This window comes from Symsagittifera roscoffensis, chromosome 5, assembly GCF_963678635.1.
Source record: "Symsagittifera roscoffensis chromosome 5, txSymRosc1.1, whole genome shotgun sequence".
NCBI lineage: Eukaryota > Metazoa > Xenacoelomorpha > Acoela > Convolutidae > Symsagittifera > Symsagittifera roscoffensis.
In genome coordinates this window covers 54,804,077-54,948,255 of record NC_087066.1, presented here as the reverse complement: position 1 = coordinate 54,948,255, position 144,179 = coordinate 54,804,077, and the positions used below count along the sequence as shown (strand labels likewise).

The 144,179-nt window shown below is 36.2% G+C and overlaps 2 protein-coding genes across 5 annotated transcripts; one reads left to right on the top strand and one right to left on the bottom strand.

Moving 5' to 3' along the window:
• Nucleotides 1-31,322: 31,322 nt before the first annotated feature.
• Nucleotides 31,323-35,911, top strand: LOC134845724 (uncharacterized). 2 transcript variants are annotated; one of them, XM_063862783.1, is made up of 4 exons: nt 31,323-32,355; nt 33,247-33,450; nt 34,205-34,615; nt 35,352-35,911. In XM_063862783.1, exons 1-4 carry the CDS (start codon nt 31,659-31,661, stop codon nt 35,627-35,629), a joined length of 1,590 nt encoding a protein of 529 aa, XP_063718853.1. In that variant the 5' UTR covers nt 31,323-31,658; the 3' UTR covers nt 35,630-35,911. The 2 variants fall into 2 exon arrangements, 1 of the variants encoding a protein (XP_063718853.1); XR_010162760.1 differs by lacking the exons at nt 31,323-32,355; nt 33,247-33,450; nt 34,205-34,615 and adding an exon at nt 34,847-35,115 and having other exon boundaries at nt 35,352-35,466.
• Nucleotides 35,912-53,583: 17,672 nt separating this feature from the next.
• On the bottom strand, nt 53,584-131,994 carry LOC134845954 (hemicentin-2-like). 3 transcript variants are annotated; one of them, XM_063863092.1, is made up of 26 exons: nt 131,457-131,994; nt 98,682-98,899; nt 95,601-95,742; nt 94,987-95,102; nt 92,579-92,728; nt 91,681-91,807; nt 87,497-87,769; nt 86,970-87,113; nt 86,299-86,457; nt 85,250-85,443; nt 84,220-84,373; nt 76,216-76,355; nt 72,378-72,516; nt 71,321-71,516; nt 70,299-70,465; nt 68,345-68,570; nt 67,562-67,704; nt 63,526-63,720; nt 58,002-58,163; nt 57,305-57,478; nt 56,822-56,989; nt 56,088-56,203; nt 55,469-55,632; nt 54,953-55,059; nt 54,365-54,676; nt 53,584-53,956 (listed from the first exon to the last, which is right to left on the bottom strand). In XM_063863092.1, exons 1-26 carry the CDS (start codon nt 131,617-131,619, stop codon nt 53,832-53,834), a joined length of 4,374 nt encoding a protein of 1,457 aa, XP_063719162.1. In that variant the 5' UTR covers nt 131,620-131,994; the 3' UTR covers nt 53,584-53,831. The 3 variants fall into 3 exon arrangements, with proteins under 3 accessions (XP_063719162.1, XP_063719161.1, XP_063719163.1); XM_063863091.1 differs by lacking the exon at nt 131,457-131,994 and adding an exon at nt 114,930-115,534; XM_063863093.1 differs by lacking the exon at nt 131,457-131,994 and adding an exon at nt 114,071-114,456.
• Between the last annotated feature and the right edge of the window lie 12,185 nt (nt 131,995-144,179).

Below are 144,179 nucleotides of genomic sequence, written 5' to 3'. Positions count from 1 at the left end.
GTTCGAGACTGATAGGCAACGAGTACACTATCCGATGTTGTGATTGTGGAAACTGGTTTCACAGAATTTGCGCGAAAATGACTATAAAAGAACTCAAGAAATGGACTAACAGTAATTGGCACTGTGGATGCGAAAACCACGTGGGTGCAACAACGAATGAAGGACATGATGCGACAGGGAGTCAGCCAGATGTGGAACGTTGTGGAGACGATATTGCGAAATCCCGTTGTCAATTACTCGTAGGCAAGGCTCCTGGTTTGGCCGCGTCAGTCGCCCCGCCCTCTCTCAGATGGCCGTTGGGTGCAGAACCTTAATTCATGAGTACTCCAGCGATGGGCGATAGACGGTCAAGGGATGTGGTGACCCCCAGCGCCTTCCCCGTTGGTGAGGTAGACCTGGAGTTGGAGACGACGGCAAGCAGCGAGAGGTAGCTGCAAATCCGAGTGGTGGCAAAAGCGGAAGATCGGGCCTCTCACAAGCGATGGCGGAGATGCAGATATCCGACGAGCCACCAAATATGGATGACCAACATGACCATTTCGCGACCATTTCGGATTAGATCATCTCTTACTCTCACTTTGAAAGAATTCGGAACTAGAAATAGATGGCCCCCACCTTTTGATGTGTTTCTATCTCTACCTACTGCCTAAGAATTGTTTTCGACAGAAATAGGAAGCTTTGAGGTGTCTTTATCAATTAGCCAGGTTTCGGTTAAATCGTAGATACAGTTTTTCCTATTATCAGTGACAAGATTTTGGAACTGATGTTGTTTAATGCTTCTGCAATGTGAGGGAAATAGTTTGAGATTTTTATCCAGGACCTTGCACCGTTTTAAATTTTTTAATATGCACTGGGACTGGGATTACGTTCTATGTCACCTGCTAGAAGTATTATAGTATAAATTAAAAGGCTAAACAGTCCTCTAGAGAAGACATTCATTTTGCATTTAACGCTAAATTTTATTTTCAAGATATTCTTGCTCTGAGAATTAATTTGTACTGTCATCACAGAAAGTGAGACTTAAGTTGTGGGCGTCGCTAAAGCCATTAATATTCCGATAAATGGCAGTAAGAAAACGTGGATCAAACAAAATAATTTTTAAAAAGTAGCCGGTAACTTTCACGTAACAGTCTCAAAAGTAGCTTTGGGAGTTGCAACTACATGGACGCAAGCTATAGTTTGATGTATGGTTGTTACTCCAAGTTTGAGCAATTTGTTGGGCCTTGTATTGCTGAGTTTCGAATCGGCGCTGGTAGCGCTGAACTTTTTGTTTAGATTTCAATGAGGTCTTCAATGACTCTGTGAACCCATTCGAGGTCTTCAACCGGATCGACAGAAAGGCATTTTGCAGTGTTGACAACCCAATTCTTTAATTTAGATGTATGCTATCATGATAAATTGGTTGTAGTGCTTGATTTGGGAAAATTCGGAGCATTGCGAAAAACAGTGTTCACTTCCATCACGACAAATTTCCCGTCTTTATTGCCATGTTTACAGATGATGAGTCCATTGAGTTCATTGAAATTTATGTTTTTAGTTTAAATTTTTTGCGCTTTCGCGACTTGGTACTGGACTTTGTTGAAGCTCATTGATTTACCCTAACTATTGTGATAAACTTAATAAATAGTCGTTGAACAAATTTACTTCCTGTCATTTTTCAGACATATGAGCATAGGAACAAAAGAAACAATCTGATCAATACAAAACCACGTCGTTCCTAGCTTTGACGGGTAAAAACGACTATCTGATTCTCATTCAGTACATTATTCGCATGACCTACTGAATACAACAGCTATTAACTTTCGCCTATTAGTCTCATTATTATCGTCTATCTTCTCAAAATGCTTCTTTCCTTTGATGATTGAAAAGCAATGAGAAAACAAGTGGCCTAAAAACTCTGCGTCAACTTGCATCAGAAAAAAGCCTTTATACAAGAGGTGGTCAGCAAGCTGAGAAACAAATTATATTCGAGGATGTGCAATGATGAATCAAGTGCGCCTTCGATGGAAACCTCGTCTTCATCAAAGGGGTTTTTGAATTAAAAAAGTGAGAGAGTGTCCTGCATTTAAATCCAGAAAAAGGGCAAAACCTATTCGAATAAAAATCAAGATTTGAATAAATTGGAAACTTTACGGAAAGTTTAATCAATTTCAATACTAAGACTTTCTTTTTAGTATTGACTTTGTTAAAAGTTGAGTACATTCTAAATCCTGTCCTGAAACTATATCTGAAAAAAAATCATGAGAGTAAACAAACATTAAAACACTAACAAAGAGTTCTGAATGCGGAACACAGTAGCCTTGTTCTTTGCGTTCACTGGAGGAGCAGCACCAGGCTCTACAAAAACCGTCCAGAAACTAGCAGAAAAACTAAGCAAAAAACAGAACGTATCATACTTCGACAGAATAAATTTTGTAAGAACCAAAATAAGTTTTCCCCGAGGAGTGCAATCTTCTGCCTCAGGTGTTGCAAACAAGTTAAAATAACCTACAACAAAGACAATTTCATCAGTGCTATAATGGAGGGAAAAAAATTTTAATAAACAAATTTTAAACTAACAAAAAAAATGTATCGATTTTTTGTAAAATTTTGCCGATGTAACGATTTAGCGCTTGACGGAAGGGCCAATCTTAATAGACGCCTTTTTTTTGCATTTCTCGTCTTTACATTATACACCTAAAAGAGTCACTGCCTCAATCCTGTAAAATGATTTTCCTTGTGCTACTGTAGAAAATCGAAAGTGGGAAAGTGGTTCTAAGGAAAAGTTAATGTTAAAATCTAAGTTTATTTGAAAAGGGGAGAAATGGCATCATTGATATACGATAGTGACACTAAGACAAACGACTTGTCGTTTGATACAAATTCGTTGTGTACAAAAGTCATGATTATCTGACAACCAAATAGAAACAAAGCTCAAAAGATCCATACACTTGCTCAGCTAATAATAGCAATATTAAAGAGGAAAACGGGGAAGCTCGGGACAATCAGACAAATTTTGAATCTCTCGAAACTAGCTGGCACTTATTCAATGAAAAAACCTAACTTTCAAACTTTTTCTTAAAAAATGGTTAGATTTTGTTATGATTGAATAATTGCTAGCTAGTTTCGGGAAGTTCATTTTTTTCCTGATTGTCCCAAATTTCTCCGTTTTCTTCTTCAAAATCGCTAGTATTTGCTGGGCAAGATTATGGATCTTCTCAGGTGGGTTTTATTTGCTTGTCAGGTAACCTTGACGTTTGTATACAACAAATTTCTACCATATGACAAGTCGTTTGTTTTAATTTCCTTCTCGTAAATCAATGATATCAGTTCTCAGACATCAAAAGTTTTCAAATTGGTTTAGGTTTTATCCTTGATGTTTCCTTAGAACCACTTTCGCTTCCATTCAGAAGCACTATAAAAAATCACTTTACAGATTACTCATTATCAGCATTACTCAAATCACTTATTATATTACTCATTTATGTCTTTCATGTAAAGAAAAAAATACAAAAAAGAGAGCTAAGTAAAAAGGGCCCTTCCGTCATGCGACGGTCTGTGCACAGGTCGGATAGGGCCATACCAACGCTAATTAATTAGATCAGCAAAACCTTATGAATAAATTAAATTGATTTTAAAGCATCTAGAGAACTGTCAATATAAATCCACACTCCTCGATCCTAGCACTGATAAAATTGTCTATGTTGTATGAATTTTTAGTTTTTGGAGGCAGCGGAAGTGCAAAATTGGTTTGTATCTTACGAATTTTATTGTGTCGGAGTTTGATTCGTTCCGTTTTTTGCTTAGTTTTTCTGCTGGTTCTGGACGCTATTTGTAGAACCTGGTGCTGCTCCTCCAGTACACGCAAAAGCCAGTGAAACAAAGCTGCTGTGTTCCACATCTAGAATTCTTTATTGATCATTTGGTGTTTTTAGACTGTCATGATATTTGTAGGCGTCAGATATAGTTTCAGGGCAAGGTTTAGCTTGGGGGTTGAAAATTCATATTTCGAAAAAGTTTCGGCTAAATCGGCCTCCTCAGAGTCCATTTGCCTTAATTTCAAGTCGAGCGTCATCTTCAGTAGTGGTTGTTTTGTAGTGAAAGCTTTTGCCTTCCAATGATTAAAGTTTAGCTCTATGTCTTAGGTGAGTGTATCTATCTTTGGGGCAGTATAGAGCTGGTTGAGTGTAAACGGTTGTCCACGTGGGCACGTAATTGGAGTGTTCGGTGATTCCCAACCATATCTCAGATGTAAAACTATTTTTAAACTCTGATTTGTTGAGAGAAAAATTTTATTTTTTTTCCAGGCTAGCACACTTAGCCAATTCATGCTCCTTTCTGTGGAACTAAATTTTTTGTTAATTTTTTTCTGATGAGCAATTTGCTATAATTTATCTTTTTTCGAGAGTGTGATGTTCTGTTTTTCAGTTTTGATGTTCGTATTTATCCGAGTTTGTTCCTTTCCAGTAATTTTTGGTTTTTTGTTTTCTAATGGATCCCAAACGGCTCGTGAAAACTATTAATTGCAGGAAAATTACGTGTTTAACCCTCCCATTCGTAGTGGTAAGGCAAGAATGCTGCGATCTTCACCGGTTAAATGGTTGTTATTAGGAAATAGCTGCTGTGGTACAGTTTTCGCACTTTCACCCATTTTCCCAAATGCTTCCGGAGTTGTTCTGAGTAGGAAGCTTTGTTTATTTTGAACTCTTTTTGTGTAGCAGGAGTACACATTTTTGGTGATGTTTTTGCTATTTTGGAAAGTTTTTTGTTAGGGTATTTGACTTTTCAATTTCGTGTTCATGTATTTATCGCATGCTGATGGTGTTCCTACAAATAATCTAATGATTTAATCTACCTTTTTAAAAAATTTGCCTTCGAAGACCTTTATGGCGCATTACCGACGGTTTTTGCATTCCCGAAGACGCATTATGGCGCATTCCCGAAGATTAAAAATATGTGGTCCCAGTTCAGTAATCTGTGGAACGCGCCCTTATAAAAAAATCTAGTTTATTTCAACGTTTTTGGCTTTTGATTTCTGTTGACTATTGAGTATAAAAAAACTTTTTGAGTTGTAATTTCGGAGGAACCTAATAATTTTGTTTTTTGATTTAAGTACCTGAGATAAAAAGAGAATCAAAATCATTGGATAACTCCTATGAAGAGCATTCAAATTGTTTGTTATGTTCACTAGCTTTTCAGATTTGTTCTGTGCAATATAAAACAAAATCAATTGTTGAAAAAGAAGTGTAAGCCCGAATTGAGGTCAGAAGATGGTTGGATAAGAGATTTGTTTGAATAAAAGTTTTTCAACAATTTATTCTGCTCCAGGTATTGAAAATGCTCAAGATCTCCATTGCTCAAGATCTGTAACCATTGCTTTTTTGAGTACTTCAGGGTGTTGAATTTTTTCAGGAAATCATTTTGAAGGAACGTCGAATGAATGTAGATTTCAATGCATTCTTCTCTCAAAGTCAAAGATGGAACTATTTCTTGGCGTTTAGATGCAGCAATTATTTTTTTCATTCAACTTTTGTAAGGTACTTGAATAAAAATTGTAAGATGTGGATAATTTGATTTTTATCAAAGAATGATTATGGCGTTGAAAAAATGAAAGTTTGAGAGGTTTTTCCTTTGAAAATGTTTTTCCTTATTGTTTCTTCCAAACATTTTCTGAAAAGTAAAATTTTTTCGATAAAAGAATTTGAGTTTCTTGTTGCACTGATGATTTTTAATTTTTGGCGTTACTTTTTTTTTGAGAACAAATATGAAACAAATTGATGCTCATCAAAGTCTGTTCATGGTTTATCATTTCGTGTACGAATGGTTTGAGGCGGGGCATTTTTCCTAATTGCTTTGAAATTGAAAACTTTCATCATTTTCTCTGAAATGATTAGACTATAGAAGTTATCTCAGTCCATCGTTGATAAGGCTGCTTTGAAGTTCGCCATTGAGTTTTTAGTTTTGTCGCACGATGTTCGTTTTATGGGAAATACTTTCACGCGTATTCTAAGCTCAGTAGTTTTAATAGGGCGAATGACCCCTGCTTGTCTTAATTTACCTGTTTAAAAATTAGTCAAAGCAATAACAAGCATTCAGGAAAAGTGCGCAAAATTGGAACTGAATAAAATTTTTCGAAATAAACTTTGGCAACTCATGGAAATTTTTCATAATTGTTTCTTTTACTTGTAAATTAGCACAAGTTGAGAGTAGTAACAAAAAAAGTACTAATCGATCTGAAAACAAACCTAACTTGTGTCGTTGCCGAGCAAACTAGAGCGCGTAGTTGGTTGACTGCTCGTTTTGCTGATGAAAAAAAAAGATTTATACCTGCCGTTGTTTTGTCGTCCATAGGGTTGTTTTGTGAATGATATTTCAATTTAGAGTTTATCTGACTTGTATCGTGAGGGGTTGATTTCACCCTGAGTAGATTGTTGCAAAACTGGTGATACTTCCCCTATTTTCGATGGCATTTACGCAAAAACGGATCACCGTGATCATAAAAAAACTGATAATTGTCCCCAAGCGAAAAAATTCTTTTTTTGATACTCTTCAACTTTGGTTTTATCTTCAGCTCCTGAAAACTATACTTATTGCCATAAATGTTTGTTTATGAAATTTTTATAAGCGTCATTTGTCAAAATTCTTTCTTAAATATTCGAAATGGGGGTTTTTATCACTAAACAAAACAATTTCGTGACTGAAAGGAACAGTTATGACATCAATTAGCTCCAAAAATTTACCTTATATTTCATCTGGACCCGAAGTATTTTTAGCATAGAATTGGCACCGTCTTGTAGTATTATGCAATTCAATATATGTGCATCATACCTATTCATAAATTTTATTTTTTCCTTGGTGATACTTCCCCTTTAAAAGTCCACAATGGTGTCCTTTAGTATGGTTTCAGTTCTAATACGAGTTGGTTTGCTTGACCCTAAAATCAGGTTTTTGGCGTCATCGTGGATTTTATCACGGCTAGAATTCTTAGTTTTTTGTGGCCTAAATCCAAACTGTTTTTTTTTTATTCCAAGCAGACGGGCTGGTGATTACCTCCATTAGGTTCCGATAATCCTCGTTGTCGATGTAAAGCTTCGAGTCTAATTTGAAAATGACTGATTTGTTAAATTTATCAAACTCTTCTAAAGACATTATCAGACCAGTTGCGTCTGATTTAACGATTATTTGTAAGAGACAATCAAACACGAATCAATAAATTGAGGAGCAATCAAATAAGAATTCAGGGTAGCAAAAAAGTATTTAGCTCTATCTTGTTTCTCCACGGAGTTTCGATCAGTGAAAAGATTTATTTAATCGCAAATTGAAGAAAGATTTGATGAAGTTCAAAAATTCAGCTTGTTTGATCAGTAGGATTAAAAAACAACTAGTATTAGTAACCAGGGATCATTAGGAATAACAAAAGAGTTCCAATCATTTTAGTGGAAAAGTAAGTGATTAATAAAAACAATATTTTTATTCGAATTTTTATACACTTATTTTTACAATCAATCATTCAATATTATGTATTCAATTTTTTGATTAATCGCTTCTGACTTTTATTTTTTCATTTCTCCTATTTACTTGATTTTTTTTCTAAAATTGTAGTCAAAAAAATCTTCAACAGAAAACCGGTATTTTTATACTTTCGGAAAAGTTTTAAAAAAACTGTTTTTCACACTCGATTTTTTTTTGGACTCGACTTTTGTGTTGTAAATAATCCATTCAACTGCTGGCTCAACTTTCAAACAAACATATTTTAAGAAAACTGGCGAAACAGTTTACTTTCCTGATGTTTTGAAATCCACTGCAAAATGGGCCTTGTGTTAGAGAAATTTCAAAAGTAATTTGTAATTTAAATATAAGACAGTATTTTTTTTAAAAATCATATCACTATTGAAGAGTTTCGAAAAAAACAAGCCAACCATAGTTTCAAAATGTAAACTTGTATGCAAATATCTTCTCAACGGAATCTAAACAACCATGTGGTGTTAAATCTAATAAAACTCATTTTCAGCGAGTGTGAATTTTTTTTGTCCCAACTAAAGAATACGAAGGTATCAAGCAAATTGTTATGCCAGATTATTAAGCAAATTCAGCTTCTTTTTCTCTAAAATGCTCGTTCTTGAGAACAAATTTGGAAAAAAATGTTTTTTTTTGGGAATTCAAAATAAAATTTTACATAGGCCTAGAGAAAACTCCCAACTATGGAGTTAGAGAAAACTTGGTTTCAACGACTCACAATTTTTTTCCGTGTCTGACAAAACAGTTTTTACCATCTGCGTTAAATTTTGCATCGAAGTGAACTCATTCTCCAATAAGCAAATGAAAAAACTTGTTAATGCGGTTTTAAACATTCTTACTGAAAAACTCTCTGTGTAACAAGTTTACTTAACTCAGCTGTTTCTTACCATTTCACGCGTTTTTGAAATTTTTAATGCATATGATGGAAACTATTTGGACCTGGAGAAAGTTTTTGAGTCTTTGAAAGCAAATTTCAATAATTTTATAGAGGGTTGCTCAAAACAATTTCTCGCAGCCTATGTAAAATTTTTATAAAATTTACAATGAAATTTGACCTTTTTTTTGGAAACAAGCATTTTAATTTTCGTCCACTAGTGTTTAAGGGGAAACAAAAATTGAAGTTATTTAAAATTCAACAGTTCGTTAGCAAAGCTTTTTGATAACTGGTTTCCAATTCAATTTCACAATGGACCAAAAACAGACTAATCAGTTCAAACTAAAGAGCTACAAAATGATTCAGCCAATTTGTCGATTGAATAGGATGGAGCTAAACAGCTTCAAAAAACATCGACATAATTGAACATCTTCACAAAAAAAACGATCAATAGGTATCCACCCTAATGAATTGTAGGGTTAAAGAATTGTAGCTTTGTGGTGGACTTACCATTGAGTTTGGCGCTAACCTTACTAGAAAAATTATATGATGTTTTTAACAAAACAAGAGCCATGATTTTGGAGTAGGAGGCAATGAACACTGGGGGAAACAACAGGAACCAACAGACATTATTGAGTAAATTGAATTGGAATCACTATGTTCAAGATTGAAACTAAATTGAAAGCATATCAAGTCCAGCTAGTCTAGCGGTAACGTACTTGACCTGAAACCGAAAGGTCGCCGGTTCGAATCCCGGTCATTCCAAGTATTTTACTACTAAAAAACTTGGAATACACTTGATTTGAACCGGATGAAAAAAGTTCCTAAGTCAAACTTGTTTTTAAATGATGTTCTGGACATGAACTTAATTAGACTTTGGCCAGAATTGACTTCTAACTTCTCGCAAGCGTGAAAATCCCCGTTATTGGCAAAAGTAATGACAATAAAGTCGCTTTCGATTTCAATTTCGTTTAAAATTTGATAATTTTGTTCCGAAACAGATATTATTCCGTTGTTTCCTCTTAATGATTTTCGATAATTATTGAAGGAAATATATATATATATATATATATATATATATATTGAACAATCGTGTTCTCAATCGAGATACATACAGCCAATATACATACCGACAATATACTCGACCGACTCACCACAGACCGAACACAGGCGGAAACATGGTCCGCCGACAATCGACGACAAACCAGACGAAACCCTTGACGACTCAGTTTTTTGTGAGTGAGAAGTACCTCAGTGAAAGGTGATTGTGCAATTTCACGAAGGTGTATGCAGACAGCTACCTGCAAGTGAGACAAGAATCTCCCCAACCGTTTTTGATGGCCGAAGTTGACAAAAAAAACTATTGTAAGACGTAACTTTTCAGCTTAGTTTCTTCATAAACCAGAGCTATAATTGTTTTACGATCCTTTAAAGTTTTTTATTGTGACCCATCAAATCCATTCAGTGTGCTAAAATGTTGATTTCATTATATTTACCGTGCTTTTGCCAATAGTCTAACCCGAATACCCCACCCAGAAAATCCGAAATTCAAAAAACAAAAATCGAAAATCGAAAAAATTTGACTAAAATTTAAAATTTTGGTTTCATTTGCTAGTTTATATTTAGTAGTCGATAACTCAAACCCGAACCCACCGTTCCGACCCGTTAGAAAAAAACTTTGTGAAAATTTTTAGGAAAATTTTCGCAAAAAATTGAAAAATCCGAACTCGACCCCAAATCGTCTAATTTCGGTACCAAACTGACGTAGACGATAAGAAGAAAAAAAAAACTTTCGAAAAAAAAAAAGGTTTGTCATTTTTTTTGCGAAAAAAAACATCCCGGCAAATGTAAGCACTGCAAAATTACGCAGTGTACAGACCCCTTAGCACTATATCAAGTCAATCCCTTTGAGTTTTTGCAACTCCGGTTGTTTCTGAGCAGGTGTGAGATTCTCAAAATCCGGTTGACTTGATTCCCCCCAGATTTTTTTTATCGTGCCGAATGCCGTCGTAAATGTATATATTAGCCACTAGCTCGCTCTCTCGTGCTCATAAAACGCTACGTATAGCCGAGCAAAACCGTATATCGCAATACTGTTATGCCCATGGTGGTTTAAGTCTCAACCACAAGTACCAATCAAAACGTGCCCAAACTTTTTTAGACGGCGAATTAGCCCATAGAAATGATATAATAATCTGACACGACCTGATCAACAATTCGATCAGCAAGCACAATAGTAACAACGATACAGCACTCACGGAATTCGAACTGCGCAACATTCTGCTTTATTACAAAACCAATATTGCTGCAATTGTATATTGTCAACGAGTCGAAACTCCTAATATCTACGATTTGCTTTGCTCAACGGGCATTTTAATTTTAAGCGTGATTGGCGACTTAATCTCTAAGCGTAAGCAGAAAGACACTCGCTTACTCCATCAGTACTTCTAAATTCACCAAGAAACTGACCTTGAACTAAAGTCTTTCTCGATAGTCCGAAGTATAACGGCAAACTTAAGAAAAATAAAGAACAAAAAAGCGACCCTCTCAAAAAAAGCGTCGTGCTGAACGCAACCGCCGCCTAGCTGTCGAAACTGCAGCAAAGAACTTTTGATATTCTTTGTAGTGTCAATGTATTTCAATTTGTAATTTAATTCTAAATTACTGTTTTCCTTTTTTTTTTATTTCCGCTCGCTCTAAATCGTAAAGGTGAACTTCCCCACCCACCTTTGTAAAGTAAAGTGTGACAATCGGTATTGCAACTCCGGTTTTTCTGAGCTGGTGTGAAGAGTGACATCACACTTGACTTTTTAATCCCTTTTTTCGATAGTTCACAACCGCCCGCTTTTCCTTTATTTAAAGCTAAGTCATGACAGATAAGCAAGCTCAGAAGCTGTCTAGGTGTTTTGACGGACGTAGGAAATATGAGGAGAAAACTTATAGGCTCTATTCAGATCTGAAAGACTCACTCTTAGCAAAGGTAAGGACAGTCAAAGTTGAAAGGTCTATCCAGCAGTGCCAAATAGCTATAGAAAACGCAATAAGGAAAAACGACGACCTTCGCATTCTTGCTCAAAAAACGCTAGAACCTAGCAGTGCTCTCGCTGATCTTGACACTTGGTTGATCAGCAAAATTTGCGCTCGAGATGAAATGCTGGAATTGTCAATTAAGCACTTGGAAATGGCGAAAACTTTGTTTCCAGAGACTGGAGATGCTGACCCGCAAGCATCGCGAGCTGCTTCAACTGTCAGCCGGTCCACCCGATATAGTTCCCTGCACTCTAGAGCGTCTTCAATGACTTCCAGTCAGCGCAAGCGCGAACTCGAAATAGCAAAATTGCGACGTCTTGAAATCGAGCGACAAAATGAAACAGGTATCCGCCTAAAAGAAAAAGAAAACGAATTGGCTCTTGAGACACTTGTTGAGGAGAACAAACGAAAGCTCAATGAGTCCAAAATAGTTGAAACAGAGTTAATGGATAATGATTCGGACATTGATACTGACATCAATAAAACCGCTCTGCCTTCGAGTAGAACACAACAAGTTGTCGCTGAAACCCGAACAAAAGATTGGAGTAGATGAAGCACTCGATACACATTCGTCGGAACTTGCATCAACTATAACCATTGTTCCCCGACAAGAACCTCAAACTCCGGGCATCACCAATTTGGTTTCTTCGTCTCTACCACCAAGCACGGTTGATCTAATAAACGTCCACCTTTTTCCATCCAGTAACAACCCAAGCGTTTGCCTACCATTACAATCGTTGGTATCATCTACCGTTCATAATTTGAAGTTTCCTTCTCAACCTCTCCCACCGCCACCGCCACCACCCCCGCCCCCGTCCTCGCCCCCGCTTCTTTTCATTCCAAGTATGCCAGCAGCAATGGTCCCCACATTACATGCTTCTGTTCCAATTAATACAACAGTCAATACGGCAACCCAGCCGGTGAACCTGATTCCTATTACTGCTCCACCAGCGAGTATTAATAACTCAACTCGTGTTTCAACTAATCAACTATCCTTCAACCATCCACAACCAGTTAGTTATATACTCAATATGAATATCTGGAGAATGGCACCTCCGACCACCGCGCCATTTACCGCATCAGATTCTACAGTACCCCAGGCGTTAAATACCGTTCAAACTGTCACACCAATAGTGCAACCACCACTTTCACAATACCCATGCACTGTTGGAGGGACAGAGTTTTACAATAACCAAGCGCATGTGTCAACACAGCAGTTGTCTCAAGTCCCCAGCTATCCACATAGTGCCTTAGCTTATCCGACATCATTTGTTCCTCAGCCACACAATTTCGCTTCAACCTCAGTTCAACAACCATCTAATGCAGTAACCCTTGAAGATTTAAAGGAAAAACTAATTTTCAACCGTAAGGATCCATTACCACCGTGGAACCTTAGGAAATACGGTGGCTGTCCACTTCAGTGGTTTGAATGGATTGGACAATTCCGAAGTGCTGTGGACTCTCAAAACTTGTCAGATGATGTTAAGCTGCACTACCTCAAATCATTAGTCAAAGATAAAGCTGAGACTGCTATAGCTGAGTTTGCCTATAGTGGTACGATGTACAAAGATGCTCTCATGAAACTTGAGAGAAAATTTGGCCAACCTCAAATAATAATACGTGCATATCTGGACAAACTTTATAATTCACCGCCCGTTAAGATGCATAGTTCCGACAGCATCATAAGTTTTGCATCCATGATAGCAAGCATAGTTGGAGTGTTCAAATCTTTACATTACAACGCAGACCTTGAAAGTGCAATGCTTCTCGATAAAGCAATGGAGAAGCTCCCACCTAATATGAAAGAGTCTTGGTCGTTCCACACCGTAAAACGAAGTTTGTATGCTCCGTCTTTAATTGATTTCAATCATTGGCTGAAGGATAAAGCTGAAGCTCATGAACGTATGCGTCCTTCATCAAATTACAACAGAAATCAGGATAATTCGGTTCGGACAAAAACCAATGTTAAAATGTTTGCCGCAAACTCGCAAGCTAAGTTTGACGCAAATATTCAATATAGTCCATGTTTAGTTTGTAAAGGCAAGCATTCAATTTTTAAATGGAGCGTTTTTAAAGAAGAAACTCCAACACAGCGTGCTAAATTTTGCGCTGAAAATAAGCTTTGCTTTTCTTGTTTTCAAGGAAATCACATGCTTAGGAACTGTCCCAAGCCCAAAACTTGTCCTAAACCACAGTGCAAGAGCACTCATAATGTGTTACTGCACGGCGCAGAACGCGTTTTCCCTACAAATAACCAATCTGGTTATGCACCGCAGACAACTGCAGCCAATCCCGCAGTTCAAACTTCATTTAGACCCACGACGCAAAACAATACTTGTGGGACATCCCTTATGAATCTAAAAGGACTGATGCCACTTATAAATCTCACATTATCATCAAATGACTCTGAAACCACCGCACTTGTTTTATGTGACACAGCTTGCAGTCACTCTTGTACTTCACCTGAACTCGCTCGCAGACTCAATCTGACAGGTAGGAAAGATGATTTGACTGTCAATGGCGCCAATTGTTCCGAAGATATTACTTCAGAACAAGTTGATTTGAATGTTTCGTCTGAATTTGATCCAGATATTTCGTTCACCGTTTGTGCATATGCAAATACAACATTTACATAGGTTCAGATATAATTAACGTTCGTAGGTTGCAAGAGAAATACTCTCACTTGGAACCAATTGATTCAGTCGAATTTCGGTACGCTGATGTCGAAATGATTTTAAGTCAAGATGTTTATGAGTACATTTGTCCTCTGGAATACTGCCAGGATAAAAGCCAAAAATAACCTTTCGCCGTTCGCCTCCCAATTGGATGGGTCTTAAGTGGTCCGCTCCCTGCCTCCACCGGCCTGATCTCAACATGCTTGCATTGTAACATCGAAGATGTAAGTTTGGTAGAGAAGGTCAAATCTTGGTACGAACTTGAATCATACGGTACGTATGAACAAGTAGATGCCCGATCGTCAGACGATAAAAGGGCAAATAAAATTTTAGAAGCATCAACTACACATGATGGTGATAGATACGCCGTTGGGATGCTTTGGGCCGAAGACCACTCACAGTTGCCCAACAACTACTACTCCGCCTTAGCACAACTGAAATCTCTGGAAAACGTTTAGACAAAGACACAAACCTCAGAGCTTTATACGAAAAACATTCAAGAAGATTTTGACAAAGGTTACGTCATCAAAATGAATACACATGACTGCATAAATCGTTCCGCTAGGGAATGGTATCTTCCTCATCCCCCCGTGATTAATCCAAATAAACCCGGAAAAATCCGCCGCGTCCTAAATGGTGCAGCCAAATTTCATGGATCGTCACTTAATAAAGCTCTTTTGGTTGGCCCAGATTTGCTTCAGAATCTGCCGGCCGTCCTAATGAGATTCCGTCAACATCAACATGCAGTATCAGCTGATATTGAAGGCATGTTCCTTCAGGTTGGTGTTCTCCCAATCGACCAACTGTCACTTCGTTTTCTGTGGCGGGAGGATCCCACAACCGATGTGGGAACGTATCAATACACGCGACACATTTTCGGAGCTCGTGACTTGACCACATGTGCTAATTTTGCTCTTCAAAAGGCAGCTCGCGACAATCAAGTCTTGTTCCCCGACGCAGCGTCACCCGTGATGCAAAAATTCTATATGGACGATTATCTTGATTTGTTTCCCGAACCTGAACAGGCATTAAAATTATGTAATGACCTTGTAGAACTACTTAAGTTAGGAGGTTTTAAGTTGACAAAATTCGTGAGCAATGTCAAAGAGATTCAGAAAAAGTTATGTACTTCAAGCGACAATTTAAGTCAAGTTAAGGAGATTCTAAGTAGTGAAGGTCAAGAATCGCATGTTCTAGGTTTGAAATGGGATCACGTTCTCGATACATTGGTAGTTAGTCGAGGTGTAAACAGAGAACTGAAGGATGCTGTTACCCAACGTACAGTTCTAAGTTTTGTCTCTTCAGTTTTCGACCCTATTGGGTTAGTCGCTCCGTACACTGTCAGAGCCCGACTACTTCTTAGAGAGATTTGGAGAATCAGTGGTCAACAATGGGATAACCCACTTCCTTTGGACTTGAATGCCAAATTCCTCGAATGGCGGTCTGGTCTACCCATCCTGGGTCAACTGATCATACCGAGATGCTACTTTCCATCCGCAGTTGACAAAATTGAACTCCATATGTTTAGTGACAGTTCACAGGAACTCTTCTGTGCAGTTGGATTTCTCCGTGCGCGCATTATTGATACACATGAGAAAAAACTCGCCTTCATTTTGGGTAAAGCCCGCGTAGCACCAATGAAGGCTTTTTCCATCCCAAAATTAGAACTGCAAGCTTCTTTGCTTGCTACACGCCTCAAAATAGATATCATGAAAGCACTTTCGATCCCTATAAATGATGTCTTTAAGTGGAATGACAGCACCACTGTGCTACAATGGCTCCATTCGACTGCAAAGCAGCCAGTATTCGTCGCTAATCGAGTAGGCGAAATACTGGAAGTTGCCACTGTCCACGAATGGTATCACGTAGATACTGAAAACAACCCAGCTGATACTGGTACTCGAGGTATTGCCGCTGAAGCCTTGAAGGACAGCAGCTGGACTCAAGGTCCCAGCTTCCTCAGAACCAGTGATTGGCCCTTTCGACCAAATGTCGATGTGATTACAAAAATAAAATTAAAAGGTCCTATCGATGATGTCATCGATACTGCCACTAATTTTGTAATCAATCCGTCAGTCCCTGAACCCGTCATTAAGTAGAAACGTTACAGCTCGTTTCTCAAATTATTGCGCGTAGTAGCATTCATCCTCCGATTGAATCCTAAATTTATTCTTTTCCGTGGAACAATCGCTAATATCGTTAAACCGTCTGAGATAGATAATTCTCAACGAATGTTGCTTCTTCTTTCTCAAAAAGAAGCGTTCCCCTCAGAGTTCAAATTATTGAGTTCTGAGAAATATGTTAAGAATGTAAGCCCTATTGCAACTCTCTCCCCATTCATTGACCCCAATGGACTTCTTAGATCCATAGGACGCATTAGTCGTCTCTCTGAACTCGAATTTAAAAATAAATATCCCATCATACTTGATGGCCGTCATCCATTAGTCAAATTGTTTGTGGCTCATCAATACAACAAACATGAGCATCAGTCAATTGACTACCTACGATCTGTCATCCAAATAGAATATGCAATCTTAAAATTAAGATCATTGCTCCGTAACATTGAACTTAATTGTAAAAACTGCCGAAAGCAAAAGTTGAAAAACATCACCCCTTTCATGTCTGATCTGCCAATTGAGCTTCTTGGATACCGACAAGCGCCCTTCAACAATTGCGGAGTCGATTACTTCGGACCCTTTCACGTAACAATCCGTAGGAGTTCGGAGAAACGTTGGGCGTTTTTGTTCACTTGTTTGACCACTAGAGCCATCCATATTGAAGTCGTACCATCAATGGATTCAAGCTCCTGTGTCATGGGAGTAGAACGATTCATCGCTAGATGAGGAACTTCATCGAAAATTTGGTCTGATAATGGTACAAATTTTGTCGGTGCAGAGAAAAAGCTTCACTGTGTACTCGATTATGGAATGATCTTGCGCCCGCTCTCCTTGTCCACAAAGGCATCGAATGGAAGTATAACCCACCATCTTCACCACATCATGGTGGCTCTTGGGAACGTCTTGTACGTAGTTGCAAGAGAGTTTTCTACTCAATCCTCACACCCCGTAAATTAACCGACGAGGTACTCCAGACCACATTTTGTCTGGTGGAACAGTCCCTCAATGCGCGTCCACTTACAGCGGTAAGCAGTGACCCGAATGAGATTGAGGCTTTAATGCCAAATCACTTCTTGATAGGCCAGCGCTCAGTTAGTTTCCCGTCGATTGCGACGGACGAACATTTCGATCATCGAAAGCGTTATCTTCGCGCACAAGTATACGCTAACGCTATCTGGACTAGATGGCTACGCGAGTACGTTCCGACTCTCAACAAACGCCGTAAATGGCACACACCTACCGAACAAAAACTCAAAGCCGGAGATCTTGTTTGGATCGTCGATGATAGTAGCCCGCGTGGTTACTACCCTCTCGCTCGCGTTAAAACGCTTAACTATGGCAAAAACGCTACCGCCCGTTCCGCACTCCTTAAAACCGCAACAAGAGATTTAACCCGACCTCTTGTTAAACTCGCCCCAGTTCTCGCTCCGTTGGGGCCCGAGGATGTTCAAGATTGAAACTAAAATGAAAGCATATCAAGACCAGCTACTAAAAAACTTGGAATACACTTGATTTGAACCGGATAAAAAATGTTCCTAAGTCAAACTTGTTTTTAAATGATGTTCTGGACATGAACTTAATTAGACTTTGGTCAGAATTGACTTCTAACTTCTGGCAAGCGTGAAAATCCCCGTTATTGGCAAAAGTAATGACAATAAAGTCGCTTTCGATTTCGATTTCGTTTAAAATTTGATAATTTTGTTCCGAAACCGATATTATTCCGTTGTTTCCTCTTAATGATTTTCGATAATTATGGAAGGAAAAATATAAATATATTGAACAATCGTGTTTTCAATCGAGATACATACAGCCTATCTACAGACCGACGATATACTCGACCGACCCACCACAGACTGAACACAGGTGGAAACACACTATAATTTTTTTGGGCGCAAGAAAAACTGATCATTGTTGTTTCACTAAAAGAAACTTTTGGCATCCCTTAGTGAAGATTTTTCAAGCAAAAGAATCTTCAGACAAAAAACAAAATACGACGTAGAGACTGCTGAATTAAACGGTCGGCCGAGCTCATTTTATTAACAAAAATATTGAGTATAATTAGGAAAGTGGTTAAGCAACAAGAGCATCTCCTCGAAAATCTTGGTGTTGAGTGATGGTTGGAGATAGTATTTAATCACTTTCTGATGGACGGGATTGACGAAACTCTTTATGGAGTGAAAGATGCAATTAGCATCATTTCGATAGTAGAAAGAAACTAAACAACAGACCAGAAAGGGTTGAAATTGAAAGTTGGTTTAATATTTGCAACAGAAAAGTAGAAGGCTTTAATCAAAACAAAATGTGAAATTTGTACTAAATCGGTTTTTTATGCAAGTAGTGATGCAATTTAAAACAGAAAAGCAATAGTCAAAAGCGGTACGAACTTTTCCTAGATTTGTCGGCGCTTTAATGGAATCTGTAAACAAGAGATTCGAAAATGTGTTATGAATGGCGAAAAAAAACTGATATAGACTTAACCAAAAAGAAGGCTAACAAAACTTAAAACCTAGTATTTGTCAAACGAATGAAAAAATAATTGAAGATAATACTTAATTCAGAAGTTGGATTGAACTTCACTTAGATAAAACAAAAGAGACTGTTCATCTTATGATCAGAACATGGTTAAAAAACAGAGCAGCCACGGAATAACTGCTGAGTATTATGAATTAGCAAAAATACACGGGAGGATTTACCACTTGGGAGGAGTTTAGTGCTAACTGTACCTGAAAAAAAATTGCTAATTTGAACAGAGCCGGGGCCAGATTTTTTTGGTAAGATAGAGGGAACGATAATTACGAAACATCATGAACCAGTAGAAAGCATTAATTAAATTAAATTGGGTTCAACATAATCTTATTGGATAAACAAATGATCACGCGTTTTTGAAATTTCTAGTGCATATGGTGGAAATTATTTGGACCTGGAGAAAGTTTTTAAGTCTTTGAAAGCAAATTTCAATAATTTTATAGAGGGTTGCTCAAAACAAAAATTAGTGGAATAAAGCTGCTGTGTTCAACATCCAGAGTTATTTGTTGGTATTTTAGTGTTCTTACACTCTCATGATATTTGTAGGTGACAGATATTTTTTAGGCCAGGATTTAGCGTAGATGTTGAAAATTACGCTTAGCCATTTTGATGCTCCTTTCTGTGATATTGAGTTTTTTGTCAGCTTTTTTTTCTGATGTGCAATTTTCCATAATTTATCTTTTTCCGAGATTGTGATATTCTGCACTCAGTTGTGATGTTTCTATTTATCAGAGTTTGTTCCGTTTGCAATTTCTAGCTAACTGCGATTTCTGGCTAACTGTTTTCTAATGGATCCCAAATGGCCCAGGACCACTTATATTTGCAGGAAAATTTTGGGTGACTGAGAGGGTTTAACCCTCCCATTCGTAGTGGTAAGGCAAGAAGGCGGCGATCTTTACTGGTTCAATGGTTTTTACCAGTAATAATAGGAAGTAGCTGCTATGTTACAACTTTTGCACTTTCGTCCATTTTCTCAAATGCTTCCGGAGTTGTTCTATTTAGGCTGCTTAGTTTGTTTTGAACTCCCTTTGCAGGATTGTACGTTTATGTTGATGGTTTTGCTTTTTAAAAAAGGTTTTTTCTTAGTGTATTTGTCTTTTAGTTTTCGTGTTCATTTATTTATCGCATGCTGATGGTGTTCCTAAAAAAATTTAATGACTTTATAACATTTACCATTTTAAAATTTTTGCCTTTGAAGACCTCTATGCCTTATTCCCGTCGATTTTTGGATTCCCGAAGGCGCTTTACGGCGCATTACAAAAGTAATCTGTGGGACGCGCTCTTTTAAAAAAATCTAGTTATATTCAACGTTTTTAGTTTTTTATTTCTGTTGACTTTTGAGTCTGAAAAAAATTTATTTTTGATTTGCAGTTTCGGAGAAAACTAAAAGTTTTGATTTTTGTTTTAAGAACCTGAGATAAAACAACCAAAATCATTGGATAATTTCCACAAAGAGCATTCATATTGTTGGATAATTTCACCAGCTTTTCATAATTGTTCTATGCAATATAAAACAGTGTCAATTATTGAAAAAGGAGTTCGAAGTCCGAATTGAGGTTAGAAGATTGTTGGATAAGAGATGGTCATTTGTTTGTATGAATGAAATTTTTCAACAATTTTTTTTTGCTCCAGGTATTGAAGTTGCTCGAGATCTCTAGTTCTTTGGAACACCTGGATCGTCTTTTTTGTATAATGGCGTAACCATTGCTTTTTGAGTACTTCTGGGTTTCGAATTTTTTCAGGAATTCATTTAGAAGGAGCGTCAGATGCATGGACATTTCAATGCATTCATCTATCAGAGCCAAAGCTGGATTTTTTTCTTGGCAATTAGATACAGCATCTTTTGGTTCATTCAATTCTGCTAACGAGCGTAAACTAAAATTTGTTTTGATTTTTGTGAAATTCTTAGCTTTATCTAAAAATCTGGATGTTTTGATTTTAATCGAAAAAAAAAACGTAGCGTTGAAAAAGTAAAATTTTGAGAGTTTTGTCATTTATAAATATTTTTCATTATTGTTTCCCAAAAAAAAATTTTGAAAAGTAAATTTTTTTGATAAAATTTTCAGTTTCTTGTTGCACTGATTTTTTTTTTCATTTTTGGCGTCAAGTATTTTTAATGAGAACAAATATGAAACAAATTGATGATCCTCAAAATTTATTTATGGTTTATCATTTCGTGTACAAGTGGTTTGAGGCGGGGCAATTTTACTAATTGCTTTGACAACATTGAAACTGAAAACCTTGATCATTTTCTCTGAAATGATTAGACTATAGTAGTTATCCTAGTTTATTATTGTTGACAAGGCTGCTTTGAACTTCGCCATTGAGTATTTAGTTTTGTCGCACGAAGTGCGTTTTATGGGAAATACTTTCTCGCGTACTCTAACTCAGTAGTTTTAAGAAAACCCGGTTAGGATGAATGACCCCTGCTTTTCTAACTTAACGTTTTTAAAAATTAGTCATCGCAATAACAAGAATTCAGGAAAAGTGCGCAAAATCGGAAGTGAAAAAGTTTTTTGAAAAAAACTTTGGCAACCCATGGAACATTTTCTTGATGGTTTCTTTTATTTAGGAATTAGCATAAGTTAAGAGCATTACCAAAAAAATTTCTTCTTGACAAGAGAAAAAGTACAATTCGTTTTTTAAAAAAATTAAATTAACTAGTGTCGTTACTGATGAAAATAGAGCGCGTAGTTAGTTGACTGCTCGTCTTGGTGATGAAACTCCTAAAATTGTTCAAAAAGTATAACTGCCGTTGGTTTGTCGTCTGTAGGGTTGTTTTTTTGGTTGATAATTAATTTTAGAGTTCCTCTGACTTGTATAGTGAGGGGTTGATTTCCCCCTGAGGAAATCGTTGCAAAACTGGCAACTACTGATTGATGGCATTTACACAAAAACGGATCACCGTGATCCTTATAAAAACGATATTTGTTACCAAGCAAAAAACTCCATTCTTGATACTCTTTGAACTTTGGTTTTATCTTTAGCTCCTGAAAACTACACTTATTGCTCTAATGTTTTTTTATCATATTGCTATAAGTGTCAGTCCTCAAAATACTTTCTTAATTAATCGAAACGAATTTTTTTCACTAAATCAAACCAATTTGTGACTGAAATGAGCAGTTATGACATCAATTAGCTCCAGAAATTTACAAAGAATTTCATTTCGAACCGAAATCATTCTTTTAGTATGGAATTGGCACCGTCTTGTAGAATTGTGCAATTCAATTTATGTGCGTCATATCTATTCATAACTTTTATGTTTTCTTTGATGATACTTCTCCTATAAAAGTAGGATTTCAGTTCTAACACGAGCTGGTTTGCTTGACCCTAAAATCAAGTTTTTGGCGTCTTTGCGGATTAGGAGTGGCAAAAATTTCTCACGGTTAGAATTCTTAGTTTTTTTTGTGGCCCAAATCCAACCTGTTTTCTTTTTAATCCAAGCAGACGGGCTGTTGATTACCTCCATTAGTTTCGGATAATCCTCGTTGTCGACGTAAAGCTTGGAATCTATTTTGAAAAAGGCTGACTTGTTAAACTTATCAAACTCTCCGAAACTCATTATAAGACCAGTTGCGTCTTTTTTAACGATTTTTATGTAAGAGATAATCAAACACGAATCAATAAGTTGAGAAATAATCAAATAAGTAATCAAGGAAGCAAAAAAAATTTGGCTCTATCTTATTTCTTTACAGAAATTCGATCAGTAAAATGATTCATTTAATCGCAAATTGTAGAATCATTTGATGAAACTAAAAATTCAGTTTCTTTGATAAGAAGGACTTAAGAAACAACTAGTATTATTTACCAGGGATCATTAGGAATAACAAAAGAGTTCCAATCATTTGAGCGGAAAAGTAAAGAGTCAATAAAAACAATATTTTTTTTCAAAATTTTATACACTCATTTTTACAATCAATCATTTATTTTGATGTCTTCAATTTTTTGATTAATCTCGTCTGACTCTTAATTTTTTTATTCGCCCATTTATTTGATTTTTTCCAAAATTGGGTCGACATTTAACTCTCCTGGAGTTTTTTGTGTAGTTATTTTTGAATTTTGACAAAAAAAATCTTCAACAGTAAGCTGGTACTTTTATATTTTAAAAAAGGTTCATAGAAAACTTGCAGTAAAAAATTTGCGATTGTTTTCTAGACGTGAATTTTGTTTTGGTAATAATCCAATCATTTGCTGGCTTACCTTTCAAACAAACACATTTTGAGAAAACTGGCGGCTCAGTTTACGCTCCTAATGTTTTGAAGTTCACTACAAAATGGGATTTGTGTTTAAAAAAACTTAAAACTCATATAGAATTTAAATTTTAGACAGTCTTTTAAAAGCATCATAACACTATTAAAGAGTTTCGAGAAAAAGATGATGCCAAACATAGTGTGATGTTAAATCTAATAAAACTCATTTTCAGCAAGTGTGAAAATTGTTTTGTCCCAACTAAAGAATACGAAGGTATCAAGCAAATCGTTATGCGAGATTATTAAGCAAATTCATGTTCTTTTTCTCTAAAATGCTCGTTCTTGAGAGCAAATTTGGAAAATACGTTTTTTGGGAATTCAAACTAAAAATTTACATAGGCCTAGAGAAAATTCCCAATACTACCAACTATGGAGTCAGAGAAAACTTGGTTTCAACGACTTACTATTTTTTTCCGTGTCTGACAAAACAGTTGTTACCATCTGCACTAAGTTTTGCATCGAAGTGAACTCATTCTCGAATAAGCTTATAAAAAACTTGTTCATGCGGTTTTAAACATTCTAACTGAAAAACTCTCTGTGTAACAAGTTTACTTAACTCAGCTGTTTCTTACCATTTCACGCGTTTTTGAAATTTCTAGTGCATATGGTGAAACTCTTTGGACCTGGAGAAAGTTGGTAAGTCCTTGAAAGCAAATTTCAATTATTTTATAGCGGGTTGCTCAAAACATTTATTCTCAGCCTATGTAAAGTTTTTTTAAAAAATCACAATGAAATTTGACCAAATTTTTCTTTGAAAACAGGCTTTTTAATTTTCGTTCAATACTGTTCAACAGAAGTTATTTAAAACACAACAGTTCGTTTGCAAAGCTTTTTGATAACGGGTTTTCAACTCAATTTAACAATGGACCGAAAACAGACTAATCAGTTCAAACTAAAGAGCAACAAAATGGTTCAGCCGATTTGTCGATTGAATAGGATGAAGCTATACAGCTCAGAAAAAAAACAACGACATAATTGAACATTCTCACAAAAATTACGATTAATAGGTATCCATTCTAATTATTTGTAGGGTTAAGGAGTTTTAGTTTTGTGGGAGGACTGACCATTGAGTTTGGCGCTAACCTTACTAGAAAAATTATATGATAATTTGAACAAAACAAGAGCCATGATTTTTGTTAAGTGGTGGGGATTTAACACTGAAAAAAACATATTCAGATGGACTCAATATAATTTCTTTGGACGTAAGAAAAACTGATCATTGTTATTCCACTAAAAGAAACTTTTGGCATCCCTTTGTGAAAATTTTTTGAGCGAAAAATTCTCCAGACAACAAACACAATACGATGTAGAGACTGCTAAATTAAACGGTCGGCCGAGCCTAATTTATTAACAAAAATATTGAGTATAATTAGAAAAGTGGTTAAGCAACAAGAGCATCTCCTGCAAAATCTTGGTGTTGGGTGAAAGTTGGAGATAGTATTTGAACACTTTCTGATGGACGGGATTGACGGAACTCTTTATGGAGTGAAAAATCCAATTAGCATCATTTCGACAGTAGAAAGAAACTAAACAACAGACCAGAAAGGGTTGAAAATGAAAGTTGTATTATTAGTTGCAACAGAAAAGCAGTAGGCTTTAATCAAAACAAAATGTGAAAGTTGCAATAAATCGGCTTTTATGCAAGTAAGGATGCGATTTAAAGCAAAAATGCGAATGCTCAAAAGCGGTAAGAACTTTTCCTAGATTTTATGGGTGTCTTAATGGAATCTGTAAACAGAGATTAGAAAATGTGTTATGAATGGAAAAAGACTAAAAACTAATTTAGAGTTCACTAAAAAGAAGGCTCACAAAACTTAAAACGTAGTATTTAGCAAACAAACGAAAAAATAATTAAAGATATTTCCTAATTCAGAAGTTGTATTGAACTTAACTAGATAAAAACAAAAGAGACAGCTCATCTTATAATCAGAACTTGGTTAAAAATCAGTGCAGCCATGGAAATAACTGCTGAATATTAGGATTTAGATGTTGGTGCTAACTGTACCTAAAAATCGTTTGTTGATTTGAACAGAATCAGGGCCAGGATTTTTGGGAAGATAGAGGGAACGAAAATGAGAGAAACTTCATGAAGCAAAAGTATTGATTGAATTAAATTGGGTTCAAAATAGTTTTACTGGATAAAAAATGATCATGTATATTCGATTTTTCCACTAGAAGCAGAAGAATCTCTGGAAAAAAAAACGCAACATGTGTAAAGAATGGTAAACTAATTAGTCAATCAATTTCAATCAGTTTGCAAAAAGAATGGGGTATACTTAGAAAAGTGGTACACCAATAAAAGCGTCGCAACTTGTTTGAAAATCAAAGCAGCCATGAAAAAAACACTAACAGATGTTAGATAACCAGTATTTTGAGTGATGAACTGCAAATTGTGCCTCGAAGACCTTAGATGAGGTTATCGAAGGGAATTTTAATCGTACTTCAGGCAATATGCAAAGAGTAGTTGGTTATGATAGTTCAAATATACCATCCTGGCATGTAGTGCAGTAGAGGAGAAACGATAATCATTCTATCGCAAACAGGTTGCGGAACAAAATTAAAATATCAATTGTATTAAACAAGAGAAAAAAACCTGCCTATCATCAATAAAGCTAAAAGTCTGCCTTTTATCATATTTTTTGCCTGAACCAAAATCAGCAGTGTCATACAATTTTCAGTTATAGATTTACCTCAATTTATATTGGCTAAACTTTTCAACATCTTACCACAAAATTAGAAGAGCACCAAAAAGACTCAACAAAAGAAAAACATTTTAAGGTGGTTTAGAAAGGTTGGTTCGAGCTCGCGAATGTTCTAAGAAATTATAGACTAGGCTAGCTTTTATCTCAAACCTCTGACACTAGAGGAATTGCACATCTGGAAGGAATGACATAAGATAAACTTGCGCAATGAAATCAGGAACAGGAAATTTGCTCTGAAATTTTTCTTTCAAAACCTTAGTTTTGGCTTAAAATGAAATAAAACAAATAAAAAATTGAGAAATTAAATAGTAAATCAGAAAAAAACTAACCATTTTTTGCTTAACGTAATATTGTTGGAGTATGGAACAAATTTTAAATTTGCAAGCATCAGATTGCTAGATTATATGATTATTTCCATTTGATGTTAATTTGAACTTATAGACAATTTTTTGATCAGTGGTTGCTCTGTAATAACACTTTTTTATGCTTGATGATGCCTGACTAAACAAAAATGTTCCAAATTTACTCTGGATTTAACTGCTTTTCTTGTAAATTATTTCATAAGCCCAACGATTTTAAATAAAAGACCGTATAACTACGTAATTTTTAAAAACCCTGATTTTAACTAGCCGACTAAAAACTCACAGGGTGAACAGGGTTTTAAAGTCGATAACAAAGTCTGAAAATATAAGATTTAATTAAGATAGCGTGGATATTTGTCGCAGTATAATCAGAAAATTAGTAGCAATAGTGAGTATTTTAGTCGGGATTTATTTTCAATTATTTGGCAATAGGCTGGACATAATTTTGAACTTTTTTGCGATAGTATCGAAATTTGTCTTAAAATTCTATCATAAGTCGAAGCTACACATGATCTAAAACTAAAATCCAAAAAATATGTATTGAGGTAAAAACTCCATATACCCTTATTTGGATGTACTTGATATTAAAAAGAGTGAGCTTTTTATTATTTAAAGATACTACTAAAAACGCGTAATGTTCTGTTATACTACTAAATGCTACTAAAAACGCAATGTTATGTTATGTAGAAACGCGTTTTGCCCTGAAATGCGAAATACTTAAACTTGCAACTTACTGAAAATCAAAAAAACGAAAAAATGAAAATCAAAATCACCAAAAACGACTTCAACTCAGACTTTTTGTTCCGGTTTACTTTACTTCAAATAAATTTCACCAAACTTTAAAAATTTGATTAAAAAAACCAACATTTCGATGAATCAATTTTTGAAAAAATTCTTAAAGCATATAGCATGCTTAAATTCAAAGTGTAAGATGTCTTCTGAAGCAGGTTTTTTCGCTATGATTGCAAGGCGTCACTCTGGATTCTTTATAGCGTCTAAGTCATTTCTAAAAGTTTTTGCTTTTAAGGATACTTGTCCTTGAAAAGTTTTTTACCCAATGCCTAAAATTTTCATCCAATTTTATCAGCTTCATTTTTTTTATTAGAATTTTTCATTTGATTGTATCGTCTGTCGAAAAAGGGAAAAACTTTGTACTTGGGTGTGTTTTCGTTTTTTCTTCTTTTCTTTTTTCTACGCAAAATCAGCTTTCATAAATAATCATCGGAGATAATTTAATAGTATATCATAGCCTTTTCAGTCGTGTTTCGAATGACATCAAAAAATTTTTTCCAATGTCGAGAAAAATTGGTTTAAAATTTTTTATTTTTAGTTCAATTTTGAGCAAAATTCCGATCGAGTAACAATCGTTATATGAAAATTAACTGCTCTCTACAATTTTATGCTGATAAAACTTGACATTTTTGTCAACAAAATTAATTTTGAATTATTTTTTCAGCGCTTAAATAAAAAAAATAATTTTTCAAAAAATTCGAAACCATCTTACAAAATTTTTTTTATAAAAATTTCAATTTTTTTTTCTTTTTTTTCGGTATTTATCATGCCTTATTAACCAATTGTCTACGCGATCGTATACTTTTGCACTACGATCTTAAAATCTGAAAACTAAAATTTACACTAATTTGAAGAAAATTAGAAAAAAAAACGTTTTTCTGTTTTTTTTTTGTGAAATTTGTCGAAACATATTGCGCTATTTGCACAGCAACCGGCTATCTTTGTTGCAATTTAGTTATTGCTGACCGTGTATCTTCGTACGTTTCTAGTAATGATTCTCATGCTTTTATCCTAGGGTTCTTTGATGAAAACACTAATATATACCAGGGTGTTTAATTCTAGAGAAAACTATAGATCTTAAAAATTTGAAAGCCAAGAATTTTATTCTCCAATATTTGGGTAAACATGTCGATGAAATTGTTTTTCTTTCTCAAATTTTTTGTCAAATTTTATGCTTGACTGATCTTTTTTCCAACTTTAAAGAAAACGGCAATCTGTCAACCTCAGTTATACTTCTGTTCAACCAATCGATGTATTCGATAATTATGAAAATATCGCTATTGTCAAGACAGTCAGAAATGTTTTAGCTTCGGTAGCGCTACTGTCTGCTAATTTATCTTCAATCTCACCTCCGGTCACTGACAACTTTGTTTGGTTCGCACCGGTCGGAAACGCCTCTCCTTGGTCAACAAAGTGCGTACTGAAATTTTTGTTTCCGGTTGTCTGTAAATGCCGAATTTTGGCGCAATAGTATGAAATGGTCGCAATAGTCTGGATTTGAAACCACATTCTCTTCGGGGGCGTTTCAGAGTAACATGACAGCACTATCATTATACACACTTGAATCACTAGAAATGATCGTCGAAGACAACAACTACAATTCATAGAAAACATCAACTTTAAACAAAAGCAGCCATATTTTTAAAATCAGTAGGCGTATATTTTTTGCTCCTTGAGATGTCAACCGACAGGTTGATAAATTTTTGGTATTCTCCCAAGGCGAACTAAATTGTGAACATGCAATTTCCTAGAACGTAAGTCTATTAGTTTCTGGCTTGAAGATCTAGTTATTTAGATCAACAATATATAAGAATCAAACCATATTGTTCATATTAATGCGCTCGAGACCAAACAAAACCGGTGAATGCATTTTCAATTCCCTGTCTTTTTCCTATTTCATTACGAGGCCAAACTATGCATTTTGTGAAATCTAAACGAAAGATCAACAAAATTTCAAATCGTTTATTTTTCTCAATTCTGTAACAACATAGTTATTTTCGTCTGATAGCCAAAAATTATCATTTTTACTTTATAAAGACCAATTTGCTTAAAATAAACATTTTTGATTTTTTTGCGCCATCTTTTGTAGATTAGACCCTTCTTATGTTTTGTTGGGCTTATAAAAGGCTAGCAGTTTTGGTCAGTAAATGAACAAATACGTTCGGAGTATTTTTTGGTTGAGTAAACAAAGCCAAATATAATAGTTTTCGGGATACATTTTGAGCCTGCATACAAATCAATTGCACCATATGAGTTCTGTTAAAATTTTAAGCAATATTGGTCATCATCAATTTTTGTCTAAAATCAACCCAATTTGAGAAAAATTCGTTTTAATTATCAAGTTTTTTTATGCAGATCATTTAAATCAGCACTAGCACTGTACATGTGGCAGAAAACTCTCTTGAAAAGTGGAATAAAATTCTTGAACAATATTCTTTTTCTGAAACGGTTGAATCCACGGAGGAAGCTAATAAATTTTTTGGCCGAACGTTTCGATACTCCGATCTTTCTTCGCCCAAATTTTTCCGGAAATAAGAAAACATAGCAATTTTATTTTTTAGGACTGTTTTTTTTCGAACACTCTCGAAGGCAAGAAACTATCCCAAAAGTTAGTATAATGTGAAGAATGGCGTCATATTAAAAAATGTTAGTCTGTGTTTGGTTGCAAAAAATAGATACTTTACAAACCCACCGAGGTAAGAAAATTTAGTTTGAGGTTTAAGTGTTCCGGCTCAAGATTAAGCAAAGATCGATTTCAAAATTTTTCACAATTATCGCAATAAGTTTTTTAGGATATGAAATGGAAAAATATAAATGATTTAAAAAATTATAAACATCAACGGGCTTGCTAATTTACTTCGAAAAAAAAATAAAAAACTTCGCGTTGTTCAATTTCGGAAAATCTGTGATTTTTTCACGTCGAATGGCCAATTTTGTTGCTTTTTTAAAAACTTTTCGAATGTTTTTATTCAATTTTGAGAGCGTTATCCCATTTTTGAGAGCGTAAAACCAATTTATCTGCCGAAAATTATTGTGTTAGAATAGTGCCTTGGGGTAACCTTTCGTTTCGCGAAAGCGTCGAGCGGCCCTTTCGTTTATCAACCCCCTCAGTTGAGTTCCCCAAACCTCACCCAGCCTCATTTCCCTTTTTCATCCCTCCACTACTACCGGATAAATCCACGTTCTTTTTCTGTTCTACTAGCCGCCATTAACTATTGTGGCATTTCTTAATCATGTTTTATAGATATCTTAAGAACAACAATTCCTCATAGCACGTCTCTTTTAGCTTTTATTCGATTCACCTGAGATTTCTTACAGAGCTTGGAAAACTGGTTTGACCAGTACTAGCAGCGGATTTATGCGGTCGATCCCTTCCCACCGTTTGTACTATTTTGGCCAATTGATCCTAAAATGTTTCTAAATGTGTCTTGTATATTGAAATTGAGAGGAGCGTAATCCAAAAAAAAACGATTTTTTTTGTGTCACAGTTTTTCAAAAAGTACCTACCTAAAAACAGCAATTTTGAGCTGTTTTTTTTGTAATTTTTTCGCAAAGGTCATTTTGGTCGACCAAAAAATGTGGATAAAAACTTTGAGGCGTTTTTTTTTCTACATGCCCCTACACCCCATCAAAAATAACTTAGATCCGCGCCTGATCGGTACACTTAGCTGCTTTTCCAGGAGACTAAAAAAGCAGTTCATCTTAAAAATTGTGTGAACGTTCTTCTGGAATACCAATATAAATCACGTCTTTAAGAATGAACTGGCGACTGTCAATTAACACTAAGCTTGGGTGGTTAAGGATTAATTGGGATTAATTGAGATCAGCCATTTATTCCGTAGTTTGAAAGCTTTGAATTGGTCCGTGTTGATAATACCGCTACCTTCAAAGCAATCAGATGTCATTAATAATCCCTGCTTTAATTACCTAATTTATAACCACTAATTGTTTAAAACGGTTCCCCATGATTTTCATTTTGGACAGATTGAAAGTTTTACAATTTTCTTAAATTGAAAGATATCAATTGAATTTAATTTGCATGTTTGATTTGAGAACAAGCGCACCGTAAATTCGTATCGTGTGGCGAAAATTACCTGGCCCATAAAGGTTTCTAATGATAGCCCAGACTGTAAAATTGCAAACATAATCGCAACAAAACCAGACATCAAATCATTTTATTGCTAAGCCAGCCAAACATAACTAGCTTCAAAAAGTTGAGTTTAATTCGATTAATCCGAGATAGTTTTTATATTTTATCGGTCTGAACTGTCTGACAAGGTGATTTTGAAAACAGGACTCATTTTCAAGCTAAGACTGAAACTACGATTGTTAGCTTTGTTCTAACTTTCAGCCTACTAAATTGGTCAGAATTGTGTTTGTAAAAACGAAGCAGCCATATTAAATTACCGGTCTGAACAGAACCGATTTCAACGAGATCGCCGAATTACTTCGTCTGACAAGATGGCGAGAAAAAGAAAAGTTACTAACCAATTTTTCACTCAGTCTTTTGATTAGTAAGTCTGTCTTGTACTAATCATTCTTCACATTTTCATCATTGTTTTCATTTGGCACGCTTCCGAAAAATCCAGTCATTCTATTTGGTTTGTTATTTTTATCCAGCTACCAAAAATCAGTTTTGTTTAATCATCACTTGAGCAAATAATAAAAGTAAAACTAAGTCAAACAACAGTAATTTCTCTAAAACCATCTCTGCAAATCGAATCAATCAAGCAGATTACCTGGCCAGATAAAACCAGCGCGCCGTCGAAAAAATCTGCCAAAAATCAAACGACTAACATCATTCAATAAATTTTAAAAGTAGAAATAAAAGCTATGGGACCGCGCTTGTTACCATTGAATGATACTGATACTTTTTATCGCATATCAAGCAAAAATAACAATTCGAGTTTGAATGAAGACCACAATACCACTCCACTAGATTTATCGACTTTTCAAAACTCTAAAAATAAAAGAGTTACACTTCTGCAATGCAACCGCAAACCGATTGAGAATCGGTTATCTCTCCAAGGCTTTCGCAAAAACAAAAACAAAAATAAACTTAGTTTGTCTCCAAACTTCGACCCAAAAATTCTCAAATTGGTCCCTAATGAGCACCAATCATCATCTGTGAAAGAACTTCTGGCTGAAATTTTACAATCTTTGGATGCCAAAATTGTGGACCAACACTCCAGCGAAGCCTCGAGGGCTCACTTTGGACTCGACAAGCATAAAAAGTCAAGACATCCAGTGGAGTCTCTAACCGGTCACACGTTGTTTCGATGCACAACCCCAGAGTCCGTAAATCCAGGCGTCGAAAGCGTTTTCAGCGCGCAAGAAACCAGCAATTCCAGTTCCAGAAGTTCATTTCTAGTTCGTGATTTCTTGAGGAGTTGTGGCCTAGAACGTTATGAGGGATTGTTCGAGGAGCAGGGGATCTGGAGTGAACTGGACCTGCAACTCCTGGACTACTCGGACCTACAGTTCCTCGGAGTTCACTCCCACAAAGACAGAGAGCTTATCTTAACTACAGGTATAGCTACCGCTTCATTTCATGTTTTAACACACTTTTCCGAGAGCTTTTCTCATCAAAAACGCACTAGTCATAAGAAGTTTTGTAAGCGAACGTTTTTGATAACTGCAACAGTCTAATTTATTTAAAATTTTAAAAATTTGATAAAAATTGGGAACCCCTCCCCCACCTGCTAAAAAGTTTGTTACTCATACCAAAAAGTTGATGCTTTTATTAGTTTTGTTTGGTGCGGAGGAGGGACAATTGGTGGCTCTTTTTCGTTTTCCCCCACCAGCAAAATTTAACTAGTAAATTTTTGTTCACAGCATCGGATTGTTACAAAAATTGGTATGCGAACTAAATAGGCTGTGACAAACATATTTGTTCTTCATACTTAACCTTGTAAAACCCCTCGTTACAGCATAAAACTCATGTTCGTGTGAGGTGGTGGGAAAAGGAAAAAGAGACGACAATTTTTAATAGCTTTTTATTTTTTGTCGAAGTATCATTCAATATCATCGACAGCTCAGCTTGAAGGTCACTTCTTCCTTATTTTTTGATATGCATAATCGATTGAATCGAACGTAAGATCGTTCTGAAACAAAAAGAAGAAATAGTTGTGAGGGTACGTACCTTCTCAACTACAAAAGTGACATGGGTTTCAAAACTACCAAATTCAGAAAACATTTTTGTACTATTTTGTACCATTAAGATTTTTGTACTATTTTGTACCATTAATGATAACTTTTTGAAGATTTTTGTACTATTTTGTACCATTAATGATAACTTTTTCCAAAAGGTGACTTTTAAAATTATCCAATTTGATCACAGCTGTACTGAAAAATTGCGTGGTAAAATAATCTCAAATATTTTTTGCTTTGTTTAAAATTCAGTATTGTTATATCATTTTAGTCTCTAGTTACCTGGCTTCGGACAAAATTGTGCTACTGAAATGGCTTCGAATGTACCAGTTGAAATTCTTGTGGACTCCCTTAGTAAGACAAGGAATCGACAGTCTAGCAAAACTTTCCCAACATGCACAGAAAACTCCGAGCAGGTTGATGGAGCAGCTAAATTTGAAGACATACGGAGCACAGAAGAGGTTCAAGCTATGCTGTAAGTTCAATCACCTTGTTTTGATTTAGTCGATTAGTTTTTTTTGCCATTTTTGTATCATCTATTCATGATAATTTGAGTAAGTACAATTCGCGGCTCTTTTCCAGTCCCCCCTTTGATTTTTCTGAAAATCAAAATATGAAAGTCTATTTAAAATGAATTTTAAGGTATTAAATTGCATTTAACCGTGTCAGCGTGAACAAGTGAACAATTTTATACAACAATTCTTACATGCAAAGTGCCGAGTGAACAATTTTTTAACATTTTTATTTTGTAATTTTACGCGACTTCAATTAATTTGAAAGAATCGCATTAACGCCGTCGTGTTGTTTTGAAGCTTTGAATGTTGAAGATAAGATTTTACCTAAATTAACATATTTAGTATGTAAAACGGTTTTTTTCCTCCCCCAACCCACCTCGCCTGAGGAAAGCGATCCATAAAACTACTATTATTCGGTAATTGATATGTGCGATGGGGGTTACGAAATATATTGAAGTCAAATTTTACGAGGATTTGTATTTAAGACGATTTATCCACAAGCGAAAGAGCCATTAAACTGTACCCCTGGTAACTTTTTGTACCCCTGGTAACTTTTTACATGTAACTCTTTGGTTATTTTTTTTTGGCTGGGTAATGTTGCCTCCTCCTCAAGCAACAAGCTCTTTCAATTTAGAGGCGGAGATATAACCATGTCTCTATAGCTCCTTGTGGTCGAAATCTTGTTTGATTTTAAGTTAATGGTCAATTCTACAGGTGCAAATCTGGAGGGATACATCGCTTCTAATCACCCGAACACACAAACGAACAACGATAACTCCGACCAACTGCAGAACTCTGAAAGGCCAATCGGAATCAACAGCCAATCACAACATGCCACATCATCATCACATGAAAAGTCGCCCACAAGTCTAGTGACGTCATCTACTTCATCCATCTCTAGTGTGGGGGATAATGAGAAAGAGGCGAGTCCAGGGGAGGGGAGGGGGTTGAAAAGGGGGAGCGATAGCAGCAGCAGTAGAAGTACGCATCGAGTGTGTGAGAAGACAGTGGCCGTGGGGTACTGGGGGAGGCCTCAGTCTCTCCAGGGGGCTACCAGTGACTTCCTGTGTGTCCAGGCAGCCCTGAAGGGGGATACCAGTCCCAACTCACTCGCATGTCAACTTGGTAAGTTCCTTGAAAATCATTTCAACAATCTGGAGGCCAGTTTTTTTTTGAGCGACAGATTTAAACGACAGATTTTAGAAAAAAAAATCTGTCGTTTAAATATTTTCTTCGTTTTTGCTCCGAAAAATCCGGTTTCAGCTTTTGTTCAGTTCTTACATTTAACTTGTACAATTAAAACAAATACTTGTTTAACTTCTAGCATTTAACTGTATGACGTGCTATGTTATGGACTTGAATTTACAGGTCTGTTTTGGAATTCGCTTTTTTTCACTCACCTGTGTTAATATTTGATTCTTGTTTACAAGTTGTAGCAAGCGCTCTAAAGATAGACGGTATATGGTATCGCATCCGTGCACGTGTAAAAGCACGACTAGTTTTTATTTAATTAGAGTAGAACGTGTAAAAACGGTACTCTAAACTAAACAATGCTATGCGGTATAAATAATAAAAAGACTCTTTTTAAATCATTGGACTCGAAAAACTACAAGAAAGCAAGTCAGGTATGTGTGGTCTTACATTACTTGAGAATTTTTCGAAGTTTTTTTTACACAAAATGCTCGCTTTTTACAGAATTTTTTTTGGAGTTTTGATTTTTTTCTAGTAAAAATTTCCAGAACTTTTCCCTGAACATCCATCCTATTGAAAAATTCAAATATTACTTCAAAATTTCTAAAAACAGGGCGGTAGTTTAGAATAAATTGTGTTGATATAAATTAACTTTTTTTGCTGTGTTTAGAGTTCATGGTCGACAGTGGGTCGGACGTGGTCACGTGTAGACCTGAGCTGCTGCATAAATTGGGCTGCAAACTGCTGGGCAAGATAGAGAGCAGGGGCATCCACGCCACTGTGGAGAAGGAGCTGTACAGGGGCTACTTGCAACTGGGGGGGCTGCTGGTTCCCGTCGAGGTCATGCCAGAGAAGTATGAGTCAGTTGGCAGTGGGGTGATGAGACACTTCAAACACTACATTACAAAAGACAGCCACTTTTGGCTCATGCCAGCAAACTCGTCATAGCTTCAATGATAAAAAGAGCTTCGTTGATTCCAAAATACGCCACAAAAAGTTGACGACTGAACGACCAAACGAGACACAATGTAAAAATAACGACTTGTGAACACAATTGCGAAACTGAACTTCACAACTATCAAAAACAAAGTGGCGTAAACGAGGTGTGAACGAAAGTGACTGACAGGCAGTTATCATTGTGTGCACTCTTTTCCGTCCTTGAAATTTCTCCATTCAGCGAACAGGAAAAAAACTTGAAAACAGCCGGACTGTTATTTTTCGTTTGATATGTTGACAAAAACTTTTTCAAGCTAATAAAAAATTGTCACCATATTTAATGAGCATATATTTTATTGACCTTTGAAACCATTATTTACTATTTTGATAGTGATCTAATTACCAAGTTTCTCTGTAGTATTTTATTAACTAAGGCTTCATTTTGCATGCATGGAGCTTTAAAAATCCTTATTTCTGCGCGACTAAGCTAAAAAAAAGTTCTCATCTAAAAGGTGTGCTGTTATGTATATTTGCTTATGTTAAACGCAGGTTTAGGGATTTGATTATCCTTTTGTAAAGATCAAAAAACTTTCGAAAAACGGCACTTTCGCAGTGTTGTCGACTGTTTTCCAAAGCAACCCTGAAACATATCATTTCATCATGTGAAGTTTTCTACCAAAAATGTGGATATTTTTTGTAACACGGCCCAAAATCGATGCTTCTAATATTTGAAAATAGGACTTTAAAATTTTTGAAGATGAATTAAAACATCATGAAACATTATTGAACATCATTGAACATCATGAAACAGAAACAAATTTAGTGTAAATTTCAATTTTGTTTCGATGTAGTTTTGGGCCGTATGACAAGAAAGACCCCCCTAAAATATTTGTAACTTTTGACCAAATAGTTGTTTGTTTCTATATAATAACATGTCCTTTTGTAACTTTCTTGACTCTTTTTAGTAATAAAATGGCTTTTTGGTATTTTGTCAAATATTTTACATCATAATTGCACCCGATGTGACTAAAGTTGCTACGTGCAGTAATGTGAAATATTTTTCATTTGGGACTACTTAAACCAAGAATTTGGTCACAAAACTCTTTTGAACACCTGGACAGCTAATCAAATTGTTCAGATTGTGGATTATTTCACTTAGATGGTGCTTTCTGTGTTTCGTATATGATAAATTCTTCAAATTTTATGTGTATATCTTTCTGATGTAAGACACACTTAAGCCTCATCAAACATTTATAAGTAAATCTTACCGCAGCGACAAGTATGTTCGAATCTTCACAATTGTGTCATAAATGCTAAGTAAATACCGTATATTCTCATGGTGCTGCTAATTATTTGTGCTCAACAAAGCAAACATTTAACCAATTTTTAATTGTTATCATCTATGTTTATAACCCTACCTCATCAAATATTCTTGTCTTTGCAGATTTACTGCATATTTCGGATCTTTTTGCCTTCGATCATCTATACCACGAAAAAAAAATTAAATGCACAATATATAGTATTTTTTTGGAAAAAAAATAGTGGGTGTATTTTTTTGAAAAAAATAGTGGGTGTATTTTTTTTTACAAAATATGCAAGAAAAAGATCTGTAAATATGGCGCTTCAAATTCATTGTAGTTGCTAGAAGAAAAAAAACTGTACATAACCATGTGCCGCGATCAAAGGTTGTCTCTTAACGTAGAGAAACACGGCAACTAATCGCAGGTTGCATGGACACGGGTGATGTGTCATTGCGCCAGACATCTGGACCAGTCTGATTAGACATCAAACGGGGTCCAGATATGTCACGTGACTCGCACCTTGGTGTAGGCTCATTCATCATCATCATCAACTTCATCATCAAGATATAAACTGCTTTGCTGTCCATTCGTTTTCGCATTCCATTTTCATTTTGTGTAACAAAAAAAGATGCTTTAATATAAATTTAGCTTCTAAAAATTGCATGCCTTAATGTACATAATGAAATACTGCTTGAAACTAAATAGCAGGCTCAAAAGTGCTTATATATGTTCTGGACCAACTAAACGTTCCACGTTTTGTATGTGTTTTTATTAAGCTTAAAAAGATAAATAATGAATTTTTGAATGAATTAAAAGAATTATGAAAAAACGGTTTTTCATAGACATTCATGCGAAGTTGAATAATACTCGATGTCATCAAAATAAAAGTAAACAAGAAATTGGAATTGAGGGAAAAAGAAGTCTTTGATGTTACTTTCTTAATTAAAAAACAGGACGAATCCAGTATACAGCGAGGAAAAGGTCGAAAAATTGCAAATAACTTATGCGTCGGCTTTTGTTTTGCACTTAAGTTTGTATCGAAAAACTACATTTTTTGACAAGTAACTTTTGTAAATTAAAATGTTGTTTTACGTTTTAAAAATAAATTTGACAATAGAAACAAAAAAAATTAAAAATGGAAATAATTGAAACAGATGAAAACAATTGAATTGAAAATAATTGAAATACTTGAAAATAATTGAAATACTTGAAAATAATTGAAATAATTGTCAGTAAAATATTTAAATCTGTTTGCGAAACAAGAGCAGCCGGTTGTAGTAAATGGAGGACAGAATTTTCAGACCACAGCAACCAGTACAAAAAATTAGTGAGTTCTACATAGTGGGGTAGGAGAATTTCACGCGCATATATGAAAATTTAGTTTTGACCAAAAAACAGCGGACCTCAATAAATTTTTTTCATTCTTCCGGTCATCGACGAGCACAGTTTTTCAATAAATGAGTCAGGAATAATTTTCCAAATATCAAAAACAACGGTTTCTAAATTCTCCCGATTAATGATCAATGCTTTCATTTGAGACTTCTTGTAGGCTCAGACATTCTCTATGGGATTCGAATCCGGGCTGTATAGTGGAGAAACTAACCTGCCAATCCCGTTTTCCGCGAACCATTGAGTAATAGTTCGGGCACGATGGATATAGCAGTGATCGTTTCCGAGGGTGTCGATTCCTGCTGTACTCAAAAGTAGAATATAGTCGTCGGCTTTGCACCGCGCGGGAGCCTTTTGAGCAGAACTCTGAATCCAGAACTTGAGATGCAGCCCCAAAACTTGAATGAGAAGCGGTTGGAAGATCGAGGGATTGGATTTTTGGGTTGATTTCTTGTACCCGTTTTCCTCCACACAAATACTCTGCGGTCACATCTCAAGGAAAACTGGCACTCGTCTCTGAAAATTGTTTTTTTTCCATTCCGCCTCCGTCCTTTCACATCATCTCCGTTTTGCCCACAAAATTCGATAACGGCTTGTTTTCAAAAAAGTTTTTCTTGCTGCAGCGTGTCCTCTGTACACGGTTTTGTGAAAATCTTACCGAATAGTATCGTTTGAGACGGTTTTCGTACCAAAACTGTTCAATAATGTTCTCAATTTCGTCAGAAAAGTCTAGTTGTTAATAGCCATCATTCTCTTCAATTGTCTTTGATCGCGATAGACTAGTTTCGTAGGCCTGCCTGATCGTTTGGCGTCTCCCGTCCCCCCATTTTCCATGTAATTTTTATAAATTGTTCTTGCTGTCGATTCACTGGTCAATCAAACTTTTTCTAGAGTTTGTCTCTAGGTAAGTCCCAAATCTCGACAAAATTTTTATTGACTTCGCTGTTCTTCAGTGGTTTTCACCATCTTGCAAAACTCGAAAGAACGAATAAACTGATTGGAGAAAACGCGATTGAAAAATAAATATTTCACGGAGGAATATAAAAACTTGGCATGCGAGTGAACTTTTGCTATGATAGTGTAACAAACCCCTTTCAATAAATTGATGAAGAAACTGTTAACTAGATTAAGTTGCTCGATTTTTCTACTTGTGCGCTCTTATCTCCAAAACTGTATAAAACGGCTCGGCAAATAATTGTTTTAACTCGTAGTATTCTCGGCAATACATACATTCATCGTCATTAATTTAAAAGCCAACATTTCACACAACTCACTTTCATAATTTTCACAAACCACAGTTTTAATAAACAAATTGGTGCAAGCTAGCCACACGAACCGGTCGGTAATGTCCTTGAGACAAATTGCTCTTTTTGGCGGTCAGCCTTAATCAAGGCTGAACCGAATTAGAACCAAAAAACAGTAAAAAACGGTCAAATGGGGCTATAGCCCCTCGGGTCTACATGTTTTAAGGTCTGCATATGGGGGGACTCGAACCCGGTTGATCGGCGTGAGAGACTTGTCTCTAGGCCGCTCGGCCAACTGTGCTTGTTTTATATGCATCTATACTTGTTTTATTCTATACTCTTGTTTTGCATTGCAACATCCTCCCCCCCCCCCCCTGAAGAAGGAAGAACCGGAGCGAGCTTAACGGTCGGCCGCGTGACTTCACGGGTTGCGGTCCTGACAAGGGCGGATCGGGCGCAACCGTCCTGTCCGTAGTTTAGCTTGACGATTCGGGCGAGAGGGTAGTACCCACGCGGACTATCGGGCTCAAGCACCCACACGAGATCGCCTGTTTTAAGAGTGAAGTCAGAATGAGTGTGCCACTTGACACGCTTATTCAGCGAGGGAACATATTCTCTAAGCCAACGAGACCAAATCGCGTTAGCATATGACTGCGCTCGCACGTACCTTTTCTTGTGATCGAAGTGCTCCCCGGGTAAAAGCGAAGGAAAGCTTGTGGCATGTTGTTCAAACAAAAAATGGTTTGGGGTTAACGCTTCTAACTCACGTGAATCGGTACTAACGGGAGTGATTGGCCTCGAATTCAAAGCCTGTTCAACTAAGCAGAGTGTTGTTCCTAACACCTCTTCAGTGACTCGCCTACTGCCTAGGATATCGTACAGCACGCGCTTCACGCTTCGGACGAGGCGTTCCCAGGAACCGCCATGATGGGGTGCGCCTGGCGGGTTAAATTTCCAAGTAACACCTTTATGTGCAAAAATGGTCGGAGCCATGCCATTCCAGCTCTTGATGCAGGCAAGTAATTCCTTTTCCGCACCAACGAAGTTCGTGCCATTATCCGACCAGATTGTGCTTGGCGTACCACGGCGCGCAACGAACCGTTCAATGCCCATGACACACGAACTGGTGTCCAGAGACGGTACAATCTCAAGGTGTACAGCCCTGGTGGTGAGGCAAGTAAAAAGAAATCCCCATCTTTTTTCCGTGCTTCTGCGAACCGGAACGTAAAGCGGTCCAAAGTAATCCACACCCGTATGATTGAAGGGTGGTTGCTTGTATCCGAGACGTTCGACCGGTAAATCGGACATAATTGGCTGGATGGTGCTTGCTTTGCGTTTACGGCATGTCACACATTGATTTTCGATAGACCGAAGTAGTCGACGCAACCCAAGTATTGCATATTTCATATTTAAAACGGAGCGCATGTAATCTAATCCTTGATGAAAATGCTTATGGTGGAGGCTGCGGGTCAACAAACGAACTAAGGTATGTCGGGCGTCGAGTATTATTGGGTGCTTAGTATCAAAATCGGTATCCACTAAGCGCACAATCCGTCCCGTGGAACGAATGATTCCAGCGGGACCGATAAATGGCAAGTATGTGGCAATTTCACTACTATTCTTAATAGGTTTGCCAGCGGTGAGTGCTTTTAACTCAACGGGAAAGGATTCCATCTGAGCAAGATGAATCAATTTGCTTTCTGCAATATCAAGTTCAGTGGGGTCGGTGATTCGTAAGTCCTTACCACGAAAATGCTTATGTGAAGGCAACATCCTCAACATAAAAGCGACTACTCGTTTATATCTTGTAAAGGAACTGAACATTTCCCAATTGAACCCGTGTTCGGGATGTTTGATTGATGTGACATCGGTGACGAAGGAAGATGATGTCTCCAAGCAATTATCAACATCACAAGAAGGACCCTTCAAACGAATTTTATTGATTACACGTTCGTCGGGTATAAAAGGCCAATCAGTAGTCCTGAGAATGCTCGGACCAATAACCCAGCTGCTATCCTTTTGGGCTTCCGAAGAAATCCTCCGCGTACCGGTATCAGCTGGATTATCGCCGCTCAGAACATGGTGCCACTAATCAATAGTGGTCGACTCGAGGATTTCGCCGACACGATTAGCGACGAATACAGGTAATTTTTCAGTGGATTGTAGCCACTGCAAAACTGTTGTACTATCTGTCCACATAAAGACATGATTAATAGAGACGGTAAGTTCGGTCAGTATATCATCTTTTAGTCGTTTGGCGAGCAGAGCAGCTTGAAGCTCTAGCTTCGGTATAGATAGCGCTTTCATGGGCGCAACGCGAGCTTTTCCAAAGATGAAGGATATTTGAGTTTTATGGGAGCTCACAAGTCGCGCATGCAAAAATCCAACAGCACAGAAAACGTCCTGCGAGCTATCACCGAACATGTGGAGCTCAATTTGATCAACAGGCTCTGTGAAGTAACAACGGGGAATAGTCAATTGCCCTAAGAGAGGGAGACCGGAGTGCCACTCGAGAAACTTATCTCTTATGTCTTCTGGCAATTCGTCGTCCCAACTTTGACCACTGATTTTCCAAATATCTTTCAGTAAAAGACGGGCCCTAACTGTGTATGGAGCTACTAACCCAACAGGGTCAAACACAGAAGAGACGAAACTCAAGACGGTTCGTTGAGTTATTGCTTTATCGAGAGGACGATCCACGCCTCTGCTAACAACCAATGTGTCTTTCACATGGTCCCACTTAAGACCTAAGACGTGTGATGATTGTTCAGCACCGTTACATATTTCCTTGATGGGTGAAGATGAGGTTTCGGATTCCTCGGGGTTCATTGCTGAAGTGATTTCATCAGCATTACTGACAAATTTAGTCAAATTAAATCCTCCCAATTTTAGTAAGGAAACCAAATCGCGACTAGTTTTAATTGCTTGGGTAACGTTCTCGAATGAATCCAAGTAATCGTCCATGTAAAATTTTTTATTTACGACTGAGGCGGCCTCAGGGTATGTGGACATATTATCAGTTGCTGTTTTTTGCAACGCGAAATTGGCGCACGTAGGCGAATCCCGTGCGCCGAATATATGGCGAGTGTACTGATGAACTACCACATCGGAAGTGGTATCCTCCCGCCACAAAAAAAGGAGCGAAATTTGATCGCGGGCAAGGACTCCTACCTGGAGGAACATACCCTCTATATCCGCGGAGACGGCGTACTTATGTTGACGGAATCGCAAAAGCACAAAAATTAAATTTTGGAGTAGGTCAGGACCCACCAATAAGGACTTATTTAAGGATGTGCCATGAAAATTAGAAGCCCCATTAAGGACTCGGCGCACCTTACCCGGCTTATTCGGATTTACGACGGGATGGTGCGGAAGATACCACTCGCGATCGGAACGCTTACGTGGATCATGCGGTTCGACGGTAACGACATAGCCTTTCCTAATGTCCTCTCTAATTGTTTCTGCGTATCTTTCGCGCAGCTCAGGGTCTTTACTTAACCTTCTCTCCAATGATTTAAATTGGGCGAGTGACGAGTAATAATTGTTTGGTAGACTGACATTACTATCAATCCAAAGCATAGGCACAATGTATCTTTCGCCATTGTGAACGGTTTCAGAATTGAGGATGGATAAAGCATGTTTATCCGCGGCGGAACGGGCATCGACTTGTTTGAAAGCACCATATGATTCCAACTCGTACCAGGATTTTATCTGGTCGGTCAGAGAAGAATCTTCAACAACACACTTGAAACACGAAGAAGTAGAATTACCGGACGGCGGCAATGGACCACTTAAGACCCAACCTATCGGTAGGCGAACGGAACATGGTGAGTTTTTATCATCTCCCAAGATGAATTCAATGGGTCTAACGGCGTGGTAGTAGTCTTGTCCGATAATAACTTCAACGTCCTCATAAGTATATCGAATGGGCTTAATAGGTGCTAATTGTGGATATTTATTCTGCAAATCAGCAATATTGATTAATTCGGAACCAATCCGAATACTGTCTTTAACATATGCACAGAGAGAAAATACGAAATCACTATTATTCGGCTCGGAGGAAACTGTAAACTTGACCCTCTGAGTCTCAACAACGGTGGTCGAATTGAAACCACTAATTGACAAGTTAACGGGCTCCCCTACTAAGCCGAGATGGTTTACGAGTGACGAAGACACCCAGGAGTGAGTCGATGCACTATCACAAAGAACCAACGTCAGGAGACTGGTTACATCCGAGGATACACCAAGTGTTGCAATTGGCAACAACCCTTTAGAAGATTCAATGTCAAGTACATCACTAACAGCGGCATCGGTGGAATTGTTTGTATTCTCCTTGGATTTGTTTGTTCCAGCCTTATTCGAGACATTTGAATTTTCCTTCCGAGGAAATATTCTTTTGGCTCCATGGAGCAAGACATTATGTGTGCTATCACACTCTGGCTTCGGGCACTTTTTGCTCTAGAACATTGCCGGAAACTATGATTGCCATTGAGACAAGCGAAGCAAAGTTTCTGTTCAGCTACGTATTTTGCTCGCTGAGTAGCATTCTTTTCCTTAAAAACAGCACAATTCCACAATGCATGACTACCCTTACACAAAACACACGGCGGAAACTTAGACTTATCCTGAGCCTTACTACTTACCTGGCTATTGGCTGCAAAAACTTTGGTTGTTTTTGGTTTAACTGGTTCCTCGTTTTTTGCCTTAGAGTTGAGTAAACGTAATCTTTCATGCCCCTCGGCCTTTTCTTTCAACCAGTTGTTAAAGTCTAAGAGTGTTGGTCGCTGCCAATTATGTCTAACAGTATGCATTGACCAAGCCTCCTTGAGGTTAGGCGGAAGTTTACTAACAGCTTGGTTTAACAGGTTAACACTCTTTAGATCATCGTTGAAAGACAATGATTTGAAAACTGCTACGAGGCCAGATATTGCAGAGGAGAAACTAATGACATTTTCCGAATTGTGCATCTTAAGTGGAGGAAAAGTATTCAGCTTATCAAGATGCGCACCAACAATGGCATGTGGTTGCCCAAACTTCCGTTGCAAGGTGGCCAGCGCATCCTTGTACATAACGCCACTGTAACTAAACTCCGCAATTGCGGTTTTTGCTTTGCCTGTGACGAGCGTTTTTAAGTATGTCAGTTTCGTATCATCGGTGAGAACAGCGGAATCAACGGTGGACTTAAACTGACCAAACCATTCGTGCCAGTTTAACGGGTTGCCGTCAAACTGGGCTAACTGCCATTCAGGAAGATGATCTTTGCGGCTATGCATCAATAATTCCGCCAATTCACGAGCGGAGAGAGGTCGATCCGATGAACAACCTTGGTTCGGATAAGCAGAAGACGGTGCGTAGTCTTCGTTGACTGGCTGATAACCAGTATTAGTATGATTGACGAAATGCTGAACATGCTGTGGATGAACTGGGGGAGTATTAAAATTCACAGTCCCACCACTAGTATAAGGAGCGGCGGTGTTACACGATGGGACAACAGTTGTCACATTAGAAAAAATGTTTCCAGCATTACAACACTGAGCAGGCGTGACGATTGGAGTTGTAGCAGCCAATCGCCATAAGTTTGCATCACTTGTGTAGTAATCGTTGATACTAGGTGACACAGTATGCGGAACAAAGGGAAGATTATGTTGCGTCTGGACTGGCGCTGCATGGCAATTAGGTGCCGAAAAGAAAACCGGCGTTGGGTTTACTCCAGAAGATGAGAAGCCACCACCAGCAAATGCAGGCGACAAAGAAACAAAACCAGAACCGGGTTGGGCCGGTAACATTGGGACAGTTAATGATTCCGGTTGCGCGATGGCAAAACTACCATTAGTTATGTTTGAACTCATGGTCTGTAAAGGAACAGCAGACGGTGGTGACACGTGTGCACTGGAATGCATATTGTTAACTGGGAATGGAACAGAGGCTGGGAATGAAACAGAAGCTTGCAATGGCAAACGGCTTGCACTGCCAAATTGAGGCATAGCCCGATGTCCATAACTATGGATTCCAGGGTCACTCAATGCTGTGTGCTCATGGTTATGACTATTACTGGTGTGAATTGCATGAGCAAGGAGGGCGGAAGTCGTCGGTCCTGACGAAATGGGTACATGAGTGAAGGCCTACAAACCTGGCGCACTAGCAACGTCGGGAGGTGCTTGTGAACTAACAGAGTCTACCCAATCATTAGTTCGATCGGTTGCTACCTTTGAAATAGGTTGACTTACTCCTGTTAAATTACTTTCCGCTACCTTCTCGCTAACCTCAGATGAACTGTCCTCAAGTTCAAACGCTTTCAATTCCATTTCAATTAGTTGCTTTTTATGATTTTCAGCCAATTGCTCTAGTTCCAGCTGACTTTGTTCGAACTTAAGACGGTTCTCTTGCTCTTTAAGTCTTAAAGATACTTGATACTGCCTTTCCAGCTCCTCATGGCGTCGTTTTACTAAAGCTAACTCATGCCGTTTCTCACTTGATGACATAGTGCGAACAGTCGACGTATGACGAGTGGAAGCAGATTTATCAGACTTATGTGAGTCAAGCTTTCTACTATCCTTAGACTTATTAGAGACCTTAGACCTGTTTTCAGATACTCGTGCTGCTGAATCACTTGTTTTGTGCGAGTGTGAGGATGTCTCAGACCTAGTTTGTTGTAAAGATCCCTTGCTCCCTGTAATGCCGGCTGCTGGAAATGACGAAGGTTCAAGGCTCATCTTGTAACTCTGAGCTTCGTGCATTACTTTATCGTTCATTTCCGTTACTTTCTTAAGCCAAAGGTCTTGCTGAGCAATAATTTTTTCAGGATTTTCCGTTTTTCCCGCTAACCTAATTAATTGCTCATTGACGTCGACAGCTTTTTCCAACGCAATTTTACATTTGTAAACAGCATTATCAATTTTTGTAGTGCGACTATTATTCTCAATGTACTCAAGTAATAATGAGTGACCTTTAAGCAGCTCATTTTCTAGATTTAGACGGGTTTCGAATAACTTGCGTATCTTACTTTGGAATTCTTCGTCCATGTTTTTCACAAATTGACAATATTCTACGGATGCTCACTTATAGAAAACAATCAATAAAATGAGATACTGTTTTGGTACGTCATCAAATTTGCATTAGTAAATCAACATTAGCTTACAAGACGGGGGAACTTGACGTCTCAAAGCTTCTACCTGAAGCCTATTTCTTATAGCTTTCCGAGCTTTGAGGGGTAAGCGGTTTCGCTTCTTACGTGTCTTAAGGATGTTAAGATTAGCGCTATAACGCCTTAGAAGGAGGAGAGTCTTTAACTCAAGGGAAGGAGGCTGGTGAAGCTCTTTGTACTTCTCAATTAGTACCTGGTCCTTAGCCTTACGCTTAGAGATAAAGTCTTTAACGACGTTGAGAGCGAGCATACCTGTTGAACCTAAACTTTCCTCTATATCCTCGGTTCCGTTCCGTCTACAGTATACGATCGCACAAATGTTTGTCCTATACCTTAATAACAAATTGACAAGTTGCTCACTACTCAGCTTGCGGTTATTGTTGCTGCGGTGCCTACTTATCGAGTTATTAATGGCGTCGTGCCAAATTACAAGGTCGTTACGGTGCGACAAGTAATGATGAAGGTAGTACTGTATAGTTTTCTGAGAGTCCCTAGCGTTAAAGTTCAAACTTAAACTTGGCTTCGTAAAGCAAGTATCTTTGACGCGCTTCTGGGACGGAGCGGGAAGTTTTCGGAGCGCGTGATCCAAAGAACTAGCTCCAAGAATGAATACCATACACTTAGGGGACCTATGCGACGGCTTCGTTACGCTTAAGTACCAATGGGGTTGGAAAATTAAGTAGGTCGGTTGAACTCCAACAACACACACGGAGTAAACCTGAGGATGAAAGAATTCAACTTAACTCACTTAATATCACCCTACCTGACCACTTATCTTTACTATCACGCAACGAAGTCAATAATCGGACGGGCTGAAACGGCTTTGTTTTATTTGAAGCGCACTGGCTTTCAGTTTCACCAATGGTGGGTGGGGTATCAGGCAAATTGGTTAAGTTCCAACAACACACGCGGAAGAAACCTGAGGATGAAAAAACTCAAATTAATTTGCCTGATATTTTGCTACCAGACCACTTAACATAGGGTTGGTGTAATCTTACAGCACAGTTTCGCGGAATTCTGGAGACGTTTTGAGGATTTTTTGGTAATTTTTTTTACTTTTTTCACAAAAATTTTCAGTAAATTTTGGTCAGCAGGTTCGAGTCATAAACCAATCCAAAAAACTAGTCCAGTACCTCTTGTCTATGTTCCGATTTCACTGATTAATATTCCGTTCACATATATCCAAAAATTTTTGGTATCGAGAAAGAATGTCAAGTCAGTTTGTCTATGTACCGACTGTAAGATATTTCAGTTCAACGGAACTGTCCAAAAATTTTGGGTATTAAGAAAAATTACCGAGGGCTAGCTTGCGGGAAAATTTCTAGCATATATGACATCGTATATAAATTTAAAGCACGAATGGAGAGTTTTAAAAGTTTTGGAAACGTCTTACAGTTTTTTAATTGGAGATTGGCGACACCGGTTTCGGATTATCAAACCATCGATCTGCAACACAGGATCTGCCAACTCGTCCAGCTGGACACTTCGGCCAAATAAAACACTCGTCGTGTCTCTCGTGTTGCTGATACGGTGTCCCCTGTCGACCAGAAGGCTGGGATACTCCAATTGGCGATAACAGATCCCTAGATTCTTTAACTGGGCCCTCGAGAAAACTGGACCCTCGGGACAATTGATACACTCGAGTCCCTTGTCGACCAGAAGGCTGGGATACTCCAACTGAAGATTTTAGATCCCTAGATTCTTTAACTGGGCACTCGAGACAACTGGACCCTCGGGACGATTGATAAACTCGGGTCCCTTGTGAAGATTGTTGTCGTATCGGGGAAACAGCAATCTGCAACAGACGTGCCCGGGAAACTGTCCGAGCAACTGCAACATACGTATCTGGGAAATTAACGAAAGGGAACCATCAACGATCGAGTCCCCTGTGCATATTATTCTAGTGTTGAGGAAACTGCAATCTGCAACAGACGTGTCCGAGAAACTGTCAGAGAGACTGCAACAGACGTGTCGGGAATACTCTCGACAAACTCTCGTGTCCCGGAAATTGTAATCTTCCACAGACGTGTACAAGAGACGATCCCTTGTGGGGCGCCAAAATGTGCGCTCTTATCTCCAAAACTGTATAAAACGGCTCGGCAAATAATTGTTTTACCTCGTAGTATTCTCGGCAATACATACATTCATCGTCATTAATTTAAAAGCCAACATTTCACACAACTCACTTTCATAATTTTCACAAACCACAGTTTTAATAAACAAATTGGTGCAAGCTAGCCAAACGAACCGGTCGGTAATGTCCTTGAGACAAATTGCTCTTTTTGGCGGTCAGCCTTAATCAAGGCTGAACCGAATTAGAACCAAAAAACAGTAAAAAACGGTCAAATGGGGCTATAGCCCCTCGGGTCTACATGTTTTAAGGTCTGCATATGGGGGGACTCGAACCCGGTTGACCGGCGTGAGAGACTTGTCTCTAGGCCGCTCGGCCAACTGTTCTTGTTTTATATGCATCTATACTTGTTTTATTCTATACTCTTGTTTTGCATTGCAACACTACTAATGAGATTTTTAACAGGCTTAGATTTCTCAAAAATTGCAGTGGTTTTAATTTACTCCAGTTATTTACAGGGGTGGCAATTCTGTAGTATACACTATAATGGGAGGTTGTTTAGTAGATCGACACAGTGTAATCAGTTCATTTTTTTTCTAAATTAAGCTACAGTGCTGATTTAAATTATGAAACGGCAACGTTCTGAAGAAATTTTTTCTCATATAAACATTTTTGCTTAAGTTTACAAAACTGCTGATTCCTTGAAAATTTAAGGTTGCAACAAGGCTGACTTAGCACTAAACAAATTGTTTTTGCCATTTTTACAGTTTTCTGCATCTCCGACCTAAGTGATATTTACAACTCTGAATAAGCACTGAATTAGTAATGTTAAACAATACTGGTCAGAGTTAAATCATCGATGCTAATCTATGATTTTACTCAATTTCAACACAATTTTTCCAGTGAGTTCAACCTGCGACCCAAACTGCTGTGGAAAAGAAGATATCAGACAATGATAAAATAAAAACAACAGATTAAAAAAAAATAGGTCAGATTTTTTTTACCCTCTTTGCGATAATTTTTTTAACTCACTTTTTTTTGCTAATTATTTCTTAAAAATTTGATTTTTATGTTAAATTTTTTATAAACTTCTAAACAAAATATCAAAATCATTGTGCTCGGAGTTTTTTCTCCTGACAGTTTTCGATGTTTTAATTTTTTTTCCAAGCTTTTCATAGACTAAACATATTTATGCTCTGGCTCAAAATTGAAAAAATTAGAAAAAATTGTTCACACAAAGATCTTTTTCAGAAAATTATGGGGTTTGATCTGGGAAAAGCTTTAGTGGAAAAAATACATTACGCTTATGCTTTTTTTTAATGAGTTACCTAGATGCCAAATACGCCGACTCAGAAATCGATCCAAAATAAATTGCGGCAACCTAAATGGTCCTAGTAACGCGTTACTAAATAGAAAAATAAATAAGAAAATTATGTACAAAACCATAATTTTTCGTTTTATTGCAAATCCCAAAAGTCATTATTTACTTTTTACAGTAGCCCAATTTTCCAATTTTAAAACCTATATTTTCTCGAAAAAGATCTTTTGCGAAACGTTTTTTTAAATCTTGAGCTCATAGCATAAATATGTTTCAGTCTATAAAAAAATCAAAAAATTACATTAAAACATCGAAAAACTTTAGGAGAAAAAAATACACTCCGAGCGCGATTATTTTGACACCTTCTTCAGAAATCAGAACAAAAAACTCAGAAAAAAGGTTTAAAACAATATTCTGTTTTCTTGTGTTCCAGGTTGTACTCACAGGAAAAAATTTTGTTGAAGTTTGAAATCATAGATTGGCATAAGTCAGGGTTGTAAATATCACTAAAGTCTGAAATGTCTCTAAAAAATTAGTACAAAAAATTGGGAAAAACCTTTCTCTTTTACTCAGCTCAGTGACAAATAAAAAGTAAAAATATCAATTCTATCATAGTTATGTTTTTCAATTCACAAGCATGTTACGATTATCGATTTAAATCTCAATATTTTTTTCTGAGGTGATATTTAGCAAATGAGTAACTACTCACCCACGTCAAAAAATTATCGAGAACAGCTCAAACAAAAGTATAAAAAATTTAAATCAGTTAAAAATGATTTCTATCAAAAACGCCATGCATTTATGTTTTAGGTACTTATATACAAAATCAATTGTCGCTGTTCGCATCAGGCAAAGTTCTGTCTGTTTCAAATGCCCTTTTTTCCTTAAAAAGATCTACGAGCTTAGAAAAAATACGAGCTTTTTCAAAAAGTAAGAAATTGTGTTTCACATTTTTTTGATAAGCTTAGACGCTACGTAAAGTACAAAATAATGCAATTAGAGTCTAGTACCATTTTCATTAGACTAAAAAGCTGGCCTAATTTTTCAAAAACAACTTGTGTGCCGGATGAAGCTATATCGAGCAATTGAAATATATCGAGCGCTAATAATCTCCAATTGTTCAAGGTATTTCAGAACCACCAAATGCTATCAATAATTGATTGCATGCGAAACAATTTTCTGTTTCATATGACAAAAAAGTTTTCTGTCCAGAATTGATAGTCAACACACAGCGTGAATATTTTGTCACTTTTTTAAAAGTCAGAACATAAATACTCAATTACTAACGTATTATTTGACTACTCAGTTAGGGATTTTTGATATTTTTTTTATTTTCGAATTTTTTGATTTTCTTCAGTTAGGAAGACGTTGAGCTTTTAAAAAATAATCACAAAAGAATGATCCAAGAGCAGATTGCGTTTAAGAGCAGCAGCGTACGGCAAAACATGCCAGGATAAAAAGTAGAATAGAGATACTCTCCCAGTACAAACAAGTTCAATAAATTATAAGCATCAAAAAATAGCGTAAAACGTTTGAAAATTGTTCTTAAATAAAAAAAATTGATGTTTTATATTAATTATAACTTTCTTTTATATCAAACAAAATAAGTTATTCATACAATATTGCTGGACTACGTAAGATGCTTCCTGTGATACAATTTTGTTAGTTTTTGACATGGTAGTTTTGGCGTTATTTTCGATAGAACAAAATTTTAAAAACAATCTGTTTTTTGGACCACATGCCGCAAAAAAATGCACCAGGGTAATTCGGCTGAAGTTCTGAGCAAGTTTTGTTTTCATTTTTTTTTTCACCTAAAGTCATTCCAGGTTGAGAAAAACACGTTTTAAATTTTAAGTTTTAAACGCTTCGTCCGGATAATATTTAAAAAATGTATAAATAATTGATTGAATTACTTCTGTTTTGTATCTATTATACTGAACATACCTTGAATTAACAATATATTATAAAGCAAATTTAAATTTATTGAAAAAACTGACATGTTTTGCTTGAAAAATTCAAATTTTAGGTTGTTTTTTAAAAATTCAAGATGTCAATCTTTAAAAAACAGAAACAGGTCAAAGAAACGGCTGAAATTGGCGTCAGAAGCTGGTAAAATTACGCATGGCATGAATACAGGCTATGTTGAATTCTTTGTTTTATTTTCGAATTATGACTCTTGTAAGACACGTTGCCAAAAATTCAGATCAAGGTACTCCAGCCATCAACCCTATCTTCTATTCTGTAATGAAAACCAATCCTGTCGGATCTCGAATTATTAATTTCGATTTGAGTGGTCAGGATGAGCGGCAGGTGCGAAACGTGACTTACCTCAACAAAAATGAGTTGATCAGATCGTGGAGACAGTGATTGAATGCTACAAGAAAAAAAAACGAAACAAAAACACTTTTTGAAAGAAATTTTGCGAATCTGATTTTTGGTATCTTTTTATTATATGGCGAAGAAAAAATAGTTATTCTTGAGAGTGTATGATACAAAATTATAACATCTTGAGATTTTATGGAGATTAAAATAGTTTTTTGTGGAATTATAACGCGATATAATCGATGTGAAAATAACCCATTTTCTAGTTTTTATAATAGAAATTGTTGCCTAAATTGGTGACATATTATAGCTTATAATGGCAACAGTTTTGACAAGTTTTTCTCATTATAATCTATATTTATTATCTGAGAAGCTACTGCGCGGACTAAGCTGTTATATAACTAGCAATTGCAATCTCTTCGTGATCTATACAGATTTATATTTTAGGAGAGCTCTATATTATCCGAAATTGATAGATCTTTTTGAAAAAATTTTTTGGCAGTTTTCGCAGAGGGCAACAAAACAAAGAGAGAAGAAAAAAGGAATTGATTGGCTCAATTTTTTCTCTATTGGGCTTTGAGTTGGAAAGTTTTACGCTGCAAGCCCTACACCTGTGTCAACGAAATCATTTTTTTTCTAAAAGGTATATGTATATTATGTATTTGTTTAACATTTTATTTACTCTCAGGACGCCTCTTACTCCTCAGGGATTCGACCCCCTGCCGACCCAAAGGGTCCCCTCTTTGGTACTTTTTGAGAAATCCATTTTTGGCCGACCGACCCTAAAATCTGCGGCGCCAATATATACTAATTTTGAAGGGGAGCGCGCGCCAAAAAAACGCGATTTTTTTTTGTCAAAACTTTTTAAAAAAATTGGCCAAAAACGGCTTTTTTGAGCTGTTTTTTAAAATTTTGCCTGCGGCGCAGAAAATTAGACCAAAACATAGTCTTTTTAATGTTGGAGGAGAGCTCGGAAAGTCAATTTGGTCGACCTAAAAAAAAAGGTCGTCAAATTTTTCGCAATTTTTTGAAAATCCGCCCCCCTCGATCGAGAAAATCCTAGATCCGCCCCTGGATAAAACTCTACCAATTTTATGACAAGTGTTAAAATGAGGGAAAGTTTTGTTTGATATGGTCAACCCCGTCGGTCAATTTTTTTGTTTCTTTCGGAAAACAGTTTGGAGGCGAAATATATTTTTGAATAAATAGACTGCAGAGCTACATTAATTGCACTATTTCTGATTAAATAATTGGGAATCTTGCAAATAAATATATATGAGATATTACATCAATTTTTAATAAACCTTACAAAAATAGGAAAATTGTAAATCAGGCGATTCAATTTCAATTAATGTCTCTTTGTATGGTTCCTTTTTGGTGTACATCCAGTCATGTTTTGAGTACGATGTCCCCCTCCCCTCTCGTCTATATGCGAGATGTGTCCCTGTATGAACCGTGAAGTAGAGTCGTAGTTTGACAAGGGGGAGATCCTAATCCTCTTTGAGTGTGACTATAATCATGCGAAGATCCAAATGCCATCATACGAGGCCCTTAAACACACAATCCATCATCCAGTCGTCGAACTAAATGAGTATCAACTGATTTTTGACGAACATAAATTTCAACAATGAGGAAAGGTTTTTTTGGGAGGGGGTGGGGGAATGGCTGTATTTTTGATAAAAAACTTGCGATTTTTCTCTGAAACGTTTTTAAAGAAAGCTCAAAACGCCATTTTTGGCTCATTTATAAAAATTTTGCTTGCCGCGTAAAAATGGTTGCAAGAGGTTTTTGTACTAAGAAGGGAGAGTCGTCAGTTTGCTTGATCCAGAAAAGTCAGATTTTTTTTTGAAAATCCGCCCCTTGGGAAAATCTTAGATCAGCCCCTGAGAACAATTAAGAATTTTTTTAGTATCTATGAAACAAAACAGTTATACAAAGGTTTTTTTCAAGCTCCGTACCAATTTTCTGCGGTGAGCTACAATTAGTGCCAACTACGAAATCATTAGGCATGGCTGCAAATGAGGGGGTGTCGAGGATTCGAGTCTTCTCCTGCAGAGTTTTTATCTTTCGAATTGAGAGCATCAGCATTCCCAAGAGATACAAAAGAGCAATGGAGAGACATCCAATCACCAGGAGTAAGATGATTTCCAGAATGGTCATTTGGGGACCCCCGTCTCGCCCTCCGATTACCCCTAGTTGAGCCGAGTCAGACCCCAGTTCTCCATGTCGTGGGGTACTTCCTCCCGAATTGGGCGAGACAACGAGAGACGCTGCAAATAGAAACAAAGGGACAAATAAAAAGATTTCAAGTTGCAGTTCTAAGACATTACCAGTTCCAAGGTCAAAAAAAATAATACCAAAACAACTCGTGTACTAGTCATACGACACGAATGACATTTGCAGAGGCGGGATCTTGCCATCGCATAATATAAACTATACATGATTTTAATTTGAGTGAGATATTTTGATACACTATATCGTTTGTCCCGAAAATCATTGACTGTTTTCATGTTCAGCTCAAATGTTTTGCTATCAATTTGACTAACACTTTGAGACGAATGAAAGTAGAATGGATTTGAAGTCGGAATTGCTGCAGCCGACTTTGTTGCAAGTCCTCACAAGCACGGTGTACTTCCTTCCTCCCACGAGACCCCTGAAAAAATTTCCAAAACTGAAAATGATTAAAAAAAAACTAATTTTTATTTTTTGCAATAAACTACATTCTGCTCTCGATAAATTTTAGCCAGAAATATTTACAGAAACACATTTTCGCTTCAATGAAATCATTCGTTTGCTAAGTTTTTTTCGCCAAGAAACAGCAGCTATACATTCTTTTTTATGTTTATAATTAGAGAACAGCGCCAAAAACTTGCAAATTTTAAAGACAGAGGCAAAACTGCAGTTCCCAAAAACAAGCACAAACTTGAATCATGAAAAAAGGGACAAACTAAGCCTTGAAAAACGAAAAACTTTGCTATTTCCCGGAATCGAAACGCCGACATAGAGATTACGAGCCTTACGTATTCAAATATAAAAATGTATTTTTTTTTGTTCTGGCTTACTTTACTGTGTACTCGAACACGTTCGGAGGAATCTGTTCCTCCACTACCGAAGTGACAATCGTGCTCTCCGACGGATGGGGTTGGGGGGACTGACTACCCCCGACGTGACCTTGAGAAGGGTGGATAGGAGAAGAAAAGCTGCGGTACTCAGTCTGGTAGCCCACCTGCAATCAAATGAATCAAGACACCTGCGTAAGGATTTGCGACTAATCGAACTATAGCCAGATTTTGTACAACTTTTTGAACGAATATTGAAAACTTTTATTAAAAAAGGCAATTTTTTTATAATCGAAACAGGAAATTTTGCAATCAAATCATGCAATTTTTAACAGAATTTTGCAAATTTCAACTGAATATTGTAATTGTTTTAAAGCAAATATTGCAAATTTTTAACTAAAAAGGCAATGATTATAATCGAATCAGGAAACTTTGCAACCAAATTATGCAATTTTTCACCTGAATATTGCACATTTTAAACAGAATCTTGTTTCTAACTGAAATTGCATTTTTTAAATTGAAATAAGCAACATTTTATCTAAAGTTTGCTACTTTTATCTGAATTTCACAATTAAATAACTCAAGTAAGAACAGAGGGGTGCAGCTGGTTGCTTCTGGTTACCTGGAACCATGCGTTCTTCAGGTGTGACTGGTCTCTGGGCGGCTGCCACGTGACATTGACTGAGAGCATGCCAACATTTTCAGCCACTCCAGTAACCGACGGGGCACTCGGTCGAACTAAAAATGAGCAGACGATGTGAACCTACCTTTCTTTCAAGTCAAAAGTCAGTAGCGGATTTAAGGGGGGGGGGGTGGGTGATTCGACTCACTGACTATCCAAAGGGTCTTCGCTCTGGCACTATTTTAAGAACTCTTTTTGGCTCGCTGACCCAAATTTTTTAAAAGCCGCCCGAGTGCCAATATATAGTAATTTTCAGGGAAGAGCGCGCCCAGAAAATGCGACTGTTTGCTCAAAACTTTCCAAAAAGTGCCTAAAAACGCTCTTTTGGCCGATTGTTTTTAAACGTTTCTATTTTGTCTAACATATTGCTATCAAAAAAGAGCTTCGCTCAACAAAACCACATCTGAATGAGTGGAAATAAGAAAAACAGACTATGCTTAGACAGGGTGAATAGTTTTTCAAAGATCCTTCTGCGAGTCGCAGCAACCAGAAATGGGATCGATCATGATTAAGTTTGGGGTAAGGCACAGCTTACCTTTTAAAAACTTTAAAGGTAAAATTTATCAGGTAAAACTTTTTTTTACTAAGCTTAATTAAGCAATTAAAAATTCAAGTTATCAAAACCTTTTACAGACACCGACTAGTTAGATAACTCCAAAAAAAACGTAACTAACCAGCTTCAGTGATGTTGACTATCTCGGACACTTTGAAGTCGGTGGAGAGGGCGGACGTTGCCTCACACCTGTAAGATCCCAACAACCCCCTGCCCCCACTGCCACTCTTGCCTATCTCCTCCACTGTCAATTTGCCCAACACTTTCTTCCGGTTAGAGTTCACTTCCGCTAGAAATAGAGAGAAATCAAGCAAAACTTAACATCCAAGCATGAAACATTTCATCGTCTGTTTTTGGTTGAAAACATCTGTTAAAATGGAAAAATGAAAAACTTCAAACCTCATTATTTTATTTAATATTTTTCCATTGTGAGAAGAAGTGCCAAAAAAACCGTTTTTGGACATTTTTCTGGCCTGTTCTGATCAAAAAGTGCTTTTTTGGAGTGCGCTCGCTTTGAAAACTAGTGTATATTGACGCCAAATGATCTTTTCAAAAAAATTCTTCGTGCTGGTCAAAAACGTTCGTCTGATTAGTGTCTACTTACTGACGATTTTGACGTTGTCTGTGGTGTTGAGGGGTCCTTTGTTGGAGGAGGGGGAGGGGTAGTCGTAGTACCAGTTAATGGTGGGGGTCGGATTGCCATGAGCTAGACACTCAATCGTAGCTGACTCGTGTGACATCGGGTAGGCATTCTTCGTGTATTTAATCTCAGGCGGAACTGAAATTGTAATTATGACGGGTTTGAAATCAATTTGAAATCCAATTTTGATTTGCTGGTCACGAATTTGCTCGAAAAAATGCGGCCTATTTTTTTGTGTCAGAAACATCGCCTGTTTCATGGGATGGGTGTTTATTCAGCATAAGCAATTCAAATCAATCGTGCGAAACAAAGTATATATAAAACATATATTTAAATATATTTTGTTTCACGCAATTGATTTGAATTGCAATTGATTTGAATTAAAAAGAAATCTCGCAAGATTTTTTCGCTTTTTAATTTTTTTCATCTGATTGCTGTACCGAAATTTGGAGATTAAACGCCAAAAATTTTTATATAATTATTTTTGACGCTTAAGCTCATAGCAAATATCGGTACAGCAATCAGATGATAAAAATCTTAAAAAGCGAAAAAATCTTGCGACAGAAATCTTTTTAATGAAATTTTTACGGACTAGTTTTTCTATTGAAATTTGAACAGAGATCTCTCCCTACTGCAAAGCTGTTTATGACTAATAACTTACAGAGTACTTCTAGGGGTACCCTGTTGGACATGGAGTGTGAGTTTGGGAATCTGGAGTTGTGTGCCTGGCACCAGAGACTCTTGCCGTCCATGCTCCTCAGAGCCGGAGTAGCCAGACTAGATGTGGCCATCAGCTGCACTCTTTCTCCAGTCTCCCCTTCCTCTGAAAATAAACGCATCTTGAACAAAACAATATCTTTTTTGGCGACCGGCAAATAAGACGACAGCCGTTAAGACGACAAACTTTTTCGATGGGAATTTAAGACGACGTTGCACACAATTGTATTTTTGAGAAAGTTAAACAGCTTAAGTTCAAACTGCTCATTTTACATATGTAATAACGCATATTTGTCGTCTTAATGTCTGGTCGTCTTAATGGCCCGTCGTCTTATTTGCTTAGTACCATATTTTTTCAACAAAAAAGAAAGACAAACATACAATCTATTGGGATCCTAACAGAGAACTCCTGTTGTACCCCTGATTATGATTTCAAGCTAATTCTTAAGTAATTTTTTTGGGTTCGTAAAAATTGCGACACCCTCGCAAGCAGCGTGTACGGATGTTGTTGGGCCTCGAAATTTTTTTGAATATCGAAACTAAAAATGTGGCGTTGAAGCGCATCGGTAGTGAAGGTGCCCAGTAATTATATGATTGCGGTTTCAAATCGCACGAGCACTGCAATTTACAAGGTGAGCTCTTGTAAGATAGCCATAGCTTAGTTAACCTTGAATAATAAACTTTCGGGTTAGGCCTCTGGCTGGTTAACTAAAAAACGAAAAAGCAATCTCAGTTGATTTGGTTTGGTATAATGTTTACGGGGTTCGTTTTAAATTTTTGGAGCTGCCAAAAATTTTATTTCAGTAATGTTTGATATTTCTTCAAAACTCATTTGAAACAAGTAGCAACTTGCAGTACTTAATCCTATTAAGTGTTCTGCTTTTCAAGAATTTCAGGAAAAAGTTAAAAATTTCACTAGGATTACTAACTATGGTCCGTAATTTTCCCAGTCCATGAAACCTTCAAATACCATAAAAATTCTCATCTTGATAGGTCCTGTTTGATATTACGAATAAGTACTTTTCCAAAAGCCTTTTTGACAAATTTTTCTGAGATTTTAACTGTCAGATGTGATAGCTAGCTTCATATTAAAAAAAAAAACGTTTTAAACTGCACCTTCAGGATGTGAACTTAACCCTGGCATATTTTCTATTTTTTTTTTCAAAAATATAATCCATACAATTTGTTGCTTTTTTGTTAATACCATCTAATTTACAATATCTATATCCGGTGAAAATAAATTGCGATCACAAAATCTTCTAAGGTTTCTGCAGAACATATAAGAGAGCTTTTTTGCGAAAATGTGAGCTCAAAATTATATCAAAATATTACACATTTAGCCGAAATTTTATACGTTTAGATTTTTTAGCAAAAATCTTACTGTGATAATCAGACTAAAAAATAATTAACCGTACAATTTGTGGCAAAATGTCCCATATTCGTCCATATAATTCATTTCAACATTGAATAAAGAACCGTTCTTAAAGTGCAAACGGTTTCAAAGTTCCAATTGATTAAATAATCTCTTGCTTCAACAAAAAATCTTCATAAATTGCTTGACCAAATGGCACTCATTGTAATAAAAACTTGCCTCGAATGAGCTACCCACACTCAAGTTTGATGTGCCCGCTGCCATCTCTGTGATGATTAGAAATTTTTGCATAGCAAAAATTTGGATTTGAACTCAATTTAAAGTGCAAGTTGAATTTCAAAAATCATCATTATTTTTGGCATTGAAAAAGACTGTTGGTCTGAAACCGTACTTTTTAGATGGAGTACGAATAATGAAACAGGTAACCACCCGTTTTCACCAAACTTTTGTTTTGTTTCTGGATTTTTTACACAGAGTCAACTCTGTATTTTTCAAAAACAAGAGGAAAACGGCAAAAAGTAGACCTAAAAAGCCAGCAAAAGCCAAAACTAACCTGATATAAAAACAAATTGCTAATGAAACAAATTTATACCAAATAATTAATAATTTGGCAGAATTAAACCAGATTAAAACGAGTGCTGCAAAAGTGCCCCAAATTGAGCACGTTTATTTGCGACTTGAGTTAGAAACAAAGACTTTTTAAAAAGACATTAAGCTTCGCTTGTGTTGATATGCAAATAAGGCTACCTCGGAAAAATTGTAAATATTTTGAAGAGAAAATGAAATCCTTAAAAAATTCTGGTTAAAGAATGTTTTTTTTTTACTTTTTTCTACATTAATTAAGGAATTAAGGTGGTCGCAAAATTCGGTGTCACAAGCATTGCAACCGGGCACTTTTATTTGCATTCAGTTGACTAATTTTTATCAGAAATCATATTTTAGCAACATTATCCATTCGATTGAATTGGCCGATTAGATTGAAAATCAGATTTTTGATGATTAGATGTTTGCGTTAGGAGGCATCACGTTAATTACGCTATTCTTACGAGTTCTCCAAATAATATTACAATTACAATTGGTATGCTCTTTTTATCTAATGATGAAAAATTAACTTCCATCATAATTTGAGTTTTTTTTACTCATTCCGCCCGTACTTCCACATTTTGCATTTTTGTAGTATTCAATGCATAAACCAGAGAGAAAATTACTGAGCGCACTGATTTGTTTTGTTAATACGAACGCAATCGTTTAAAATATTAGCCGATTTCTAACAAGATCAAATTTTGAGGAGATGTTTGACATTTTTTCCCTGTAGCTGTTTTCTATGTTCTTTCCTGGTCTGATTATAACTCTTTAAGTTATTTAGTCAAACTTGAATTGATTTTCAAATTTAAACAAATTTTGGTTAATTGGGCTTATTTATAACTCGGCGTAAAATTGTGAACAAAACATTTTGAATTGGTACTGAAATTTGATTGGCCTATTCTAGTCAATCAAATTGAAGCAAACAATTTCTGTTTAAGATGTTGAATTATTGATTTTTGGGCGGAACAACTAGAAAGACCCCATAATTTTTTCATAATTTTTCATTTTACAGCCTAGTGTTTTTTTGGCTGTCTGAAGGACGTTGATTGAATCAAAAGCTTTTGTGTGTTCGATAATCTGTAATCAGACGACCCGCACTCAGAAAAAAGATAAAAAAATTGATTTTATTGTAATTATAAACGTACTCTTAGCAAAATTATAATGAATTATAAGCGCCAATTTTTGATGTTTAAACGATTTATAATCCATTATAATGATAACACTTTTACTGACATTTTATTAAATTTTAATCAATTATAATTGAATACAATTTTTTCCGAAAGTCTCTTTCAAACTCTTATAACCTCTTATAATCTATCATAATCTATTATAATTGATTATAATCCCTTTTCTAGCAAAATATTTTTACAAGTAAAATAAAAAAAAAATGGATTAAAATTTGGCTATTCTGCATGAAAACACAATAAAAGTCAGTAAGAAGTAAGAATCAGTAAACCAGGGGCGGATCTAAGATTTTTGCGAGGGGGTCTCCTAAACCCTATAACTAGATTGAATCCAAGCTCTCCCAAGGCATTAAGAAGACCTTGTTTTCGTCAAACTTTATGCGCCACATGTATAATTTCAAAAAAACCGGCCAAAAAGGCGTTTTTAAGCACTTTTCAGAAATTTTTGACCAGAAAATTGTCTTTTTGAGGCGCGCGCTCCCCCTCAAAATTTGTATAAACTGGCTCCCAAGACGCTTTTAGAAAAATTTTAGGGTCCGTCACCAAAATGGATATCTCAAAATTTTGGGGGGACAACAAGCTTGTGGGGAATCTCAAAATAGTGGGGCAAAAACGGGGAGACTTTTGGATTGACAGGGGTTCTAATCCCTGAGGGGGGAGGGGGGAGAGGCGTCGCATCCCCGACGCCCCCCTTAATAAATCCGCTGGTGGCTTTAAGTACAAAATTAAAGTTTCTTTTAGTTCGGTAATCAATTGAAAAGCACACTCACATGAAACAAAACTAAAACGAACTGAAGCGGTGGCGTTTGTTGAATAATAAAGGATTGAGAAAAAAAAACTTTTTTAAAATAATTGATCATAATCGATGATAATTTGTTATAATGATTTTTATGGGTTCGATTATAATCAATTCTTTTTGAAACTTATGTAGACTGACAATGAAAATCCATTATAAACTATTAATTTCTCTTTTTACTGAGTGCGGGTAGCTCCCCTTGCGGCGTTCAAACAATTCGGCGAATTTAGCAAAATATTTTTACAAGTAAAATAAAAAAAATGGATTAAAATTTGGCTATTCTGCATGAGAACACAATAAAAGTCAGTAAGAAGTAAGAATCAGTAAACCAGGGGCGGATCTAAGATTTTTGCGAGGGGGTCTCCTAAACCCTATAACTAGATTGAATCCAAGCTCTCCCAAGGCATTAAGAAGACCTTGTTTTCGTCAAACTTTATGCGCCACATATATAATTTCAAAAAAACCGGCCAAAAAGGCGTTTTTAAGCACTTTTTAGAAATTTTTGACCAGAAAATTGTCTTTTTGAGGCGCGCGCTCCCCCTCAAAATTTGTATAAACTGGCTCCCAAGACGCTTTTAGAAAAATTTTAGGGTCCGTCACCAAAAATGGATATCTCAAAATTTTGGGGGGACAACAAGCTTGTGGGGAATCTCAAAATAATGGGGCAAAAGCGGGGAGACTTTTGGATCGGCAGGGGTTCGAATCCCTGAGGGGGAGGGGGGAGAGGCGTCGCATCCTCGACGCCCCCCTTAATAAATCCGCTGGTGGCTTTAAGTACAAAATTAAAGTTTCTTTTAGTTCGGTAATCAATTGAAAAGCACGCTCACACGAAACAAAACTAAAACGAACTGAAGCGATGGCGTTTGTTGAATAATAAAGGATTGAGAAAAAAAACTTTCTTAAAATAATTGATCATAATCGATGATAATTTGTTATAATGATTTTTATGGGTTCGATTATAATCAATTCTTTTTGAAATTTATGTAGACTGACAATGAAAATCCATTATAAACTATTAATTTCTCTTTTTACTGAGTGCGGGTAGCTCCCCTTGCGGCGTTCAAACAATTCAGCGAATTTAGAAATTTGAGCAGCTTAGCCACAAATACACAAACAGCTGAATCGCAGACAGTTCAGCCAGTTTTTCAACAGGTTAGATTCGAAAAAGTTGGAATTGTATTTTTTTCTTGGTGTAAGGTCGGCGATGGGCATCGCGGCCACAACCGGCTCTAAATTTCGTATAGCGACCGATCATATGTTGGCAAGTTCGCAACACGTTGACGCGACTGCATTGGTTACTAATAAACCTTTAATTAAGAAATGCTCTAAGTTTTTATGTGAAGTTAATTATTGGTCGGCACTTAAATTAATTTGGCTGAATTTTCTGTGGCTGAACTTTCTGTGGCTGAATTGTCGGTATACTTTTAGCTGAGTCGTCTGAATTTCATATTGGCTGAACTGTTTTTAAACCGAATTGTCCGGAGGCGCCCCCTTGCATATGGTTTGAAAAAAATTAGTGTTTGTAAATTACCAATTAAGTCATCTGAGTTGACAATGACAGTGTCCCCTCCCCCCTGTTCGTCGATCAGTTGCACCCCCTCCAGATACCAGTGGATAACTGCCTTCGGGTTGCTGTAGTTGGAGGTACACTTCGCTTTCAATGTCCCCCTCGGAAATTGCAGGGTTTGAGGGGAGCGCAGCTCCAGGATGGGCTTGGTGGGGGGATCTGAAAGATGACACTAGCTTGACGCATGTTAACCAGAAATGTTTATTACCAGGCTTGGGATATGCAGGTTTTTATTATCAGTGACCTACTTTTATATAACTTTATGTAGATAATGCATTGGTCTACAATTTCAAGGAGGGGAGGTAATTTTCCGCACATTCCAAAAGAAAAAATACAAAAAAGCGCAAAAATAAGGTTTCGAAGGCTTTTCTTGGCGCGCGCTCCACAATAAATGCATATTTGTACCCAACAAATTTTCGAAGAATTTATACTTAAGGTCAACCCACAAAAAATTGCATAAAAATTATCATAAAAGTTCACGCCCTAACCTTTAGGCGGTGAACAGATTCCTCATCAACAAAAACCTATTTTATTTTCGGGGGTCAACTACCATAGCTTTACCTGGAAGACTTTTCACGCTGTAGCTACACTGAACAAGTAGAATGTAACAATTAGTCGCAAATAGGTAGAAGTAAAATATTGAATAAGAGCTAGGTAGCGTAAAAATACAACTCATTCTTGGTACAACTTTAAAAAAATAACGAGCTTAAATTTTGCGCCAAATTGGCATACAACTTTATACTTTTAGATGTGAACTGTTTGTTTGAAATTCTGTTTTCACTACTTTTTAGGAGATAGAACAGGTTTATTAATAATTGCCAAGGTTAAATAGTGAACAGGGGAATTTTTGGTTGCGAAATTATCTAGCAAAAAATAACTGACATGAAACGTCCTTGTGACAAATAAGTAATGAAGTTTTCACGTTTCAATCAGGATTTTGGAGAAAAAGCAGGAAATGAAATTCTATAATTATTAGTAAAAAGCAAAAAAATAAAACACCGAGTTTCTTTCTAGTAACTATACGAAGTCTGGGAGAATTTGGACTTGATGAGAGGCGGAGCCCTTACGAGAATGACATCAAGCATGCAAAACGAAACTTAATTTCAATTACATTTTTTTTAATTCAGTCAACGGGACCTTTACAATTACAATTTTATTTACTTGAGTCTTATTTTGGTGACTACCTCAACATTTAATATATATTTAATTGAAAAATAATCGAATTTGAAAAGAGGGTATTTTTAATTTGCTGCAGTGACTTCAGGAATGAGCACAGAATTTATAATTGATGGTAATTTTCAATGCCGCAGAATTATGAGCTTTTTACTTTTCAATCTTCTGTTTATCAAGAAAACCTTCAAATCAATGCAGCTACAGGAAGACTTAAATTAAAATTCATTTTTGGCCGATTAGTTACTTAAAACAATATGACATTTTAATCTGTTTTAAACTCAACTGTTTTTATAAAAGGAACTAATCCTTTTCAATCGACTATTTGTCTCTTCTGGAATCAAAAGTCTAGAGAATCCAAGTTTGTTTGTTAGACAAAAATCTTAATCCTAAAGCCTTAAGAATTCAAGTTTATTTATTTGACAGAAAAGTGCCACAGTTATTTTTGTTATCTTGACTTTTAAAGAAAATCAAGGAAAATTGACGTTCGGGTTGGTTTTTTGAGTAACTTTTTATTATCTGCAAGATTTGAACTGCTAAAATTTATTCGTAAAATTATCAGTGTTTAAAAAAAGTCATTTGATCAGTTTGGGATAATTCTATTAGTGATTAAACTTGTATTTTTAAAAACTTTTTCACTATAATTACAGTTTTGCCAACTTCGCAGATTTTTTAAGCAAATTTTTGATATAATTTTTAAAATTTTGCCCACAAACAAGGCCAGTTGGAGAATACACCTATAAATTTATGAAAAAGGATCATAAGTAAAACATCTTTTTAAGTTTGACCTCAAGACAACAGACAACAATACTTCTCGAATGAGATTTTAAAGTTTCCGTCAAAACTTGCTAGTTGAAAAGGCGAAACTTGTCTGGAGAGAAAGAAGTATCCCAAGCAGAACTTTTCCGTCAGTTTTTTCGAATAACAATAACTGTTTCTGAATATTTTAATTTTGCGAATGTCTCAATACTTTCTGAAAGGGTTTCAATTTCAACAAACTGCTTTTTCAGCAAAAACAACATAATATAAGGAAAGAGACTTGAAAGTAAAAACTTATATAGCGAGACATTTCAGAATATAATTCAGGGAATGATTGTTTATGCTTGATGAGTGCTTGTTGATGCATTGATCGAGGCATTTTGAATGTCAAATGCAGCGATTAAAAAAACACAAGCATGTGATAAAAATTGTCTGAAAAATACGTGCTAAAAATAAAAACCAGAAGGCATAATTGTTGAAGTTTTGGTGAAACCATTGATAAAAACCAACAATCTTGCCGAAAAAAAACAATCAAAGCCAGGGGCGGATTTAGGGGAGGGGCGGGGGCGTGGACGCACCTTCTCAGGGATTCAACCCCCTGTCAACTCAAAAAGGTCCCCCCTTGGTACTTTTTAAGAAACCCAAATACCAACTTTGAAGGATGTCGCGCGCTAAAAAAACGCATTTTTTTGTCAAAGTTTTCTAATAACTGCCCAAAAACGGCTTTTTTGCTTTTGACCTGGTTTTCAAAAATTTGCCTGCGGCGCAGAAAAATTGGCCAAAATGGCGTTTTTTTGTTACAATTTTTGTAACGAAAGTAATTGTTCGACTTTCATAACGAAAGTAACGGAATATTTGTGCTCGGGGTGGGTTTTTTTTTTTCAGACAATTTTCGACTTTTTAACTAGCCATTTTTGACGGAATTTTTTATCATTCCAAAGTTATTGTTGTCTTAAGCTTAAATTCTAAAAGATATTTTACCTGTGAGAATTTTTCTTTAAGTTATGGGGGTTTAAATATTAACATTATGGCCAATTTGGGACAATTAACACGGGATATATTTCGCGCTATTAACGCGCAAGCGAGAATTAATCTGTCTTAGAAATTGTTCCAAATTGGTTCAAGGAAGCTTATAAGCCATAACTGATTTGTTAATGGGAGCAAATTTTATCACTTTGTACTGAATATGGCGTGCGGGGGATGTTTTCACAAAAAACCTCAAGTTTTTTTTATAAAAAAATTTATTATTTTATTTTATTTAAAAAATTAATATTTTATTTTATTTCATTATATTTTTCAAATTATTACTGCTCCAAAGACCTTAAAATGCAGTCGGAGCATTAAGGGCTTGGCAGTGATACAAGCCGTCTTGTTAGTGCTTTAGGAGAGCTCACAAAATCAATTTGGTTGACCTAAAAAAATGTCTACAAAATTTGCAAAAATTTTTTGAAAATCCGCCCCCCGTCGAGAAAATCCTAGATCCGCCCCTGATCAAAGCTATATTTGGCAAATGAACTAAATATTGCCATTGATTGTGTTGGCCGTGAATACTAGTTTTGTGAAACATTCCATGCCGGATCCACAATCGCTAAGGTATCGCTTGTTGATTGCTTCTGCTTTTTAAGTGTTGAGCCCGCTTTACTTTTGAATCAATTTGAACCCCGCTTTACTCTTGGAACATTCTTTTTTTTGATGCTGGTAACTTTTTAGCGTTGTGCATAATTTTGGAAATGCGAGCTCTAATGAAGACAGTTCAAAAAATCTATGCTCATCATGAAAAATTGTAGTACGTTTATGAAAACTTAAAGTTAGTATTTTTAAAATTGAAGTTCAAATATGGGGGAGTTCCAAAGAATGTACGGCTGTCCTTGAACCTTGTTAACTTTCTTGTTTTGTGTGTTTGACTTCGACCCATGATTAATTTGACTTTGTTCGACTATAGTCTTCGTTTGACCGTCTTAATTTGCAACGAAAATCGGAATCCGTTTGACCGTTTTGGTCGAATCATGAGTCAAGCATCTCAGCCCGGGTAACAGGGGTTAGGGAACAAGAACCCTGTCCTTTTACTCACACACTACATCGACTGATATGGTCTTGTTGATTTTGAGGGGGAAAAGCGAGCTCCAGGCGCTGCAGGTGTAGACTCCAGACTGGTACTTGGTGATTCTGTTCACGTCCAGCCACGAGTACCCAATCCCATCCACCACTTTGGACCTAAACAGGTGCGTATTTCTAGCAGGCTTCGGAAAAGACCAATTCTTCCATATATTCTAGCAATTTTGAACCTAGCTTTTTATGAGCAGACTGACTTGACCCAAATCACTTGTGTGTTTACTGTGTTCCACCGAATAAGATGCGTTTCCATATTGCTGGACCAAGGAACAGTTTTTTCTACTATGTTTGACCGGAAAAAGTGTTACCTGTAAAGGTTCGCAAATATGCAGAAAAAATCATTGGGAGGTTAAGCAAGAAATTTCACTCTTCCTTCCCTTTGGTATTCCAAAAACCCTTACATGAAGCTTCATTTTGATCAGAGTGCCCTTTAAAATACATTTGTCGTGTCGGATAATTAAAGCATAATCAAAATGATCGGGATGATTATGTTTCGCACAACTCTAGCCCATAAAAATCGTGGTAAGACGAACAAATCAGTGGCCAAAAATATTAAGTAGTTCTTTAACAAAACTGCGATCAGCGGTTATAGGTATGAGAAAAACTTATAATGCGGTTTTTCTGGTGAGCGAATTACATTTTAACTTTGGGTGCTTGATTTTGAGTCGGAGTGAACAGCTTAACCTTGTGATCACGATTTCTTATTCTTTTTCTTAATCTTACACTTAAGTGATCACCCTACCTGGAAGGTGACACTCGAACCAAGTCCTCCGAAGCGCCACCAAAAACTCCAGGCGTTCCTTTTTGGCCACCCGCAGCACTTGTGATCCTTCCGTGGGATCTGAAGGTCCATTCGGTGAGGGAAGCGGGGAGTCCTTCGTCGTACACACATTTAAGCTGCACATCGTCCCCCTCCGCAGCAGTTACTTTGTCCACGTGGGGGTAAATATGCATGTTTTTTGGAGGATCTAAAGTGATTTCAATAGTTTTACTAAAAATTAGAGCTAGTTCCTTGAGTTATCACAGATATATAAATCTATCATTTGTCATTTTAAGTTTTTTGATAAATATTTTAAAATTCACAAAATTATTTATGACATACGTTATTTTTTATGACATGTTTTAAGCATCACAGAAGAAACGACAACAGTTTTTCTCCTCAAATCTGTTTTTTTTCAACAATGACCAAAAAAGTCCTGAAAACGGAGAAAACAATGAGAAAATTGATTTTCAACCAAAACACTAAATAAACAATTTCGAAGTTTTACTGAAATCTACTTAGTTGTTTGAAGTTAAATGAACACAAAGAAACACGACAATTTTTTTTGATAGATTTTCAAAAAATTATTCAAACAAATCAAACTTCCGTGAAAAAGTTTTATATAGACGGATTGCAGAAATTATTTACCTGCAAAAATAAAATTTTTCGGACAGAAACAATTGTTTCAAAGTCGCCCGAAATTTTAAATCTGCGTGCGTGAAATTTTTTCAGAATCCGCTGATTTTTCTGTAAAATTTTGTTTATTCGAAAAATGTATATGTTATTATAATTTTTTAAGTGTAACACTATAAGATTTATTTACCCGGGCTGAGCTCCCAGTTACAATTATTGAGGAAAAAATGCAAACCCAGTCTAAGTAAGACTTTCATAGATTTTTTGGTGTTATTTCCGCATTGCTCAATGAATTAGCGATAGCTTATCGATAATTTTGCAGTTGAAAAATTTCTAAAAATCTCTAAATTAGCTGAAAAATTGCTAATATGTAGCTTAAATAAATATTTTTTGCAGTACAAATTGTGGCTAATTACTTACTAAAAAAACTATGATATCACTAATAAATAACCAATAAAAACTGTTTTTTCTTTTCGGTTGTTTTTCAAATTTTTGATTTGCAAAAAAAAGATTTGTTACGTGGCTTGGTGTAACTAAAAATGGCCGTTTCAGCTCAAGTTTGCTAATGTTGTTAAAAAATAGACTAAGTTTTTTTTGGATCACACCTATCAAAATAGATTCCGAGGAAGTAAATTAGCACTTGAGCTCTCCGCAGCCAAAATATAAACCAGCCGAGTATCAACCATCGAAAATACGTAAGTGTTACATAACAGTTATGTATCATTTAAAGGACCGTTACGAAAGTTATGTAAATTTCATTCTTATGATTTAACTTTTCCGCTGGCTTATATACTCTGCGCATTTTCGGTTGGTTTACACAGTGCTGATTTAAATTATCCGGACAAAACGATCAAAACTTGAATTGTTTAACACGTTTTCTCAAATTGGGTTGCTATTAGACAAAAATGGAACAGAATAAAAGTTGCTTAGAGTTTCATCAGAATTAGTATGGAGCAATTTTTTCTTCTGCGCTGTGTAAAAGGCTTCTTGTGATATATATATTTTTCATCAATCAACAAAGTTGTTTCAGCGTAATTCTTGATTAATTGAACAAAGCCAAAATGACCCATTTTTGGGCTAAATGTTTGGTTGAGAATTTCGAAGAAAAAATTTCTACATATTAATTCTGATGAAATTCTAAGCAACTTTTATTCTCTTCCTTTTTTGTCTAATAGTAACCCAATTTGAGAAAAACGTGTTGGAAAATTCAAGTTTTGTTCGTTTTGTCCGGATAATTTAAATCAGCACTGTACTTCGGCTGTTTTATTCACACTCGCTGATGATGCAAATCTATAAAATATACTTTGAACAGTGAGGTTGAGTGACTTCCTGGAGACCAGTCTCTGTCCATTGTACATCTCATTCTCCCCCACACACACCAGAGTGCCACTCTTCTGGGGGGAGATGCGGGGCAGCACCAGGTCCAGTTTCGTCACGGAGGAGGAGGGGAAGGCCGCGTCTGTTTTCCGTCTGTGAAAAGTGACACAAGGATAATACGCTGATCATTTTGATAAAAACTAAATACTGTTTCAGTTCGTAAATTACAACATTTAGTTAAAACAACATAAATTTTTTTTCCTAAATGAAAAATTTCAGGAAAAATCGTTCCAATTGAAAAATTTTTTTGAATAAAAAAAACAATTTTTACATAGTTTTGGGAAAAACCATCAGATTTACAAAATAACTCTTGGTTTTACGAGGCTGTATATGACAAAAATGCGTTTGTAATTGCGTAATGCAACCAGATGAAAAGTTTCATGACAATTGGACCAGGGGGACAAAAGTTAGTCAGAGTGAACTAGGTCGACAGAACACAAAGGCATCCGGTGGGAAAACAGAAGATATGAGCCGAGTTTCTTACAGTTTTTTCTATTCCAATTTTGGCCGATGTCATCTGAAAACCAGTTATTTCAGAATAAATATTGAGTGGTTCCGCCATAATTTTCCACAATTCTTTCTAGTTTCATTACTGATAAAAATCATTAATTTAGTAATTTAGTAATTATAAATGGTTTCCAATCTTATCTAATGATATTTTTTGAAACACAAGCAAATTAAAATTTAGCAAATTCAAAGGAAAATTATTGACTCATAACTATGTTCAACTCTGGCGGGTTCGGGTCTTTTCTGTTGCACGGCCCAAAAACTATTCTTTTTGCCATTCCGAAATTTTCATCATGGTGCTCCAATATGATCGGCTGAAATTAAAATCAGCTAGAGTTCTCAGCATTTTCAATAAGAGAAACTCAATTAACAGTTTGATCATTTGGGCTGTATAGCAGAAATGACCCGTGGGAGGTTCTATTATAAATTGTTGTTTCTCACCTGTAGTGTGGTACAGAGTGGGTGCGTCGATTGGGGTTGCCGCCCAGGGGTATTTGAGTGAGGACTATGCCTGTGTTGAGGTGTAGCCACTGCATGCGGGTGGGGGAGGGGGAGGAGGTGGACACACAACTCGCCTCAAATGTCTCCCCCTCCTTCAACTCTGTCTTGTCTGCTGTCAACTCCAGCACTGGCTTGACTAACAATTTTAAAAATTATACTAACAAGAATTATTAACTAACTTACTAGTTAAGTTAAAATCCCTCTGTAATAACCCAAGAACTCCTGTGACTTTTAAACTAAGAATAAATGACGACGCAATTTGCCAAAAATAATTGATTGTAATCTATTAAACATTGTTTAAATTTCAACCAAAAAGTTTCAAACTTTCTTGAAAAAGTCTTAAGTCGATTAAAAAGTGATTTTCTTGCTTAGACAGATACCTAGTAACATTGTTATTTATTTTTGATCGATTATGATTTATATTCGAATTTTGTAGAAATTGACCAACAAAATCGAGGCAAAAAAATCTGATGCGAGACGTTATTTTTGCTATTATGCATTTCTTTCTCAATTCATCGGTAAATTAAGAATACGAGAAAGTTTTGGCCAATTTAGGAAATGAAGGCAAGTTAAATTTGTGGTAAGGTACTTTTCCCCGATTTTGACTATTTCAAATAAAGCGTGTATGGGGTCAATTGTGGCAGCATTTTAAAAAGCTATATTTGTCGTTATTTGATTTTTTTCCCGTTTTTCAGACAAGATGACTCAAAATGTACGAATGATACGCTATGATAAACTGAGCTCTCAATTTAATTCTACCTCAATATAAAGCCATTTTAGCTATTATTACCATTCATTTTTTCATTTTTTTCATCTAACTCGATTGTTTTTTTTCTTGAAAAAAAACAAACATCATTTAGATAAAAAGTATTTGCCGTCTTTTTGCAAATTTTTTCTACTTGTATTTGATTTAAAAAAAAAATCAGCGTGGTGGGAACATTCTACGCTACTTGCACAGCAGTCTGACTTTCTTGTTTCCTCATTTAGTTATACTCACAGTGTACAATGACGGTAGTGTTGACCTCCACGGAGCTTCCGACCTCGTTAGTGGCCCCACAAGTCCACACTCCCCCCACGTGGGGCTGGATGTTGTCCAGGGGGAAGATGAGAGAGTGGTTGCTGCTACTCTTCAATACCTAATCAACAACCAAACCTACCTGTCTACTGTATGAGTAGTACAGAATGCTCCGACTGCATTTGTCAGTGAAAAAAAAATTCAAAGCAAAAGTAGCTCGGATTTGAGAAAACAATGTGTCCGTTTTTGATTGGAGATAAATTAGGTATCAGGGAAGCAATCTCCCCCAAAAATCAGTTGAAGGAGGATATCGCTCACTTTAAAGGAGTTAAAACGTTCTTTTTCAGCCAATCAGATTTCAGAGTTTTATATCATGACTTACATACTGCTTTATTTTTAGGGTGGTGATCGTCGGTGGTGATCGTCGGTGGTTATTTCGGCGGATATTCAACTATCCGCCATATCTACAAAACGCCATATCTTGAATATATATATCGCCAGAAATTACGTAACAATTGCACAGCATCAGTAAAAATCTGTTGTTATGTTGCGTAACAAGATCAATTTTCGGTTGTGGGAATGGTAATCTTATTTTCGGTTTGTTGGCCCTTCGGCCTGTTGGCCTATTACCATTTATTTATTTGGTTATTATAGGGAATAATTTGTTCACTTGGGCCCAACAGTGATCTTGAACATGCTTTGAAGATAGTCGATGAATGAAAAAATAACACTCAGCGCTCTTTCTTTTATCTCAATATTTTCACGTAGATTGGTTGTTATCTTGAGAAACACGATACAATTACGAAAAATGGTGAAAAACGGTAAATTTTAAATCTGTCCCGTTTTTTATTGCCTTTCGAAAGAAAACGACTATAATTTATTGCATAACGATTGATATACGATTGGCCTCGTCTAAAGTTAATTTGTTAGATAAATTTGCTCCTAAAAACACTTTACCTAAAATTTTTCCCATATGGATGAAACATTGTCAAAAATTGTACTCAACTTGCTAACATTAATTAAAAAACAATTTTAAATGCGAAAAACAGCAAACTCCCGATTGTTCCGACTGCCAGTTTAATTGTATGAAGTAGTTTTTAGTTATGAAAAAAATTCAAAAATTCAATTCAACAAAAATTTGCAATTTGGTGTATTAAGTAGTAGTTAGAACATAGTTGAAAGATGCCCGAGGGAAAAAGAGCCAGGCCTGAGGGCACAAAGTGCCCGATGGCGGCTCTTTTATCCAAAGCCATCTTCAACTATGATCTAACTGTTGAAGAGTATCTTTTTGCTCTTTCTGAGGGAAAGATGCCGGAAAATTGTGAAAGAGCCTGGAAAATTGTGAAAGAGCCCGGAAAAGTGCGCGAAACTATGCAAATGATTTCTTTTTTCATTCATGTATTGTCGTGAAAAAACATGTGAGAAAGAGCAAAAACATACTCTTCAATGTTTTGCAGTTCAAAATAACGTGCTCCAAATCAAGTTAACTTTTTTTCGAGCTGAATTACTGCGCGCTAATGCTATGCATTAATAAAAAAAACTGGAAAGAGCCCATTTATTAGTTATTCCAAACTAACGAGATGGCCAACTTTCAAGTTCACATTACTTCATAAAAAGTAATCATTGAAAAAATTAACTTGAGAGCATAATTTTCAATTGATCAAAAATTGCCGTTTAAATTTAAAAAAATAACAAGGATAGGCGGTTGATGTACAAGCAGTACATAATTTCCAGACCATGTTCATAAAAACTACAAATAAATCCAGTTCTTAAAATTATGAAGTTCTCCAAATTAGTGTCATTTTTTTGAAGGTGGTGTGATGATAAAACTATACACATGCGTACGCGTAAAAAGTTAGTAAATTAGGCAAAATGCAAAATCGTCAACAGTTGTCTTTAAAAAAAGATTACTAAGCAAAAAAAACTCACGAACCAAAATTTTGAAAGTTTTCTTGAATAATAGTTTTTTCTAAATATTTTAAAATAATTTTGTTGCTGACAAGGAAGTAAACCCGTGTCTGAAACCGGTGTTTCTCGAAACTGGGAAACTTGTTGGGAAAACTTTTAAATTTTTCCAAACGGTGTTTCATGACACTTGGAATTTTGTTGGAAAACTTTTTAAAGTCATTCGAATTCAAACTGGTGTTTGTCGACACTGGGAATTTTGTTGGAAAAATTCTTAAAGTCGTTCGAATCACAAATGAATTGATTTTAAAAGGATACATCGCTCAACCTACTTTGATGATTATTGTGGTAACTAATTTTGCGCGGAAAAGAAAACGAAAAAAAGAAAAAAAAACGTAAAATATACTCGAATACAAAGTTCCTATGATAATGAAACCACTATTATTTCGAAAATCTTTTATTTAACCCTTGTCTAATGACCACTGTTTCTGACTAGCTTACATATTTCAAAAATTGACAATGAAAATTTCAAAACCAAAATTCTTTTTTCTTGGATAAGATTTTCAGAAAATGAACAAAACTTAAAAAACGAACTTCTCTGTGTTAAAAAACCCATTGAGTTGCAATGTTAAGTCGGTTACACGAGTTCATTTTTTGAGTTCATTTTTTTGACTCATTGCTTTTTGGACTTATTTCTGAGTAGGGTTAATTCTCTGCAAGACTTTAGCAAGAACTTGGATTAACCCAATTTGGTAAAATTGGCACGTTTCTAACCCCTTATTTTGTAGAAAGCATTCACAGATAACTCAATCTGAAACATTTTGACATGTTAGCCCCAATATTTTTCTGATGCACTGAAAAAACATATTTCAAATAGCCAACAAACAGATAAAAGAAAAGAAGATACCAACAAAACGTCCGAGTTCAGAACAAAAAATCCGTCATTTTAAATTTCTCTGAATTTCAAAAATCTGTTGCTATAGTTTTTTTTTCAATTTACACGCTTTATTAAAACTGGATGAATAATTATATTTTCACCGGTAAATCTAGCTATTAAAAGCTAGTTTTTGAAAGTAAAATTCAATCACCTTTTTTCGTTCCATTAATTTTTGAAGTATTTAATTTCCTTATTTTAAGTTGAATAATTCAATTGGGTTTTTGTAAAATGAAAAACCAAACCCCAAGCACGAAATTTTGCGTGAACAACTATGTAACAATTTTCCTGATAAAAACAAAAAAACTCACATGGAAACGACAAAATAATTGCCGTCAATATCTTCATTGGCACTTAAAAATTGAATTAGTTGCAACAAAAAAACATGAAAGCTGAACTAAAAGCTGAGTCATAATTAAACATTACTGAGAATTTTTTGTTGTTGCTTTTAAAATTTTATAATTTTTTTTTGAAAACTATACTAATAATGAAAATGGCACCGCACTTGACAATTTCGGTTTCTCCATGAGCACACGTAAGTTTAGTGCTGATAATAAAAAAAAATAATTTTTAAGTTTTTCATATTTTTTATCATGTTTTTTAGTCTCGGCTTCCAGAATGCTGATGCTTACCTATTTTCCTGTATCTCGATCCTAGCGTATCGCGACAACTCGCATTAAAATAGAAATCGCAATAAAATACAACTCGCAACAAAAGTCAACTCGCAGCAAAAGACAGCTCACAATACAATACAACTCGCATTAACAGGCAGCTCGCTATATGATCTCCACCGCAGTTGCGCCAACGTGTTGCGAGCTTGCCAACATTGGGTATAGGACTTTATACGATATTTAGAGCCGGTTATAATTCTTACGTAATAAGCTAATTTTCCAACTTTGCGAGTTGTCCTTTTCCTGAAACTTTGCGAGTTGTTGCGGTATCCCGTTCTAGAGTGTCATTTCTATTGGCGATTTGTCTTACCGTGCCCATTTGGCCGTGATGGCTGAGGTACATTTCGGGGGGAGGGTAGCTGTTGGCTGTGTCCACACACGAGACTGTCCTGTTCTCCCCCTGCACTGCCACCGAGAGAGGCAACACCTGCAGCACCACCCGCGGAACAGCTGAAAAACCACACAACGTTGTTGATCTGGAGAGGACAGAGGGGAGGAACTTTGTATTCGTGTTTTTTAGATTTTATTGTACTCTTTTCGTTTCCACGCAAAATCAGGTACCACAAATAATAGTCTGAAAGGGTCGAGTGATATATCATATTAAAGCCTTTGCAGTCATTAATTTTTAAAGTTTCATGTAGCGTCTTCTTGAAAACAAAAAAAAATCCTTAAAAACCAAGAAAAGTCTGCTAAAAATTTGAAAAATTTAAACTTTTTTCATGATTTTTTTGTTGTTTTATTATTTTTTTGACAAAAACCATTGTCAAAGATGCCGTATTCTATTTATTGTCTTCCGAGCTTTTTTCGTCCTTATTTTCTAGGTTTTCAATCAGACCCGCTCAAACCGATCAAAAAACATAGCATAGCCTTGTGATGAGGCGACTTTTGGTACCTCATTTAATTCATTGTCTTTTGCAGCCATGCAGCTGATTTATATACCAGTTGGTTCAAGGTCACCGGTTTGGCCTTATCGAGTGACACACTGCGTGTGATCACTCTTATGTTTAGACACATCGTTTGCTAGATATAAATTTATTCAAACCTTATATTAACTGTTCCATTTAGTCAGAGCTTGACTAACAATTATCTAAATTGAAACCAAGAATCAAACAACTAATCAAGCAATTCAATATTACGAACAACCAAGTTTTGTCCTTTAAATCTCGGCAAATGTCATGGCGCAGCCAGCAGTTCCTGTGAATGAAGACAGGACTGACCTGTTAGGTATTCCCCTTTTTTGGGCAAAACCTTCGATCAACCCGCCGTTCCTTTGGGAATCTTGGATTGGACAATTCTTACTGGCAGTTGGGCTGAAAGATAATATAAATCCTCAGGATTTATTAGCAGAACCCGCGGAGGTCATTGACGAACCTCCTCCGAGAGCTGAGGCTGTAGGTGCAACGGAAGACGCTGCGGAGGCCAATGCCCGAGTCCTCAGATATCAGTCAGCAGTTCGTCGAGTTAATGAGTTGAATATTGATCGCAGACGGAGAGGCCTTAGGACAGGCCTGAACTGGCTGGTTCTACCACGAAGCCGAGGCCCGACTGAAGTCACGATTGTTTTTCGCTTTGGGAAACGAAGGGAAACGACGTTTCGCAGACTCCTATCCGCATACGGGCATCAGTGTTACACCTTTTCGTGACTTTCATGTTGCTTGCGAAACTCTATTCAAGTTAGAACGCGATTATACTGTTGAGCGTATTAAACCAGATAATATTATCTTCATGTTGGAAAACGATACTTTTTCTTCATTTTACCCTCGCCTCAGTGCTCAGATAGCCTTATGTAATTGGCCCCGTGCTCAAGAGAGGGATACTCTGAAAGATCTTTTCATAGGACGAATCCGTGATTTGAATGTTCAACTGCAATTGATTAAGGCAAAAGTAGATTTGGATGATACTTTTAAACTCGTTTGGAGTGTGAAAAAGGGGCTAGCACGTCGGCTCAGTTTCAAAAACTACTTCCACACAACCAGTTTTCCAGCACTATAAAGGTTAAACAAGAGCCCACTTTCTCTATACAGTCGTCTAGAGGAAAACGGAATACTCCTCAGAACCAATCCAATCGACCAAACACACAAAGTAACAAAGGCAACAAAGCATGCTATTTCTGTGGTAACTCTTTTAGCCCGGATCACAGAAAGTCGTGTCCAGCTCGAGAGGTTACATGTAACCTTTGCAAGAAACGAGCCCACTTTGCCAAATGTTGCAACTCATCAAGACGGCGTGTTAATCTGGTTGATGATAGTGAGGAAGCGACAGACCCCTCAATCGATTGTAACTTCATAGATGCCGATTATGATAGTGAACCGGAATACAGTGTGTTGCAGCTAGAAAGTGCTGTCAGGATAGACAGTATTGAGCTCCTCAAGTCAAACAAAGGGAAACCGAGAAGCCTTAGTATCCAGCTGGGTACGGGGTCGAGTTTCTTCTATTCAACGGTCGACACTGGAAGTCCGGTCTCGTTCCTCAATAAACGGACGTGCGATTTAATATTACAACGTAACCTATCCTTCAAATTCCGAGATATCGCACGATACCCTATAGATACTCTATATGTCGATTATAATAAGAAACCCATTCGCCTTCTCGGCTCAGTTTGCCTACCGATCTCGTCTAGTGGTTGTAAAGTAGAGGAGGCTTGTTTCCTTGTTTCCGAGAACCAACACGAAATCTGTTGGGCTTAGACCTGCAAGATCAATTGGGTGTGGTGACTACCCAACTGAGGGTAGAACACGTTCAGCAGCTTGAAGTTAAGGATCAAGATCCGACCTCCGACTATTGGAGTTCTTTCTTCGCCAAGAAATATGTGCATGTGTTTAGTCGATTAGGAAGAATCAAAAACCACAAGGTGTTTACCAATTTTAAGTATCCTTTGGTACCACGTCAAAATAAAGGACGTAAAGCCCCGATTCACATCCAGGATCGAGTCGCTAATGAGATCAAACAAGGTCACATTGAGAAACTGGATAACTGTACGACCGATTATTTCATAGCACCTATTGTACTGACAGCCAAGAAGGACGGCTCGATAAAACTCGCCTTAAATGCTAAGCCGATGAATGCGCAGATCTTGAAGAATAAATACCAGATGCCAAATATTCATGAGCTTATCGATTCGGCGGCTCAAATAATCACCAAAGACGTACCTGACAAAGTTTGGTTTACCTCATTAGATTTGAAATATGCTTTCAGCCAGTTACCATTGTCGTCAGTTACAAGTAGCCATTGTAACTTCAATATCTTGTGAGGGAGTGCTACAGGGACCTATCGGTTTAAGACGGGGTTCTATGGATTGACTGACATGCCGACCGAGTTTCAGAAGGCGATGGATTGTACCTTACAAGGACTGGAAGGTGTAATCTGCTACTTGGATGACATTCTAGTAGTCCCGAAGGGAGATGTCCAAGAACATAATAGTTTGGTCGAGAAAGTGATGCAGCGGCTCGATACAGAAGGCTGGGCATTGAAGTTTAGTAAGTGCGAATTCTCAGTAAACCAATTAACTTGGTTAGGTTACGTTATAAATGAGAACGGGTACTCTCCAAAATTTTCGAAGATTGACGCGATTCAATCACTTAAGCCCCCCAGAACTTTGAAACAGTTTCGCTCGTTTATGGGGACGTTAAATCATCTACAACGATTTATACCTGACCTACATACTTATACAGTTCATTTTCGAGAGTCTTTAAGGGCATGTAACAAACAGTCTTTTCGATGGGGGGAGGATCAGTATAATGCCTTCAAGAGTATCATAAATCTGGTGGCTAAAATTCCCAAATTATACCACTATGACTCTTCAAAAAAATCTCGTGTTAAATGTGACGCTAGTCATAACGGGTTAGGAGCATGTCTGGAACAGGAGATTGAGCCGGGAGTTTGGGCTCCGACTGCGTTTGCCTCGCGTTTTCTCAATAATGCTGAAACGAAGTATAGTACGAATGAACTCGAGTTGTTGGCGATCGTTTGGGCGTGCGAACATTTTCGTACGTATTTGCTAGGCAATCGCTTTCAAGTATTAACCGACCACAAAGCTATTATTTCGGCACTGAGTGAAAACTATAATAACAAGTCCTATCAATCGCGCCTTTCGCGTTGGGCGGACCGGTTATTACCGTTCGATTTTGAAGTTATTCATGTCCCAGGGGTTACGTTAGGCATTGTGGACTATTTGTCTCGTTATCCAACATTTTCAGCTCCCGCACCGTCAATTTACGATGAACTTTTTGTTGTAAAGTCTATTGAGGCTTTTAATTTGGCCTTGTCCTTTATTAATTTATTCAATGTGGTTTATTCGGACAATAAACTATGTTCTTCGTCGCAAGAGGAGGTTGTGCCTCTAAATCGGAAATCAAATTGCTCTCTCGACCAATCAAATCACGTTATGCAAATTTGCGCATTCAGTCTTTCACCGAGTGAGGGCGTCGAACTATGCTGTTCCAAAGTTAACCAATCAGAAACCGGTATGCTAATTAATAATTGTAGACCGGCTTCGCTTGCTTTAAATCATTGTCTCCGACCTGAATTGTTAAAAGATAGTCGCAACTCTCTTTTCTCATCTTTATTTCATTCATCAAAATCTCATTCACTAAACTCATCTCATTACTTTAACATGAATCCCTCTCACTCTACTGTACTATCAGATACCGCTCCTCAACATACTGGCGACGTTTCAACTTCTCAGCAAGCTCACCCTACTGACTTACAACCACCGCACAACTCGACGGCGGAACAAGCAGACCTCCTCTCATTTGTGGAAAATTTCACTTTGAGTTCCCCGAAATTTAGACGGCCGAGCCCACGCCCTACAGTGAGATCTCGTCAAGTAGGATAAATCTCTCGCCTGGATCAGGTGCGCCAACATAATTGGACCAGAGAGCGTGCGGCTAAGACTCGATTTATTGCTGCCAGGACTGCCTCAAGAAAGGAGGGACACAGCCAACTATTGGAGGCCATGAGGAGGTGCCGATTATCAAGACCGGGGAAAATCCATACTGCTGCTAAAGTTGGCGTGTTTGCTATCAATGGTGGAAAACCTATCCTCACAGGGTCCAAGAAAGAAATTGTGGGACTACCAGGGTTGTTCGACGCCGATCTCTTGGCTGAGCTCACGGAGGAAGATCGATTTCTGGGCGCGATGAAACGGGCTATTGTTAACAAGGAAGTTACTAGTTTCAATAAACTCGGGGCCTACATGGCTCAGTTTTGGCCCAAGGCAGTTTTGGCCCAATCAGTGTGTGATAATTGACAATAAACTGGCCATTCCAGAAGTTTTGAGGCAAGCCGTCCTCGCCCGCCTTCATCGGTCTCATCCTGGACAAGAGGCCATGATGTCAGCCTCAGAGTACATTTGGTGGCCGTTCTTAAACCGACAGATTGTCGATACCTGCGAGAAGTGCCGTGAATGCACATTGTATGGTAAGAATCTAAAGCCTGTTAAAACTTTTCATACCGCTCAATCTTTACCTCAGCTAACGGGGCCAAATCAGGAATTGCAGTTAGATTTTGCTGGTCCTTTTTTGGATGACAAAGGTGTGAAGATATTCTTCTTAGTAGCTATTGATCGCTTCTCGAAATTTCCTTCTGTACTTATTACGAAAACCACTGGGGCTAAAAATGTTACGAAATTTCTTGAATCTTATATCCGAATTCATGGTTTACCTCATTCTATCAGGACTGATCATGGTTCTGGGTTTAAAAACGACTTAGTACAACAATTTTGTTCTAGTAGAGTTATTAAACATATCCTTTCTCCCGTTGGAGACCATCGAGGCTTTGGTCTCGTTGAACGTACGATACAGACTATAAAACGCAAGTTGGGCACGGAGCATCTTGATCCTAATTTTGGTAATTTCAAAGAGGTACTCCAACAAATAATAGAAGACATTCGTAAGAGTAATCATTCTACACTTAAGAAGTCGCCTTTTGAATTGCATTTTGGACGTAAGGCCAATACTGAATGGTCACAAGCTTTTCATAATATAGTTCATTCTGATACTTCAGCACAAAGACTTGAGCGCAACTTCTTAACGCCGGATCAAAATCGCTAGCCAGGACTACAGTCGTGATCGCGCCTAGGTGGTGCCAAGAGGCAGCCTCAGTCCTCAGATTACCCCGCGTTTCAACCCCATGTTCTCATTGGAGGGGAATATTGCTGAGAGTGAGCCTTACAAAGCGCTAGCGGATCTTGCTCGGGCGGCTAACAATTGGACACAGCATAAGAGAAACCTTCCGCCGGATGGAGGAAAGCGGGTTCTTCAAGAGTGGTCGAGTCGCCATTCCGATTTGGCTCATTCACTAAAAACAGGCCTATCTCGCAAAACACTTTGCTTTGCTGAAGATCGCTGAACTACTACGCCTCCAGGGGCTCAGGATAATGTTCGTCGTTTACCGACTCTACAACCCCGTCGACAGTCCAAAACAAGTAAATTGGAAACTCTTCTTTTATCCGATCCTAGCCGCGTGAGAGTGTTTCGGAAAGTTATAGACCGTCAGTCTGGCAAACCTTTTTTTAAGCTTGCGAAATTCAAAATTACTCGCATCACCGATCACACTTATGTTACGGACAAGGGAAAAATTTATCGGAAAAACCATGTTTGTCTTAAGCCTAATTTCAGTAATAACTTTTCAGCAACCCCCAGCACACTAGGTGATCGCCTCCAAACATCAGGACCATCTCCACGAAGTGGGGGGAAAAAGCCAGTTACCCGTTCGTCTGATCCGACACTGCTTGAGAAGCGTCCAGATGACATAAGAGTGTCACAACCGATGGTGGTGGATCTTACTAATGATTCGTCTAATGAGGGTCCCTCTGGCCAGAACATTTTGCAGGTGATTCGGGAATCTACCCCAATGGAGAAGCGACCGCGTTACATGATGATTTACTGCCAGTCACGAGTGGTGACTCCTCTCTCACTCTGGGTCAGTCTCCAATGAATACTCTTGTCTCTTTACCGCCCTCTTCACTCAGTCCGTTGACCCTGCAGCCACGATTGCAGTTTCACAGCATCTTTCACCTGACAACGTCGTTCCTGAGGGTCCAGTTCTACCCGCACAAAGTGCATATAAAGAATCATATTCGTCGTATCCATCTCTTTCTCTCCCAGCTCAACCTGTAGTGGATGATTCGGAGGCTATAAGGACCTCATCTCGTAGTAAGAAGGCTACGAAATTCTTCGGTGACCCGTTACGACACTCCGTCAAAACGGTGGAAGAAGACACGTTACTGGAGGAAGAGGCTGGCGACTCACCCTCTCAGAGTGTTTTACCGTCATCGCAGTCACCTAAACGGCGGCCACTTATTCGGGACCGTTCTCACCTGGCTTCGCCGGAGGCACTATTCTCCTCCTCATTTGATAAAACTCAAGACGGAAATTGATTGTTGTTGAGATATCACTGTCAAAACTTTTACAAATCTTCTTTATGTAATTATTATTTCATCACCATGCATTTTTGCGGGATAGGGTCGCTATCTATATAATGCTATATGGGTGCAAATTGTTTATTAAAAAATCTTTTGGGTGTTTCAAAAAAATTTTCCCTTCCGCGGGGAATGTGATGAGGCGACTTTTGGTACCTCATTTAATTCATTGTCTTTTGCAGCCATGCAGCTGATTTATATACCAGTTGGTTCAAGGTCACCGGTTTGGCCTTATCGAGTGACACACTGCGTGTGATCACTCTTATGTTTAGACACATCGTTTGCTAGATGTAAATTTATTCAAACCTTTTAATAACTGTTCCATTTAGTCAGAGCTTGACTAACAACTATCTAAATTGAAACCAAGAATCAAACAACTAATCAAGCAATTCAATATTACGAACAACCAAGTTTTGTCCTTTAAATCTCGGCAAATGTCAAGCCTAGTGAACACAAAAAACATAACAATTTGCAAATTGTTATGGGATCGTTCTCTGTTGCTTTCAGAGCAACCGGTTGTCTTTGTTTTGGTTTAGATTTCGCAGTGATTTCTTGTTTGATCAAAATGAAATAATAACTAGAAATGTTGGAACACTGTAAAAATCTCGAAATTTAAGAGCCCAAAACTATAACTGAGCGGCCTTTCGAAACAAATCTGGTTTCATGGAGCAATCTTTAAACTTTTCTCCAGTGAAATTTTGAAGAGTAGTACAATTACCCCCCTCCCCCCTTTTTTTAAGAAAAAGGGGGGGGGGCAATTGTTAAGTAGGTTAATATAACGCATTTTCGATCAGATTGCAGCAAAATTGGAAGCCTCAATACAAAGCTCTAGCGCTAATTTACTGTAGGGGTGGCAATTCTTAAGTAGATCCGTAATTCTCTCATACTACTCACTTTTCACGGCCACGTCCACCTGGCGCACTGAGGCGGGGCTCTCACTGTTGGTCACTTCGCAGATGTAGCGACCAGAATCCTCTGGCCTTAACTTCTGCAGAATGAGTGTGAGCACATGTACAACCTCCTCGCCCTCACCCTCTTTCGTCTCGCCCTAAACATACGCACATAGTGTGATCATTTATTTAGAGGCGGATCTAATATTTTCTCGAGGGGAAAAGGGCGGATTTAAAAGAAATTGAAAATTTTGTCTACTTTTTTTTTAGGTCGACCAATTTCACAATTTAAATTTCTGAGCTCTAACCAAATCACTATAAAGACCGTATTTCGACCAAATTTTCTGCGCCGCTGGCGAATTTTTGAAAAAAAAGGGCTAAACAAGGCGTGGATCTACTTAACAACCCCCCCCCCCCCCCCCATTGTACCTACTAAAGAATCTCCCCCCTTTCTTGAAGGGGGGATTGTTAAGTAGATCCCAAGGCGTTTTAGGCACTTTTTTGAAAACTTTGACAACGCTTTGAGTCGGCAGGGGGTCGAATCCTAGAGAGGAAGCGCCCCCTCCAAATCCGCCTCTGATTTGAACTACAAAAGTTTTTTGGGAACTGCACACACAAAAATGTGTTGTTGTTTCAGATAAAAACTAAGCCTATTCAATTTTTCTTCGACGTTGATTCGATAGACTGACTTATATATGATTGTGATGTTACTTATCTAAAAGGCCCGTTGAACCATTCTTGCATTCAATTTTCAATTTAATATTATTAATTTAGTTTTATATAATTTTAAGTTATTATGTAAATTTTCAATGGATTCCACCGCTCATCTGGATAAAATTATCTTTTTTTGGGTTGCCTTTTTGATTTAGAAGCCAATTAATTTTGTGTCCACTTTGTTACGTTTTCATTAATTTTGGTGTGAATTTACAGCTCTTTTGATTATTACATATTCACGCTATGAATACCACCTGAATCTCTAAAAAAATTGGTCTAAATATGTTTTTTTTAATTTAAGCTGAAAATCAGAACTCCACCTGTGTTTCTTTAGCCTTAGTCGAGGTGGATCTTGTGACAGTGGGTACTGGGTCCCCCTTGAGTAGCCACTGGGCCTTGCTAGGGGGGTATCCATCCGAGAACACACACTGCACTCTCGCAGTCTCGTCTTCGTTGAAAGTGATCACGCTCTCTTTGTCGGGTGTGGGCACTATTCGCAGAATACGAGCAGCTCCTGAAACAAATTGCACTGAAGATATAATCGCAGTATATATGAGTAACCTAGTATCAATATTATGATACCTATTATAATACAGTAATCAGGGGCGGATCTAATATTTTCTCGAGGGGGGCCGGTTTTCAAAAAAAAAATCGAAAATTTTGTCGACTTTTTTTTAGGTCGACCAAATTGATTATCCGAGCTCTCTCAAAGCATTAAAAAAACCTTGTTTTGATCAAAGTTTCTGCGCCGGAGGCAAAATTTTGGAAAAACAGACCAAAAAAAGGCATTTTAGGCACTTTTTGAAAAATGTTGATAAAAAAAATGCATTTTTTCGGCGCGCGCGCCCCCCTCACAAATTAGTATTTATTGGCGCCAAAGGCGCCTTTATAAAAATTTTAGGGTATCTCACCAAAAATAGATATCTCAAATTAGTGCAAACGGGACCCTTTGGGTCGGCAGGGGGTCGAAATCCGCTACTGACAGTAATGAATATAGAACAAGAGAAGCCGGATGCTAAGCAGGTTTTACAAAAAACCGACAAAATTAATTTTCGAACAGATTTCTTCGTGATTGATAGAATAAACTATTGTGACGTAATCATCATGTCACAAATCAACCCCGCCTCAATTCCTAATACTTACTAGCTTTCAAAATTTTTAAAAGGATTTTTAAAAACCAGGGTGTGTACCACGATATTCACTCTTTACGTTTCAGCCAAAAATATGTTTCAGCCAAAACTATCAGAATTCGTTTTTTTGCATCTCCTGAAAGATCCAAAACAGTGATTTATACTCTATTTACGACGTTGTTATGTTTTTTGCCCAGTGATTTAAGATTTCTAGAGTCGGAAATAACTTTCATACTAACTTATGACTGATATGCGGACGTCTCTGAATCGGAACTCCGCTGACTTGTCGTGGAAGGTGACTTTGGCCGTGCACCTGTAGACCCCCACGTCCTTCTTGGTGACCGGCTGCACTTTCAGAGCCAGCTCAGAGGCCCCGTCCGTCTCAGCCAGAATCTTACCTAATACAAAAACTCATCTACTCTGATAGACATAGACTGAAGTAATCATTAAAACTCATAACTTGATAATCAAACCGATATTTCATCAAAAGGCGGAGCGAATGAAAATGTTTTTTGTTCACGACACCAACAAGCGACTATTCGAAAGAACTATAACAGGCTGACCAAAAAAATCACAAAACTCATCAACCAACTCAATTTGTAACTTTGAATAGTTCAAAATGATTACGTCTCAAATGGCATAATTCCCAAATGGCATAAAAAGAAAAGTTTCCCAAATGGCATAAATTTCATGCAACAGGTGCATTGAAAAAATCGAGAAAAACTTTTTTTGTGAGCAATGTGAGAATGTTAGTCAACTTTTCAATTTTGAATATTTGCCAGCTTCTCGACAAAACTGAAAATTTACCTATTTGCTAGGACTAGCAAACTCAGTGAAAAATTCAAGTTCAACAAAAGTTTTCGATTTCTCAGTATAATGGGTTGCCATATTCGGGCAATATAGATCTTACTGGGGTTATCTTTTCTGATCCAGGAGATGTGTGCGCGGGGGGATGACTTGACGACACAGCTGACAAACAGGAGGTCATCCTGGGCTACTAGAAGGGATCCATTGGGCTGTCCAATCGCAGGAACCAACAGATACATGTCCAGGTCTACAAGGAAAATTTAGCAACAAACTCAAAATAGAGAAGAAGCAATTTGTTGGGTTTGACTTTGAACAACAGCTTAAACAGAGTCATATATTTATCAAGTTAGTTCTAAGTGAATCAAATAAAGAAATCCTCAGAATTTTATTTTAAAATAACGATGGCAGGACAATTCTACTTTTGACCATTCTATTATTTGTTTTTTTTGCGCCCAGATTAATTTCTATAGATTATCTCAAAGCCTTTTCAATCTAAGAAGAATGCAAAAAAAAACACATACAACTCTTAAAAAAATTTGCTGCAACTCATTGGTCCACAACAAATTTATACAGATAAAAAAAATTCTCGAGTGTTTTTTAAACTAAATCGGGTAAAATAAAAAGACTGACACTGGACGAAAAGCTGAGTGACAGCCATCACTTTTCCCTCCTCATTCTCCGCTTTGCACTCGTACACTCCCGCTTGATCCCGACCCACCCTTCCAATGACAAAAGCGGTCAAGTGGCCCCTGGATTTGGCCAGCATCTTGCTGTCCCACTGCTGCTCTATTTGCAGAGTGGGTTCCGGGAAGGAGGCGTGGCTGTCGCTGCACTGGAGCACCCTCCGCTCCCCCACCTTGGCGTAGGGGGAGGGGACCACTTTGAACTCAATGTTCGGCTGGCCTGAAACAAAAAACATGCCATTTTTTAGCCAGGATATTGTTCCCAAGGTTTTCAGGATTTCGGGTTGTTACTGCCAATACCCTTTGCTTATACAAAAATGTAGCTCAAAAGACTCAAGAAAAGCCTTCTATTTATAATTCCGGCAGAAATTTATTTTCTAGGCAATCATGAAAAATTTCATCCTCGTCACTTCATCCTCGGCAGCAAACACGATTCATGAATAAACTAGCACTGTCGCTTTGGCTGTTATTACCCTGGTTTTATGTCCGGACTTTTGCAATAAATTTTTGGCATGTCCAGAGTTTAGCCAGCAAAATTTTTCTATGACCAGTTTTTCGAGAACGAAAACATAAGCCTCAACTTTCGCAATCAAGGTGCAGAGACGGCGCGACTAGACTTTTAAAACCGATATTCATTATGTTCATACCTTGGACATGAAGCTACAAAAGCGTGGACGTAAAACCACTACGCAATTGAGTTTCATTTTTTTCGCATTGAGCATGTGATCAACTTGAGCATGCAGTGATCAACTTGAGCATGCAAAATAAGACAACAAATTGACCAATTATATTAAAATTTTCTTCTTAATATGGAAACAAAAAATCATTACTGGCATAAATATATTCAGTTTCTATTTATATTATATTAAATAGATGAAAATTATCTATTGATTGCTAAAGATGGCCCAAAAGCAATAGTGACAAAGTTTTCAACAACTAACGCATAAAAAACCTGTCTAAAAATTATTAGAAATTGTTTTTGAGCCATTTTAGATTGCAATCTACCCGTGAATAGAAAAGTGGAAAAAATGAGCGCAATTGGCATCCTAGTTCGGCAACTTCGAAGCCCACTTCCTTCGCGAAAATGACTGCTGGTTAAATGTTTTCACTATCGTTTTCGAAAAGTGTCGGATTTTTGTTCTCTGTAATTACTTTTGTCCGAATTTGTACTTCGAATATCTAAAAAGTTGCTGGCTTATCCTGCGCTAAATACATTCAATTCTGCTGAATTTTTTTTGTATGGCTATGGGCTGAAAATTGCTCAATCAAGATAACACGACAGCTCTAATAATAAAGAAAATCTCTGAATGTTCCGACTGTCTCTTAACTTTTCTCGGATAGTTTTTAATGAGAACAAATTTTTGATACAATAGAAATTTTGGACTGCCGATATCAAATTTAAGTTCAAAACTTGAGTTGTATATGAAATTAGCAAGTAGCACAGAATGTTCCGACCATATTCTTTAGAAAACTACAAACATTTGTCGTTGTTTATGCTAATCTGACGAGGGAACTTTACAAACGAGTAGAATGTTAGTGACTTAGGCATAAATTTTAACAGTAGTTCTAATTTATTTCTAATTCTTTGTGCACAAAAATTTTTTGTCACTGATACCTAGCAAAGCCCTGAATGCTCCGACTTCCCTATAACAAGTCTTAAACACTTCTTGGTAAGTGAAAAGATTTCAAGTGTAATGTCTTCTACTCCTGGAATCAAGGTGTCAATATCTTCACCAGAATATACTTTTTGTGTTGAAACTATGGTTTTAGTCTGAATTGGTCTGTATAAATAAACCAAACAAAGCATTGTCTTACGATATTTTTGTTGAAAAAATAATTAATAATTTATCAATTTTTTGAGTAGCCTTGTTTTTTCTGATTTTGATAGTTTTCGAGGTAATTTTTTTCCGCTTGCTTTGAAGGAATGTTTTTGTATTCGCGCCATTTTAGCGACTATTATTTGTTCTGTCAACTAATTTTTCTCAAAAACTCTTTAGGACATCGAAATTTAGACAAATTGTTTAAAGAAATCAGTGCAAAAGAATATTTGGGAAAAGCGGTCAAAACCTTCAAATTTCAAAAACATCAGTTTTAAAACCTAGCCAACAGACATTGGAAGAGATTCAATGAACGCAGGAAACAAAAAAAATATATACCGATTTGCTTTTTTGAGAAAACCTACCTTTTGAATTTGAAAAAATGGATCTACTTAACAATCTCCCCCACTTTCAAGAAAGGGGGAGATTCTTTAGTAGGTACAATAGGGGGGGGGGGGATTGCTTAAGTAGGTCCCCAGTGATCAACTTAACAATCTCCCTCCCCCTTTCTTGAAAGGGGGGGATTCTTTAGTAGGTACAATAGGGGGGGGGGGGGGGGGGGGGAGATTGTAAAGTAGATCCGAAAAAATGGCCTTAAAGTGACAAGAAGTTTTGGAACAATATTTGATTGACACGTTTTTGATTACACAAACCCAATTTGAGAAAACTGGATCATTAGTTAAAACTCTGATAATTGAATTCCACTTTTGAAATTATAAGTTGATCACGTTTTTTGTGACTTTTATACTTTTGCTGTTTGATAAGGGAGTTTGCCTTCCTTTTAACAAAAAAAAATAAATTTAATCAAAAAGAAATGAAAAAATTCAAGAGAAAAATCAAGGTATTTATCAAGCCAAAATTTGTAAAAAAAAAAGATGAAAATGCATCTAAAAAGCTAGATTCTTTAACGCATGCAACTTTTCCAAATCAAATTTTGTTTGGATAGCTTATTTCCAGCTGAATAAAAAAAGTTGCTCTTTTCTGTTAGTAGTTGATGAATCGGCAAACTTCAAAGCACTTTGCGACTAGTTAAATCCATAAATAGTTGGATTAACATCGGATTTCATTATAATCAATAAAGATAAAATGAATTTGCAGTGAAGTCATCCTAGATATCCTAAAGCTCAACAGAAACAAAATAAAAACAACAAAAAAGATTACCGCATTCATTTTTTGAATTGGTCTTTATTTTGTTGAAGATGTTTCGTTCGTGGACATTTTTGTCGGCATATGTCAGAAGTCTGGCCCATATATGGCGTCATTTGACGAAGTTTTAAAAGAGTATGGCTCTTAGTCATTGAGACATCGATTTAAACCCACTTTAGATAAGGATAATTCGTAGCTCTGGATTATAGTTTTGAACATTTAGAACTGAAAAGTGGCTTGCAATAAAAACCTGCAGTCATTAAATGTTCTTTTTGGAAAAAGGAGAAATACGAGCCAACCCTACATAATTTTCCGCATTTATAGGGTTGTGGCGTTTATAGGCGGTAACTTTATTTATCATCTTAATCATAATGATAAATTGCTTCCAAACGATATGAACTTGCAAAGTTATTAATATAAATTTACGAAGCAAATGTGCTTGTTTGATACCCTTATTTTGTAAAACTAACAAAAAATTTCACTGATGTAGTCACAATCGTGGATTCAGAGGTGGAGTGGGTTTGAGGGCGCGAAGGTTTCTTAGTCATTCAAGCTGAGACCCATAACTGTGTTTTTGGCACATTTCACAAAAATTATCCTTCGGCTCAGCGTTTTTTTTTTTGCTGAATAAGATCTTTAGAACTTGAAAAATCAAATTGCAGGACCAAATTTATCCAACATTGCCGCGGAATGCGCTCACTATACCTCAAAACTACAGTTTCGACTCGTAATATAAAAGTAAAAATATAAAAATGGAAAAAGTTTTAAAATGTCAAAAAATTACGAAAATCTTTCGGGACTGCCTAGTTTCTTAGACGATTTAGTTAGCCACAAGGGAAAGAACCAGCATATGAGCTGTTCGGCTCTTCATGCACGAAGAACCGCTGATGCGCTACTGCTTCCCGGGTTCAGGTGCTAGATTTTTGTTTCCACTTTTTCGACTAAAAATTGGTATTTTTCGACCGTCTTGACCAAAATCGGGTAGTTTCGACTCAATTTTACCAAAATTGGGTATGTTTCGACTTTGTGCTGGACTTAAAATTGCTTCTTGACCGCGGAATTTCAGTCGCAAAACTGCACTTAGTTAACTTTCAAAGTCGAAACATAAGTCGAGCTCCTCGGCCCGGGTTAAGAACTGCATGCTTTGTGGCACTCTTTGGATACCTACTTCGGACGTTGATGCGCGTGCTGCCCTTGACAGATCCGAAGGGGTTGTGGGCCTCGCAGCTGTAGAGACCAGAGTCATCCAACTGCACATTGAGCAGAGTGAGGGAGAAATGCTCGAAGTGGCGCCCCTGACTCATATTCACATAGTTACAATAATAATTACTTCATTTTCAAGCCAGAAATTTATAATCATACGTTATATTAAGAGATCATTTATCCACGGGGGAAAGGAACAACACAAGAGCTGTACAGCTCATCACGGCGAACCGCTGTTGTGCCCCTGTTTAAGAAATTGTAATTTTACAATATAGTTCGGCTTCAGAGAATACCAAAAAAGATGGAAATTTACCACAACATACTTAAAAATGTTTGTTGTCTTAAATATATAGTGTCTCTTATTTGATGAAAAATTTAGTTTTAAGGCCAACGGGAGGGGGGATGGGGCGGCATTCATGCGTGCCGAAGTACAAGAAAGCCGAAAAAAATGCCTTGAAAATAATTTTTGGCACTCATGAGCACTTTTTGTTTTTTATACATGGTCATTTTTACTCACTTTTTAATTTTTATTCCAACCTAACTTAAACGTTATAAAACTTTTCTTATGAAAATTTATAGCGTTGTGCTCAAAATCATCCTTGAGGAACAGAATTTGAGCAAAAGTTTAAATTTTTACGTCTTTCCGTGTATTAGAAATACGGGAAGCGTTGAATTTTTTAGGGGAGGCAATTCTTTACTAAGTTCCATAGGAGCAAAAAGTGAACAATATCCAATAACCATTTACTACTTCGATGATATTTTCTATTTAAAACTGGATCTGTTTAAAGCTTGTATCTGCTTAACTACCTCCTCCCCCCCTTTGGAAAGGGGGTATAGAAAAAGAGATCCGGATGTCCGCTTGCCTGTTTTTCTGCTGCAGTCATGAAGCGGCGGGGGGAGGTCGAAGATGATGAAGATGAGGGGTGGGGACCAATGACTCCATCGGTCGTCTTGCCAGCTAGTGATGACATATTCAACAGGTCGTTGTCCTTTTTCCAAACCACAAACCCCACCTGAAATGCAATCTATAGTTAATGCCAAACTGTTGCCAATAAGTTTTCCTTCAACGAATCTGACCGAAGTTAATTAACCTAAAACTGCTAATTTAGACGTCGCATTTTTGTTTTTCACTGATTTCTACACGTAAAAACCTTGTTCAAAAAAACCAATTTACTTAAAATGTTATAGTTTTTGACCGATTCATTTTGGCTATAATTAACAACGATTGACAAATGAATCTATTTCGAAATAGTTGCAGGACAAGTTATCTGTTGAAAAATTGCAAAAAAAGTTGACCAGACCTTGAATCTAAATTTATACTACAGTCAGTTTTTTAGTGTTTGAAGGTCAAAAGGTTTGAAGTTCAAATCTCGGGCTCGACAAAAAATTTTCGTAATTTAGTCAATATTTGAAATTAAAAAACCCACAAATGGGTAAACTAGGGCAAAGATGAAATGGGTTGACTTGATTGAGCCAAAAGGGAAGAGGGTGGGAAAAGCTTGATTACATTGATCATTTTGCCGTTTTCAAATCGGGTCTAGCTCAATTTTGAAATTTTCTGGGAAAAAGTTCAACTTAGAAAAATTTATTGAAAATTATTGCTTCGCAATATCAACTTTAGAAAATAAATTGACTTTAAATTATAGTTTGATGTTGCTGCTGCACCCTTTGATGGGTGCTTGCCATTCACGAGTTTGACGAAGTTGCTATTCCAACCTTCAACAGCATTGTTGGTTCTGGGTCGCCCGGTTATTACACGTTGATGACAACTCCACCTGTCAACGTCAAATCTGGGGTTTTGACGAGTTCCATTTGCCGCCGAGAGCCGACCAACGTAATTGTCCTCAAAGTAATTGAAGATTGGGTGGGCTGTCTCAGGGCATGTCTTCTGAAGAGTTTCGAAAGCAGTAGAAACATCACTTACAGGCAGGAAAGCGATACTCAGCAGCATTCGGACATGCTCTCGGAATTCCAGATCTAGTCTGTAATTGTTTGTGTTTCCAGTAGTCTGAATGTGACGCCAGACGCTTTGGCTCAAATGGAAATAACAGTATTGTACATTTTTGGATACTGAATTGAAAGCATTTTTGACCGCTATTTCGAAATCAATGGTGGCCCGGAAGAGTGGTGAAAACCATTATTCGCTTGGTATCATTAGGTCCAGAGTCAAAATCAAGGAAACGCTCGCCGCTGTGTGTCACTTTCAGCAACTCTGGCAGTTCAAAATCAGTTAGGGATTGGGGTTCCTGCATTCTGGGCCCTTTTTCTTGTTTGACTCTATTAATTGTCCTCTGGTTGGCAGAATAGCTCGGGATTACTGCTGCAGTCTCTCTGTTGATGTCTCTTTGTACGGAAAGAATTGTTTGACGGGGTGGCTCATCTGACACAACTGCTTTTGTTTTGAGTGCTGTCCTGAATTTTCGTTTTTCAATATCGGCTGGATCGGGAAAATGACTGTGTTCATTTATGATAGTGACGTTATCTTGGAAAGTGCGCACACGGCCATTGCATTTCGATAAAACACATCGCCACGAAATTGAGGTGTCTGTTAGAATCCGATGTTTGAAGTATGCGTATGCATCATAAACTAGCATTTCGTTGTTTTTATTTGTCATGAGAATTTCCATTGTCAACACGAACTCGAGAGCAATAACAATGAAATTATGATCTCTCGTGTCTACGTTTGGCAACATTATCAATCAAGATATAATTGTGTAGGTATGTGTAAATGATTTGAGTCCTGTGTTAATTTCGTCTCTAATTTGGTACGCGAAATAATTTCTGGTCTAAGTGCTCAGTTGCGTGGCCTTATCGATTTAATCCTTCCTATTGAGAGCTTATCAAATTAATCCGGTCATTAACTAGTGTGGCAATAGCCTGGACAATTTTGGGTCAATTTTGTCTGGGAACCAAATGTCTTGGACACTTTTTGCATTTTGGACTGTTTTTACCGGGACATAAATGTCTGGGACACAAATGTCCTGACACGAAATTATTATTCAAACTGCTTAATATCATCATATTTAGTTCAGTTTATCCCCGAGTTAATTGCTAACAAGTTTGGAGGTTCTGTGCCCGAGAAATTCAGAATCAGATTTAAAAAAACCAGGGAAGATTAAAAAAAGTATTACAATCTAATTTTATAAATTATCTCGGCTGTAAATTGGATAAATAATGATGCTATTGGCAGCTGATATTAAAAAATCAGGACTTTGTGAGATAGTCAACTTTTGTTTTTATTTTTCTGTTTGTTTATTTTTTTATTTTTTACCTTGGGGTGTGCTCCGAACACGAAGCAGTTCAGTTTGACTGTCGGTTCGTTCTGCAGAATCATCCCATCATCCCCTAGAGTACTGTTCACCACCACCCCCGTCGGACCAGCCGGATCTGGAGAGACAGACCACACGCAAATAGTTAAATAAAAATTATATTTTAATTGAACATTTGGCTCGTTTATGATTACAGTACTCCCGTCTCCTTTCAAATTGAAATACCCGTCCTAATTCAATTATCTTCCTGATTTATAGGCTTGGAAGTTTGGTGTCTATAATAAAAAAAACCGAAAAGGTATGACCTTTTTCATTTCAGTTACCAAAAAGCGCCAAAAATGGTCATTTGAACAAACAGTTTAACGGCCAATGTACGATTAGAGGGAAAAAGGATTTAGTGTTTATTCGAATATTCAAAAATATAAACACAGTAAAAAATATTTAAATTATCTTATTCGAAAAAAAGAAGTGTCAAATATAATCAATCTTAACTTTGCGACTACAAGTGGGATATTTCATGAAGATTGATTGAAGAGTTCTGAGTTGCAAACAGATTCAATTTTTTCATGAAATTAATTCTCAAAAAAATACGCCAGCTGGGAAGTTTTTTGCTCACCTGTCATATATAGGTAGACTTGTTTTTTGAGGGGCACATTGTAATTGATCTCTATCTGGTAGATGCCCTGGTCCCCCTCCCCCACGTCGCCTATCCGCATAGAACACTCCCCACTCCCATCCGACATATTCACAAACGAATACTAAACAGAACTGAGTCATCACATCATGCAAGCACCAATTGACCTTGAATCATTAGAAGTTTGATGATTGAGCTTCCCCAAACCCCCCCCCCCCCCTAGCCTGCAAAGTTTCTCAATTAAAAGCTTGTTCATATTGATATGGTTATAAAAATTGACATACAGACTAACTAGGCAATGAAAAACATATTTGGAGTTCATACTTAACCTTAAAAAACCCCTCGTTACACCATAAAATTGATGCTCATGCGAGGTTGGAGGGGGGGTTTAAAAAGAGCCGATGTGATTGGAATGATGAAATTTATCTCAAGTTTTCTCAATGCCACACACTCCTGAAAAACTTCTGCTCAGATAGAAGCAATAGTGCGGTCTTGATGCTGTTTTTGTTTATGACAATTATGGTCAGGTGTCATTTTAATAAATAGAGGGCTTACTATTTGTTTGTCGTTTTTTTTTGAAAAATTGATTCGATCTTTGACCAGTCATAGCCAAAATTTTCATAAATTGGTTACAAAACTGCATAAGTGATAAAAACTTAGAACATCACGCAAATATATTTTAGAACATCAAGCAAACTTCAATTATTGCACAAAATCATCACTCATCACGCAATGTCAAGTTAAATGAACTTTTTGTTCCAATGTTTGAATAAGTATTTTCATATACTTTAAAAAAGTAATTTCACTCGTGTTCGTTGTGATTGAGTGAATAAAGTTCGAAACGTGAACAATGCTGCTTGTGAACTTCGCGATCAAATTCTACCATCGCAACTAAAAGTGATGTCATTAAACACTACCTAATCGTCCATTTACCTTGCCGGTGTTTGCAGCAACTCTTTTTAAAGTCTAAATTGGAAACAAAGAAAATGGGGATAAAATTGATAACAATTATGTTGAATTGATTTCTGGCTTTTGACAAGGAGAGCGAAACTATTGCGGGTACATTATCCAACACCAATGATGCTAATAAGCTTATTCGTTTGCAATGAGAAATATTGAAAAATTTATATTTATGAATAAATTTGCGTAACCGGTTTTGGAAATGATAAAAAAAAGTCAAAAAAATATTATCTTCGATGAACACTTTCTCTTATTTTCTTCAACCCTCACTGAGTATTTCTTCGCAGAAACTTCGGACGTGATCAGTTGTCGGAACATGATCTTTTTAAAGCAAGAAGTTGAGACGGCGTTTTTTGCTAATAGCAAGATACTTACTCATTGCCACCCTCCAATATTTCTTAATGGAGTAGTTATTTGCCTTACTTCTTGTGCGACAACAGTTTCTTTTGGTAAAAAAACTACCTTACTCCAAGACAATTTCCCGGAATATTGCATAGGAGAAACGTTGTCACTGACAACCCCGTGTCTATGTTGTTTGAATCAACGTTTACTACCTATCTTTTTTGATAGAATAGGCAATATACGCAATTCAGTATGGCAGCATTTATACTAGGTTCAAGAGTGGGTTTGGTCTTTTTTAGAAGACACACTTGCTTGGTTATCTAATTTTTACTTTTTGTGAGGAGATTCTTGCGTCATTTTGCATACAATTTCAGAAAAGATTGCGTATTGCATATAGCGCTGCAATTTTTGCTCTTAATCTTCTTAAAAACCAAATCATTCTCCTCAAATTTTGTGATTTTTGGGTTTTTTGGGGCTATGGCAAAATCAAGATACTCTTCAAAGAAGTAACTAAAGTTTTATCAGACAGCTTTTCCCAGCTGAAAAAATCTGCTCGAATGAAAGTTTCTTTTTTGAGAAAGCAAACATAGACAAATTAGAAGCTATCTCGCTTCTTCCCAAAAATGCAAGATTGATTGTATCAGCTCGGAGCCTCGAAAATATCCAATCGCCCTCTAGTGTGTCTGAAACAGTTTTTTGCTGATAATTGACAAAACTTGAAATCTCCGAGATTTTTTTGCACATAATTATTATACAACACTGAATGCCAAGTACAAAGAACTATATCTGTCCTACCTTTCAAAATTTTAGGTGTTAAACAAAACTTCATTTTTTGCACAAAATTATCACTCATGGCGCAATGTCAAGTTAAATGAACTTTTTGTTCAAATGTTCGAATAAGTATTCATGTTTGGTGAGATTTTTCCAAGAATTTCAATGTACCGGTTTTTACTATGTATCAACAGAGGCGAAAATTTATCACTAATATATAGAGCAAAAAGCTTTATGGTTTTGGTTTTTTTTCCACAGCACTGGTATCAATAGTTCCTCCAAAAATAGCTAAGACATCTAATAGTAGTGTCGGAGTCTTCAGGTTTTGCCTGATCTGTGCAGTTTTTTCTGGTTTGTAACACTACCGCATATTTGGAACGACTAGGTTGCTTCAATTCAATTTATTAAAAGTTTTCATCAGGCCTAAATTGCCGATTTGGCTACCCGCTGAAAGAAAAATGATAAATATAGCGCAGATTAAATGTCTCAAATTGGCAAAATTGGCAGATTTCAATCCTTATGCTTTTGTGCAAAGCGATCACAGAACATATTACAGACTCTTTTAAAAATTTTGTGAAAAATTGGTTGTTGCATTTAGTCGAAAACGGTCTGGAGAAAAAACCATCTGAGCGCAAATAGTTTGTTTTGTTATTATGATTCTACCAAAAATTCAATTTATTTAATTTTCTAACATGAGTTCAAATTATGCTCGCCTGAAACAAAAGTGTAAGCGGCGCGATAAAGACCTCTTGGTTTTAAGTCTTAACGTTTATATTTTGCTGTGAATTAATAAAAACTACTGATCCAGATTTTTCTTCTTTGGTTAGTTTGAATGGAAACGTGTCAGCCATGTCAAAGTTTTCCATTCAAAGACATTTAATGCGATGGATTTTTTTTTCATCAAACTCAAAATTTGAATTTTAAAAATTTCTTTGATTTATTTGACATTTTTCCAACTGCCTTTTGCAGCTAAGTTTATTTTATTGTCACCTTGCTGTCCTCATTTTTGCTGAATATCTGCCCGGCGAAGTTCGTGAGGAGGGAGAAGTCGCGTCCCAGCTTGGTCCAGCTGATGCTCCACATGTGGCTGTTCTCTGGCCGGGGCGGCTGGAAGCCCCCGAAGCGACACCGGATAGTGACGTCATCGTCCACCCCAGTGACTGCTTCCACCTCAGAGGGGAGAGTGATGTACTCGTCATGCATGTACACTGCACACAACAAAGAATATGAAATCCAGAGCAGAAAGACCAAGAAATCCAGACAAAAAAAAATAGATTTTACCTTTATTATATTTTTGCTTGCTTGAATCAACGAAAGATGAAACGCAAGAATTTTTGCTCATTTTTTTCACAAAACCAGGGGTGGATCTAAGATTTTTTTCAGGAGGAGGTATTAAAAACGTATAAGTTGTCAAGCTATTTTTAGGCCTATTAAATTGAAATTGTGTGCTCACCCGAAATACTACAAAACCCCATTTTGCTAAAATGATCTGTACCTTCAAAACTTGTGACAACAAGCTAAAATTGCCGTTCTTGTCCTCTTTTCGAAGACTTTTTGCCGTTTTTGGCCTCGTTTTGGTGCCCGCTTAAAGTTAGGACATATTGGCTCTATAGGTGCCTTCTAGAAGTTTTTAGAATATGTCGTCCGAAAAAAGAATCGGTCGTAAAAAAGTATAAAAAAGGGTGCATTTTTGATATCAAGGAATTTGAATCTTTGTGTAGAGAGGGTATTACCTGGCAACTAAATCTGCCCCTGCGCAAGATATTGCATGCCAAATTAAAAAATCAAAATCAAATTGATTGTCCAAGCGCCAAAGAGATCAATAAAGTTCAAAGAGGACTCATTAGGTATTTGGACAGACGTGGTAAAAAATTCCATTTTGTTCAATTTTTCCTTTATGATTGAGAGAGTTGAGTTTTTAAGGTAATTTGATGAATTGATATTTTTCGGATCGATTTTAGATAAAAGGATTCATCCAAGTTTTCAATTATGACTGCGAGAATTTAAGGAAAACAGATGGACATATGAATTATATTTTAAAAAATTATCTCTATATCTTTAATATTCTAAAAGTCGTTTTTTTTGAGCTTAGACCAAAAATGTCCTGACATTTTGAATTTTTAGTTCCTTGGGTCATTTTTTAGTTAGTTGAGGTTAAATATTACCTTATGTCAAGTCAAAAGGGTCGGTCAACCTCATAACCATATCTATCGTATGAATTGAATTTAACCGCAAGTACTCACAAAAACTCACAAAAGTAATACAAAAACATAAAATTTATAAATTGAGTCGCCCTGCTGAGTATGTATGATATTTAAAATGTGTTACATAAAACGAGATATATACAGTGTTAACAATTTAACCCAATTTAATTAAATTTGTACTAAAACATATTGGTGCTGTAGCCTGATGAGTTGTCAACGTACCATTTCAACGAGGTTTCAGGTACTCGAAGAAAACTCTGAGTACATAACAATTTTTATATACTCAATTTCAATTAACAATTAAAACCAGGAGCAGTTAAAAGCAGTTAATTCACCTTATTTTTTTTTCCAATATTGGTTTTCTATTGACCGATCATTTTATCAATTGTAGCTCGTCAGTTCTCCAAATTTCAAGTTTGGAACGATTTATCCACAAGAGCAAAGACCAACATACGAGCTGTTTGGCTCATGACGGAGCACCGCTGCTGCGTGGTCCTGCTTAAGCACTGCATGCTATTTTTTTGGTTATTGTCCTGGGCTGTGTACTATTGCCTCACCCTCAAAAAACGCTCACGAAAAACACCGGGCCTCGAAAATCTGACTTTTCTGTTAAAATGTGGAGGCTTAACGACTTCACCAACGCTGGCCTGTTCGCAGAAATACATTTTTCGATTGCTTACTTCAAATATTTTCTAAAATTCGTCAAAATCAAAATTCCTTGAAAAACTCTCATCTGCGTTTTATCTGAAATGGTTGTGCCATGAAATACTCTAAATTTCTCACGCTAATTTTTTTAACAAATCAAATTAGATTGAATTTTTTAGTAATCCAGAAAAAACCCTCAAGGATACAAATCTCTTTTTGTTTTGAATTGCTTTTCTTTGTTGAAGTCTTGAAGTGCTGGATGTAATGTCTTCCTTATCAAGTCTGGGTATTATTTTTTGAAGCGGTTCACCCAAGTTTTTTCGTCCAAGAGTCATTTTTTAATTGAAGTTAAGGAATAAAAAGTGGAACCTAGCCAATCAAAAAAAATCATCAATGATCAAATGTTCAAATTCCTCGAAGTTTAATTTCTTTTTATTCATGATACGACAATTTGTAGCAGGCGTCAATTCGTAACAGATGCGACAATTTGTAACAGACGACAATTCGTAACAGATGCGACACTTTGTAGCAGGCGTCAATTCGTAACAGATGCGACAGTTTGTAACAGGCGACAATTCGTAACAGATGCGACAATTTGTAGCAGGTGTCAATTCGTAAAAAGTTGCGACAATTTGTAGCAGGCCTCAATTCGTAACAGATGCGACCATTTGTAACAGGCGACAATTCGTAACAAGTGACAATTCCTAACAGTAGATTAAGCGGGGAACACTAATTCAGGCGCAGTATTCCTCTTGTGCCGGATGTAAGCGCAGCGGAGCAAGCCTATTCTACTTGCAACTGGCTCGTTCCGAATTGTTGCCTGTTACAAATTGTCGACCTACTTTTTTTTTTAATATCCTTAAACTTTTTAAGGATTATAGATTACTAAAAACACCCTCAAAATTTTTTAATTGACTCGGTTATGCTTGCAAAACTTTGAACTTCATGTGATAATTTTTTTAAACAATTTTTGTTTTAGTGCATTATGCCAGACTGAGATATCTTGAAAGCTTTGAAAATAACAAAGATAAAACCCAGAAAAAATTTATAGGAACAAAACTTGCTTATATTTCGAAAGCCCTTCGTTTGATACAGTCCTGAACAGCAAAAAAGTACCATGGTTTTACGAGAACAAGAATGCAGTTGTCCCCTTATAGCGTTTTTTTAAATAGTTTTTTAAAACATTTCGCAACCAGGGTTTTTTGTCATAAAGACTTATGTCATATTTCAATTGAGTTTTAGGAACAAAAATACGAACAAACCCTGTTTTTGAGAGCGAATGTTTTGGATAAAATTAGCTCGAAAATTAAACAAATGATGCTGATCCTGCGACAAAAAAGAACATCGTTTTCTCGCTAAACTGATAGATGAAAGAAAATTGATAGATCTGCAAATATCATAAATTAATGAAACAACACATTCCTCAAAATTACATGCAAGTTTTTCTGCCATTTTATCTTTAATCAACTAGCATAGAAGCTGATATCATTTGTAAAATGCATCTCAAAATGCAAAACGATTGACTGACATGAAATGCTCATTAAAATTCTCCAAAAATAGGTCCGCACACCATTGGTACGAGCATTTTTTGTCCTTTTTTAAATTGGGCGGTCATTACACATCTTTTGGGTGCCGCCGCTAATTAATTCAGTTCGAAAATTAAACAAAAGAAAGTCAAGCAAAACTTTGCAGCAATTTTTTAGCCTAATTGCAAACAGCGACAAAATGAAATCTGCAAATGCAAGTGTTTCTTTTCAATGAACCAAGAAAGTCAGAAATGGTCAGCAAAACAAAGAGGCTGGTTGCCGAAACTCTTTGGAAATCTAAATTCGTCGTTGCTTTGGGCGTGTCTGTTTCTCAAGTAAATGCAACCAGTGCCAAAGCAAAGAAAAGAAGACCAAATTAACGAAGGCGACGCAACTCTTCGTTTTTGTTCAAAGTACATTGGATGGATTTGTTTCCTTTGAAAAAACAACAACAAAAAATTGACAAAAGGAGAATTAAGATATAACTATGACGCCCTGGCTGTTACTATGAGCTTCATCTTGAGGACAGTTTAAGTCAAGAAAGTTCACAAAAAATTTCTGTAGATGAACTATTAATTAAACTTTAAGCTTAAGACATCAAAATTTACCTTTAGAGTATTTCAAGAAAATACAAATTTAAAATACAGATACTGTTCTCAGAAAAAAAAAGAAATTAATTAGAATTTGTTTCATTGAAAAATTTCCATTTGCACGCAAAAAGATTTACAAACTAATTTGTATCTTATTTTTAAGCACAATAATTGGATCAATTAGCGTGCTCATACTCAATTTGAAATTTGTTATGCTTGCGGGCTTCTGAAAAGATGGATTTCCGGGCTTGTGAAAAAATGGAGTTTTCACCGGCGTTGTTATCCAAAATAGACCGGATGAGTCTCGAAAATAGAAATCATTTATATTTGTGAAAAGTTATGTAGGAAATTCCTAAAAATTTGTACTCAGAGTATCGATATTTTTTAGATGATTAAAGTATATTAGAAATTAAAGGCTAACAGGGCAGCAGTACGGAGGTTTTCTCGAATGGCGAGGGGGGAGAGATCAGCGAATTTTCAAAATTTTTGTCGGCAATTTTAGGTCGACCAAATTGATTTTCTGAGCCATCCAAAATCTTTATAAAAACCCCTTTTCTGACAAAACTTTCTGCTCCGCACAAAAATTATAAAAAATTTTTTTTTCCGTGCGCGCTTCCCCCTAAGTTTTTTTTACAGAATATCTCAAAATAGTACAAATGGGTGCCCTTTGGGTCGGCATGGCGTTGAATCCCTAAAGGAGAGATGGCCTCCGCCCCCCCCCCTAAATCCACCCCTGTATTTTAGGACATAGCCCCGAATGTTCCGAGTACATTTAAGTCCAATTGAAAAGTTTTTTCTTATGAATAATTAAAAAAAAACAATTGAGAAAACAATTTTTTTTTCATTTTTTTTGTTTTATTCCCCCACACTCTATGCACAATACTAAGGGTGTGCTTAGCGACTTTCTTTGAGAGAATAGTATTAAATTTCTGGCCTCAGTTGAATTTGGAACGCATTAAAATACTTCCTAACGTTATAATGGTTGTTATAAGTACGCAATATATCGCATTTTAATTATCTCAAACTGGTCAAAGTAGCAATTTGCACCCCCATAACTTTTCTAAATTCAATCACAGGTAAAATATATTTTAAAAAATTGAAAATTGAGCTCAGACAATAATATCTTTCAGATGTTAAAAATTTTCAGTCAAAAACGCTTGGTTAACAAATCGAAAACTGACTGAAAAAAAAACCCATGCATAAATATTTCGAACTTTCTTCGAAAGTCGAAACAGTTATTAAGTAAATCTGCTCTAAGAGAGACCGTTAGTACACCAAGGGCAAAGTCCTGGGTGTTCCGGCAGCTCTTTAACTGGTCTCAAGTAGACTATGCTAACAAGAACTATGATAAAATTAACTTTTAAACTGCAAACATCGTATAGTAAGAGTTAAGTTTTGAGTCATTTAGCTTGATTCATTTCAATTGGAAACAATTTTGAATGCAGCATAGTTTGTCAAGCACTCTAGTTTTTGTTACAGTTTGAGCATGATAGATATCAAAGCGCGCATAAGTTAGTCTAGACTATGGAAAAGTCGGCAATTTTTAAACCACCAGATTTTTTAACTTTAATACGTTCAAATCACAGTATAAACCACATCTCAATCTTACCTTTTAGAAGTTTTTTTTCCAATAAAATTTACAACAATAATGTCTTCTCAGCCTTTTGACTATGGAAATTTAAAAAAATAGTTCACCTTTGAACCTTTATCGTAGTTTTCAGGGATCTGAAGTTTGCAAATTTGACAATTTTTTAACAATTACTTCGCACAAAAAATTTTAACAGAGACCGCAAAAGACCGCTAATGAAGCATCCTGTGAAATGAAGCATTTAAAAATTCATTTTAAGTTTTGACTCCTACTAAAAAAGTAACAAGGGTAGCCAGTTGCTGTGCATATATCACAAAATTTTACGACCATGATCTTATAAAACTACAAAAAGTTTTAGTGTTTTGAGCGTGGTGTTGTGAAAGGATCTGAGCAAAAACAAACATCAAAAAACATTTTGAACCCCTTACGTTCGAATCACGACTGAAACTTTGTTATGATATATCACTGAACCCATTTCGATGAGTACTTGTGGTACCTAATTTGCATGGAAAACAACACAAAACAAAGAAAAAACTAAATTACACACGATTACAAACTCCTCCCCATTTTCAATGGTCGGAACTACAAAGCGCAACGATCGAAAACTCGTCACCACGTGGGAGAAGTAGTTTTTTTTTCTTTCACGCAATAATAAACGGGCGCTGAATTTTGTTAATAGCCGAAAAAGTTATCATTTTCTGTTTGACATTGCATGTGAGAGGAAGATTTTATAAAAACTTATTTTAGTTTTTTTTAGCCACAAGCTATCAATTTTTCAAAGGGCAGTGACAACGATGAACCCATCAGGGCATTAATGATTGGTACATTAAGTGTCAGCCGTTGGTCTTTTCATTAGACATTCTGGTCTGTGTTGTTCAACTTGATTTTTAAGTTCTCTCTTTGTTCCTCAAAAAAGGGCCAGTTTTGCCAAAATTTTACCTGAACAACAATATAGGAATTTTTTCATTTGACGCATTGTTCATTTTTAGTAACTTAAGTAAGAAAAAGTTGCGACATATGTTTACAAAAGTATAAAGAGAATAAAGGTTTACAAAATGTTAGCAAAAGGATCATTAGCTTTCCTCGAAACGCTTTCAACCATTTTGCCCAAAAGCCCGAAAGATTATACACTTCAGTTCTTTTCGGCACTTGTTCAGCCCGTTTTTTGAAAGATTTTCTAAAAAGTCGAGTTTGTTCACCATCCATCCAAAGCATTTAAGACAGAACCCAAGCTTCAAAGCTGCACGGGGTTTAATGACGATTTTTTTTCAAACGCCTTTTTGAGCCCAAGCTGCAAATCTGAGACGTGCGTTTGTGTGTGGATTGGAAGGATTTTTTGGCCGATCTAATTTACATTTTAATAGAGGATGATTTATTTGGGCATAAATTGGCAGTGAGGTGGCTTAATTGGCATCGTATATTTAATTCTCCTCTGGGAACAGCATTAGAACTATAGCCATTCACACGTACTCGTAGAGGTATAGCAGCTCTCAACAGTGTATTTTTAACGGTCATATAAATTGAATGGCCAAGTGCTTTCAAAGTGGATGGTTGCCTTCTTTCTTCAGATTTCGCAGCTACTGATGTCTATATCTTTTAGTATAAAACGTTAAAACCCCAGCGCAGATTGCTTTGCTGAAATGACGGAAGTCTACGTCATCGCAATCATAATTATGTTTCAAATAAAGTATATATGAGAGCAGACACTGAACAGCTTCGGATGAGCTAAAGAAAAAGCTTATACTTGAATATTTTAGAATTAGAATGACCTTGCCGGACAAAATTTGTCAGCCATTTATACTCCTAGAGCTCTCACCAGAAAACCTACCAGAGCTCCTCGTCAGAAATCCCGGCCCATGAGAACAAGCTCCCTCCTAATAGACCAAGTGAACAACCTCCAGGGTTGACGTCCATAAAAGAAAAATGCTTATCATACAATTTCATATATGGCGACTATGGAAAAAATGCTAAAATACAAAATCTAAAAACTGTATTAAAGGTTTTTAGAGAAATATTTCTGTTCTATTTCCCTCTTCTGAATCTTTCTGGTCAATAAAAAAGTGATTTTTTTTTGATAGAAAATGCTTATCATACAACTTTCATGCACGAAAATTGTATGACAAGCATTTTGCGATAGAAAAAGAATCCTCACAAATCATTAAAAAAGGTTTCTGGATAATTTTAAGTAAGTTTAGAAAGGATATTTATTGAAAGAAGTTTTGTGTTGATTCTCAAAAACATGATTTTAATTTTGGTCCAAAAAATGCTTAATGCTTATCATAATGTTTTCATATATGAAAATTGTATGATAAGCATTTCGCTATAGAAAAAATAAAATCTTCAAAATTAATTTAACGATGTTTTTGGATGCTTTTAAATGAGTTTTTAAAATTTTTTTATTATAAGAATGCATTTTGACTCTCAAAAATATGATTTTAATTTTGGTCGAGAAAATGCCTATCATATTAATTGCAAGTATGAAAATTTTAGAATAAGAATTTTGTTATAAAGAAAAAGTATTCAAAAATCATTGAAATGTGTTTGTGCAATTTTAAATGATTTTAAAAAGTATGTTTGAGTATAGAGGGCGTTTCGACTATAAAAACATATGATTTTAATTTCGGTTGAAAAAATGCTAAGCATATTATTTTCATATATAAAAACTGTATGATAGGAATTTTTCAAAAAAAAACATATACCATTCAAAGATTTTATACATTTGAGTTCAAATGGCCTTAACTCAGTTAATAAGGAACATTTTTTATTGAACAGCATTTTGAGGGTCGAAAACATGATTTTATTTTTGGCAGAAAAAATGCTTGTCATAAAACTTTCAATAATGAAAAATCAATGACGAGCTTTTTCCATAGAAAAGTTAAAAAATCAAAACCAAATAAACAATTATCTGGATACTTTTATACTAGCTTTAAGGTAATTTATCTGATTAATTGTTTTTTGAAAGACAGCAGAATGATTTTAATTTGAGTGAAAAAAATTCCTTGATAGTTTTCTTAAATGAAATATTATCTCAAGCCATTTTCTATAGAAAATTTGTGTGATCAAAAATCAGTCCATCTCAAGTTTTGGAATTTTTTGATGAGTTTGGTATATGGGTCTTGTTTGCTTGACTTTCAGTAGTTGTAGTGTTTCAATTAACGACCTTGCTAAGAATTGAAAAGCATTAACGGATTAAAGGGGGAGCTTTGAGCTGTCTCAAACTTGCGGAGAATTGGTGGAAAATTCAGTCGAGGTTTTTAGCCTCTAATGTTTTTCTCGGTGTTCTCCATTGCTTAGAGATGGCATGCTTTATGGGTGGGTCTCAGATTCAGTTGCCTCAATTTAGTTTTGGAAAATTGACATGTTAGTAAATCATTTTTCATTTATACAAGAAAAGTTCTCCATCTTGTTTAATAAATTCTAAAACAGATCCTATTCATACAATGCCATAGAATGGAAAAAAATGCCTGTCATACAATTTCATAGGATAGAAAAATGCTTATCATACAATTCCATAGTATGAAAAAGATGCTTGTCATACAATTTCATAGTATGAAAAAATGATTATCAAACAGTTTCATAGTATTAAAAAAAAGCTTATCATACAATTTCATAGTATGAAAAAAATGATTATCATACAGTTTCATAGTAGAAAAAAATGCTTATCATACAATTTCATTGTATGAAAAAAATGCTTATCATACAATTTAATTGTACAAAAAATGGTGTTTATGCTAAATTCTTCCATTTTTTTGTTAAGAATTGTACTATTCAAAGCTTATTATTTAAATCCAGACCAAGTACAAAATGCCTATCATTATGTTTCATATCATGAAAAAATGCTTATCATGCTATGTTTATGGTATTTTTTTGATCTATGAAATAGTATGAAATAGTATGATAAGCATTTTTTTCATAATATGAAATAGTATGATCATCATTTTTTATCAACCCGGGCTTTTCTCCTAAAATTAAATGGCAAATTCGAGCCCCAATACCTGCTTGTACTAAGCGGAATTTTGATGTGCTAAAAAATTACAGAAGATTGTTCACTTGGTCCGAAAGTCCCTCTTTGGGACTATTTTTAATTTTGTACGCCATCGTTTTTTGCCGACGGACTGTCGATTTTTTCTGTATCACTTTATCACTTTCGATAAAAACGACTCTTGAATTTTGATTTTGAAAAGTACCTTAGCGAACTATTAAACTGGATCTGGTAATAAACTGGGAAACTTAAGCAAACCAGCGGATGCAAAAGAGGATAGCACGGTTGCAGTTTTTAAAAAAAATCGTCATATTTTTGATCCTTTAAGCATGTCAACAAGCAGCAAATTGTCGTTCAAGTACAACTTTTAGAGTTCCCTCTAAATTTTATTTTTATTTTAAGGGGGGTGCTCAGTTAAGTTCAAAGGCAACAAATCACTTGACACAGGGAAGTTGAAGCACATCACAAATTTGTATGAAACTGACTTTTGTGCTAACTTCGATTTGTTAAACGAAAAACTGTAATCCCTAAGTTATTTCTTGAGCGCGTAGATTTAATTTTTTCTGCCTATAATATGGCTAGGATAGCTCAGAGGAGGTTGTCTAATTGTCTTAGGAATTGACAAACTGCCTCGGATAACTGCGGAATTTTCATGCACACTTTTTAGTAAGAGCTTCGAAAAATAGTAGACAGGATCATAAATCCGAATGAAATTTTAAGTTCTGAAGTTTTTTTGTTATTTAGTTCTGATTAGTCTTCGGGGTTCGTAGTTCTGAAGTAGCACAGACTTAAAGTTTTTTCCGACCATAGTCTTTGAAAAGCTACAAAACTTGTTTTTTTTTTTAAATTGGTATAGTTTTTGGTGTGATAAAAAAGATCTGATGAAACATAAAAAATTAGCCATAGTCGACAGTAATTGTAAAACAAGCATATTGGACAAAAATTTTAGTAGAAAAACGACTAGAAGTGCCATTTTAACAACCATTTTTGGTTGTTAAAATGGCACTAAGATCTTCAAAAAATCAATTATTTCTGCTCAAAAATGTTTTCAGGGCTCAAGTTGAGCATAATTGAACTGCTTCGCTCAAAATTGAAAAAAAAAATCAAAAATTTTGAGTAAGTTTTTCTCAGTTCAACTAAAAGGGCTTCAATGGCATCAATTTGGTACATCACTCAACCCATTCCGATAATTGTTTTTGGTGTATGATTTTACGTGATAAGCAAAAAAACTAAAACACACCCGAATGCAAAAAATTCCTCTATATTTTTTGAATGGTTGAATCAATGAATCTTCTGATATAATCTGAATCACACAAGGTATGTAAAATTAAGGTATGTGAATCCACGATATGAATCAAGGTACGTGAACCAGATATCAAACTCTAATAAATTTTGCCTGTATGGTTATAAAACTCATTTTTTATCAATTTCAATCTCCAGATGTTTGAAACAATCCTTGTTATTCATACTTTCGCCAGCAATCAAAATACTGTCAACTTGCACATTGTTTTCCAAATTTCATTAGTTTACTTTATCTATGTTAATCGACACCTTGTTGACGTTAAAATAGCCATTTCATTAATTTTTGTATTTTTTATTTTTAAAAAAAGCCAATAATGCATAGCAAATTTATCATGGATTTAATAACGAGCCCTGCGAGATGCCACATTTTATCCGTTCCATTCCAGAGTTTTTCATTTCTAGAGTTACAAAATTTACGCGGTTGCTTCAATGACTTTTCATCAGGTTCAAAAATTTGCCCCCCCCCCCCAAAAAGGATATACTTTTAAAATTTCTTATTTAAAAAATTATGATTAACTATACAGAAACTTTCTGAAAACCAAAAAAAAATTATATTTTTTTAAAATTTTTTAATTGAAATATTATGATCAACTATATCAGAAGTTTTTGTGAAAACCAAGAGCCATTCCATTACTTGGGAGAAATAATTTTTAATTTCTGCAAAGAAAGTGATCATAGGTGTCTGTACATACATTTTGAAAAAATCCTAATGGTTGAAAGAAGGCTGATTGGTCGGTTATTATTCGGTTCAATTTCATTTCCACCTATGAAGAAAGCAATTACATACACAGTTTAACAATTATCAGGAAAGACTCTGCGAAGAACATTTCACTCCAAGAGCTCCATTAAATAAGCGCTCTAGCTTGCAAGTCTCGGTTTTTTGTCACTAAAAATCGATCTCTATCAGGGGCGGATCTAATATTTTCTCAAAGGGGAGGCGAAATTTAAAAATTTGTCGAAAATGTTGTCGATCTTTTGTTTAGTTTGACCTAACTGATTTTTCAAGCACTTTTGAAAAATTTTCCGATCATGTTGCCCCTTGAGAATAAAAGATCCGCTAAATTTCTCAAGGGGTGACATGATCAGAAATTTTTTCAAAAAATTGTCAAAAAACATGATTTAAGAATATTTGTCTCTCTTGCTAATTGGATAATTAAGTTATCTCGTACCTCCTCCTAATTCAACTGCTGCTTTAGTTGGACTTTTGAAAACTTAAATTAAAAACCTGAAAACAAAATTTCATTTTTATTTGATATTGAGGCGTTCAACAGTGCTGAAGTACAACAGTGCCAAAACTGAAAAAGTGCACAACAGTGCCGAAAATTGAGGATATTTGAAAAATTTTTATTTTTGTTTGAGAATTGTTGAAACCGAAAAAAAAATTGGCAATTTGCTGAGTCAAATATTTGCTCAGAAAAACTTATGACGTCGCGCTTGAGAAACTTTTGTATGTTTTAGAAGCGGCATCAATTAAAATGATCAGTTTTGACTTTTCAACTTCGTCATTTGAATTAAACGTTGATTTGAACTAATTGTCAGCAATTTGGGATGAGTAAAAACAGAAGTCAATTTTTTCGGCTCTGTTGTTCAAAGTTTTGTTTTTTGGCACTGTTGTACCTCGGTTTTGTTTTACCGCCTCTTAATATTTAATGAGGGAAAAAAGGTGTAAATTGCGACCGACAAAACCCGTATCATGTTTTTATTTTAAAGTCTAATTTCTAGTGTCTTCTTTTTGATTTTTAAATTGTGTGGTTTTAAGTCAAACTGTTATTCTTACGTTGAAATGGTGCAATTTTGTAATAAAATTGTAATCGGCGTACACAAAATAAGTTTTTTCTGAATTACTTTATCGGAACAAATGAGAACACTTTGAACAATTGGTTTAATAAGATCGATACGTCTTTCTTATTCAATTTGATCTTTTTCAGCACCCTGCATGATCCCAAACAGTTCAGTGTTTTTTGAAGATAAAGTTATAAGCAAATGAACTTCATCAAGTGAACTTCTTCAACAATCAAAAGTAGGTATTTGCAATGAGGATCTCTTACAGAAGTTTTTTACAAGTCTAAAGAAGTTATTTTACAAGTATTTTTCAGTTGCCTCAGTTGAGGAAATTTTTTAAAAAATTGTATAGATTTTTGTATTAAAAGTTTGTGACTTGTTTCAAAATCCGGATAAAAAAATCGCATCATAATTTTTCAAACAATTTTTTCTTAAGAAAAATATATTCATAGAAAACTGCTAGCAAAAACAAAGTACATTTAAATTTATTATGATTCTTTGCTCGATTTTTTGAGGTTTCTGACTTTATAATTTGATAGTGGCAACAAATGGAACAACAAGACTGCTCGTATCAGGGCGAAGCTCTGAATGTTCCGACTGCCTTTTAAGGTTTTATGGAGCAGTAATAACATTAAACAATTAAATGTAATAAAATTTTTAAAAAAAAATTTAATTTGAAATTTTTTTAATGAAAATCATCCCCCCACACGCCATTTAAAGTACAAAAAGATAGATTTAGCTCCTTGTAACCAATCAATTATGGCAAATAAGCTTCTTTTAACCAATTTGGAACGGTTTTAAGACGGATTAACTCTCCGCTTACGCGTTAATAGCGCGAAATATATCGCGCGTTAATTGTCCCAAATTGGCCAAAATGGCAATCTTTAAACCCCCATAACTTTACGAAAAATGATCACAGGTGAGCTCACAAGAGATCACAAATTTGAGCTCAGGACAACAATACCCTTTGAATGATAATAAAAAATTCCGTCAAAAATGGCTAGTTAAAAAGTCGAAATTTGTCTGAAGAAAAAAAAAAACCCACCCCGAGCACAAATATTCCGTTACTTTCGTATCGAAAGTCGGAACAATTATAAGTTATATTCAATAGAATTATCTTGCAACATCAAAGTAACACACTCTGCCTGAGATTAAGTCAACTGTTTTTGTGACAAGACTCTAAACTAAGAAAACGACAAAAGTCAACTTTTTTGAAAAAAGGAAGGCGGTTCAAATATTCAATTTAGATTTAAAATGTGCTTTATAGTTCCCTCTTTTGTGGTTTTTGATTAAGCAGCTGATTATCAGGTATAAAACCCTATCCATGGCTATCAGACAAAACAAAGCCTCCAAATTAATTTAAAAATGTATCGGTTGTGATATATCATTGATGTGCTGAGAATAGTAGAACTTGTAGAGACACCTAATATGGTAGAAAAGCTTTCAGATTGAGATTGTTTTTTTTTGAAAAACATTTGATGAATGTACCTAAAATAATCAAATAAACTATGCTCAGACTGACTGTTCTTATCAATGTTTGATTTAACCAAAAAAGGAAAAACTTAGACCAATTTTTTTCTGTCTCGAGACAATTTTCCAATTTTAGTCTTTGAGGTAAATGGTAACAAAATACGTCTGCTTGGACCACATGAAAAAAAAACAAATATGAAAAATCGGTAATGCAGAACGACTAATTAGAAGAAAACTTGATCACTATTTATTACAACCGTTAGTCTCATCTTCTTTCGATTTCGCGGCAAGCAAATCGTGAATCAATTATTTTTTCACTGCCTAATTCGTTCAACTACCTGCTGAAATGCGTTCAATTTATTTATTTTGCTCATTATCGAGTACATTTACTAGAGCAGACGCGTCTCTTTGTCATTTCTCGTCTTTTGAAGGTCAAATTTTGGTTCGAAATGATCCAAAGTGATACTCAATCAATTTCTTGAACGTTCTGGAGTTGAACGATAAACAATTCCATCTACAGTGCAAAAAGTTGTAAAATGTACTCTAATAATTTGAAGCTGTTATTTCGCAAATAAAAAGACAAAAAATTTCAAACAGCTTGTGATAGTCTTGTAAAAAATGATAGCCATGAAATTTTCAAAACCGGTGAGCAGCAAAACTGGTGCTATATTTCAGAAACTCATTATTTTTATTGTTAAAACAAACCTGAAAAAAAAAGCTAAATTCTTCATGTGGAGATATTATAAGTCAAGAAAATGTTGTGAAACAGAAAAAATTTTCGATGTTAATTCAGAAAAATGATGATTGACGCTTTGTGAATCCACTATTAGCCATTTCCGTACTTAAACATTGATTCGAAGTTGTTATTCATGCAGCTGAACTGTTAAATGATTTCAAAGTGATTTTACTGAGGTCAAGTTTATCATCAGCACCAAAATTGCAAAATAAACAATAATTTTGTTTCTCTTGGTTTGAAGTTCTTTGAATTCGTAAAAAAACTGCTCTTTGATTCACGGAACAGAAATTCAAAAAAAAAATTATTTGCTTTTTCGAACCTTTTAAAACAACTGTAAAATCATAATTAATATTGCGAAGTAGGGGGCTTCGACTTGTTTCGAATAGGGTTTTTTTTCCAAGCCCGCAGGAAACACCAAAACAACCCTATCTTGTCAGAAAATTTTTCTGAAAGCTGTCGTAAGTTTCAAAGGCTAGAGTTGATCAGCCGAAGTCGTAGTTTAAGAAAACCCAGATATACGTGGTCGTCTTCGAAAATTAGAACAAAAAACTTACCTGTTTGTGGCGGAAGTGGATTAATAGTTAAAACTAAATTGACAAAATTTAATAGAAAAATGACAACTACATTTGTGAGTTGTAAACTACACCAAGGAAACATTATGTTTATCAAAGGTTGTACTCCAAATAAAAAAAAACGTGCGGCTAATTGAATTAGACTGTTCAAATAAAATTGAATTGGAAAAGTGGATTTGTAGTAATAATTAAAAAACGGATAAAAACAAGTGCTGATCAAGAATGTTGGAAAAAAGACTCAGAAGATTAAATAGTTGTTGCAAAAAAGGTATATTTGGGCGTTTTCTTTATTTTGTTAAATTGTACCCGTTTGCAATTGGGTATAGAACGTCAAATCGACTGATAAACAGCTCAACCAGTTATCCTTGTTTATCTCAACTGGCCAATTGGTTTAAAGTTAACAAAATAGGAGGCAAAAGTTAGCTAACCAAATCTGAGGGTAACTTAGAGCTACCCACAAATGTAGAAAAACTTCCTTTTTGCACAGCCGATTAAAAAGTGGCAAAATACGGAGCAAAATAGTGTTTTATCTTTTCAAAAGTACAATGAAAGAGCCTGATTGCATTTCTCACGCAATGCTCCGACAAAATTTTTGTCCAAACTGTTCATTTTTTTCTTAAATTTTCAAAAAATAAGAAAATTAATTGGCTGCTCTGCAAACAGCACAGATTGTTCCGACCATGAATCTCATTTATGCAAAAATGTTCTAAAATAAAAAAAAACATATTTGAACTCACAAAATTTTCTAACTCTGGGGTTTTTTGGATTATGATTTTTTCCCGAGAATTCCGCTACAAGATACCAAAAAATGTTGACTTGATTCCAAAGTGTTCAAACTCACAGTTTGTAGGCTGGAAAAGATAGATATTGCGTCCGTCGCCATCGTCAATGAACAGACTGTCCCCCCTGCTGCGAAGACCCCCTTGTAGGTTCTCCCCTCGACTACATCCCCACACAGTCATCATTAACCCCACTAAGTTTCTTATAAAGACCGGCTTTTTTGAAATAAGCAATAGCACAAAAACCATTTTAAACCAAATTGAAGCGATTTAATTTTTTTAGAAATCAACAGGTCTTGTAATTGAACATAAATGGAAAAGATGGTTTCTTAGATCTTTATTGCTTCAATTTGAGCAAAATTCAGATCTAAGTATTCAAAATAGAATCTCACAGGGTCTAATTTGAAATAAAATTTCAATTAGTTGTTTTTCCTCGAAATCTTATGAGATTCAAAACGTTTTAATTGCTTTGGTTGAGGCGCCAAGGGAAACAAAAATGAAAAAAAAAATGTGGAAACAACCTTTTTTTTGTTAAAACGTCACAAAGGCTCAAGCTCAAAAAAACTCTTCCAAACAAAGGAGACGATTTTTTAAAGCAGTTGTGTTGGTTAATTCTGGTACTGCCAGCATTGAAAAAAAAGTCCGGAAAAACGCACTGTTGCAATACCTTAGAAACCGGACGTCCCAATTCTGTTTTTGTTCGGATGTAATCCCGGCTATTCAATCAGCACACCTGTCGAAGATTAATATATGAAACTGGTTTTCCACTTGCATCCAAAAAAGATTTTAGAGGAGCAAACTCGATTTTATTAATTTACTCGTTCTCAGCTGACTGACATTATTTGCTGGATTATTGTTTTCAAGGTGGTAACTTTTTTTAATAACAACAAATTTAATTTCAATAGCAAAAAAATGGTTTTAGATTAAGCACTGCGCTTTTCAATCGGTGCAAAACATCCCGAAACACAGAGCACTGATTTTATTAGAAATGTTTTTTTTCTTCTAATTAATCCTAGAATTAAAGCGAAACCTGCAGAAAAAACTGTCGAGTTTCAAAATTTAAGATTTCAAAACTGCAAAAGTTAAGAGGTCAAGAGAGCCAGATAAAGTTGTAGAGGTCAAAATAAAGGCTCGCCAATCCACCCAAAACCAACACACCAAAGAATAAAATAGTGTTCGAAGTACGCTCAAATGATTTAAACTAGACTTAGACTTAATTCAAATCAGATGCCGAATTAGGGGAGAGGGCGTATGTTTTTTCATTTAGAGATTCGATCCGATCACCAACTAAAGGGTCCCCCTTTGTATTTATTTCATGATATCCATTTTAGGCCAACCAAAATCTTAAAATCTTTCTAAAGGCGCCTATGGCGCCAAAATGTACCAACTTTGAAGGGGAGCGCGCTCCGAAATTTTCGAGAAAATGTCCCTCTCGAGAAAATCATAGATCCGCTTTTGGTTCAAATTATATCTTCAGAACGAATAGATTTACTCAGGGGCAGATCTAGCATTTTCTTGAGGGGAGGTGAGTTTTCAAAAAAGTTTCAAAAAATCAACTTGGTTGTCCTAAATTTGTATCAAAGGAGTGGCTCATCAAGGGATCAAATTTTCAGAGGGAAAATGGGAGGCGATCCCCTAAACCTGCACCGCGTCCCCCTATTTATCGACCTGTAAAAAATACAATTTTGACGGAGTTTCTTTGATAAATAACCAGAAACTAGATTGTCCAATGACAAGCTCACACTTGACCTCTAGCGTCGGTTCTACCACAACGGTTTCGGCTACAATAATGGTACCACGTGAAAGTTCTAGACGCAAACGGTCTTGGGTGGCTAAAAAAGATTTGCTCAACAAAAAAACTTGCTTCGTATGTGGAGAGAAATTAAACTATTTCGAGACAAACCAATTCAGACCTATCGAAAGCGCCGATACAATTTGCAGGAACCAAAATTAATATGCTCGCCCAAAAACTCTCATTCGAATTTAATTGATAATTGTAGAAAAAATTCGTCTGTTTACAAATACTCTCGATGATGCGCGTACGACTCGGCCAAAAGTTTTATCATGTTAGAATACTAATTATTTTAGTGAAAACTTCAAGTTGTTTCAGACAAAAGCAATTCAGCCAATGTTCTAAATATGTCAAAAATTAGCTAAATTTATAGTTTAACTTCATACGCAGCTCTGACAAGTAGCAAAAATGGCTCCGCTACACTCCCTTATATTTTCTATGAGGAACGTGGTCGTAAAAGTGTAATTTTCGGGTTGATCAAATCATTTTTCGATCTTTCTTAAAACAGTATAAAGCCCTTTCAAAGTGTTTCTTTTTGAAATTTTTTATAACTCCATTATGTAATACATTATGTAAATGAATGTGCCAATAGATTTCTTGGATACCAAAACATTAATAAAAATTTGGTAGAGTATCATTATTAAAGACTGACTAAGAAACTGTGAACTTTTATTTTCCTAATTTTGTTTCATAGTGAGTTTTTACAAAGCTACTTGAAGTTAACCATCTCACAGTCTGCATGTCAACTGAAGTCGAAGCACAGAAAATTTGGCATTTTTTGGCATTTTGGCATTTTTAAATTTTGATTTGTATTTCTAGAGTCGCAATTTGTACGAGCAAATGAACATTTTTTTCACGTTTCAGTCTTTTTTTTCTGCATCTATTTTGGTTAAACGGTTAAAATTTTGAAACATGGTTGATGAAATTTGTTGAAAGATGCCAGTCGGATCAAAACTGGATAAACTATATTTTGAAGGCATTAAAAAGTCAGCACATTTTAATTAGTTTATGAAGTGTACTTGCTGTAGAAGCATATCCGCACACTACACAATGAGTTTAAGCTTATGGGCTTCAAGTTGGTTCACTGGGAAGCTGTTGAGCTACCTTTACTTTTAACCCCAGAAAAAAACGATGGCCATGAAAACTGACAGAGTGACAGCCAAGAATGATGCCAGATCTGGCATCAATAAACAGCGAAATACTGACGTGTAATTTTGCCCTTATTCAAAATAAACCAACAATGAAACGGTTCCAGTAAATTTTTCGGAAATTTGACCGCTCCGATCTTTGCACAAAACTCGCGTAAGCAGTTAAGATGTCATTACGTTTTGTTCAATTTAATGGTGTAAGCGCCCCAGTCCTTTTAACCGCAGTTTCGTTAAAAAACGTATGATCGCTTCTAGAAACCAGACCAAGTGTTTCTATCAGTTTTTTTGACTGTCATTTTTCCGCAGTGGCATAAAAAAAAACGTCGATCTTATCAGCATCTCAAAAAATTTTAAGTCCATAAACTTAAACTCTTTGTGTTGTTTGCGAGGATGTTTCCAGAGCAAGAAAACCACTGAATTTATTAATCTGATACCGATTGTTGACGTCTTCAAAACAAGATTTTGCAATTTTCGATCCATCTTTGTTGCATTTATCCAAAACTCACTAGGAGTGAATTGACTGATTGTCTGGTAATTTTTTGTTGAAGAAGTTAACAGTTTCATTTTTTTTGTAGTTAAAAGCGGTTACTGTGCTTTTTATCATTGCTGATTTTTGCATTTTTCCGATATACTGGTTATGATTTACTGGTTATATTACGCCTACAAAACAAAAATTCTCAAAAGTTGAAAAGTTTATCTGCTTGTTGAAATCAATAAGTAGCAACTTCTGTCCCATGACTGCGACAGTTATTTCAAATACCATTCTACTGCTTCAAAAATTTGAAAACACAGCTACGTTGAGGCTTTCAGCGAGGAAGGTAAAATTTGCGTCAGATACAAAACCAGAATTAACAAATCTTGTCTCAAAATTTTGCTGAGTTATTGGAATTACTGGAAACCACCTTTTTTTAAAAAAAATTTCTTTTCGAGCAAACTGCAGGATAAAGAAACGTTAGAAATTATCCATGGAGCCCTAACCAAGCTGACAGAAAACTGCCTCGAACCTAGCACCTTGAACTCGGACACCTGGAACTGGAAATGGTTATATAACTATTCATAAACAACAGGAGGGATATGACGATCCAAAATAAGCTCATTGCAAAACAACTAACACCAAACATTAAATCATTATTGTAGCCTATGATTTAGGCGAAGAACAAAAAAGATCTTAGATCTTTCAGAAGAATGTAAAAACTACATTGTACCACGGTGAACAAAAAAATACCCTACCAAAAAAAACCGACATGCAGTATTGCCAAAAACTTTTTTTATCAGAACTGGGTTCAATGGATGATACGCGAAATATCATGATTTTTTTTTAATCATGAATTAGAAGGGGTAGATTGTAATAACAATGGTTATTATACAATAGGCAATGATTATTTAATCAACCCTGGAATCTCCCAAAATTGTGTTCTTGACAATCGATAAAAAGGCAACTCGTTGTTATCTCTAAAAGCTTGTATGAGCGCAAAATTAACATAGTTCAAAATGACGTACCGCGGTCTTATAATTTAAACAAATTTGAGGTCGTGATAATAATCTAAAATTATAATAAACGATCGAAAGCAAATAAATCTTGCCTTAATTTTTCGGCGGATACTTTAAGTTCATTCTATTTTACTCTTTTTCGTTAACTTTAGGTCCTATTCAAGGCAGGACCACTCGCGAGGGAGGTGAAGGTCATCCATTTTGTGGTAGCCGGTCCCACTTTGAAGAGTTGGGTGACAGTGGGACTCCTCCAACAGAAACCAAAGTTTGATGCGAAAAAATGATCCCATGTTGAGAGACGCGTGCCTTTTTCACACAGCCATGGCCAATTTTCGGTTTTACATTCAAAAATGCCCTAAAAATCCCGTAAAAAATTCGGTCAGAAAGCTTTTTTTATTTTTAAACGTTAAATTTCCTTCCCTTATGTGTTTTGAATGTTTTTTTTGTTAATTATTCCAGTTGTTGGGTTTCTGAGCTTTTTAAGTTTTAGTTTTTCAATATTTGTGAAGTTTTTAAATAAAGATATGTTGTTTGACACACTCGACTGAAACTTAGAATTTGCAAACAAAAGCTCAATCAAGTCGTTGCAATGTTTTTATTTCTAAAATGTTTTTATTTCTATAAGTCGTGGCAAAGTTTTTAAGTACTTCTAACCGTATTTTTTGGAATGGTTCTTTCTTTTTTTATCTTGGTTTTCCTGTTTTATGTTCCCTATGCCTAATATTCTGGATCCAGTTATTGTTTACTTTTTTTGAGACAGACAAAAAATCAAAATCATGTTTTTGTAAAATTATTTTATAAAATTTAGCAGGGGCATGTAATTTCAGTCACCTTGATAGCCCACTTGGCGCTAATATTTTTTCTTTAGATCATCCCATCCAGGTCTTTCTAGTAAAAGGTTATTAAATAGCTTTCCCATTTTGAACTATTTCCTTAGTTAAATAGTTGTCACACAGTCAGATATCAAAAGTAATTTTAAAGTACCTTGACTCGTTTTTTTAACACTCAAGACAAACTTGCTAAAAAAATTTATCGGTAAAAGTGCAATAGAGGGTTCACAAGAAACTTAACGGGTTCCTTAAGTGATATAGGGGTTCCAAGAAACTAAACGGGTTCCCGAATAAGTTCAACTTAGACATCGAATAGTAGGCGCAAATAAGGCAGGTTAATTACCTTTGAGAAAAAGTTTGAAACGACCGACTGGCGCATTGATTAAGTTATTTACTGTATTTGCTTGAAATATTTGTGGTTCGTGACCCCTCTCCCATTTCTGATTAAAAATTTGAGTATTTAAATTTAGAGCCATATATCTCTTTCTTTTTTAAAACCAAACATTTATCAACTAGTAAGGTCAATGCAGAAAAATGAAAAATATTGCTGACACTATCTAAAAAAGTATTAAATTAAGAAAAAAAAACCGTAAAAAGAGTATTGAGGTTTGCAGGACGAAAAACAATCTAGAAAAAAAATTATCCTTATTCGATGAGTTTTTCAGGGACTGCTTAACTTCTTGACTAAAAATCTAACTTTATAAGTTCATGTCATAACAATTTAATATATATTTGAATTTAAAAGCGAAAAATATCATGACCAAACCAAACTGGATTTTGTGAATTGTGAGCGGATTCCCCAACAAGGATGCTCTTTTTGTTCTTCTTTTGTTTTTAGTTTTCTTTGATCGTTCTGACAAAATTTTAACATGTTTTATGATTTGTCTTTGGATTCCAGAAACGTTCAGACACTTAACTGTGCGCCCATCTAGTGCAAAGTTTTGCCTCGTAGTGTTGAAACTTTTATTGCGTATCTTGTCTCTATTAAACATTTTGAAGTGGGTCAAACCATCTAAAAGTTAACAAAAAACACCAATATTAGCAACTTTTTGTTTAAAAACAGGGGAATTGTGTCATTTTGGTAGGCTTAACGGCTTGGTTTTTAAAATTTCGTCCATGAAATATGCATATTACGATTGAAAAAATGGTTGAAAATTTTTAGAATAGCAATCGTTTCACATCAGTTTGAATAATTGAGTCCTGATTGCGAATTCGACTAACATAAAAACAAGTTTTTTGAAAGCAAATGCGCAAAATAGGTACAATCATCAAAATGTTTCAAACTCTAATTTTATTCTGGATAATGCCTAAAAAGTTGATAAGGATCCTGTTTGTACTTTTTTCAAAAAACAAATTTTAAAATAATTCACAATTTTCTTAACTTTTATGGTTTAGTTTTTGATTCAGGTTCCAAAACGTAATTAAAGTTAATTGCTTATAGAAACGCCGATTTTATTCTTGAACAAAATAAGTTCAAACGGCTCAAAAATTTTTTTTTTTTTTATAATTATGAGCATTTTTCTTCAAGTTGGCTGCAGAATAAACGATTGGTTTTCAAGTTTAATTTTTGCAATTAAACTACTTTTTGGCTAAAATCAGCCATCATGTGCAATTGAAAAACAGTCATATGCACAAAGATACACATTTTTGGCATTAACTCACTAGACAATTGTTTTTCGAAAAAATTTAACAATTTTTTGTTGTTTTTCTGATCGTTCATAGTTGCAATTAAGACTTTTTTACGATAGATATTTTTGTTGGTGCAAAATGTTCTAAAACTGACTATTTTCATTTGTTCGAATTTTAAATGCTGGAATTTGATTGGCAATTTTTTCTACTGTCATGTGTTTCATCTGCCCCCAGCAAAGCAAAGCAAGGCGTATAATTTCAACTTAAGCTAGAATTAAAATTACTTCTAATTTTCCCCTTTTTAAAGCCAAAAAATAGAATACCTAATTTGAAAAAAAAATTATCTCAAAAAAACTAAGAAGCTTGAGGCAGAAAAACTACTTACTTCCTCGAAAAAAACTAGTGTACTTGATTAAATAGTAGGAACGTATAGAAAGTAAGGAAGCGTTTGTTCTCAGATTAGGTTTTTTATTCGGATAAGTTTCAAATTTTGGTTTAGTAAAATTGAAGGGCTTGAAAAAGGACTATTTGTGTAATTAGTGCGCAATGGCCAATTTGAGGAATTTGAAGTGATCATATGAGTATTCAATAGTAATTCTCGAGAGGTTGGCTAAATGTTTTTATTATTTGATTTAAGAAAAACTGTTCAATTATAAGTAATTAATTATAAATTTCACTTCGTTAGCATCGATCGGAAAATCCTGAATCGCCGACACCTGGTCGTTATGCCAGCGCGCCGTTTGCTTTTCTGTGTTATAGTTTAGGCGTAAATAACGTTTTGATTAGTATTAGAAATGAATTTTTCTGGTTGTCAAAATTTAGTTTTCGTGAATTTTTTTAAAACAATTTCACTAAATTCAGAAGACATAGTCAATCAATCTAACGCATGACAAATTTTTGATAATCACAGAAATAATCGTCATCACGCGCTTTGAGAAGATGTTTTTTCCATTTTTTGAACACAGTGACGGATTACTTGTGCATGCAAATTGATCTTGTCCAAGTGCTACCAGACTCAAAAATGTAACTCTGCATTTTAACTAGTGTTGAAAAAGAAAGTTTAAAAAAAAAACTCAAAACTGTGTCATTGTAGCGCTCTGCTTGTGAGGCTGCCCATCAATCGAATGATTGCGTGTTCAAATTTTTTTAGAAATCAACAGATCTTATAATTGAAATAAAATGGAAAAGATGGTTTCCTAGATCTTTATTGCTTCAATTTTGAGCAAAATTCAGATCTAAGTAATCAAAATAGAATCTCACAGGGTTTAATTTGAAATAAAATTTCAATTAGTTGTTTTTCCTCGAAATCTTTTGAGAATCAAAAACGTTTTAATTGCTTTTGTTGAGGCGCCAAGGGAAACAAAAATGAAAAAAAAATTGTGGAAACAACATTTTTTTTTGTTAAAACGTCACAAAGGCTCAAGCTCAAAAAAACTCTTCCAAACAAAGTAGACGTTTTTTTAAAGCAGGTTTTTGTGTTGGTTAATTCTAGTACTGCCAATATTGCAAAAAAAGTCCGGAAAAACGCACTGTTGCAATACCTTAGAGACCGGACGTCCCAGTTTTGTTTTTGTTCGGATGTAATCCCGGCTATTCAATCAGCACACCTGTCGAAGATTAATATATGAAACTGGTTTTCCACTTGCGTCCAAAAAAAAATTCTAGAGGAGCAAACTCGATTTTATTAATTTACTCGTTCTCAGCTGACTGACATTATTTGCTGGATTATTGTTTTCAAAGTGGTAACTTTTTTTAATAACAAAAAATTTAATTTCAGTAGCAAAAAACTGGTTTTAGATTAAGCACTGCGCTTTTCAATCGTTGCAAAACATCCCGAAACACAAAGCACTGATTTTATTAGAAATGTTTTTTTTTCTAATTAATCCTAGAATTAAAGCGAAACCTGCAGAAAAAACTGTCGAGTTTCAAAATTTAAGATTTCAAAACTGCAAAAGTTAAGGGGTCAAGAGAGCCAGATAAAGTTATAGAGGTCAAAATAAAGGCTTGCCAATCCGCCCAAAACCAACACACCAAAGAAAAAAATAGTGTTCGAAGTACGCTCAAATGATTTAGACTACTTAGACTTAATTCAAATCAGATGCCGAATTAGGGGAGGGGGGCGTATGTTTTTTTCACTTAGAGATTCGATCCGATCACCAACTAAAGGGTCCACGTTTGTTATTATTTTATGACATCCATTTTAGGCCCACCAAAATCCTAAAATTTTTCTAAAGGCGCCTTAGGCGCCAAAATGTACCAACTTTGAAGGGGAGCGCGTCCCTCTCGAGAAAATCATAGATCCGTTCTTGGTTCAAATTATATCTTCAGAAAAAATAGGTTTACTCAGGGGGAGATCTAGCATTTTCTCGAAAGGCGGCGAATTTTCAAAAAATTTCAAATAATCAACTTGGTTGTCCTATATTTGTATCAAAGGAGTGGCTCATGAAGGGGTCAAACTTCAGAGGGAAAAATGGAGACGATCCCCTAAACCTGCACCGCGTCCCTATTTATCTACCTGTAAAGAAATACAATTTTGATGGTCTTCTTCGATAAATAACCAGAAAATGCGCTGACAATGAGAATGTCCAATGACGAGCTCATACTTGACCTCTGGCGTCAGTTCTACCACAACGATTTTGGCTACAATAATGGTACCACGTGAAAGTTCTAGACGCAAACGGTCTTGGGTGGCTAAAAAAGATTTGCTCAACAAAAAAACTCGCTTCGTATGTGGAGAGAATTAAACTATTTCGAGACAACCCAATTCAGACCTATCGAAAGCTCCGATACAATTTGCAGGAACCAAAATTAATATGGTCGTTCAAAAACTCTCATTCGAGTTTAAGTGATAATTGCAGATAAAATTCGTCTGTTTACAAACACTCTCGATGATGCGCGTACAACTCGGCCAAAAAGTTTCATCCCGTTAGAATATTAATTATTTCAGTCAAAACTTCAAGTTGTTTCAGACAAAAGCAATTCAGCCAATGTTCTAAATATGTCAAAAATTAGCAAAAAAATTATTGTTTAACTTCAAACGCGGCTCTGACAAGTAACAAAAGTTTGCTCCGCTACACTCCCTTGCGCTTTTATGTTCTACACAAATGGTACGAGGAACATGTTCGTAAAAGCGTAATTTTCGGGTTGATCAAATTATTTTCTGATTTTTCTTAAAACAGTATAAAGCCCTTTCAAAGTGTATTTTTTTGAAATTTTTTATAACTCATCCATTATGTAAATGATTGTGCCAAAAGATTTCTTGGTTACCAAAACATTCATAAAAGTTTGGTAGAGTATCCTTAAAAAATACTGAAAAATAAAATGTGAACTTTTTTTTTCCTAATGTTTGTTTCATAGTGAGTTTTTACAAAGCTACTTGAAGTTAACCATGTCACAGAATGAATGTCAACTGAGGTCGAGGCACAGAAAATTTGGCATTTTTTCAAATTTTGATTTGTTTTGCTAGAGTCACAGTACACAGAAGATCCAAAATTTTTATTTCTACAAGCAAATGAACTTTTTTTTTCACGTTTTAGTCGTTTTTTTTTCTGCATCTATTTTGGTTAAACGGTTAAATTTTTTAAACATGTTTTATGAAATTTGTTGAAAAATGCCAGTCGGATCAAGACTGGATAAATTTTATTTTGAAGGCATTAAAAAGTCACCTTTACTTTTAACCCCAGAAAAAAACGATGGCCATGAAAACTGACAGAGTGACAGCCAAGAATGATGCCAGATCTGGCATCAATAAACAGCGAAATACTGACGTGTAATTTTGCCCTTATTCAAAATAAACCAACAATGAAACGGTTCCAGTAAATTTTTCGGAAATTTGACCGCTCCGATCTTTGCACAAAACTCGCGTAAGCAGTTAAGATGTCATTACGTTTTGTTCAATTTAATGGTGTAAGCGCCCCAGTCCTTTTAACCGCAGTTTCGTTAAAAAACGTATGATCGCTTGTAGAAACCAGACCAAGTGTTTCTATCAGTTTTTTTGACTGTCATTTTTCCGCAGTGGCATAAAAAAAAACGTCAATCTTATCAGCATCTCAAAAAATTTTAAGTCCATAAACTTAAACTCTTTGTGTTGTTTGCGAGGATGTTTCCAGAGCAAGAAAACCACTGAATTTATTAATCTGATACCGATTGTTGACGTCTTCAAAACAAGATTTTGCAATTTTCGATCCATCTTTGTTGCATTTATCCAAAACTCACTAGGAGTGAATTGACTGATTGTCTGGTAATTTTTTGTTGAAGAAGTTAACAGTTTCATTTTTTTTGTAGTTAAAAGCGGTTACTGTGCTTTTTATCATTGCTGATTTTTGCATTTTTCCGATATACTGGTTATAATTTACTAATTATATTACGCCTACAAAACAAAATTCCTCAAAAATTGAAAAGTTTATCTGCTTGTTGAAATCAATAAGTAGCAACTTCTGTCCCATGACTGCGACAGTTAATTCAAATACCATTCTACTGCTTCAAAAATTTGAAAATACAGCTACGTTGAGGCTTTCAGCGAGGAAGGTAAAATTTGCGTCAGATACAAAACCAGAATTAACAAATCTTGTCTCAAAATTTTGCTGAGTTATTGGAATTACTGGAAACCACCTTTAAAAAAAAAAATTTTTTTTCGAGCAAACTGCAGGATAAAGAAACGTTAGAAATTATCCATGGAGTCCTAACCAAGCTGACAGAGAACTGCCTCGAACCTAGCACCTTGAACTCGGACACCTGGAACTGGAAATGGTTATATAACTATTCATAAACAACAGGAGGGATATGACGATCCAAAATAAGCTCATTGCAAAACAACTAACGCCAAAACATTAAATCATTATTGTAGCCTATGATTTAGGCGAAGAACAAAAAAGATCTTAGATCTTTCAGAAGAATGTAAAAACTACATTGTACCACGGTGAACAAAAAAATACCCTTACCAAAAAAAACCGACATGCAGTATTGCCAAAAACTTTTTTATCAGAACTGGGTTCAATGGATGATACGCGAAATATCATGATTACTTTTTTAATAATGAATTAGAAGGGGTGGATTGTAATAACAATGGTTATTATACAATAGGCAATGATTAATCAACCCTGGAATCTCCCAAAATTGTGTTCTTGACAATCGATAAAAAGGCAACTTGTTGTTATCTCTAAAAGCTTGTATGAGCGCAAAATTAACATAGTTCAAATTGACGTACCGCGGTCTTATAATTTAAACAATTTTGAGGTCGTGATAATAATCTAAAATTATAATAAACGATCGAAAGCAAATAAATCTTGCCTTAATTTTTCGGCGGATACTTTAAGTTCATTCTATTTTACTCTTTTTCGTTAACTTTAGGTCCTATTCAAGGCAGGACCACTCGCGAGGGAGGTGAAGGTCATCCATTTTGTGGTAGCCGGTCCCACTTTGAAGAGTTGGGTGACAGTGGGACTCCTCCAACAGAAACCAAAGTTTGATGCGAAAAAATGATCCCATGTTGAGAGACGCGTGCCTTTTTCACACAGCCATGGCCAATTTTTGGTTTTACATTCAAAAATGCCCTAAAAATTCCGTAAAAAATTGGGTCAGAAAGCTTTTTTATTTTTAAACGTTAAATTTCCTTCCCTTCTGTGTTTTGAATGTTTTTTTTTGTTAATTATTCCAGTTGTTGGGTTTCCGAGCTTTTTAAGTTTTAGTTTTTCAATATTTGTGAAGTTTGTAAATAAAGATATGTTGTTTGACACACTCGACTGAAACTTAGAATTTGCAAACAAAAGCTCAATCAAGTCGTTGCAATGTTTTTATTTCTAAAATGTTTTTATTTCTATAAGTCGTGGCAAAGTTTTTAAGTACTTCTAACCGTATTTTTTGGAATGGTTCTTTCTTTTTTTATCTTGGTTTTCCTGTTTTATGTTCCCTATGCCAAATATTCTGGATCCAGTTATTGTTTACTTTTTTTGAGACAGACAAAAAATCAAAATCATGTTTTTGTAAAATTATTTTATAAAATTTAGCAGGGGCATGTAATTTCAGTCACCTTGATAGCCCACTTGACGCTAATATTTTTTCTTTAGATCATCCCATCCAGGTCTTTCTAGTAAAAGGTTATTAAATAGCTTTCCCATTTTGAACTATTTCCTTAGTTAAATAGTTGTCACACAGTCAGATATCAAAAGTAATTTTAAAGTAACTTGACTCGTTTTTCTAACACTTGCGATAGAGGGGTCCCAAGAATTTTAACGGGTTCCTTAAGTGATATAAGGGTCCCAAGAAACTAAACGGGTTCCCGAATAAGTTCATCTTAGGCATCGAATAGTATGCGCAAATAAGGCAGGTTAATTACCTTTGAGAAAAAGTTTGAAATGACCGACTGGCGCATATTGATTAAGTTATTTTTTGTATTTGCTTGAAATATTTGTGGTTCGTGACCCTTTTCCCATTTCTGATTAAAAATTATAACTCTTTTTTTTATAACCAAACATTTATCAATTAGTAAGGTCAATGCAGAAGAATGAAAAATTTTGCTGACACTGTCTAAAAAAGTATGAAATTAAGAAAGAAAAACCGTAAAAAAAGTATTGAGGTTTGCAGGACGAATAACAATCTAGAAAAAAACTATCCTTATTTGATGAGTTTTTCAGGGACTGCTTAACTTCTTGACTAAAACCCTAACTTTATAAGTTCATGTCATAACAATTTAATATATATTTGAATTTTAAAGCGAAAAATATCATGACCAAACCAAACTGTATTTTGTGAATTGTGAGCGGATTCCCCAACAAGGATGCTCTCTTTGTTCTTCTTTTGTTTTTAGTTTTCTTTGATCGTTCTGACTAAATTTTTACATGTTTTATGATTTGTATTTGGATTCCAGAAACGTACAGACACTAAATTGTGCGCCCATCTAGTGCAAAGTTTGGCATCGCAATGTTGAAACTTTCATTGCGTATCTTGTTTCGATTAAACATTTTGAAGTGGGTCAAACAATCTAAAAGTTAACAAAAAACACCAATATTGGCAACTTTTTGTTTAAAAACAGGGGAATTGTGTCATTTTGGTAGGCTTAAAAGCTTGGTTTTTGAAATTTCGTCTATGAAATATGCATATTACGATTGAAAAATTGGTTGAAAAAAATCGGAATAGCAATTGTTTTACATCAGTTTGAATAATTCAGTCCTGATTGCAAATTCGACTAACATAAAAACAAGCTTTTTGCAAGCAATTGCGCAAAATAGGTGAATCATCAATGTGTTTTAAACTCTAATTGAATTCTGGATAACGCCTAAAAAGTTGATAAGGATCCTGTTTGTACTTTTTTCAAGAAACATTTTTTAAAATAGCTCACAATTTACTTAACTTTTTTGGTTTAGTTTTTGATTCAGGTTCCAAAACGTAATTAAAGTTAATTGCTTATAGAAACGCCGATTTTATTTTTGAACAAAATAAGTTCAAACGGCTCAAAAAATGTTTTTTTTTTCATAATCATGAGCATTTTTATTCAAGTTGGTTGCAGAAAAAACCATTGGTTTTCAAGTTTGAATATGGTAATTAAACTATTTTTGGCTAAAATCAGCGATCATGTGCACTTGAAAACTGTCAGTTGCACAAAGGTAGACAATTTTAGCTTTAACTCACTACAAAAATGTTTTTCAAAAAAATTGAAAAAATTTCTGTTGTTTTTCTGATCGTTCATAGTTGCAATTAAAACTTTTTACAATAGATGTTTTTGATGGTGCAAAATGTTCTAAAATTGACTATTTTCATTTGTTCGAGTTTTAAATGCTGGAACTTGATTGGCAGTTTTTTCTACTGTCATGTGTTTCATCTGCATCCAGCAAAGCAAAGCAAGGCATCTAATTTCAACTTCAGCTAGAATTAAAATTACTTCTAACTTTCCTCTTGTTAAAGCCAAAAAATTAGAGTACTAAATTTGAAAAAAAGTTATCTCAAAGAAAACTAAGAAGCTTGAGACAGAAAAACAATTTACTACCCCGAAAAAACTAGGGTACTTGATTAAATAGTAAGAACTATTAACTCAATGCTCTGACTTTCAAAGAAGATAACGGAGCGTTTGTTCTCAGATTAGTTTTTTTATCCGGATAAGTTTCAATTTTTGGTTTTGCGAGTTTTGGCAATTGTTTTGTATTCCCTTTTTTAATGTCGTGATTTCAAAATAAAAATTTTTTTCCTCTGCACCCAACTTTAGTAAAATTGAGGGGCTTGAAAAATGACCATTCGCGTAATTAATGCGCATCGGCAAATTTGAGGAATTTGAAGTGATCATATGAGTATTCAATAGTAATTCTCGAGAGGTTGGCTAAATGTTTTTATTATTTGATTTAAGAAAAACTGTTCAATTATAAGTAATTAAATATAAATTTCACTTCGTTAGCATCGATCGGAAAATCCTGAATCGCCGGAACCTGGTCGTTATGCCAGCGCGTCGTTTGCCTTTCTGTGTTATAGTTAAGGAGTAAATAACGTTTTGACTAGTATTAGAAATGAATTTTTGTGGTTGCTTTTTGTCAAATTTTAAAATTTTGTGAAACTTTTTAACAACAATTTCAGTAATTTCAGAAGACATAGTTCAATCAATTTACCGCATTACAAATTCTTGATAATCACAGAAATAATTGTCATCACGCGCTTTGAGAAGATGTTTTTTACATTTTTTGAATACAGTGACGGAATATTTGTGCAAGCAAATTTATCTTGTCCAAGTGCTACCAGACTCAAAAACTTAATTTTGCATTTTAACTAGTGTTGAAAAAGAGAAAATTTTTTAAAAAAACTCAAAACTGTGGCATTGTAGCGCTCTGCTTGTGAGGCTGCCCATCAATCGAATAATTGCTTGTTGAAACCGCAAGTGCGCTGCAATTCTGTAGGTGAGCTCTTGCAAGTTAAATATTGTTTGTTGTTGCTGGTTATATGCAATCTTGTCAACTTAATCATGAATAGCCGGTTGCTGCCCAAGTAGCAGAGAATGTTCCGACCTTAGTGTTTAATTTTTTTTCAAATTAGTGTCGTTTTTTTGGCGTGATGTGATCAAGGGATCTGAAAAAAAAATAGAGATCAGCCATATTTAACAGTTATAGTGAAATAAGCAAATTGAAAAACATAGTTTGCAGAAAAACGACTAGAAAAACGAATAAATCAAAAAAAATTCAAAGATTTTTTATTATTATTTTTTAACTTTTGAATTTTTAAAAGTTTCTGACTCCCAAAAAGCGCTAAAATTCTCAAAAAACTAATTTTGCTCGAGTAAAACTAAGTTTATGTGGCTTAAATTAGGCTTCTGTGAGCTTTTAAGTCATTAAAATAAGAATCTATTGCAAGCCTGCTCGCTCGCTTTATTCGCGCGAATGAGGACAAAAATATGAAAACTTCCAACCAGTTTTTTCTCCGATGATTTTTGTGGTAGTTGATTTTGCGTGGAAAACAGGAAAAAAAACAAGAAAAAAAACTAAAGCACATCCAATTACAAAGTTCCTCCCCATTTATCAAATGGTCGGGTCAATAAGTAACCTCCGGGTTATGCCTCCGGGCCGGTTGACTTAAAAGTGTTTTAAGTTTTTTTTTTCAATTTTTTATCAGTTTTTCCTATAAACTTTTGTTCACATTTTATCTGTTTTGCGCTGATACCAACAGTCTTGTCCTACTTGTAGTATAAATATATTGCTAAAATATATTGTATAAATGTTTGCTCACGAGTGGACGGATCCAGTGGGTTTATGTCCGGTGAACTGGTTATCGCTGCAATTCTTTTTCTGTCAACGTCTGATCCCTCAACTGAATCTGACATCAAACTTTCCACACTGACACAAATTATGAATAAGATTTTCAAGATATTGCTTTTATTTGAAATAACCATTTTCAATTAATTTTTTTGCAAATTTTGCTTTAATGCCGCGTTATTTACAAGTATTTCTGCTAATTCATCAGATTAAAATTATTAAAATGATATGAGGTTTCATTTTATAGTGCAGAAACTTAATTTTTTTAGTTCCGTTGAAGATAACAATTAAGATAACAATTTTATGGACTCGACTAAAAGACCTGAATCCTTTTAAACAACGTTTTTTCTCCTCTAAATTAACTAGCAGCGGAACAAGTACATATCAACCAAATTGAAAAACGATGTTTGTTCCTGTAAAAGTAATAAGCGTGAATGCATTTTTCATTATAACATTGAGTGAGTAAATTGAAAATTAAATGGGCAGAAAAAGTTGATCCGCCTTGCTATGGTCGGCCCGTTTCCTTAATTATTGAAAGGATTCTAACTCCATTTCTGATTTTGTATGCTAACGCAGGTTCCTTTTTTAGAAATCTACAACATGATGTTTCGATTACAAAAAAAAACAATATATTTCAAATTACATAAAAAGCAACGACAAAACAAAACTATTCCGACGTTAATAAAAAAGCTAATGAAAAAACGATTTAGTTCAAAGAAATCGTTAACAGAACGTTGGAAAACGCAAAATTGAAGAAATTTTGCGTAAGTGGTGTACTATCGGGAAAATATTAGAAGTTTTATCGAGTCTCGCAATTTTTTCACATCTGCTGAATCTTTCACATTTAGGTGAATGGATAGAACTCAAAACTTGTAACAACCTTGCAACAAGAATGCAGATCTTGCATGTATTCTGCAAAAAAAAGCAAATTATGATTGAATCTTGCAAGAAGAATGCAAGTTTTGAAAGAACTTTGCCTTAAGGAAGCAAGATAGCGTGCATCTTTACAAAATTTTCCCAAAAAAAACTTGCAGGATTTGCGTTCCAAGAATACTAGAGTTCAATTTTGGTCGAAAAGATTACACTTTTCCCGGGAATTTCAAAGTGCTAAAATGCCTGATTTTGTCAAAACTTATACGGCCCAGGTATTTTTTTTTGCAAAATAATGCCAACATACGGCAGTCTTGAGATATAGTTGAAAAGTGTTCCTTTAGCTAAAGAAAACTCGGTTTTTTTCTGCGCCCAAACTCAACTATGGTTGTCCAATTTAGCTGAGTCGACAATGATCCATTAATCGACAGCTAGACAACTGTCAGCCGTAAAAACTTTCCAAATCCGACTAACAGTAACGAGGCTGCTGGTATCAGGGTAAAGCCCTGAAAGTTCCGACAACTCTTCAACTGTTTTTTAACTCGAATGAATATTGGTAAAAATGATGGCCAGCTATTATCCATTTTGAAATTTTGAAAAGTGATGGATAGTAATCGATTTTATTGTCATTTTATAGTCAGTTCCCATAAAATTACAAAAGTAATCGATTAGAAACCATTAAAATGGATTATAAACATAATATTTTTTATCAATATTATCCATTTTAATCAATTATAACCGATTATAATGGATTTTTTGAGAGGTTTTTGCAAGTTATCTCACTTCCTATTTAGTGCAGGTGCTACGGATTACGTTTCATAAACTTGAATTTTTTACATAAGATTTTGTGCATTTATATTTCTCTATTTTTTCAATTTGACAGCTTAAAATTTTATTTAATTGTTATTTTTTATCATCGCCAAAGTAAAAAATTGCCATTCGCCCACTACCCCCCGCCTACTGCCCCCCACGCCCACTACCCTTCTGCCCTCACTTGAATGAAGGGGGTACTTAATGGCTAAAGTCGGGGGAGGCGTTAAACGGGGGAGAGTGGAGGGTGGGGGGGGGTTTGGGAGTGGCGGATGGGTCGAAACCTGGGGGTGTTTTGGGGTGTAGATGAGTTTGTAGTACTAGGGTAGGTGGCGGGGTTAGGGGACGTGATGGGGATGGGGAGGTGGTAGGGGTGGGGAGGTGGTGAGAATGGGGAGAGAAAAAATAGGGCTGAGGGCGGTAAACTTGGAGTGGGTGGAGGAGGTTTTTGTGGCCTAAAAAATGGATTATGTTGTCAAAATAATCGATTATAGAGGATTTTAAAACATTGAAAAAAATCAACAGTATCCTTCTAAGAATCCTATTTCATGGTTGGATGGATCATGAAAACCCATTATACGGGTTAAGTTTTTGCCAATATAATCCACCATAATCAATTATTTCCCATGAAACTCCAGTGCGGGATGAACAGGGGGATGTAGAAGGTACGGCGGGGGAGAGGACGCCTTTCCTCTACTCCTCAGGGTTTAGACTCACTGCCGACCCAGAGGGTCCCCCCATTGTTACTTTTTTAGGTCATCCAATTTTGGCTGACCGACACCAAAGTTTTTCTGAGGCCATTTTTGGCGCCATCTTATTTAAATTTTGAAGAGGGAGCAAGAATTATGGTAAAAAAATTCAGGATTACTCATCAGGCCTGAGTGATAAATTCTCAAAAGCGAGCATAAATTTTTTCAAAAACATGGCCGAACTGAAAGTTTCCGAAACCTCACAAATAGACCTACCACTAGTGATTGCAGCTTGAAATCAAAGATTTTGTACTGTTATTGGGATGCAAATTTTTCCCGTCAAAAAAAAACGACCCGGAGGGATTAATCTTATTATCCATCAATTTTCAGATCATAGGAACATTTTGGTGATATGTTACAAAAGGGGGTAGTTTCGAGTAGAGTGCAAGTTTAAATGTGAGAAGTATAATGCATAATATAGTCATTTCAGTTTCAAACAATAGTACATGTTACAAAGATTGTTTTCGTGAATACATTACTTTTCCAGATGGAACGGATTTCAAAATTCGATACTTACACTTCTTTGTCAAACCAATTGGCTTTTGAAAAAAAATATATAACTATTCGAAATAAAACTAAAAGCGAACCAGCTGTTTCACATGAACTTGCCACCTATCGTGAAATATCACCAATTTTTGTACCCAGCAAATTTTAGATAAACTCAGTATCAACGCACATTGGCATGAAGTTGAGACTTACTCTCAATCAATTACCTGTTCTTGCTACCAGCACGGTTTATTGAAAGGGAAAGAATCAAAGTATGTCGTACAATCTACATCATGCACAAACAGTGCAGGGAAATGTTTATAGAATAAAAGTTTTCACAAACAAAGGCTTTTTTTTTCACAAACCACACTTATAATTTTTATTTGTTAATTTTCCCAGCTCAGAAAAACTGGACTTCGTTGTTTTTGACCAGTGTATGAACAGGGGTATGTAGTAGGTACGGCGGGGGAGAAGACGCCTTCCCTCACCTCCTCATGGATTAGACTCACTGCCGAGCCAAAGGGTCACCCTTCGGTATTTTAGGACATCCAATTTTGGCTGATCGACACCAAAGTATTTTTAAGGTCATTTTCGATTCCAACTTATTTTAATTTTGAGGAAGAAGGCAGGAATATGGTAAAAAAAAGATTCAGGATTACTCTTTCGGCCTTTCAAATAAATTCTCAAGAGCGAGCAATAATTTTTTTAAAAACTTGGCCAAAATGGAACTTTCCGAAACCTCAAAAATAAACCTAATATTAGTAATTGCAGCTTGAAATCAAAGACTTTGTACTGTTGTTCGGATGCAAAATTTTCCCGTCAATAAAAAATGACCTCGAGGGATTGTTTCTATTATCCATCAAATTTCGGATCATAGGAACAATTGGGCGATGTTACAGTAGATGGTAATTTTGAGTAGAGTGCATGTTTAAATGTGGGAAGTATAATGCATAATATAGTCATTTCAGTATCAAACAATAGTACATGTTACAAAAATTGTTTTGTGAATACATTACTTTTCCAGATGAAACGGATTTCAAAATTCAATACTTACACTTCTTTGGCAAACCAAGTGGCTTTTGAAAAAAATTACATAAACTATTCGAAGTTAAACTACAAGCGATCCAGCTGTTTAACATGAACTTGCCACCTATCGTGAAATATCACCAATTTTTGTACCCAGCAAGTTTCAGATAAACTTAGTCTATAACTCTAAGTCAATTACCTGTGCTTGCTACCAGCAAGGTTTATCTTTAGCAAAAGAATCAAAGTATGTCGCATAATCTACATCATGCTTGAAAATGCAAGGAAAAGTTTGAAGAATTGTAGTTTTCACAAACAAAGGTTGCATTTCACAAGCCAACTTTATTTTTTTATTTGACGATTTTTTTCTAACCCGAAGAAATTAGATTTTGTTGCTTTTTGTCTGAGCCATATGAGAAATTTTAGGGATAATCAAACGAATACGGCCCTGGTAAAAACTGTTTCGAGAAACTAGGGGGAGTAATTGGTGATTTCATAAAAGTTAGCAAAACTGCATGTTTAGAAAACTGAAATAATTTGAGTGAATGTTTTAGAAAAATTCCACCCACTCTTTTTTTTGAAAAACAATTCAATGCATTGCTGACTCAAAATATTCTTAAAACATGCAAACGTATGACCAATTTGGAAAGACGTTTTAACCAGATGTTTTTCGCAGCCAACAGATTCAATAAAATTGAATAGTTAGGAAATAAGACAAGCAGATTAGTTGATGCCGACAAGCCGAAGTTTAGACGCATTAAAATTTATTTAAAAAAATAGGCAAAATGGAGCTGTTACCGGGCGTCGAAAATGTTTACAGCTGTTCTAGACTACAAATATGTTTTGTTTTGAGATTTCCTAAAAAAAAGCCAATCAGTTAACCGCATGTCAAATTACTTTTTTTTCTATCGAAAAATGGGATAATCGCTTGTCCACAAAAATTCGAATTAAAAATTAGTGAAAAAAAGTTGGTAGCTACAAAAAAATTTGCCGTCATTTGAATTTACAGTCAAAAATAATTCAAGTTTTATTCCTTGAATGTTCCAACAAACATTAAATCCAACTTTTAAAAAAAGGTTGATGAATTACTGAAAATCAATGAACCGCACGATAATCAGGGGCACAACAGCGGTTCTCCATGATGAGCTGTACAGCTATCGTATGTTGCTCATTTCCCTCGTGGATAAATGGTCTTAATTATCCGATAATGGCCAAACTGGCAATTTTAGACCCTAATTACCCTACAAAAAATCAGAGGAAAAAATTTCCCACTATATGTTTTCACCACAGAAATTTTGTTCTAAAACTACATAATTTTATTGTTTTTTATCCTTGCCATACTGCTACTGCAAAAGCAGTAATTGACATGATGTAATAATAACCTTCAGTGGTATCAATTATTATTATTATGATGTGTCCAAGGTCACAAGTGCAGAGACCTTGGTACACAGCTGAGAGCTCAAAGTTTGAATCTGCAGTATCACTCTCAGTGACTAAAATTAGACAACAAGAAAACAATTGATTCAAGCAACAAAGAATACAATCTTGAATTATTACTAGTTTTCCAACAAGGTACCGTATAGGATATCACATGGCGCAGTCAGCAGGATTCGCAGCTCAGGATAATCGTACTGATACGGGAATACCCGTATTTTGGGGGTCAGAAATTTAGACCCAATGTGGCAAATTAAAATCTAGTTCGAGCAATTTCTAATGGCAGTAACTGTGAAAGAAAATGTAAAGCCAGAAGTTATGCTGGAGGAACCAAAAGACGTAATAGAAGAACCACCTCCACGAGCAGAAACGCCACGAGAGGGAGAGATTGAAGCTGCGACGACAGCCAGAAATCTTAAAGATAAGCTAGCAATAGATCGAGTAATGCTGAAAAAAGAGGAGAGAAGAACACGGGGCCACAATGCTTTTTATAATGAGGTACAAAAGAAGCTTGTATCCAGATTATTCCTCTCTCTAGGGACGGAAGGAAAGAAAAGATTTTTTAAAGAAAAATCCACACGCCGAAATTTCCAAAATGTCGTTCAGGGACATTACAGAGCTAGCAGCGGTCTCGTTTCAAAAAGTAAAATGCGCAACTTATGAAAGATATAAATTGTTCACACGAATGCAAGAATCCGGGGAATCACTGGAGGCATTCAATGCAGCGTTAACTGCTCAAGCAGCCAGATCGTAACTGGGAACACTGGAAAATGAGATAGTTCGTGACCTATTCATTTCGAAATTGAAAAACATGACGCTGCAGGATGCACTGACATTTGAAACGCTAGATCCAGAGGAAGTGTTAAAGCCAGCTATAAAATTCGAACATAGCAAATTGACTACCATGGTATTTCAGAAAACAAATGCAGCAGCAGCAGTAGGAACGGGTAACCACTACAACACTGGGGTGAGGATAAAACAAGAACCAGTGATGGCTTTAAGGAACTCAACAGGAAACACAAAAAATTAACAGTATAAGAGGGAAGCGAATAAACGACAAAATAACAACAGAAACTCCAATGGGAAAACAAAACCATTTAATAGATGCGGAAAAGCATTTGACCAGGGACATCTAAAAAGCTGTTCGGCAGTTGGCAAAACTTGTAAGAATTGCAAATAACCCAATCGTTTCGATCTCAACAAGTGAAGATGGTCGCGGAAGAATCCGACAAATCAGAAGAAGAATGTGACCCGATAAGAGAAAACTTCGGCTCATCTAGTGATTTTGAAGTAATGTCAATCAAAACACATCAGCCGAAGAAAGAAAGAATCTCGAAAAAAGTGGGCGATAGAATTAACGAAAACAATAAGGAGTTAATTGGGAAGAAGATACAAGTTCAAAAAATTGACTTACCCCGAGACCCAACGTCGAATAGGGTAAAATCACTCAAGGCCATGGTGAGAATAGAGAATCAAATCATACAACTGACGGTAGATACCGGAAGTCCAGTCTTTTTCTTAAATTGGGCGACGACAAAAAAATCATGGATAAATCAAACAAAGCAAGAGTCATTCCGACCGATAAACTGAAGTTGGCTAACCAATTCGTCGACTACAAAAAACAAACAATCTGTGTATTGAGGGCATTGAAGACAAATCTTCGGTCGGCAGGCTGGGAGGTGAAAGGAACAATTTCTTGGTGACGGAACGTAAAACCAGATGCATAATGGGATTGGACTTACAAGGACAAGTGGGGATAGTCACCACACAAAAACCAGCTCCAAGAGAACTGTCATGGTTTGACGTGCTCATGTGCGAGCAGTCAGAAGGTTGGAACAACAAATTCTTTGATAAATTTAGCGATTTGTTTGATAGACAAGTAATTTCAAAAAATCACATTCTAAGTTTAATGTTCAAGTACCCTCTATGTCCGATTCAAGAAAAGGGGAGAAGAATCCCAATTCATATATAGGATAAGGTAGAAAAAAAATTGAAAAATTGTTGACAGAAGGTAATATCACAAAGCTGCACAAATGTACAAGTGACTGCTTTATAGCCCCAATTGTAATAACAGTAAAAAGGACGACTCGATAAAATTGGCGATGGACGCAAAACCGATAAACTGACAATGGTTTAAAAATAAGTACCAAATACCCAACTTAGATGAACTCATAGATGGGGTAGGCCAAATAGTTACAGAAAACAAAGAGGGCACATTTTATTTCACAGTGTTAGATTTAAAGTATGCGTACAGCCAGTTAAAATTGGCTGCAGACACATCTAAGCAGTGTAAATCAATATTGTCGGTGGAAAGGCTACCGGGACGTATAAATTCCTTACAGGGTTCTATGTATTAGCACACATGCCAGCCGAATTTCAAAAAGCCATTGACAGAACTAGTAACCACGCCAAAATCACTTTTTGTTTTTTGGACGACATTCTCATTGAGTCGAAAGGTAGTGAAATCGAACATGAAAAATTAGTAGAAACGGTACTAAAAAAAAGGATGATGAAAATCTGGCATTAAAGATTTCGAAATGCGAATTCTTCAAAAACCAGGTGAATCGGTTGGGACATCACCTTTCGGAGTCAGGGGTCAGTCCAAAGTTTACTAAAACTGAAGCCATACAAAATCTAAATCCACCAAAATCGCTAAACCAATTAAGATCATTTCTGGGTAGTATAAATCATCTTGCAAAATTTTTTTCCACAGCGGCAAATTTAACAGAAAAGTTGCGGCCACTTCTCAAAGAGGAGAATCAAAAGAAAAAGCTGAAAAATATGAAACTACCATTGAAGAAATTTGAGTGGGGGGATGAATACACAGTTGTGTTTGATGCCATGAAAAACGCAGTAGCGAACATTTCAAAAGTAAACTACCATGACGCTAATCGTGAAACAAGAGTTAAATGTGACGCAAGCCACAGTGGCTTGGGGGCTACATTAGAACAACAAACAGATGAAGGATCGTGGGTTCCGATCTCGTTTGCATCCAGATACCTAAATATACAAGAAAAAAAATACTCAACAAATAAACTGCAGTTACTTGCAGTTGTTTGGACAGTTGACAGATACAAACATTACCTTTTAGGCAAAACATTTACCATCGCAACAGATCACAAAGCCCTAGCATCAGCCTTAGATGGGAAGCAGTCAAATAAAACCTATAAATCCCGATTGACCCGTTGGGTCGATCGATTGTTGCCATATCAATTTGAAATAGTTCACATTCCGGCAGGGACATGGGGATAGTCGATTATTTATCGCGTGATCCTTATAATGATCCTTGGCCCGAATCGGAATTAGACAAAAAATTTGTGGTGGCAACAACAAACTCTTTTCACGAAGCGTTATACTGCATGAGCAGTAGGCTAGAAAGCATTGGGTCGCCCAACCGGAACGAAAACGTTCTAGAATATTCTAGAAGGAATTTTGCAAAACATTTATAGCTTAGTGGTTGCTATGGCAACCAAAACGGTCAAAAACGAACAAAGCTCGACCGGAACGAAAAAAAACAACTTTCGAGACCGTCCAAACAGCTAAACAGCAGCTCACAAAGAAAACAGATCCGTTTTTCTTCATTTCAACTCAGCAAACAGTCGTGCCAAAAACAGCAAAAACAATTCAATCAGTAAACAAAAATCAGAAAAAAACAGACTAAAAAAAGGAGATGTCAGGAAACTGCAATCGTTTATACGACTGGTGGTCGGATACACCACAGGAATGGCGAAATGATGAAAGAGAGGAGAGCACTCTGGACCCGGAGTGGAATCACTCCCTGTCGAACACAAACGAATTGTCCGAAGAGGAGTAGGTTACGGAGGCACTGCAGCGCACAAGAAAAATAGTTCGCGGAGGCAGGAGAAACAGAGACAGCTCGGACAGCGAGACAAGAATCCATTCCAGAGTTAAATTGCAATTGCAACCGGACCAACAAAAAGAGGCGGACAGCAGGCTACTTTCGTTCTGGCAATTGATCGGGGGAGAATCAAACACAACAGAAAACATCGATCGGGAGCTAGCGGCAACATCGGAAGAAACTGACAAAGTTCCGGAAGAAACCGATCAAGTACCAATCAGCATCACACCGGCTAGTCCGAACGAAAAAAAATTGAGCCATTTTCAACTTCGAGGTGGATCTGACAATCACAGAAGACATGGAGAGCGACCAAGAGGTGTGCGCGATAGAACCACCCAAAAGGTCCAATAAACAGACGGAACAGAAGCTGCAGAAACAGAAAACGGAGGAGTCACTGGACAATCTCTCCAAATTGTTTGAAAAAAGTCTACGGGCAGAATCGACTTCCGAGGACACGTGGATGGACCACCTCAGACGAGTCATAGAGAGAGGAGACAAACAGGGCTTCGAGCTAATGGGACCGTATACGAATCAATTGTGGTAGCCGATGGCGGTGCAGGACGATTGCATTCTGGTGAACAACATACTGGCAGTACCTCTTCAACTGAGACAAGCTGTGCTCAAAGGAATTCATCGAGGACACCCGAGTCAAGAGGCTATGCTAGGTGAGTCACAATACCTGTGGTGGCCGCATATGCACAAGGACATAGTGAACCTCGCGGAAGAGTGTCGTAGTTGCACCAGATATGGTAAGAACGTAAAATATCTTATTCCAAAAATGCATCAAAACAACTGCCACTGCTCACGCATCCGGGCCAAGAAAAACAATTAGATTACGCGGGACCGTTAAAAAACCACCGAGGAAAAAAATCTACCTTCTAGTAGCTATAGATAGATTCTCGAATTTTCCTTCGGTAAAGTTCACTAAATCAATAAGTGGAAAGTGTACGGTAAAATTCTTGAGATCATATATAGACACACATAACCTTCCGGAATCAATAAGATCTGACCAGTTTTCAGGATTTAAGGGAAAAACACTCAAAAGATTTTGAACTGAATTAAATATCGAACAAATATTCTGTACGGTGGGTGATCATCGGTGTTCCGGTCTAGTAGAACGAACAATACAAACCATAAAAAGAAGATTGGGGGTAATGTTGTTAGAAGAAAATAATGTTAGATCAAACTATGTCTTAGTACCATAATGCGAGATTTACGGTGGAACAAGCAGAAAATTGTTCAAGTATCTCCTTTCCAAGCACATTTTGGCAGACTTCCAAAAAACGAACTTAAAATCTTACGTGATACGTTTATTAACAATTCTGACTATTTAGACAAACAGCATCTGGAACGATCGGTGCTAACGGCATCACAACTAAAGCGAAGAATTGATCAATCTCGGGAGAATCTGAAGATAGTCAGAAAGGGGGAACTCAGCAGAGACACAAGCCCACTGCATAAACAGCAAGTACACTCAGACAGGGATCGTCAGAGAGGAAAATCTCTCAATGAACTGCTGGAAGCGAACGCTCGCTGGAACGAGGAAAGGCGAGACGCAGCGAAAAACGACATACGGCGGATTGTTGATGAAACAGGCCTATCTAACCCAGAACTACGAAAGGCGATGATCTACTCCTGGGAGAAAAGATTCATAGAGGATAAGGAACAGGAAAAAACGCAGTCTCCGAAGAAACTAATTTTTTGTAAGGACGAATTACGTAAGAGTGGACAAGCGCTCACAAAACCGCTAAAGGGGAAAATATCGACAAAGACGGGTTCGACATTCAAAACGTCGACAGGATCAATTTACAGGAAATCGGATATTGCACAAGCGAAAACTTGCCTACAACAAGGGAAAACGCGGAGCGAAAGCGAAAGCCATCGGCGGAACCACATAAGAAGCTTCAAAGCATCAGTTCCCCAGAAAATTTAGAGGACATTGATTCGGATGAAGAACTGCGACGGCCCGTAGAACTAGCAGATTTTGTGAACCCGGTGGATGGGTTTCAACAAAGCCAAACAGTCATAACCTCAAAGGACACGCAAGCTGGAGGGGGTCTAAATCTGGCCATCAAGCGAGCGAAGCCAAAAACAGCGGGCCCTAGCTCGATACCTGGACCTGAAACTCAGGAAGAAGTTGCACTAAAGGAGTCAGAGAAAAAGACAAAAGGCAAGAAACCAGACAACAAACCGGAAAAATAGCCAAAACAAACTCGTACCGCAGTTGATCAGAGCAACGAACAATCAACATCCACTTTGGATAACTCGAACAGTGACGTTCAATCGATTTCCTCCACAAAAACCAAACAAAAGGCCAAACTGAAGAAGATAGACTCAGAAACACGGGTCAAGAGGCTATGCTAGGTGAGTCACAATACCTGTGGTGGCCGCATATGCACAAGGACATAGTGAACCTCGCGGAAGAGTGTCGTAGTTGCACCAGATATGGTAAGAACGTAAAATATCTTATTCCAAAAATGCATCAAAACAACTGCCACTGCTCACGCATCCGGGCCAAGAAAAACAATTAGATTACGCGGGACCGTTAAAAAACCACCGAGGAAAAAAATCTACCTTCTAGTAGCTATAGATAGATTCTCGAATTTTCCTTCGGTAAAGTTCACTAAATCAATAAGTGGAAAGTGTACGGTAAAATTCTTGAGATCATATATAGACACACATTACCTTCCGGAATCAATAAGATCTGACCAGTTTTCAGGATTTAAGGGAAAAACACTCAAAAGATTTTGAACTGAATTAAATATCGAACAAATATTCTGTACGGTGGGTGATCATCGGTGTTCCGGTCTAGTAGAACGAACAATACAAAACATAAAAAGAAGATTGGGGGTAATGTTGTTAGAAGAAAATAATGTTAGATCAAACTATGTCTCAGTACCATAATGCGAGATTTACGGTGGAACAAGCAGAAAAGTATCTCCTTTCCAAGCACATTTTGGCAGACTTCCAAAAAACGAACTTAAAATCTTACGTGATACGTTTATTAACAATTCTGACTATTTAGACAAACAGCATCTGGAACGATCGGTGCTAACGGCATCACAACTAAAGCGAAGAATTGATCAATCTCGAAGAAGATAGACTCAGAAACACGATCTGAGGACATCCTCGACACATTTCAAAACCGAAACCTGGCACCAGCGGAGTGGGAGATTTTTGCAGATCAACTTCTCAAAAGGGGGTTCCAAAAAGTCGCGGATGATCTCAGAGGACATGTTCAGCCAGAATCTGAACGGGATACGAGATTTGAGCCTCCTCAGGGTGTTTAAGACGAATCTAGCGCCGAAGAATTGGGAGTCCGACGAAGCTCTAGACAGACTAAGAGTAAAGAGCCAAAACAGTTTGGGGGCCCGGTCAAACATTCCATCAAGCAAGTATCGGAGGAGTTGCCAGGAGGAGCACTTCTCAAGGCCGCACTCCAGGAGTCCCGAAGAAGACTAACAGA

Bases quoted from the DNA above. Each gene is read 5' to 3' on its own strand.
- LOC134845724 (XM_063862783.1), top strand. From the start codon at position 31,659: ATGGGACCGCGCTTGTTACCATTGAATGATACTGATACTTTTTATCGC. The intron at 33,451-34,204 runs GTAAGTTCAATC...TCAATTCTACAG, and splicing joins GAAGAGGTTCAAGCTATGCT to GTGCAAATCTGGAGGGATAC. The intron at 34,616-35,351 runs GTAAGTTCCTTG...TGCTGTGTTTAG, and splicing joins CTCACTCGCATGTCAACTTG to AGTTCATGGTCGACAGTGGG.
- LOC134845954 (XM_063863091.1), bottom strand. From the start codon at position 115,116: ATGGTTTTTGTGCTATTGCTTATTTCAAAAAAGCCGGTCTTTATAAGA. The intron at 92,729-94,986 runs GTAAAAAATAAA...ATTGCATTTCAG, and splicing joins TGTTCGGAGCACACCCCAAG to GTGGGGTTTGTGGTTTGGAA. The intron at 67,705-68,344 runs GTAGGGTGATCA...GCACCTGTTTAG, and splicing joins GTTCGAGTGTCACCTTCCAG to GTCCAAAGTGGTGGATGGGA.